The sequence below is a fragment of the Chiroxiphia lanceolata genome, chromosome Z (genome assembly GCF_009829145.1).
Source record: "Chiroxiphia lanceolata isolate bChiLan1 chromosome Z, bChiLan1.pri, whole genome shotgun sequence".
NCBI lineage: Eukaryota > Metazoa > Chordata > Aves > Passeriformes > Pipridae > Chiroxiphia > Chiroxiphia lanceolata.
Genome location: NC_045671.1, coordinates 67,834,703 through 67,978,881, shown reverse-complemented (window position 1 = coordinate 67,978,881; position 144,179 = coordinate 67,834,703). Strand labels below are relative to the sequence as shown.

At 42.3% G+C, this 144,179-nt stretch overlaps 2 protein-coding genes across 5 annotated transcripts; one reads left to right on the top strand and one right to left on the bottom strand.

Annotated features, from left to right (window-relative positions):
- Positions 1-7,146: 7,146 nt before the first annotated feature.
- Positions 7,147-29,940, bottom strand: SLC49A3 (solute carrier family 49 member 3). Of its 2 annotated transcripts, XM_032674780.1 has the most exons (10): positions 29,802-29,940; positions 22,171-22,329; positions 21,071-21,290; positions 15,250-15,326; positions 14,993-15,130; positions 14,330-14,446; positions 12,633-12,785; positions 10,642-10,799; positions 9,460-9,572; positions 7,147-8,101 (listed from the first exon to the last, which is right to left on the bottom strand). In XM_032674780.1, exons 1-10 carry the CDS (start codon positions 29,928-29,930, stop codon positions 7,947-7,949), a joined length of 1,419 nt encoding a protein of 472 aa, XP_032530671.1. In that variant the 5' UTR covers positions 29,931-29,940; the 3' UTR covers positions 7,147-7,946. The 2 variants fall into 2 exon arrangements, with proteins under 2 accessions (XP_032530671.1, XP_032530672.1); XM_032674781.1 differs by lacking the exon at positions 12,633-12,785.
- A 32,980-nt stretch (positions 29,941-62,920) lies between these two features.
- PCGF3 (polycomb group ring finger 3) lies at positions 62,921-117,810 on the top strand. 3 transcript variants are annotated; one of them, XM_032674782.1, is made up of 10 exons: positions 62,921-63,210; positions 88,897-88,939; positions 95,965-96,082; positions 100,218-100,314; positions 105,202-105,257; positions 106,204-106,314; positions 106,823-106,911; positions 108,656-108,793; positions 110,572-110,652; positions 112,398-117,810. In XM_032674782.1, the coding sequence occupies exons 3-10, from the start codon at positions 95,974-95,976 to the stop codon at positions 112,443-112,445; spliced, it is 729 nt and encodes a 242-aa protein (XP_032530673.1). In that variant the 5' UTR covers positions 62,921-63,210; positions 88,897-88,939; positions 95,965-95,973; the 3' UTR covers positions 112,446-117,810. The 3 variants fall into 3 exon arrangements, with proteins under 3 accessions (XP_032530673.1, XP_032530675.1, XP_032530674.1); XM_032674784.1 differs by lacking the exon at positions 88,897-88,939; XM_032674783.1 differs by lacking the exons at positions 62,921-63,210; positions 88,897-88,939 and adding an exon at positions 92,134-92,259.
- The last annotated feature ends 26,369 nt before the right edge of the window (positions 117,811-144,179 follow it).

Genomic DNA, 144,179 nt, shown 5'->3' with positions numbered 1-144,179 from the left:
GTTAAAATAAGCTTGTCTTAAGTCTTCTATTGTGCCTGACTTTTTTTACGCTGCCTCTCTCCCCAGATTGGGTGGAAGGCTCCTCTGTTCCTCACACTGTTTATCTTGGTTTTACTTTTGCTACCGTGTCGTGTATTCAGGATGTCTCTTGCTTGCTCATCTTGTGGCAAGATTTAGCTACTTGAAAGCCTTTATTCTGAACCTGCACCCAACTTCGCTCCTTTGTAGATTACACGGTTCACATACTTAACCACAAAGAGTGTCTGGCTGTGCCATCACAGTATTACGAAGTTACTGGATACTGTTTGCAGTACTAGTTGAGTATGCTTATACATGTGTTTAAGAAACAATGATATTAGTTACATCCTGCTCAGTGCATTTATAATTCATGGATAACTCAAACTTTTGCTTTGGTTATACAATTCCCTAACTGTGTTACAATGTGAACCTCAAGATGCCATGGACGCTGTGACGCATGAGGACTCTTGCAGGATGCAACTATAGACCCAAAACTCAACTCCAACCAATCTAAAGATGTTCTAGAAAGTTTCATACCTCATGGTGGGGCAGGTGCAACCAGATATCCTGCACAGACCACGTGGTATGTCAGTTGCTGGAACCTCATGGCATCATTTGGAAGCTGTAAAGAGAGATCCCAGAGGTCTGGGTCCCACGGTGCTTACGTTACAAGAGGGGATTTGGGATACAGACTCACAGTGAGTCAACGACACGTTTATCTTCTTCAACTGAGTGTGGACTCATAGATGTGCTTCTGACAGGGCATTTTCAGTCCAGTCTCCTTCTCACAGCAGGGCCACCCCCAGCAGTAGGTCTGTCACCATGCCTTTGCCAATGCCAAAGCAATTGTTCCTTGACAGTGATTCATACAGCCTGGATACAGCAAGAAATGGAAGAAGAAAGAAGAAAAGAAAAAGAAAGAGAAAATATCTTGAAAAGTGGGGAGCATTAGTGGTGGTACTAGGTGGTAGTAGTAGTAAAGGTAAAGTGGAACTTTGCTGATTGAAAGTGGGTCTACCTAGATTTCTCCTTACAAGGAAGCACACCAAAAGTTCCAAAGGGAATTTTTAGCTCGAAAGAGTAGCTTTCAAGCAGGGAGCAGGGAGAGGTGATTTTTTTGTGGGGAGCAGGAAGTAGAGAGAGTCACTTTTTAAACAAAGAGATAAGGCAGAATAGAGAGGAGGAAGCAGAGCCAAGACTCTACAGTCTCTTCCTCCAGGCATGTTTTGTTATTGCCTGTCTTTCCAGGGTGATACACTTGATTAAATCACTCTTTCCTATTAAAAGAGCATAATGTAGCAAACTAAATAATGCCTAAATCCATCATATGTTAATAAAGCCAAGAGTTCCTGATGTAGCATCACAGAGAGTGTACATGAGGGAAACATATCTAGACAGAAAGTACTATAACAGATATTTCAGCTAGTTAATATTTTTCCTCTTATCTTTCTGGACTCCTTTTCCATGAAGCCTCACAAGAAGACTAGTTTTGTTCTGGTTCTGCAGCACATGCGGTTCCATGATGTATTTTCTTCCATCCCAATCCACCATCTGACTCAAGCCAAAATTATTGAGGGAACTACCTGCAAAGCAGGCACAAATGTAAAAATACTGCAGCTGTGAGAATGTTTTAAACGTGTGATAAGAATTCCTTGGGGAGTTTTAAAGCACTAGTTGCTTCTACTTACTTAAAAAGAGAGCACCAATGTTACTTTTGTTTGGTTTTGGGGTAGTTTACAGTGTAGACAGCCTCCACCCTAACTCTAGCCAGGATGATCCAATCCTGTAGAAGCAGACCTTTCTGTGTTGGTATGTAAATAGCTGTGGAGGTAACGTGGAATTTGCTGGCATGTCCGCTGCCCCTCTATGAGAGGTGAAGCATGGGAGGAGTACTGGACGCTGACAACTCACCCTATTGCAGAACAAAAGACTTCACCTGAGTCTCTGCAGGTCTCTAATGAGGTGGATGTACCCATAGGAGCATCCTTGGGGCTGCTTTTCTCCACTACAACAGCAGGCCTTGTCCTGCCTCTTTTGCCTTCCTAGCACCAACAGCCGAGTCTGCCCAGACAGGGTGCACAGGAACTGCTTGGTCTTCAGAAGGCAGCGTACCTCACCCCCAGGCTCATGTGAACTTGAGCCAACCCCATGCAGTCCCTGGGGGAGGCTACAGAAAGAGAGCAGAGAGAGCTGGCTGTTCTAAGGGGGTGCAGGAAGCCAACACCCCTGTGTTATCAGGCAGAGTTGCTCTAGGGTCAAGTGGTGTAAGCGTCCTGCAGAAAGCCCTTGGATTGTGCTGCTCCAGGGGCCTCAAGACTAGCTGCTGTGCAAGAGGAAGAACCTTTCTTCCAATAGAAGTATTGCCTGGGCATCCACTCCGTGCTGGATGGCAAGAATCATTGAATGGTTTGGGTTAGAAAAGACCTTAAAGATCATCTGATTCCAATGCTCCTGCCCATATCCCCCTACCATGGTCAGGGACACCTTCAAAGGGTCTGGGTTACTCAGAGCCTCATCAAACTTGGCTTTGAATACTTCCAGGGCACCCACAGATTCTCTATGCAACCTATTCCAGTGCCTCACCACCCTCACAATAAGGAATTTCTACCCAATATCTATTCTAAACCTGCACTCTTACAGTTTAATGTCATTCCCTCTTGTCCTGTTGCTACATACAAGAAGGGGGTAAGAAGTCCCCCTCCAGCTCTCTTGTAGGCTCCATTCAGTTACTGGATGGTGCTCTAAGGTCTCCCTGGAATGTTCTCTTCTCCAGGCTGAACAGCCCCAACTCTCTCAGCCTTTCCTCATAGCAGAGGCGCTCCATCCCTCTGATGGCCTTCCTCTGGACTCCCTCTAACAGATCCACGTCATTCTTACGCTGGGGAACCCAAAGCTGGAAGCAGTGCTTCAGGAGTAGTCTCACAAGAGCTGAGTAGAGGAGGAGAATTCCCTCCCTTGACCTGCTGGCTACGCTGCTTTTGGTGCAGCCCAAGATTCCATTGGCTTTCTGGGCTGCCAGTGCACATCTCTGGGTCATGTTGAGTTTTTCATCAACCATCAGCCCAAGTCCTTCTCCACAGGGCTGCTCTCAGTCACTTCTCTGTCCAACCTGTGGATGTACTGGGATTACTGGGAACCAGGTGTAGGATGTTGCACTTGGCCTAGTTGAACTTCATGAGGTTTGCATTGGCCCACCTCTCAGGCCTATCAAGGTCCCTCTGGATGGAATCCCTTCCCCCCAGCGTGTCGACTGCCCCACACACCTTGGTGCGTCAGCAAAATTGCTGAGGGTGCCCTCGATGCCACTGTCTGTGTCACTGACAGAGATGTTGAACAGCACCAGTCCCAGCACCGACCCCTGAGGGACACCACTGATCACTGGTTTCTAAGTGAACATCAAGCAGTCGACTGCAGTTCTTTGAGTGTGACTGTCCAGCCAATTCTTTATACATCAAGTGGTCCACCCATCAGATCCATGTCTCTCTGGTTTGGATACAAGGTTGGCATCTGGGACAGTGTCAAATGCTTTGCACAAACAGGTAGATGATGTCAGTCACTCTTCCCTCATCAAACAATGCTGTAACCCCATTTTTGGATGTTTGACTTCAGCTATGGGGCCACTGCAGGCTGCAGTTGCAACCAGCTATCTAACTCCTTCTCTGTCTCCCTGATGTTATGTAGTCTTCTCACCGCCCCATGCAGCTCAGACACCTGCTGCAAGAGGTGCATCATGCGGACACACATTTTTCAGGCAGGTTTGCTGCCTCTCCCTACAGCAGTTCTGTCTAGGTGGAGGCAGCAGGGAAGATGGTGCAGACCCTTCAGGCACAACAAGATTGTTCATCCCTACCTGTTTCAGAGGGCTCCTCTTTGATCCACTGCTGTGATGGGACTAGTTGACCTTTATGTCCCTCTCCTTCGACTTTACAAAAACAGAAGGGCTCTGGTGAGACCAGACCACAGCCAGGACAATTCACCTTTGCAGCAGGCTTCCTGCACTTTTCCAGTGACCCCTACAGGTTCTAGAGGCCTCTGCTGGGGTTACTGGGGTCACAGAAGGCTTAAGGCAGATAGACCACTTCTTTGGCAGGGAGAGGACACAGGTCCAACCCCCCAGCACATCTGGTCCATGCCTTAAAATCAAAATCCCTCTGTTCTCCTAAGATTTTGGGTTCACATTTTCCGTAGGCTTTCTAGGAAAAGACACCAAAAACTGTGGCGTGAGAGACTGATGAGTTGTGCAGCCTTGAAGAGACGACTGTACAGAATAAAGTCGACTTCTGGTATGGTGGTAATTACAGACTAGCCCAGACATTTGAGTCTCTTTTGTTCTAAACATAAAATGTGAAGTTAGCTGGGCCAGCAGGAACAGCTGATGGTGCAAGCCAGGAATCTGCATGAGCTACCTGGCCTCACTGTTAGCAGTGCCATAATGCCTTTATGGGATGCTGTCAGGGTATGACAGACCATATAGCAAAGGAGCAAGCTGCTCCAGTGCACATTAGGAATTCTGAAATAACCTCACACACCTGAATGTCTGATGTCTGATTAGTAGAGAGAAAAATCTCTCCTTTCAAATCTCTTTTATATGCTTCCATAAAGGTAAGTGTCTTAGCTGGTGCAAAGACTCTCTGCCCAGGGCAATAGATTTTGGAGACATTTGCTAGCAGTATTTCTTTACTCCCTTAACCTATCATTCAAAATGGAGCTAATTTCACACTGTCATTTTAAAGATCCGCACACATCCTCAGTTTGAGCGCAAGTTATTGCACATCTGGCAGATACAGGGGCCTTTAGCTTGTGCTGCATAACAGATCTGATGCACCCTTGCATCTATAACATACTTTTTAGGGATTGATATAGTGAGAAAAGGTTAATTTTTTCTTAAACCACCCTTTATTAAAAAACATAAACATTTGTAAATATATAAAATTATAAAGTACCAAGTGCTTCTTGCTTCCCAGTACAGTAGAACTCAAAAGTGTCAGGTAAATTTGGTGTTAATCTGTTTGGCGTGTTAGTTGTAGGACTGCAGCTAGTTTTGCAAAAGACAGCTAATCTCATTCCTCTGAGAGGTTTAAACAATTTTGTTTCACTTTGGTTTCAGAATTCCTTCCTTCTCCTTTTGAAAAACATCAGTGCTCACTGGTGAGATCAAGGCTGGAGCTGTAGGAACGAGCAGGCTCCCTAGGAGGATGCAGACTGCAGATGGGTGTTTCACAAAGGGAGAGCTTTCCAGTTTCTAATGGGGAAGAGAATTCAGGCACTGAGACATCTCCTTTGTACAGTGCTTCTCAGGGAAAGTGCATCCTTGGCACTGGGATCATCCTTTAGCTGGACTGAACAAAGCTAGTCACAGATCCAATTTGCATCAAGATCCCTTTATCAGCAAGTACTGAGATTCCCTTGCAATGTGCATGGTATGAAGCACTATGAAATCCCAACTATCTAAATTTTTTTACCACCTACATGTTATAAGGAAAAAATTTCTCAGGTTGTACACGTAGACCTGAACACCAAACAGGACACCAGACTGCAGTGGAAGTACTGTAAGATGAAAAACCCAGTTTTACACATAGTAATTGCTAGCGTAACTGAACTCCAAATGGGTTCTTTTGTGTTACTCCCCATCTCTTATAACACTGATGAACACTTGTCAGTTGCAGAGAGAACTGGAAGGTGTTTGTTGATGTTGTTTCTTACTTGATCTTCCCTCCAGAGCCCCTAATATCTGTAGAAACTTATGGTAAGTCCCTGCACTCTCTAAGAGGTCACTTTTGCCAGTTCTTCTGCCAGTTTTCAATACAGCAGGCCCTGCTGTGTCATTGCCCAAGCAGTGAGCTGCCCTCTCAGTTTTCCTCTATAGGACAGTGTCACCATCATCATCATCATCATGGCTGGGCTTCGCGAACAAAGATTTAGGAAGGCTCTATCCACATTTGTTACAGGCACGTGGGTGACTTATGAGGCCAATACGAGATAGACATATCCGGTTGCAAAAGGCACAACAGAAAGACTCCTTAGGTGGTATATTCTGCAAAACACGGTTCTTTCTGCATTGTCATTTCTCCTCAAGGGTGATCCTGCGTGTGCTCTCAAAGGAGACAGCTGCGTTATAGATGGTGTGTCTCCAGACCTCCCGATTGGAGGTCAGAGTAGACCAGTTCTGGTGATCAATATGACCAAGGCTGAGATGTTGTTTCAGGGAATCCTTGTATCTTTTCTTCGGGGCTCCTCTCTTGCCGCAGCCAGTGGCAAGTTCACCATAGAGCAGGATCTTAGGGAGGTGGTGGTTGGTCCTTCATCCTTGAGACGTGCCCTGCCCAGCGCAGCTGTGTTCTCATCAACATGGCCTCAATACTTGTGACTGCTGCTCGTTCTAGAACAGATGTATTGGTCACATAATCTGACCAGTGGATGTTTAGGATTGTACGGAGGCAGCGCTGATGGAAGCGTTCTAGGAGACGCAGGTGGTGGCGGTAGATGACCCATGATTCAGAACGACACAAGAGAGTAGACAACACTATGGCTTTTTAAACACTGATCTTGGTACTTTTCTTCAAATGTTTATTATGCCATACTCTTTTATGGAGTTTTCCAAAAGCACTATATGCCTTTGCTAACCTGTTGTCTATCTCCCCGTCAATCTTACCATCTGAGGAGATGAGGCTACCTAGGTAATTAAACTGCTGGACTGATTTGAGCTCTGATTGGCCAATGGTGATGTGAGGATGATGGGGGACTTCCTGAGGTGCAGGTTGATAGAGAACTTCTGTCTTCTTTAAGCTGACTTCCAGCCCAAAGAGCTCAGTAGCATCTGCAAAGCAGGATGTTAAACGCTGCAGAGCTGCTTCTGTGTGGGCAACAAGGGCGGCGTCATCAGCATAAAGCAGCTCCCAGATAAGATGGTTTAAGGTCTTGGTGTGGGCCTTCAGTTGCCTTAGGTTGAACAGGCTTCCATCAGTACAATATCAAATGTAGATACCGTCCTGATCATCGAGGTCTGCCATGGCCCTTTGGAGCATCATGCTGAAGAAGATTGTGAATAGGGTTAGTGCGAGAACGCAGCCTTGTTCCACACCATTCTTAATTAAAAAGGGCTCAGAAAGTGTGTTGCCATATCGACAGCGTCACACTACCCTAATATTACACCAGTAGGTAGATTTGTCTTCTTGTGGAAAACTTGAAACACTGAAATTGCAGGAGAGGAGGAGAAACAGAAGCCCAAGTGAAACAAGCTTAACCTGAACGTCTCAGCACCCAGCAGGGGACCAGATGGGTGAGGAATGTTGCCATATTTAACTCCTGCTGCTTGCTGGTATTTTCTCTTACAGGCACCACTGCAGGCAAGGCTTTTCTTCTCCTGTCTGCAGGAGAAGACAAAGTGGCTCATTGTAACAGACTTGTATTACATACTTTCACTTCCCTGCTGAAACGAAAGGATCCTCTAGCTCCTACTGCCTTTTAGCTAAGAGACACGATCAGATCCAACCTCAGAGTAGAAGAGTTGTTACGTTGCACAAGAACCACAGCCCTTAAACAGAAGTTTTCCACTGGGTTTGTGGTAGGCACAGCTCCCAACCCTCTGAAACCTTCACCCTTGATCCAAGTACATGAAAACAAAAAAATGGCTGAAATATGATGCTCTCCTTCTTTGCAACATTTCTTTAGCTTGAATCAAGTCAGATAAAAATTTCAGTTACATGCATAGTTGTCCAGTCCCACTTTGACCTTTCTGTCAGGACAGCATTTCTTTCAGCCAAGATCCCCAAATAAATGCAAGATTGAGGGGTGCACAGCAAAGGTGCCCTTTGGTCTAGTCTTGCTTGTTGTGCAACAGGACCCAGATATCCCAGTGTGCCAGATGAGCATTGGTCCATGCCCACAGGTCCGAGCCCTTGGTCCTCAGCATCCCCTTTTTGGCCTGCTTAGGATTCAGGAACATCTGCTGTTGCTGTATCTTCTGCCTTGACCAAATCACCACCGACTGTTTCAGCATGGAGCCGCTTGTAGTCCGTGTGGAAGAAGATGACGTAGCAACAAGCCATAGCACTGCAGAGGCCAGCCAGCACCAGCACCGGAGCTGCAGGAAAGGTACACTTTTAGACAGTGACTCCACAACTCCCCATGGGTGCAGAAGCCTAGAGGTCAGCTCCCAGAAACTGCACAGGGCTGTCCCTGAGCACAGGCTGCAGACCACAGGGGGCAACACCACTCTGGTAACAGGCAAACCTTGCCTCACCTAACACTGGCATAGGAGGAGTATTTAGGAGGAATGTGGAAGGTTTCTAGGACTCCAAATCCTGCGTGACCCCACAGGTCAGAGTCCTTACACCAGTGCACACAGCGTGTTTGTGGGAGTGTGTGTTTCTGTGTAAATGTACATATTTGTGTGTTGTGGGGTGGTGAAAAACATTACAAAAAAGACTGAATCAAAACACTTGAGTTTCATAAGAGAACAGGTCCTCAAAGGTAGTGCTTCTTGTTATATCATCTGAAAGCAGGTGTAGAAAAAGTTCACTAAACATAAACTCTTATCTAAGAAAAATTTGTGTCAAATGAAATTTTTCTGAAGAAAAAAAAAAAAGTATATCTAAAAGACTATGGAACAAGGCCTGAAAGTAGTTCTCATTCCAGCAGTGTCTCAAACACACACCTCCATGCCTTTCTCCACAGACGTCCCTGCGTGTATCAGATCACAAAATGAGTAGGAATGGGTGCCTGTTATGAAGCCTTGATCTCTGACACCTAGTGGAGCTTGTTCTAGGGAGTTTCTGTTCAGCCAAGCAGGATATATTTAAAAGATGATGATCAGACTTTGTTTACAGTGTCCCCAGGACTTGGGGTCAATATTACATAAATATGAACCAGCTGAGAGATCAAGGCCAGGGTTTAGCCTGCAATGAAAACACATTTGTGCTCTCATCTCAGTTGCTGTCTCTTTTTCTGACCAGCTAGGAAAGGAAGGGAAATCTGGAGTAAGTCAAAACAAAGCTGTACCAGTATGTTACAAACACAGACAGGTGTTTGTGCAGAAGTAAGAGAGGTCACTTTCAGTTAGTGCAGTTGTATTCTTGGCCTCCCACACTGCAAAGCAGCACAGGTTGTGCTACATGGGCCGTGTCTTCCTCTTAGAACAGCTGCTTTCTAGCTTGGTGAAGCTCCAGTTTCTGCAGGGTGACCATAAGAGTAATTTTAACCCAGAGCCAGCAGTGGCATTCATGGCACCTTAGAGTTTTCCTGTTCTCAATCTTGCAGGCTTGGTTTGGCAGGAACTCCTTGGTAGCAAGGAGTGCACTATCAGATTTGGAAAGGTGGGTAGGAAATACACTATAGCAGGAATCAGCATTGTAGGGTCCCTCACACTGAGACCTGGAGGAAGGTTGGGGCTACACAGGATGCAACCGAATGTCCAGCATCATTTCCCAAGGACGTACTTACTTGTCCAGTCCAAGGCTCCATCCTGGTCAAGGGCACAGGTGGAGGAGGGATCCTCAGAAACACGGACAGTGAGGGCTTGTAGCAGAATCATCAAAACCGCACCTTCAACCTGGCTGTGGGGAGAAGCCAACATGCAGTTATGGCACCTGCCTCACTTATCAGTGCTGCAGACAATCCCAGCTTCCCAGTCAGAAGGGAGCGAGGCTTCTTTCTGGAGCAGGTTCCTTCTAGCAGAGAAAGCTACTGCTGGATTCCACTGGCCCAGGCACTTGGTTAACTGGCCCTGGTTCACAGGGTGTCCAGGTCAGCCTTTCTGCACAGCTCCAGACACAGGGCCAGTGTGGCAGAATCACTATATACTCGCTCTGAAGGCAAGCAGGTGTTGAACTACATCTCTCAAAGAGCTGAGGCTTATTCACTGGGCAGAGACTTGGAAACACCTCTCACTCCAGGACTGAGGATGGAAAAAAGTCATGCTATTTCAGCCTCCTCCTTACTCATAGCTGGCTGGCAGCAGCAACAAAGTCCACAACCAGAGAGACAATAGCTTTCAAAGGCAGTGCCTAATGCCCCTCACTCCTCGATGTTTCTTGCTGCTGGAGCTCCACCTGACACAAAAGGTGGCACCAGGTTATTTGTATCACTGATTAGAGCTCCAACAAGTCATTCCTGCTAAATTCCAGAGCCAGCCTTAGGCAGGTAAACTGGTAACAGGAAGGACAGTCACTGTCCCATCTGTTGTGACCAGGTGCCCTGGGGCTGATGAGCACCATCTCCCTCAGCAGAGCACTGAGACCTGACAAGTGCCTGTACTGTGATGGGAATGGGTGTGTCTCTCAGGCACACAGCCCTCATGTGCTCCAAAAGATGTTGGACATGGTTAAACCACGCTTCATGCCAAGCAAGGGAGACCTTCATCTTCCTTCTTGCTTTTCTTGCACCACTTCCATGTAATCCTCCTTGCTTTAAAACATTTAGCTCTTCAGCTCTATCGCTCAGCCAACCAGCTCCCCTCTTGCCATGGTCATGTTCACAGACACCAGAGAGAAGTTCAGCAGGGTGGCAAGCACTGATGTCCATGCTCTCTTCTCTACCTGCACCCACACCCCTGTGTGTGTGTCTGTGTACGTGTGTGTTTGAACCCAAGCTCAGCTGTCAACCGGATTTAAGCTGCCTGCTTACCTTGCAACAAAAATCAGGCCTGAAGACGTGCCCTCTCCCACGGGGTAGGAGCACTCCACAGCCAGCTCCATGGCAATGGGGTAGATGGCAAAACCGAAGAAACCGAAGAGTGAGCTGGTGATGGCCAACATGATGGCCTGATGTCTGAACCGAGAAGCCTGCAGGCAAAAGACACAATAGTCTCAGTGTCAGTACTGTTGCACAGAAAGTCTCTGAACCCATAACCTGCAGGAAGGTCCAAGGCCTCACTGTCTCACCACTACCTTCCCTATCTGTTCCTGAAATCAATTTTTTACCTCCAGGTCTCTAGAGTCAACTAATGGCTACACAATGGAGAGTTATTTGTTGAACTGAAGCAAGGGGAGGGAGGATTCAGCAGAATTACCTGAAAAGCCTTGGTGTGGTTGTACTACTTTAACTTGATATTCTGGATAGTAACTTACCAGGAACATGTTCAGTATACCTCTAGTCACAAGTGAAACACACACCTTCCTCCCAGTGCAAAGTAACATTTTGGAGGTGCTGTTTGCATTGGGTTACATGTGAGAATTCACTGGACTGCTGCAGCTCACTGGACTCAGGAAAATCAGTCAAACTCATGTTTGTAAAACCGGGCTTTTAACATAAATCAAAAATACTCCAAAAAACCACAAACCAAAAAGCAAACAAAAAACCACAAAACATTTACAAAACATGGAGATTAGTTTAGTGTCTAGAACAGCCTTGTCCCTAACTCTGGAGGAAAGAGCATGGCCTTGTCCAACCAATGCTGGTAAAGATGAAGTACTTTGCAGCCACACTGTTGGTACCTCCTTCCTTACTGATGTAATAAATTCCCACAGAGGAACACGAGGTGTCTGTCCTGGCATAGCTGCAGGCCTGGCCCAGCTAAACTGGTAAAGTCAAGAAAAACTCTGTTTGAAATCTGAGTTTGAAGCGGATTTGAATGGGTTATTTTTGTTCTAATACTTTGAACTAACAGTTCATCTGTATGGGATGATGGTGAAGAAAGGAAGGGGAGGAGGGGAAGGTTTGTTTGTTGCTCCTAACACTGCCTCTTTCCTACTCAGTGCTTTACCTGAGTCCAGGCAATCTGACTTGTACACAGATCATCCTCAAAAAAAATGCTAGAGTACTAAAGGGGGAAATGCAAGGCTTGCTTTAGGCACCTTGGCCTACAGTGACAAAGGCATTGGATTTGTCTGTCTCTTTCAAATGGAGCTACCATCACTGGGATCTTGGCGCAGGGGAAGGTGGGATCACACTCTACTGAAAGTCTTGATTTTTTCAACACACAAGAGAAATGCACAGCATAAGCCTGCAGGGAAAGCAGAAAGCTGCACCATTCTGGGTCCTCTGCAGTGCTAGGAGTCCCCTGTGTCATGATCAGATTCTTGCTGTGTGAAGGCTCCCACTGGCAATGGTTATGCTTGAGTGCAGTACTTGCACTCTAGCCCCATGGGCATAAAGTCTCCAGGTTCTGCATTCCTCTCCTGGTTGAATCCAAGTGTTCTACTTTTTTGCCTCTCTTGTCTTGTCCTCCTCAAGGAACTACTGAAGAATTAGGCACATAACTAGGTCCTTTCTGCTAATGTTACACTCCCAACAGCCACCCCTGTTAAAGGCAGGCGTTGGGAAAACAGGGCATTCTTGTTCATTTTTGTAAGATGGATATTTAGCAGTTCCATTTCCTTTCTGAAAAAATGGCCTTGGGAGTCAGGAAGCAAACATGGTGATCCAGTGTAGGGAAGTAAAACTATGCCAATTTATTTATATCCTGAATCAGTCTCTTTCGGGCTCCACAGTCACTGTGAAATTCTCAGTAAAGGGTTTTTCTTTAAAACATTCCTAGCCCAGAGAGATAATTCCAAAGCGTAACACACAGCTTAATAAATACTATGACATCAAATGACCTTGGTTTAAGCTGATGATTTATCAGATGGCAACAGAAATAAGCCCACGGATATGGTGTAATGCAAGGGAGAACTTACCACTGCAAACACAATGCTGGCAAGTGCACTCAGACAGAAACAAATCTTGGTGGACTCTATGAACTTCCTTGTCCGGTCAACATACATGCCTAGTAGGAAAGCACCCAACAAACCACACACTGTGAACAGGGCACCATTCAGGCCAGCAAAATCCTGCAGGGTAGAAGAACAAGTAATGAGAAACTAGAGCAGTTAGAAAAGAGATTTTAATGTCGCTGACCCATTTGCCAAATGCCAGGGGATCACTTACTGAGGTAGGAAAAGCGTCCTTGCCCGCTGCAGTAGTTGAGGCATTCACAGGGTGCTGAGTAGCAAGTAACAAGTGCTTCTACCAGTGTGTGGGGACAGCAGGGTGACAGCACTCCCAAGGGATGACCAGTCTCTGCACACTTGTCAAGGGAGGCTGGGTGCAGAGCAACAGCAGTTCCTGGCATTAAAAATTCCAGCCTGGAGCCACTGGGCTCTTTCAGGGGCAATCAGGTGCTTTGTCCACACTGGTGCTAACAGGTTCAGGTGCCTTGGGACCTGCTGCTGTTTATAATCATCCTTCTGGCCCTTTTCATATCAGGGACCTGCACTGGTACACCCAACACGTGTTAGATGGGACACATCACCTGGCTGTGTCAAAGCCTAATCAGAGAGGCAGTGAGCAGTAGCTAGGATAGGGTACATGCTCTGTTGCCTGCAGTGATTACCCTTTGTTTGCACTACTTCTTCAGCTCCATAAGAATTCAAATGCAGACAGCAAACCCAAAAGCAGAGCAGCTTTTAACTAACTTGGGTAAACATTTTTGGGAGCCTCAGGGGCAGACTGGAAGGAAAGGGTATATGAAATGGTTTCTGTGGGCTAAAGGGGTGGGACAAGCCAGTCACACAGACAAAACCATCATGAGGGACAGAGAGTAAGGCTGAAAAGTTTAAAAGGTTTCCAGGTAAAAGCCAACGGTGTTTGCAAACACGAACTGGCTACGGAGCCCTGAGCCTGATGTTAGACCTGGGAGCTGAAGAGGGGGTGGACAGAGACCAGACATGTAAATGTGCATACATAACATCTGGAGAGGTGTTTTAAGAGGACCTCCATGGCAATACAAGCAGCAGGACTGAAGCGCAGCCTGCTGAGGGGAAATACATGAACTGGGACATCCTCCTGCTATTACAGGGAGAGAGCAGGAGGAGCCAGCTGTGCACACACTGTGCTGAACTGTAAAAGCAGCACCTGGGCAGTGTCATAGCAAGGATGGGGAAACAGCTGTCACAGTACCTGGGACTTCCTCTGCTGCCCTGGCTTTGTATAAGTCTGTGCAAAGAGGAAAAGTTGCTCGCCTTCAGCTTCACTTTAGGGCCTGCCTGGGCTCCATTCTACTCTGGGATAGGTGACAGAAGGCTGCACAGATATCAATGCTCTGGAGGGGCTTAGGAAAATTGCAATATTCTTTTTTCCTAAAAAAATTTTCACTTGCAAATGGAGCCTGGTCATGGGCAGTAATGAAAATGCAGGTTATCCATTTTGCTAAGAGGTTGGCTGTGCTCTGGATTAATGTACTGCTTAATCTATATTAGATAATATGAACAAATAAGATATGAGACTGCAGCACATTCAATTGTCTTCATTTTGCTCTGAATTCCTTATCAGGGAAAATCAATTTGATTGTATCATAGATGATTTGGACAATGGGGAGAAAAGGAGGAAGACTCACATTTGAATACCCCTTTTCACAAAGGATCTGTTCTAGCAGGGCTGAAAAGCAGGTGAACATCCCAATTCCTCCTCCAAAGCACACTGCCAAGATGATGTATGGCTTGTTTCTCAGGAGCTAAAAAAAGAAGTTAATGTAAATAAGTGGAGGGGGAAAAAGGGCCTGGCTGTGACAGTAGACTTGAGGGTGAGCAGGTGAAAATGCTGACAGGGCAACCCTGTGATTACTGACAAAGCAGGGCTCTGTCCTGTCAGTTCAGCCAGAGGACAAGTTAAAATGGGGACCATGTAGGGAGGAAAGAGCTCTTCAGTGCCCAAATTCTTCCTTCGTGTTGCCATGTGCTGTCCTACCCCTTACCGCATCTGTTCAGAGGGCTCAAGTTGTGTGGTCCTCTTGGGTGAGCCCAGGTGTGCCTGTCTGAGGTATCTGAATGACAGCCAGACCGCAGCTGAATGCTCAGATAGCATCTCTTGCAGCTTTGCTGTGAGCAGCCTTCACTCCCTGAGGAAGGAAGGGATCCTGATCTCCTTCAGGGGGCTTTCCATGCAGGTTTGGGGAAGTGGCGTTCTGAGTCTGCTTTGTAAGCAAATTCCTCAGCATATTCCTGTCTGGCAGGGCTGCATCCCTCACTCTACATGGCACTCTCTGTGCTACAGCACTTACCATTTTGAGCCCCGTGAAGAACGGCTGTGAGTTGGAGTTAGTGGCACTGGCTGAAGGAGGCGTGGGAGGAACCTTCTCGTGAATCCCCAGTGTTGCCAGGGCACAGGCAGTTACTGCTGGGACAGCATAAACACCCAGCTACACAACATAAGGACAAGACAAGTTACCAGTCTTTCCAGCTCCACTGCTCCCAAACAAATAAATCAGCTGGACTCAGATTAGCCCAGTTAAAATGGACAAAAGCAGATTTCATTTACCATCAATGGAATGTGCTTTCCTTCAGGAACTAGTGCAGGTGACAACAAGTTTGCTATAAGGATGCCTAAAGGATTGGCTGGAAGGAAATAAAAGAGAGACATTTTTTTTCATGTAGGTAGTCAGAACTATGTGTCTGCCCCTGTTGCCTGCCAGCACCAGAGCTGCTGTGTGCAGCAGAGTAATAAGGACAGAACAAGGCATATACAGGGAGAAACTAGTAGGGGAACACTTGGAGAAGCTGACTGCTTGGTCTTACTGTTGCCACATCTTTTCTCTCACCCCCATGAAGTCCATCCTATAAAACCATTTCCCTACAACTCCTAATCCCTCTAGACTGTTTTTCATCTGTGAATTATGATGTACTCACCCTCAGAAGCTTGCCTCAGTAAATGTCAAGCTGAAGGGACAAAACTAAGGTAGATGAATCCATGTCATCTGTCCTGGTGTTATATGGCAGGAGTTACAAACAGAGATGTTTTCCATTCTTTGTTCCCTCATGCCATTAGGGGGAATACACTATTGTGTGTAAGAACCCCATGAGGCTTCTGGAGGGTGAACAGTCGCAGCTTGCTCAGCCTCAGCTGGCATCACAGATGCTCCATTCCCTTAACTGTCTTAGTGGCTCTTAACTGCACTTACACTAATATGTCCATGCTCTTCTAACATTGAAGGAATCAGATGTGGACAGGGGACCTCCTCAACCTGCTGGCAGTGCTCTTTTTAAAGTCACTAGGATGCCATCAGTTTCCTTTGTCAAAAGGGCATGAACAGCAGATAAGCCAAATGACAGCTCTCTAAAGTGACACTAGGTCATTCCTGACACTTTTCAAGCCTTTATACTTCCTCAGTAAAGCCCAAACAGGCTTAACAAGTTGATCTTTGCTATCAACTACAAAAATGACATGGCAGCAGAGAATCTCGGACACTGTACTGCGAGAGGGTGTTGCATTGTTATGGGGCTGGAGCTGAGCAGCATGTGAAGCAGGACTCCTGGGACTTAGCTTGGAAACACCTAAAATTGCAGGAGACAATTTTTGAACTTTAAGGCAACATTCTGCAAATAGTCATAGTAGAGTTGATTTTCTACTAGTGTGCAGGGATGGGGTTAGGAAAGCCAAAGCCAGCTTGGAACTGAGTCTGGTGAAGGGCAACGAGGGCATCTGCAAGTACTTTAGCATCAAAAATAAAGTTAGGGAAAATGTGGTGCTGTTGCTGGATGGGGTGGGTGACAAAGCACACATAAAATGCCAAGGTATTCAATGCTTTCTTCACTTCATTTGTTGTTGGTAAGACTGGTCTTCAGCCCCGAGACCAGAGGAAAAGTCTGGAGTAATGAAGATTTACCCTCAGTGGAGGAGGACTAGGTTAGAGAACATTGTATAGCCCAGACATACACAAATCCATGAGACTGATGGGATGCATCAGTACCGAAGAAGCAGATTGTTTGCATTGCAAGGCCATTCTTGGTTACCTTTAAAAGGCCATGGCAATTCCAAGAGGCTCCTGAAGACTGGAAAAAAGCATATGTCACTCCCATCTTCAAGAAGGACAAGAAGGAGAATCCAGGGAACTTTCCAGGCCTTTCAGTTTCACTTTGATCCCTGGGAAGGTCATGAAACAACTAATGCTCTCCACCATTTCCAGGCACAGGAAGGACAATAAAGTGAAAAGGAAAAATGCCTAACTAATCTAGTAGCTTTTATACAGTGAAATGACTGGCTGGATGGATGAGGAAAGGGCAGTTGACACTGTCCCCATAACAATCTTGCAAAAAAACTGACAAAGTACTGGCTAGACTATTGGACAGTGAGATGAACTGAAAGCCAACTGAATGGCCAGGCCCAGAGGATTGTTTTCACTGACAGGAAGACCAGCTGGATGCCAGTCACTAGTGATGCACCCCAGGGGCTGATACTGGGGCCAGTACAGTTTAACCTGGATGATAGGACAGACTGCACCAACAGACAGTCTGCAGATGATGTGAACCTGGGAGGAGTGGCTGATAGAGGAGGTAGCCATGCTGCCATTTAGAGGCACTGCAACAGACTGAAGAAATGGGTAAAGGGGAATTTTGTGAAGCTCCGCTAGAGGAAATGTAATGTGCTGCACCTGGGGAAGAATAATGACACCCCCCCCCATCCACCAGTGCCCCTTGAGGCTCACCAACAGGGGTGGACACCAACTTGACCATGAGGCAGCAACACAACCTCCCGATAAAGAAGGCCACCAGCAGCCTGGGCTCTGCACTAGGCAGGGTGCTGTCAGTGGGAGGTGCTCCCTCCCCTCTACTCATCACTTGTGAGTCCACATTTGGATTATTGCGTCCAGTTCTGGGACCCCCAGTGTGGGGAGGGAGACAGGAACTTACTGGTCCAGAAAACAGAAAATATGATTAAGGGACTGGAACTTCTGTCATATGAGGAGACATTAAGAGAGCTAGGACTGATCAGCCTGGAGAAACTACCAGAAAGCACTTTTGCAGAGAAGGACACAGGGTCCAGACGGATTGCAAGTTGACCACAAGCTAGCAATGCACCCTTGAAGAAAGGTGTCCAAGAGCATGCTGGGCTGCATTAGGAAGAGCATTTCCAGTAGCTGAAAGATCTTTACTCTCTACTAAGACCTGGTGAGAAACATAGAGAGGGCTGAGTCCAGTGCTGGGTTCCTCGATACAAGATACCAATTAATGGAGCAAGTCCAGACAAGGGCCAAACACATGATTAAAGGAGTGGAACATCTCTCATACCTAAGGAGGCTGAGACAGCTGGGACTGTTTAGCCTGGAGAAAAGAACCTTAATCAGCAATTACAAAGATGGAACCAGGCTTTTCTCACACAAAGCATAACACAGGAATTTCTACCCAAACATAAACTTCTTTACTGTGATAGTGGTTTAGCACTGAAACAAGATGCTCAGATAAGCTGCAATATCTTCATCCTTGCAGACAGTCAAAACCCTGAATAGACATAAACCTGGGCAACCTGGTCTAGCCAGGCCTGACTGAGCAGGGTATTGGACGAGATGATCCCAAGAGGTGCCTTCCAACCTTATCTGTTCCACGGTTCTGCTGAGGCATCATTAATAGTGCTATAGCTGTAGTCTTTCTGCTCTGTACTTGAGAAAGTACTAGCTTATGATGCTGGTGAAATGTTACCTGCTTCTAAGTACATGAACACAATTAAACAACAGTTTCCAAGGAGACGGATTAAATCTTCTCTGTTGGGGTAAAATGCAACTGGGCATTGTCGAGAACATTTGCAGGTTGTCGCCTGCAAACTAGTCAGTTGTTTTCATGAACTATAGACATGTTGAAGCAATTCCAGAAGGTATGGCTGAAGGTTGAAAATGCGAGCATTGGGCTAAACTTTAATTTAAATTTTAAATTTAAATTTAAAAGACTGAGACTACTTGAGTAATTACATGGTTTCAGCTGCCTTCTTTTCCTGGGAAGAGAAAGCCTAAACCTTCTATGAATGGAAAGGAGATCACTGCAGTTAATCAACTGCACATTATGGTCCAAGAGTCCTGGTGGATTAGGTTGCAGTACTCTGCAATGGAGCTATGTGTTTTGTGGTCAGTGATGCTGATGCACTCAAACTCCTCAGGGTGCAGAACACAGCAAATGAAGAATCCTATGGATGAAGCAGGGGTCACTTCAGTAGAATCAGACAAGACCATCTACTTTTGACACAGGAGAATTTCTCATGGTGTTCACAGGAGATCTGGCACTGCTTCTCTGTGAGTAAGTCTCTAGAAGTGATGTGTAGGACCAGAATACAATAAACACTCCAGAGCTGAGTCATTAATCACTCTGACAGCTGAGTCATAGTGATTTCAGCTGCTCAGCAGGATCCTGGGTGCAAGGTCCATATTTGTCACAAAAGCCTGGGGAAGACTACCCACTAAATAGTAAGAGGCTGTAGGGCCAGTTTCTGTGTGCAGCACCGACACCAAACATACTGGAGTGCTGAGTGCTGCTCTGGCAATTACACAGGAAATGGGTATTGATAATTTGGAGCAAGATGAGATAAAACTCAAGTGAGTAACAGGAAGACATGGAGACAAGTGGGAAGAAGCAAAGGCAAACGTGGCTGTAAAGTTACTTTTTCCTAGACAAAAGAGAGAAGAGCTGATTCTGTCCATAACTACCTGACAAACAGGTGCAACAAGACTGAATAGCTGGGGGATAAGGAGCATTGAGATGAGAAGTAACAGGCTGACATTTGCCAGTGATGTAATTAGCCACTGGAATAAATGACTGGGGCTGTGGTAGATCCTCATTCTAGGCAATATTTAAATTTTCTTGAAATGAAATCCTGATTTCATACAGCAGACATTATGGGTGTAATCAGGCATTATAAATAGAAGCCCTCTGTACAGCAATCTGCAGGTGTTGCTGCAGACAATAATCACAGCCCATTCCGTCCACACTCTGATGTCCCAACATGGCAGAGACTGAACAGCTTCAGGTTTTAGGAATCTACAGTTTCTTGCTCTTCAGTTTTATTCTTACCATAGTTAGATCCGTTTGGTCCTGAAAAGACTAAGGAGCTATGTGAAAGAAATGCTCTTTGGCTGCTCTGTCTGCTCTCTTACTTAAAAAGGGCAAGTTGTTTGCAGGCTGGAGTCCTTCAGGGCTATGAAGCACTGAGTGCCCAGTGGTCCTTGGTGGTATTGTATGGTGCCACACTGACAAAAGAGCTCCTTCTCCAGCAGGGAAGGTGAAGGTCTGTCTCAGCACTGGGAAACAAGGTGAGTCATCAGGTCCACCCTATTCTAGGAAAGGCAGCGCAAAAAGATTTTATTTGTTCTGAGACCATAAATCTATTCTTGCTAAACAAGAGAGTCCATGCTCTAGACTTGCAGAAAGCTGTATAGAGGTGCTTCTGTACTGCCCTTTTGCCCATGCCTGTCCCTTCTTCACAACTCCAACACAACGGGGAGGGAAAGCAGCTGTTGGCTGTTTTGACAGAAGGACATATGGGGCTCCCACACACGTGTAGGTACTGTGAGATTTCCCAGCTGGAGACAGCGAGCCAGCCCAGTTTCTGAAGCATTCCTCAGGTCCTTGGAGAAAAGAGGAAGAGATTTCTTTGGCTGCTGGGTAAAAAGCCACATGAAGGGAGGAAACAGGTCTGTCAAGTGCAGTATCCTGTCTCTATCTGGGCCCAAAGGAGCCAAGAGAGGAACGAGATTAGAGCAAGCTGATCTGCTGCCTCTCCTCCAGTTTCCCATCTTCCAGGTGCTTAGCAAGGCAGGTGTGGTTTCTGTGTGGGTAGTCCCACCATTTAGCATCCCCAACGCGTTTGTGAGGCCAGCTGGGTGTGTATGCATACACACCAATGCATACATGCTCAGTCTTGCCACTGGACAAACTGGTGGACATCACCGCCACAGCAGTCCCACCTCTATCCAGTTACAGAATTTGGCAACTGTGACCATTGGCACTACATGCAATTTGGACACCTTCCTAAGAAGCTGCAAAATTAAGGCCACTGAAGAACTTCGTACTTAGTAACATTAAGGGCTGTCCCTAACCTCTATGATATTTAGGCAAAGATGATAATCTCTTCATGGCAGAGAGGAAGAAGGTTAGAAGCCTGGGTGGCTTGCTCTGAACATAGCACCCAGATGTGGCTTAGACCCACTTCTTGCTCCTGTGTTTTGTTGCATGTGGCTACAAGACTCTTGGGTGGAGCTGCATTTGCAAGGGCAAATGGCTGCAGTACAGAGGATTTCCTCTGCCTGGTGCCTCTGAAAAGCAAACAAACGCTAGCAAGTTCTGGGAGACAACAATATTGCTTCGAAGCTATCACTTACCCATTGATGCAATCATATTTGCTGTCGCTCTCTGGTGGTCTGGGAACCACAGTGCTGCCAGCTTTGTTGGTGAAAAGATGATAAGAGGCTGTGCCAGTGCACAGAGGCACTGCCCAATAAATAGGTACCAGTAACTCCGGGAACCCAAGCTCAGGAACTTCAGGACGCTGAACATCCGGGTGATGCTACCCATCATATTCAGCCACGCACTCAGGATCACCTGCAGCAAGCAGAAACAGGGCCTGTGTGCTGAAGCCTGAAGGGTAGACCTTAATAAAATAGATTGGCATGAGCAGAGTCTCATATGCACCACAGAAGACACTGGGTGTTATTAATACGTGCCTGCAGATCATCCCCACCCCATTGGGCCACTGTAAGATGCTCCTGATCCAACTTGTCTCCTTAGGGAGCAATGTGGTTGTCTTGGCCCTGTATGAGAACTACACCACAGTGTAGCTTATGCAAGGGAGCAGACACTGGCATGGAATGGATGAGAAATAAAGTTCACTAATTACACCCTATTGGCAAGTTTGTGCCATCACCCATATTTTGCTGTGACAATCCAAAGACCATGGCAATGAATCATCCAGCATATGGACCCTGCAAATGCTCTTCTATACCACTAGCACGCTAGTGTTTCAGTGCCACATTCCACAACACAGTTTTGGGAAGACTATGTAGAGATCCCAAGCCGGCTTAGCAGAGACCAAGCTCTGAGCTGACTGGGGTCTCTTGCTTGCATCCTGCCCTGCTACTCCTTAAACCCATCCTGCAAATGAAATAGCTATGCTAATACTTTTCCACAGCAAATCCTACCCAATTACAGCTCTGTCTTCACAGAGTCAGCTCACAGCATCTATCCCTGTCAGTTGGCTAAGATAACAAAAACTAAAGGAAAGTAGGGGTGAAACCTTATTCTGACTTTTCCCACTGTTCTTCACCTCAGAGGTGATGTGACAGCTATTACTGAAACAGCTTTCAACATGCTCATCCTCTGTAGCATTTGGCAAGGCTCCCAGCTAAAGCATGCATGTTAGTGCTTTCTGCATCTGCTGTCTCTAGGTGAAACCTCCTCAGGGAAACAGAACACTTCAACTCACAGCACACCGGAGCCCCACGCTGTCGAGAACCCACGTTGCCACCAGACCAAACGGGATGGAGATGAGGAGGTACACTATTGAGAGCCAGTTGACGGTCTCCAGGGAAATGTGGAAGTAGGCAGCTGTCTTATCAGCCACAGGAGCGAACGTCAGCCACAGCTGCAGAGTAGAGACCAAACATGTGTAAGCACAAAAACCTCCAGAACAGAGATTCAGCATCTCCTCCAACTGAGTTGCGAGGAGGCTCACTGTCTCAGTCTCTCCTTGAAATTAGGATTTTAAGGCTGGTAATAAAAATTCAAACCTCCAGTGTCTGCAGTTCCTCAGCCCAGAGCACCCCATCCATTTCACTGCCTCATCCCCAATCCCCTGGACCTGATGCTGCAGGCTGCCAAAAGTAGAGGTCAGTACCTTTTTCTGTCGCTATGTTGAACATGTTGGCCTCGATGCATGCACTTACCTGATGGAAAACACAAGCAATGCTTCTATACTAGCATAAACAAAATAGAGGCTGCTGCCTCCTCTCTGCAACTAAGAGCCTCTTAAACTCAAACTGCTATTTACAGTTCCACTGGTAACTCCTGGACATCTTGCAAGAACAACTTTGTTATGTGTCAGCCAAGAAAGGCACATTATTCCATACTTTCCTCTATACACTCAGTTGACAAAAAAAGGCCTAGAAATTTGCATTATTCAATGTATCAGGACATGTAAGATGGAAGGCACACACAGAAGTAGTACTTTAATAACTATCCATATTTTTATTCCAATGCCATATCTGAAAATATCTCCCTAAACATTGTTTTAGGCACTGGTTTCACAGTTCCTATCTGCTTCTGGTTTCTTATAAGAATGACAAGACTTACTTGATTCTCAAATCAGGTCCTGAGATCATGCCCACAAGAAAGAAATTTAAACCCAAATTTAAGGATGTTTCTGTAGATTTTTTGCAAAGACGCCTCCTGGTACTTTTCAAAAAGATTGGCCTAACCTGAGAACAAGTTTCAATAATGCAGATGTTAAGCTACTACGGTGTTAGAAGATGATCTTGCTGCTGCTGAATACTGAAGATAATAAAGTTTGCAGAAAAGTGAACAAAAACTTCAGCTATAGCTTTCTACAGAAGAACTCCAGCCACTGTTGCTTTCCAGGTACTCCTCCTCCTCCCTGCTTCCTCTTCCCAGTCTGCATCCTGCAGACAAGATCATCTGTGGCATTAATATGTAACTGAAAAAGGGCTCAGGTAACCTCAGAGGAAGTTGTGTCCCTACACTCTACTTGTTATTTCCAGTGTTCTAGTACTTTTCTTATGCACTAGGGACCATAAAAACTACCACATTAGACAGGAGCAGAAGGGGAGATGGACTTTTGTTCTTCCCAGTGTCACTGTGTGAGAACAGCCATGTGCAAATCCTTATTTAGCTAGGCTTTTCTCCTAGTAGGGATGCAATGAGTAAATGGTAGTAAAAGAGAAGGTTTGAATGTATTATCAGTGTACTTGCAAGGATGCCTAGCATAAGTCTTCTCTGGAAGGAGCTGACATACTACTGACTCCTGCATTCAACTCAAAATTCACATCACCACGCTGGGCTCAGACACACACGTAATGGCAGGGGATGGAATTGGTATTTGCTCAGCTTCTTCAGTCAGGTGGATGAAGATGCTGGGTGCTGAAGGAAATTGCACTCTTAGACAACACGGAGGGTATTTCAGATCACTTCCCAGACTTTCATCAGACTGAGATAGGAATTTAAATGTTTAATGCTAATGTAACTGTTTAGATGCTACAAGCATCACTAAGGCATGATCATTAGTTTGATTATGGGATGCTAAACTGCTGCTAAACAAATCCCAGCTGTGTATTTCCAGCAATAGCAGTTCTCAGTTCCTCACTGCCTTCCAGATGGGGGTGGTGGTGATGAAACACTGTACCAGGAAACAGCGTAATTAAAGAGATGATACACTTTGTAAGCCAGCTTCAGGTAAATTTGCATCCCTCCTGCTCCTCTACACAAGATGCTCACCCATGCATGACATCATTAGGAAAGTCATGGCACAAGCCAGAGCACAGCATTTTGTGTACAGTGTATGTGTCCACGCAAGCTGGGATTAAGTATTCTGACGCATTTCCATTAGATTGAGTAAAACCATTCCTTGCTGAAAACCAAGCACACGGGCTGCACTGTACTCTTATCCTGAACAAGAATTCCAGTTCTAGCATATGTGTGTGAGAGCACAGAAGCTGGTAAGTTGCCACCTGTCCAAGCCTGAGGCCTGAGCTTGTTTCTCAAAATAGGATGTGGGTTTCTTCAAGAGTCTGGAGAGAAAAAGTATGTTTCGTTGTTTACCATGTGTTGCTCTAACAGAGAAATTCAGAACTGGGCAATGGAGCTCAAGGTGTTACTGTAGTCAAAGAGGCCACCAAATGCCCCTGCAACAAAGACATGGCACAGTGGAGTGGAGTTTTGCCAGCACAGGGAAATAGTGAGTGAGTATGCCACCTCCTGCTTTTGGTTTTTCCAGCTGTGGTAATTTCATCCACAGTAGCTAGTAAGCTCTTCTGCTAGGAGCTGGAGCCCTTATCCTACATGTTTTTCTGAAACTCTGCACTGCCAAGGCTGGTACTTACACAGAGATTGCTCTCATTCAAGTCCACTCAGGCAGAACATGTAAAGAAGATGCAGTTCTTTCTTGGCGAGGTCAAAGTCCTGTAACATCTAAAGATGCATAATACAGGCAGAGGGAGGTTCCACTCTCCTTCATTCTCCAAGGGCCATTGTCTTAACTCAGCTTTGGCCCACCAAAGCCACAGAATCACAGAATGACAGATATTCTGAGCTGGAAGGGACCCACAAGGATCATTGAGTCCAACTCCTGAATGAATAGCCTGTATCAAAGCTCAGGTGAGCTTTGATACCCACTGCAGGTCACAGGGACAGATGCAGGAGGAGAGAGAACATGAGAGATCATAGGATGTCAGCTCCCAAAATCTGGTTGCTTCTGGGACAGATAAGTGAAAAAGAAACAGAGAGACAGATACCTCTGTGGAAATACACCCTTGTGGTCTGGTCAAGCTATGCGCAGCTCCATTGTCTGAGAGGCCACACAGAACTAGAGCCTCAGTGTGAGATGCAGAAGGCATCAAGAGGAGCATCAAGGTTGGAGGGATCCTGGCTCCACTTTCAGCTCTCCCTCCCTTTGCTTTAAGCTTCTTCTTCTAGCTTTTGCATTTAATCCTCCACCACCTCCCATGTCCCTTCTCCATTAACTGAGGCTTAATGTCCTTTAAAGGGGGCTGACAAGAAAGATGGAGAGGAACTTTCACAAGGTACATAGTGGTAGAACAAAGGGGAATGGCCCTAAACTGAATAAGGGTAGATTTAGATCAGGGATTAGGAAATTTACAGTAAGGTTGGTGAGGCACTGGCACAAGTTGCCTGGCAAGGTTGTGGACTCTGGAGTTGCTCAAGATGAGGCCTGGATGGGGTTCTGAGCAATCTGGTCTAGTAGAATGTGTCCCTGCCCATGGCAGGGAGGTTGGAACCTCAAGATGATCTTTAAGGCCCCTTACAGCCCAAACAACTTTATGATTCTATGACAATTGCAAGCCTTCATGGGCATTCCTGTAACCAAGAACAAGTTACAGCTGTTCTCATCCTGATTCCATTCCTGTTTTTCTGTTACATTTTCTGATACCCTCTTAAACCCTTAACTGATTCCCAAACATGGTTTCAGCCCTCTTCCTCACAGAATCAGCCCAAACCCTCTCATTTTCCTCCTGCTTTCATTCCCCTTCCACCTCCATCTTCTCCTGGTTCAATTCTTCCACCATATCGCTCTCACTATTTCCACACCCATACAGACTCTCCAGGAACTATTTCACCCACAGGACCCAGTTTCCCTCCATGAATTCCAAGGCAGCCCACAGTCCCCAGCTTTGCCTACAGCAGTTCTCCCAGTCCCAGCATGCTTTCTCTCATGGACACTGGACACTTTCTCTCATGCACCTGGACACTGATTACAGGGCGATGCAGGATGTCTTTCTGCGGTACAGAGGCTGCGCCCTCACCCTCTGAGACCAGGCTGTGAAGCCCTTACATCACAGTCCTCATCTTCAAGGTTAAAAGGGCCACGTAGCCTGGAAGCAAACAGCCCCTGGCCTCAAACGAAGGCACCCGTGCTAACACAGGAGCCTGGGAAGTCAGGACAGAGGCTGCCAGGCGGCAGCAGCTGTGTGTGCATGCGTATCTACAGGGGCACTGCTGGAGCAGACTGGTGCGGGTGAGGAGCGTGTGCCCTGGAGCATGCCAGTCTCCACTTATGCAGCTCTCCTTCCTCTCCCAAGTACACTTAGAGGTGGTGTAAGTCCTCCAGCTGGTGAGTCAGGAACCACTTGGCCGAGCATGAGCCAGCTCCAAACCGCTGCTCCTCCCCAGCTTGCTCCAGCTGACAAGCACAGAGAAGGACAGTAAACACACCTGGTTTCATTCTTCTGTATTTTTCTGTGTCCCCAGCATGAGAAAATAAGAAAAAGTTCCTCCCCTGAAACATAAATTTCCAACCTGCTTGGCTTCACAGGAAGGAGGCAAGAAGGAATGAGGCATTTGCTTCAGCAGTTTACCACTATGGCAGCTGTGAGAACACCATGAATACTCTTAAACATTAAGTCTTTGGATGAAAAAACCCACGCTTAAAACCACAGCATCAGTTTGGCAAAACAAACCTGGGGAGAAACCTCAGGCAGAGTTATGTCACACCTCACCAGCTGCAAGAGACAGCTGGGGATAAATCATCTAAGCTGAGCTGTGGCGAGAACATCCTCTCTGCCCAGGACTTCAGGTAGCAATGAATTATGCTGATGTCTATGGTGTTTATGGCCTTCTTAAGATAAGGTGGGGGTTTGTTTCTTACACTACATTGTCAGCAAGGAATTCACAGAATAGCCATATTTAGGAAATGAGAACCAAATCCTGCTAAGGCAGTACCCGCCTTGTACAGCAAGGAGAGACAAAGGCTTTCAACCTCAGGTAATAGAGGTACAAGTAAGGGGCTATTTATCATTTATTATAAGGGCCTCTATTATAATATTAACCCCACTGTGCTCTGGTTAATGAAGGAATTACACACAGCGATGCAGAGCAGGGGGATATAGGAAAGAGTGCCCCTTTCATCACCAGATGGTCTGTCCTGATTTTGCTCAATCATATCCTAAACCAGACCAAACTAAGAAATACTCCTTTCTCAGCCTGCCCTTCCTGCATGACCAAGCATCCTTTCCTGCAGTTAAGTTGCTTCTATCTTGTCTTCCTGACACTGACAGAGACCCCCTCCCAGGACTGTCTCCTGACTGCCACCTTTAGTGACAACCAAGGCCACTAGTAGAAAACTGCTGTATATGTGCAAGAGTGGGGAATACAAGGCATCATCCTGGAAGCTTGGTCCAGAAAATGAGGTCCAAGTCAGACAATTCAGAAGTCGTATGTTCTTATCATATGCATTCGTAGATAGCCTGACACAGGACTACAGAGAACAAAGTGCTGCATGCAACATTTGCGCAGGAATCGAGGACACAGCTTGCATGGCAAATTTTCACACCACAGAACTGGTAAATTAATCTTTTCATCTGGAACTTTTAAACAGCAGACAAACACTTTGATTTCATGGACTTTCAACCACTCCCTCCATTTTAATGTGATTTTTATCAGGAACATTTCAGAGAAACTTTAGCATGGGTAAATGTTTGGTTACAACTTTATACATCAGCATACTTGCCATTCCAGACCTTTGCAATGGCTTAGAAACAGTATTTCCACTCCAGGATTAGGCACTCAGTTTTGAAGGGATAAAGTTCCGGTCTAATTTCATACTGTGGAAAAATAATACTGCAGATAGTCAGGAAGTTGTCAAGAGAACAAGGAAACAGACAACAGGTCAATCTCTCAGGGCTACAAAGTTTTCAGCAACATGACTCAAGACACGGTTACACTTGCACATGTACTGAAAGGACTGTTTTAAGTAACCCTCCAGTTTGTTTCACTGTTAAGGTTTCAGCAAAGTCAGAGTCTGACAAGACATCCTGAAAAGGCTTTGTACAGCTTCCTCCACCCCATGCTGTCACTGTCCACTTTTAGCAGGGTGAGGGACTTTTTTGCCACATAATGTTCTTCTGCTGTGCCAATGTAACCGCAAGCAAGCAGTCGAGCTTTTCTGCAGGGCATATTTTTTTACACTCTTAAAGGATGCACTGATTTGCTATTGAGAAGGTGCATTTTCTTTTTTTCTCATATAGAGCCAAATTCTCACTATAATTTTCCATTTCTCTACTCCAGCGCTCTTGCATCATGGAATACCTAATCTTCCTTCCAGCATTTAAATGTTTGCAGGTTACAGTGCCTGATCTTGTCTGCCAGACAGTCTGCATTCACAGCATGGTAATCCTCAAGCACATGAATAATTCTATATCAATCTGATAATTATCAACAATGTCCTCAGTGACTCGACGAGCAAAGATCTGGGCTTCTATCTTGTGTAGTAAGCCTTGCTAAGTTTATGAGTTTATCTCAGTAATTACTGAACTTAATTTTAATCTGTTCAACAGGTGGCATGGGATCAAGCATCTCATTTTTTCCTGGCCTTTCAGAATAAGGCAGTAAGAGTAGGGAGTAACTTCACATAATCTTCTGTTTAGGGAAGAATCACTCCTATAGTGTTCTGTTTGTGCAACAGACCCTGAAAGGAAACCTAGTTGCTCCTTTTTGTGACCAGATAAATCTGCTGTCCTAGGCCAGCAACGAGGCCGAGCTAACTCGTGCTCCTCTCCCACGGCATTTCAACACTGCTCTGCTATTCTTAGGCTTGAAACATGTGACGCTCACAGACGCTGAACACCTTCTCTGTCTCCCCATGGCCTACGAAGTGGACTCGGCAACAACTTTTGCTGTGCTCCGGGACACATTTTGCTTCATCCCAGTCTGACTTGGCGCTGCGGTACTTCCTGCTATGCTCTTGGAGATCACACACATCCTCCCGCCCCATCCTGCCCTTCCCCTGTCACCACCCCTCTGTGCGCCGGATCCCACCGATCAGAAAGGGAAGCGTGCAGGCCGAGGTCGCAACCGCGGAAACAAAGTTCAAAAGTAAAAGCCACTTATTCGGTCCCTATGGCACGGCCAGGCTGAGGCTCCTCTGAGCTGTGCGCATACAACCGAGTCCCGGTGCTCCGAGGATGAGGGGATGGATCTGAGACAGGGCACTGGGGCAGAGCCCTGAATATTGCCTGGCTGCTTCTAGGAAGAAACAGGAGGTGGTTTTGGCTCTGGAAAGCCATACCAGCCCGTCCTCCCTCCGCAGCATCAGCAGAAGCCAGAGCAGCTCTGCAGAGTCCCCGCGCAGGCGGGCGGCAGGGAGGGAGGGCCGTGCGCGCTGCCTGCGCTGCGCCTCCGCCGGCGTTCGGGCACCCCGGGGCTGCCGGCGGCCGCCCCCTACCCCACCACCCGCTACCCCTCCGGAGGAGCGCCCCGCCGCCCTCCCGCCCCGGCCGCCCGCGGGGGCTCCAGCCGCGCCGCGGGAGCGGCTCCCGGCGCGGGGGAAGCGGGTCCCGGCGCGGGGGAAGCGGCTCCCGGCGCACTCACCATGGCGTTGGAGCAGTTCAGCAGGCACACGGCGGCCAGCAGGAACCACCGCCGCCGGTAGGTCTTGAACTCGGCCACCCGCCCCAGGCTGCGCTCCCCCAGCAGGCTCGCCGCCTCGCCTCCCTCCATCGCGGCTCGGCTCAGCTCGGCTCGGCACAGCTCGGCTCGGCACTGCCGCGTCCAGCCCCGCCCCGCCGCCCTTACCAGCCTCCCTGGGGCGGCCCCGGCCGCGCCACCGCCCAGCCCAGCACGGCACGGCACGGCACAGCACGGCACGGCACGGCACGGCCCAGCACAGCACAGCCCAGCACAGCCCAGCACGGCACAGCCCAGCACGGCACAGCACAGCCCGGCTCGGCACGGCCCAGCCCAGCCCAGCACGGCCCAGCACGGCCCAGCACAGCCCGGCACAGCCCAGCACGGCACAGCACAGCACAGCCCAGCACGGCCCGGCACAGCACAGCTCAGCCCAGCCCAGCACAGCACAGCCCAGCCCAGCCCAGCACGGCCCGCCACAGCACAGCACAGCCCAGCACGGCACAGCCCAGCACGGCACAGCACAGCCCGGCACAGCACAGCCCGGCACAGCACAGCACAGCCCAGCACGGCCCGGCACAGCACAGCTCAGCCCAGCCCAGCACGGCCCGCCACAGCACAGCACAGCCCAGCCCGGCACAGCCCAGCACGGCACAGCACAGCCCGGCACAGCACAGCCCGGCACAGCCCATCACGGCACAGCCCAGCACGGCACAGCACAGCCCGGCATAGCACAGCACAGCATAGCACAGCCCGGCCCGAGGCTGCTTCGAGCTGGGCGCCAGCCCTTCCCCAGGGTCCAGCCGCCCTGCCCGCAGAGCCGGGTTTGCCCCACCGCGCTCGGCAGCCGGGGAGAACCCCGAGCTCCGAAACAGGGCTGCTGAGGTGCGCGGGAAGTGGGGAGCCCTGGCCGGGAGACGCCTGTTCCTGCCCCGTGTGTCTTTAAAACAACAGCATCGCCAACATCCTAAAGCCCATTGACGGCTCCGCGTTACCTTAGGAGTCACCGCTAGTGTTGCCTCAGGGCAGCACCGGAGCGGCAGCTTCAGCGGCTGAGGGTGCAGGTGGTGGCAGTAGGAGGGAGAAGCCTTGTGAGAGCAGCACTGTCCGAGGGTTGATCGCTCGCTGGAGTAGAAAAAGGACTAGAGGAGAATAAAGGGAGAATGCTAAGACCCACAGGGGTCTATCAGCCACGGGATATATAGTTTGGCTATGAATTTATATGACTGGTTTTGTTGCAGGCAGCAGTATCTTCTTTCCCCAATACAGAGACACCCACAGTAGCTATTATGTCCAGAAACTCTCCAAGGGCAAAAGCCAAAAGTGCAAAGGAGCCCCCACCCCCCCCCTTCCAAACAAGACCTGTGACTTCAAGTTGGTCAAAGACTGATAGTGCCTGGATGTCTTTCCCTGAACTTTGAGATCTAATCACCCTCCCACATCCACCATACCCCCACTGCTCAGCCTCAGAAGTACTGAGCCAACAGGCTGATGGATTCCAGAAATGGGTCCAAAATGTTATTCAGCCCTTTGAAATCCTTGTGCCATTCCTCATCACAATCTGCTAAGAGCAGAGTACCTTCTCAGTCGGAGGCTGGGGTCACTTATTGTGAGAAGGACATTATTCCAAATGCTTTGAGCATACTTGGATGAGTGGATAGGGAAGGTTATCCTGCACGCAAGTATTCTCTCATGGACAATTTTAGCTGAAAATTTCTGAGGGTGTGGAGGGAGCAGCAGGGAGTGGAGAGAGGGGAAGGAGTGAGAAAGAAACCATTTTTACCTCATGTCAAGCCTGCTGTCTCAGAGTAGAGAGAAGCATGGGATGTTTGTGCTGGTGAGCAAGAATTTACTGACTGATGGATTGTGCCTTCTAGACTCCCTCACCTTGAATTGGGGGTTGACATTTCGCAATAGCAGTTGGCATTTTGTAATAGAAAGTGGCAATATTAAGGTAATATTACTGATTGACATGTTTCGCCGTCTACAAGTGCCTGACCCAGTCTGCCTGAGCTGCTGATAAACGAGCACTGCTGTTTGTGTGCTATAGGCCACAGAAACTTCTGCCCTGCTCTGAAAAGACATGCTGTGACCTGGGTTGTGTGCATGAGCTAACTGCCCTCCCGACCCAGCAGTGCTGACACACGAGGAGAAACTTGTACAGCAACATGCTAGAAAGAGGCTGAGGTGTACGGGACAGCAGAAAGACACAGCATCCAGTGCTCACCAGGAGAACCATCATTCTCTTCTCTCTCTGGTCACTCCTGATGGCAGGCAAGACCTGTATGAAAATGAACTTCACTGAGGCTCTGTCCGCATATGATCTCCACTGTGCTCACTCCTTTTTTGGGTTAAATTCTCCGTTATCAATAAAGATGTCTGAATAATTCTGTCAGAAATCAAGATCCCACGTGAAAGACTCTTACTGCTTCATTTTTTTAGTAAAGTACATTAAAAGCTCAAATTGCACGTATTTGTAGGACAGATCAGAATCAAGGCTGCCCTGTTTATCCTCTTTCTGCATTATTTCTTATGTCAGGATAACATGGTGTGCTGTTTTCTACTTGAAATAGGGTCTCAGAGTGAGTTGTATCTGGACAGTGAAGAAGTTGCTCTCTGTGAGAGCTCTGTCACTTTGGGTGCAGATATCAGAAGGCAAGTGTGAAACAGGGCCACAGAAAGGCAAAAAGACAGCTGCAGCAAGAGAGAACTGCTTTGCTGTTTGGAGCGGAACCATCAGCAGAACAATTTACTCCTACAGCTGGGACTAAATTAAATCTTTTTCTTCCCTCATATATTCCCTAGATGTTATTGTATTGCTGTATGTACCCTACAATGACTGGTCTGGGGTTGCAGGAAAGTAAGAGCACTCAGAGCAGCTCTGTGTACCTTCGTTCCTCTGCTCTATACCATATCTCCCAGGAACAGGGGCACCACCTGTTAGTGGCAGCACACCAAGGACAGCAGTAGGATTTGTGTCGAAGGAGAATGGCCCTGTCTGCCCTGCACCTTCTCATTCTTTCCTGAGAAATTTCCTCATTTCTCTGTCAATCCCTTTCTCCCCAGCATCACCCACTCTTTCTCACATCTCAGCACATCCTATAACCTATTTTGATCCTGGGTCTTGTTTACAGAAACTGGAAGCATAAGCCAGGTGTCATAAGGGCTTCTCAGCTAAGAAGTTTTTTGTTTTGTAGGTACTTGTACCGAGGTATCAGTGGTCTCTGATGTGTGAGCATATGTAAAATACACTGAACAGACCCAGCCATGCAACCTGCACACTAAAAAGTCCCTGCTAAAAAAAAAAACAAATAAAAAACTCATGCCTTGTGCCCCCCTCCCCCCCAAAAAAGTTTATTTTCTCTCAAGGAAATAAAAACTTATAGGTGTGGGAAAGACAGTTTTCAGCGATAGAGTAGTTGGAAAAATGGATGTGAAACAACTTTGTTTTGGGAGAGGATTCTGTGTCCATAGCACTTTTCCAGTATTGAGCCCCTGTGACAGCAATTACAGGATCATCCATGTTGAAGGAAACCTCTAGTCCAACCTCCTGTTCAAAGCAGAGTCAGCAATTGTGGTGTCCCACCCTTAAGGGGAAGGAAGCACTCACAATTCATAGATGCTCATGGCTGAAATAAATTACAAAGGTCAGGGAGTCCACAAAAGCTTACAAAGTTTTATTTATAAATTACACACTTGGCTTAGAAATTGGTACATGTTACTACTGGACCTACTATATAAGTACATGGCCATGGGTTTTGGATAAGGGGGTAGGGTGAAAGGGAACAGAGGGATGAATTGAAGAGGAGGAGAGAGAAAGAAAGGAAGAAAGTGAGAAAGAGAGATCAGCAGTTCTGGCTCCAGTGTTGATCCAGCTGATGGGATGTCCAGGATTCTGGCCATGCCTGTGCATCCAGGTTTTGTGGAGGTGCCTTTTACAGATAAATTTCCCCAACTTGGAGACAAATTTCTCACTTTCTGGGCAAATTAGTTATCCTGTACAGTCCATTCTCCTGGATCTCCTGGAAATGGGTTGGAGGGCTTCAAGGATCTTTGGATCTTGGTTGTCTTGATCCACCCCTACAGCCCATGCCCATTCTCAACCTCATTCCTGCGCTCATGCTGTGCTGTGTTGTGTTTATCTCCAGGAGCCAGAACAAGGAAGTTTGTCCCAGAAATGTGCTGCCCTACCTCCATATGGCCCTTTCTCCAGCCATGTCCTGTTCTTTTTCACAGTGTGTTATCACCAACAATCCTTGGCTGTTATTACCAACAATCCATGGTTGGATCAACAGCTATTTGGCTACGGGTGTTTGAGACATACACATTAGCCCCCTTGTCTCCTAAGCTTCTACAACACTGAAGTCAGACCAGTTTGCTTGTGACTCAGTCTGGTCTTGAAAACCCTCAACAGTGGAGACTGCACAACTTTTCTGGGCAGTGGATTCTACTGCTGGATTGGTCCTAGGATAGAGCCACAATACAGCCTTCAGACAGAGTACAACTCATTAAGCACAAGCCTCTGACCAAATTCAAAGTTGGATCAGTTGGCTACCCATTGAGACTATAATGTCCTAACTTAAATACAAGAACAGTGGGAGGTGGAGTTAAAAATGTTGCTAAACTTGTGGTAAATGCAGTCAGGTAGGTTCACAGGTATGATTTATCCTTTGTAGACCCATGCTGAATATTCTCAATTGCCTACTTCTTCTTCATGTGTTCAGAAATATCATCCAAGAGAACTTGTTTCATGTTTTCTCCCCAGAGATTGAAGTGAGACTGAACAGCCTGCAGTTGCCTGGGCTTTCCTTTAAGTTCTTTTTAAATATAGGTGCAACATTTCTACAGTTGGCAGGGGTATCCATGGCTCCTCAAAGATGATTGAAAGTGATCTTGTGCTGGCATTAACCATCTCTGTCAGCATCCTTGGACACAGGCCTTCTGTTTGCAGGATTTCTCCAGCAATTCCTACCTCACTCACTAATGGTCATCTTTCCTCTCCTTGAATCCCAGGCCATCAGGCTTGGGAGCCCTTGCTGTGTAAAGAAGGCATTGAGTTCCTCAGGTTTGACTGTGCCCACTTTCAATAAATCAATCACCCTACTCAGTGACTGACTGCCATTTTCCTTGTTTAGCCCTTTACCACTATTCTTGTTACTATTGACATGCAAGTCAAAACTGAGCTTTGGCTTTCCTGACACTATCCCTACATGTCTGGGCAATGTTTTTAAATTCCTCCTGTGTAGCCCATCCCTGCTTCCATCTTCTGTATATTCTTCTTTTGCACTGGAGTTCTGCCACAATTCCCTACTTATCCAAGCTGGTTTGCTTACATGTTTCCCTTTTTTGCTGAAAACTGAGATGGCCTGTTCTTGCACTTGGTTGAAGCTTCAGAGATGTCATCACTACTGGAAACAGTGACAGAGTGAAAAGCAGCTCCTTCACCTGCTGGGCACTGAAAGAGGCAGGGAACAAGATGTCCTGAGCTGTAGAACCAAGAAGCCAGATACTGGGGGTTGATTAGCACCTAAGTTGTAATCTTCCATCATGATTGGGGCATTAGTAGTATCCTCCTGCTGCATGGATCATCTGCTTGCTGCTGACACTGCAGGTTTTCTGTGCTGTGGTACTAATAGGTTCTTCTCTCTCTTTAGCCACAGGTTTTCATTAAACTGTAGGGACTTTACTGCTGTTGAGAGTGCTGTCCCTCTGTCAGTTTCCATTAAAAATTGGTAAGATTAAAAAAAAAAGGAAGGAGAAGGAAATAGGCAAATGTACTAATTTATTGCATTCCTTAACTTCTAAGGAGCACACATTAAAATGGTACCTGAAAGTGTAATTAAAGACCACGCAGGCTCATTAAGGGCAGAGTGTGTGTATGGGGGTGGAGGTGGAATGAGGATTGCTCAAGAAATTTTTATTCTGGCATTTCCTAATGTTTTAATGTTTGAATTAGCAAGTCTTAATTCATTTGCATTACATGAAAATATGGTGAAAAGTGTGTTGTTGCATAAATGGATCCACTGTCCACTGCTGTTTTCTTACTAGGTCTTACTAGGTCTAGTGTTAGAAATGTGAGGAGATTTCCAGGGGAATCCTGGATTTTTGTTTATTCTGGACCTCTTAATGCTAATTAAAGTGTGTATTTGAGTGTTTGTAGCAGAGAGGGCCCTGAAGACTCATCCTGCAAACCTGGAGGCCAGCAAGCACACTGTTTGTTTCCATAGTGCACACTGGAAGGTGAATTGGAAGAAACCAGAAAAATCTTCATTTCCAAGACTCTCATGATGCAGGTCTAAGACCCTTCATAGAGCAGAAGATCATACAGTAAAAACAACAACAACAACAATAAAAGATTTTGAAAAGGAGAGCAATCATTGACTGCAGGGAGCAAACCAGCACAAAGTATCTCCCAGACTGCAAGAGACTATTGCATATGCAAGTTCTGCATTGTGGACAGGTATGGAGAGGAAACAGGAATGCAGAAGTCACTGCACTGGCATGTTTGCAGACTGCCGAACCAGACATTTTCCTCCAGAGGTAGATTAGTCGCTTGCTTCAACAAACAGAGCAAAACAGACCAGTCAAATCAGAAAAAATATCATAGAAAACAGTAAAATGCAGGTTGAACAGTCTGGGTAGCAAAGCAGTTGATAGGTGGCTGAATCTATTCAGAGTGAAGCAGATCCTCGTTCCCATCTCCAGCAGCAGTAACGCTGGAAAAATGTAAGAGAACTGCAAGCAGCTGGCAAAGGTGCATAAAGCTAAGTCACCTCTGCTCCTCTAAACACCAGTGAAAGACCCTCATGCAGTCTCATCTCTGAATAATTTTCTGCAGGATACAGTTTTAAAGACTTGTCTACACTTTGGCTCACTCCTTCTTGTTCCTTATCTCAAGGCCAAGCACAGATTTGTCTTTGTAGCTGTAACCATTCCTGCAGGCGGGGGAACCCAACCTCACAACAGGTCTTTTCTGGCCAAAATAAGTTACATGTTCCCTAGAAAGTTCTGTTTGTGGACTCCGTGAATGTGAAGTAAAACGCACATTGGAACTGCGTTCCTGATCTTTTCTGATGACTAAGATCACTCAATGCAAGACTTCAAACATTACCTAATATTTTAAAGTATTTTCTTATTTTATTATTTAGTCATCCTTGAGCCAGGTTTTTGCCATTTTTGTTTATACTAAAGTTTCCCACTCAGGTAGGACAAGTGAGTGGCATTATCTGTTCGTCTACATAAAAAAATCAGTCCTTTATGAAATGACTGCTTCATTAGCACCTTGTAGAATGAATTTTTCAAGGACAGAAATGGAAATAATATTTTATTTTAGTTTACTATTTTATTTGTTTTATTTTCTGCATGGAAAGACAAAATAATTTTAATGGCTTTGCAAACATGAATAGCTGAAACTATTTTAGAATCATTATATGTGACCGTATTTCATGCTCCATTTAAAATAAGTGAATGCAAAATCCAAGCAAAGTAGATGCTCAATTACATTTTGAAGCAAATGGAAATTTTAACAATTAGCTTTCCTGAGGCAGCATTGTCTCTGTTTTGTTTTGTTTTGTTGTTTTTTATTTTTTTTAATATTCCTTTAGCAGGACAAACATGGCTCACTGGGCCAGCAGTGGCTGGCCCTTGTCCCCCAACAGCGGACAAGTAAAGACAGGCTTCTTCCCAATACCATTTCCAGATTTATCCTTTGTTCTCTGCACAAAAAAAATACATTAAATGGGAGCTAATGAATAGAGTAGGGATCCATATATTGCGAACAAGATTAGATGGTCCCAGAAAGCAACTGTTTCAATTCCAGGTGCACTGCAGCCAAGAGGGAGATGAGAAGAGGTGGTCAGTGCTGGAAGTGAGCTACCCAGGTAGAGCACACAAGGGACGTAGTTAAATCGGCTTTGCAAGGATATTGTGCAAGGGCCATCTGGTTATCATTATTACACACCTCAACACAACTTTCCAGAAAGCAGTGATGCCTGTGGACAATGGCTCCCTGTTCTCCTTTTCTCTTTTTCTCTCCCCCCTTCCTCTTTCATTTTGCCTCTCTCTGCAAGACAACAAAAAAAGGTTGGGTGACTTATCTGTGCCTTTCCTGCATGTTTGGTCATCTTAGTTCAATTTCTAATGACTAGAAGACCTTTTTGAGGTAATTTCAATTTATCTTCAGTGTAATTTACTATGTGATTGGATGCATATTCCATTGCGTGTTCTTTCAGCTGGACATTTACCTGGAATGGAATTCCCTTCCCAAACATAATTTAAAACACCAAAGATATGTCATCATTTGTGATTGTTAATAACTAAAGAGAAGTTCTCAAAAGCCTGTAGAGAGCAGCTACGATATACAGGCTGGGTGAGGAGTATATAGGCTGACAGAGGATTTTAGAAAACTCAGTGCAAAGGTCTACAAGGACATTTCCCTCTCTTCTGTTTTGCCTCTCTCTCTTCATTTGAGAAATCCCCAGCAGGGGACTTCTTAATCCCTCTGCAGGAGAACACACAGTATGTTCAGTATCAGTAACTATTTGTATCTCTTGGCCAGCTTCAGTCATGCTGGATGGAAGGGTGGATGCCTTATAGATTTTGTAAAATTTGGTATCTAGGAGGACCAGAAGGAAGACACAGTACTGTGTTTAAGGGACGGTAGAGGTAGGTCAAGTGTCCTCTCTTCTGGCGAGCTCCCCAAAAGCTCAGAAGCAGGTTTAAGCTGGGTAGTTGGCACCCTGTCTCCTGTTACAAGCCAGCCAAGGCACACACTGCCTCTTGGCCCCCTGTCAGCTTAACCAAAAACAGCTCAGGGTCATTGGATGCACTCTAGGTCTCAGAGAGAGACCAAAAGAAGAGATTTATGTGGCAGAGTGGATACTGGATAAAAATGAATGAAAAATGCATGGTTTTTGTAGAAAACTCTGAACTGTTAGTGACGAACTAAATTGCATTTTTAGATGGCTCCTTTGTAGACTGAAAGGTTTCCAGTAAGATCTTATAATTTTAACGTAAATGGAGAAGTTTCCACACTCATTTCATAAGGTAAGTTTGCTTACTTTTCACCTATGGACTCAGAAAATGAATCACACTGTTGAAAAAAAAATGTGCCCTTAACTTTCTCATGCCAAGAGTACTGTAATTGAAGCAGAAGATCCTATTGCCTACTCAGACACCAGATTCCTACACTGGAAGAGGTGACTTCCTGCGGACAGTAACTCAAACTGCTCTCCTCTGCTCTGCCTCCAAGTACAGCCAGCATGAGCTCAACAGTAAAACTGTTAAGCCTGCCCAGTTACTGAATACTCAACAGGGCACAAGGAATTTTTACTCACTTTTGATTTGGTGCTGAAATCTAGAAAGAGAACCAACAACAACAACAACAACAACAACAAAGGTCGAGTGGAGAAGGGTGCATCTTAAAATTCAATTTCTCCTCCACGACTCCCTTTATTTCTTGAGCAGAGATGGTGTCTGCAATGGGCTATAAACTACAAGAGGCTTAGAGTGCTGCCTGGCACTTGTGCTTCACCACAGCATGCTCATAAGCTTTCCTTGCAGTCAGCAGCTATATGCTCATCACTAATGACACTGGTGTGATTTACCCAGATTCCTGGGGTGGGGTTAAGACCCTTGCTTCTGAGATCTATTTCTAAAACATGTAGGCCAGGTTTGCTCCTCTGACCCCTGCTATATCTATAGCAGCCTGCATTTTATTTAAAAGATAAGGTTTTCCTCTCTATTGTTATAAATATTTCAAATACCTTTGAGAAAGCAAAAATCCATCTCTCTGCAACTTAGTTATACAGCCTTTCTTTCATATTTTCATTTTCCTAAGGGGAGATATTTTGTATAAGTCTTACTGAAATAATTCTTAAAACCATATGCATTTATACATTCAAACAACTAATTTTCTTCTCTGGCCTCTGACTGTTTTATAGAAGAGTTGGCAGCTTCAAAGGTAAACCTATTATGCCAACTCTATAGTAAAACATCCAAATAAGTTTTCTACCTTTATTTAGGTTCAACATCTAGGTTCACTTAGATAAAAGATTTCATAATAAAATAATCACCAAAGATCTCAGCGAGCTTTTCAATCATGTATTTAGGTCCTACATTAATAGTTCATATTCTGTTCTTTAATCTGGTTCTAAGTTGTTGGAGTGGCACCATTTCAAGTGACAGCATATTAACTAATTAGGGAAATAAAAGGCTAAGTAGAATAGTATCACTGAACAGTAGGTGTTCTAATAATGTTAAATGTTTTAACTGGAGTAACTATTTTGAAGTTAATAGTGAAGAAACTGCGAATGGAGATACCTGTTATAATGAAGACTGTTGATGGGGGAAGGTAGATAAATCATAACAGCACTGACTGCCTCTTGCTGAGAATGTGCATGTGGCACTACCAACAAACACCAAAAAAACAAAAAGCTTCTCATGCTCTCTGATGTGTTGGTGATGCTTTGTCTTTCTTTTTGAAGGCTTCCTTCTGCTGTGGATTGTTCTGGATCACAGCATCAAGTACACAAATGGCCTGCCTTGGAAATATGATTGAACTGCTGTGGATTAAGAATCAGTCACACACTGGCAGTCAAATCCCTTTCGACCTGTAGCTCAGGGGCACATCAGAAATACCACAATTTAACTAATCTTATTACTAACGCAACGTAACACATACCACAGACACAGTGGAGGGCAACTGTCAGGATAAAACTAGTTTGCATGAAATTGTAGGAGTTTTCTACAGTCCCAGTGTGAAAAGAAGGACTATTTTAGCATGTTTGTCATATGTTGCTGATGTTAAATGTCTGAAAAAAACCTTAGTGTAATGTGCCCAATTATCAAGATGTAAACATTTGATAAAGGCATATTGGTTTTAATTAAGCCATAGAGGGTTCTGATTGAAAGTTGCCCGTCTCTTTGCAGAACTGGTTTCTATCTATCTGTGTAGATGGATGGATGGAAACTGACTTGGTAACCAAGGTCTCTAGCCTGCTTCAGGGTTGCTGCTTGAGAAATAGGTAGAAAAGCTTCAAAAATCTGTTGTTCCATCCCCTCTGCAGAGCATGTGGCAAGGTCTGGCTTGCAATTTAAAACCAGGATCAAAAGCATACATATCATAGTAATGAATCCTTTCGTACAGCCAAGTACCTATCTCCAACAAATCCTCATAAAAAAGGACTTCTAACAAGATAATTTACAAGCCTGGCCTAAGTGGAAAAATGCCTATTATAAAACTCTGCTATGTCCTGAGTAAACTGGGAAACAAACAACTTTCAGACAATAGCACATCTGGTATGGCAATGTGGTTTACAATTTCCTTTATCAGACAAAGTAACAAGAGCAAAACATGAACATTTTTTGGCCTAGTGGTCAGCCCTATATCTGCCTAACATAAACATTCACTTATCAAGAAAAGATAATCCCTACTCTGCTCCATTTTCCTCAATGCTACCCCAGATGTTAAATCACTCATTAAGAGAAATAAAATGGGAACTTCATAACTGTCTCCTGATCATCAAACTTTTAGGATCCCCTGTTTGATTTCCACATTATTTCCAGAAGACTAGAATTCTTCTTCTATATTTTCAAGAGGTCTTTTTAGTGAAAATTTTTCATTCACATACAGTCACATGTACCTTGAGAACTAGATCTAATTGCAGTGAGATCTGGACTAAAATAGGGTATGGTACCCCCAACCATTATTTGCAGCAGTCTCTGCATTGTCCAGTATGTTTTCCATTGTGGCTCTTTTTACCCAGACTCATTCTTAGCATAAAATTTGACAATGTATTCTTGCCACACCCACATCTCTAAATCACTCCATTTTCAGTAATTTTGTTTCTTCCTTCTAGTTAATCTGAGTCAGCAGTTGAATTATGTTTGTTCAATTTATGTCCAGCAAGAATGACTTGTTAGGCTATTTTTTTTTTAGCATCCTTTTGAACAGGGTTTGAACAGAGAGGAGAATGACAAGATTGTTTTTGTTGGAAGAACATTAAAGAGCATAATAAATTAGATCAGCCATGCTCAGGTTGTTTCTGCATATAATCTGTAAAATTGCTTTTTAAAGTAACTTCAGAGGAGGAATGTATTTGTTCACATTAACAGTGTCCTAAAGGGTATGGTAAATGAACTCACGTCAGCTCCTCCTATTCCAATGAATGTTCTACCTCTCATGTGCAGCCTGTTTTCCCTGCTGGTGGTTTGCTGTGCGTGGGTATGGGAGGCTGTTTGGAGTATGGAAATGTTATTACAGAGGCGAGTCAGGACTCCAAAAGCAAGGGCTCTCAAAGTCTGTGGTATCTGGGAGGGTTTTTTGCGTTCATCACATTGGCTGCACTTGTGTCTTCTGTCAGTGATCCTACCACCACAGTACAGCTCTGGCCCTTGAATCATGCTGCCTGGGAACCTGTGGGTTTTTATTTTCTCTGTCTCACATTTATGTCCTGTGTACTGATCATAGCTATTACACTGAGGCCACATAAATACTCAGTCTCTACAAAGGGCTCCCTCCCATATGCAGTGACAGCAAACAGTGAGTTCCTCAAGAACTGTGCCTTCAGCACCAAGCATTTTTCTCTTCTTCCACAACAATGTGAAGCCACCCTCACCAGCAGCACTGGCCTCCAGAGAAGCAGCCTGTGTCACCTGGAAGCAACTTCTATCACATCTCATGTGGGAGCCTGTGCTTTCTGGGCTTCTAAGTTTTGGGGTCTCTTTGATCCCCCAGGTCAGGGCACAGGGCACAGGGCACAGCCCTTCATGCACAGGGCTTCAGCTCCAGGGGTGCAGCTCTGCTCTGCAGCTCTGCTCTCCATGGTGAGGTGAGTGCCTCACCATTTTCAACCTCTCTTCAGCTTTCTTCTCAATGTGACCTCCTACAAAGCAACTTCAGCCCAGCAGGAAATCTTGCCCTCACCCTGCCATTGCAGCTGGTAGTGGTCTTGCTGGGCTCTGGTATAGAGCAAGAATAAGGAGCTGAGACCTCGCAGCCTGGGGTTTGTCTGGGTTGCAGGTCTGTGCAGGGCTGTCTTAGGGTGGCAGCTGAGAGCATCTCCTTATTGCCATGGTGGGGAACACTGCATCACAGGGCTGCAAAAGTGAAGAGTGGAAGGGGCCTCTGGAGGTCCTGATCTGGTCCAACACCCCTGCTCCAGCAAGGTCACTGAGAGCCGGTTGCCCCGGTGTGAGAGTGAGCTGGATTTAATTGCTGAGGGAGTTTATACTAGACAGAGTCTGCAAACTCTCTGCAATTAAAGGCAGCTAGTGGCTCCCAGACTGCAGACAGTAATTATATGTGGTTTCTTACTTCCCCTTCATCTGAAAACTGACGCTGTAGGTTTGTGACAATAAGTTCTTGCCACTCAAAAAAATAGATGCTCTTGTTTTCTGCTCCTCTAGGATTGTTTGTAAGTACTTTTCATCTAAAAGGGTTACAGTAGGACTGAGTTTGAACCAAAATATTTACTCTGCTAAAGTGGTTGATTTCAGTTTTTCAGATTTAGATCTTACTCAAGCTACTTACAAAGCATTTATAACTGATCATCTTTGGAGTCAAGCTCCAAATCCAATAGTTTATTAAAAGAACTTAAAATGATTTCCATAGATTTTTGTGTCTAAAATTAATTCTGTCTTTTTGATAAAAAATTTTTAAAGACAGTCTTAGATTAATTCTTTCCTCCTGAAAATAATTAGTTTCAGTGGAAATGAAAAGCCTTTAGCTTATTGTACAAAGACAGTGGTGTAGTTTTGAAAAGGTACCTACAAAAATTTGAAATAAACCACTTTCATCAGTGTTTAAGTATTAGTATGGTGTGTGTAGATACCCCAAGGTAAAGGTTAGGGAGCCTTTCAGTTGTTTCCTGCTGGACAAGAAAACCTTCTACCCTGGGCAGACAGGCAGTGAGACATTATTCATTTTATTATGCAAGACTCTGGATCACTGTTTCACACATCAGCATCTGTCAGAAAAGAAAACCAAAATTAATAAGTTCAATTATTTCACAGAATATTCTGAGTTGGAAGGGACCCACAAGGATCATCAAATGCAACTCTTAAGTGAATGGCCCATATAGGGATTGAACCCACAACCTGGGTGGTATTAGCACCATGCTCTAACCAGCTTAGATAATCTCATGGCACAAAATAGATTACAACCTTAAACCTGTCATTTTTTTCCCCTCTTATGAGGCCAAAGAAAATCAGGTACAAGAACTTAAGGTAAGGACAGTGGAAAGGAACACATCTACTCAGGTATCCCTTGAGGACAGTTTTAAACAGTGTTCTTCTGCAGGGCTGGCACAGTATTAAGAACTAGTCTATACACCTTATTCTGTGCCACTCACACTTTGATGTCTCCTCCTGGAAAAATCATTATCTTGTACACACTAATTTCTGACCCAAGAATTCTCTTGTCAAGTTCAGGAGAGAAACAAGGCCACTGTTTCGGATAGCCCTGATAGACTCAGCTGCCTAAACTTGCTTCTGTACCACTTCATCCCAGTCTTAGGTGTCTTTGTCCTTGCATCAGCATCACTGCGCCTGACTGCATCTGGGGACCTGTGTCCAGTCCGGCCTCCCCAGAGCAGGGCAGCCACTGACTCCATGGAAATAGTTCAGCAGGTGCAAACAGAGATAGGAAGGGTGCTGGAGGACAGCCCCCCTGGAAAGAGAGAGAGAGAAAGACTCTTATTCAATCTGGAGATAAGAAGGGAAAGGAGGATTCTTCTGGATGTCTTCAACTTCTTTGTGGTGGGGAAACAAAAAGGAAAGAGATTGACTCTTCTCTGAGCTGCAGAGGGATAGCACCAAAGACATTTGGCAGAGACAAAGGGGCCCCTTATTCCCCAGCAGGATGCTTGACCCAGAAGAGAGACCCAGAGAAGCAATGGGAACTCCACTCCTGTGGATCTTCCCAGCTCTGCTAGACAACATCTGTGGCAACCTGATTCAGCTGGCACCTCTTTAAGCATGGATCTGAAAGGTGTGATGGGGCAAGTGATGGATCACAGACCTCCAGAAGTCCCTTGTGAAAAAAAAAAAGAATTATTCTACAGTACTATCTCACAGCTTCCCAAACATTGTTTCAGTTCATTTTCCTGAAATATCCTCCGCAACCTGTTAGCATTTCAGAGCTAACGGGAGTAGTAGTCAGTGTGTTGGATGAATCCTTATCTTGGAGGACAAATACAGGTAATAGAAGATAATTTGTTGTGTGGTGGCTTTGTCCTGAAGCTGTAGTATTGGTGATAACTGACCTGGTTGCAGGCTATCAAGTGTATTTTTATTTTCCATTCTGCATTAAACTATGATGCCTGGATTCATCATGATTTCAGAAGTTAGCAGTGTTTTAAAATAAGAGACTTTTAATGCATCTTGTTACAGTCAGGCAAGTAAACTGGGATTTCTCCAGGTATAAAGCTTCAAGAAAGCCTTACAGGAAGAAAGGGAGTCTGAGGCCTCTATAAGTAAATCTAGATGGTGCTACTAGAGAGAAAAAAAGTTGATGGTAGAACCTGTAGTAGCAGCACCATGTACAAACAGGTAGAAAACACTAATGGGCTAATCCAGGGAGGAAAGTAGCACAGGAAGATTCTTATGAACGTGTTACTTGAGGAAAAAGAATAGCTTAGCAAGGAAAGGGACAGAGCTGAAGTCTAACATGGATACATGCTTTCAGTTTGTCACAATGGGAGGATACTGTCAGTTTGCCTTGCTCGGAACATGAAGTTTTTTCAGAGTAAATTGAAACAGAGCTAAGGGAGAATGTGTTTCCCTTTATAGTTAGCTCTTTGAGAAATACTGTGTGGTTTATATCTAGATATGGACTTTGGGATTATTTTCTATTTTCTGGGTCTGAACCTTGTGTCCCATGATTTGCTTTGGCTTCCTTAGCAACAAAACTTGGATGTTCATGCTGAAAAAAAATTGAGCTGCAATGTTTTCCTAGTGAGCAGCTGAAAATAGTCTTTGTATTCCTTTGGTATCCAGCTTCACAAATGTGTCCATTGTTTCTGCTTGTTTTCTGCCTTTTGCACTAAAAATACTGAAAAAGTAGTGCTGTTGTCACGGAGCTGTACTTGGGAATCCAAGAGCTCATATCTCAGCTCCAAATTTCTGCATGTCTAGGACAGTCTTTCTGTCTGTATTTTTGTTTTGCGATCTGTTTGAAACACCTTCATCCTCCTTTTAAACTGTACTCAGGTTACCTGAAGATCTGGCTGCTTTTTTCCTGGAGCCAGGAATCCACCACTGACACCTATTATCATTATATCACATCTAAATATGATGCTGCACTGGTCACCATAGAAATACTCTGTCACTGTGAGTCTTTCATGCATTTCTCATCATGGAAATACATTTCTCAATTTTCTTTTTTGAATCTGAACTGCAGTAAGCTAACCCACAAATGACTTGGCATGATCACACTATTAATCACTGACATTGCTTTGTGGGAGCCTGGCATCCGGTGTTTGCAGTTTGCTCCTTGATATTAAGGCTAACTTGGGAGGAGGGAAGAAAAGTGGGATGACACCTTCACTGCCCTCAAACTCTTGCCTACTCAGGGCTGAAAAAGCTTATGGAAGTTCTATGCCACTGAAATAATTCTGCAGCCTCCAGATCCTCCCCCATGTGCTTGGAAATGTGGCACAGATGGAGCTGTGCTGTCTGTGGGGATTACATACTGGGGGAGAGTGGCTACGCACAAGAACCCTGTTAGTGTTTAAACCCACTCACTGGAGGCTCATGGGGTGAGTGGGAGGAAAAGAACACGAAGAGCTGCGACATCCCAGCACTAAGCTGGGTCCAGTCCCAGGCAGGGAAGCACAGTTTTTAGAGGCTTTCTTCTGACCACAGAGAGACAGGTACCTCTGGAAGCCCACAGTGGAAACTGACTTCCTAGCACCTCTAGGAAGGCCATAAGTGGGGCTGAAAAGTAGATTTTTAATGAGCAAAAGGTAGCCAGGAAAAGAAGTCAAACTATGTATGCTTTGGATTTGCATGGAATGCAAGTTTACAATCCAGGGACCCAAAAGGATCAGACCAGGTCAAATGGAAGTAACTTCTGTCTTTTGCTACTGTTCCCTGAAGACCTATTTCTTCACAGCTCCTATTTTGGGGACACAGTAAGTCCTGCATGCTGCACCACTTGAAGGCTACACATACTACCAAATCAGGATGTACCAAAAATCCTTGTGAGATAATTTTTCCTCCTCAAAGAAGAATCACTCAACGTTTTGTGTTCAGGACAGTTTCAGATTTTCAGTGTCCATCTGGTGTTAGGCATGGGGCTAATGAAGAGGAATTGCTTCTGAGGCCACTTACTCAAGTGTAGGTCCCTGAGCTCTTCCAGATTTTTTTTTTTTTTTTATTGCTATGCTTTTTTAATGATACTTGAGCACTATACGTATTTCAGATAATATGGTAATTGAGTTGGTGCTGTTGACCAAAGAGGTTATTGTAATGAAGTGGTGGATGGCTGCAGATATCATAATGACACTGGACTCTGGAAAGTGAAAAGCACCCGTGGGGGAACTGTATTCTGTAGCATGCAACAGATCTCTGAATTACTCAGTGTTACATGAGTCAAGCTGAATCTTTAAGAAAATGGGTGTACATTAACCATCAGAGAATTATTTTCAGTAATTGATTAAATTCTAACCTGCAGCACTCAACATAATTCTCTTTGTCAGATATTTGGGCTCCAGAGTGGGACCTGTTCCCACCCACAGCCACACACTGCGAAGTGGAAGGTCCTGCTGTAGTAATCGGCTGAGGGATCTGCTCCTCTGTAAATGAGGAGGCCAGGATAGCTGCAGTCCATTGCCCAGATGCTCCCAGCATTGTCCTCAGTCTGTGCCACAGCCCACTGAGGAAGCAGATCACTTCATTTGACTGGAGATAAATGCGAACATTTGACTCTCTCTTTACATGTAATAGAAATTTCATTTAACTATCTTAAGCATAGATTTAAACACAAAACTTTGTGCTCATACTGGTGAGGTTGACACTGATATCTGGTTCTGACTTCAGAGACTTCTGGCTGATGGAACCATGTAATTGTTGTTGGCTCTGTGTTGGCCCTCCTTTATTGTCAGCTGTGTTTTCTCCCAGGTTAACAGTGAGGATTAACTCTCCAAACCCACCTAAACAGTGCTAATAAGCTAGCCTTTGAGATAAAAAGAAGGAAGAAAAATGTTAAGGAAAAATCTAGAGTTTCAAAGCAGGCTAGTAACATAGTTGGTACTTCAGAACTTCTTGCAGTTTTACTCAAGTAGATTAGGCAACCTACTTTGTTCTCAGAGAAACACGGCACACTTTCATTCAAGCCAAAAACTTCAGGGAATCTAAAATGGGATTTAAGAATGGAAGCAGGTTGCTGACATAATTTTGCTTCTCATAAAAAAAGAAAAATTAAAGAACAAAATATTTCAAAAGGGACTAAAGGTATTGATTTAAGAAACCAAAACCTGACTTTCAGAGTGAGCACGCAATATTTCTTATACTGTACCTCTTTGAAACACCCCAAATCATTAGTCACTGGTGAATAACATCATCTTCAGAGTTCACAGAAGGGATAAATATGTTCCTGTCCATGACCAGGAACCTCAGCAGACTAAGATTCATTATTCAGCACTGCCTTTTTCTCAAGGAAAATGACAGCACTTCTAAATTTTATCTGTAGTTTTCATATGTGCTGGTGATTTGGCTGACTCATTAACCCTGGCCAGAGATTGTTAATCAGTGGATGACTACTATGCATGCCACAAACCCATGATTCAGATTTGCTCCTTTATGGGAACGCCTGATGGAAATAACAGCATGTCTTACACTAAGATGTAGTCTTCTTAGTCTTCTCATTTTGATCTTTGTTTTCCTAAGAAACATGGCTTATGTAAACAGTCTCTGTCTTTCTCTGCCTTCCCCCAATCTTTGCTTTCCTTTGCCCACCTCCAAGACATTCAGCAATGGTGACCCCAGTCTCTGTTTGTCACAAGGTTTATGACAGGTGGCTCGTTCAAGAGACATTATATCAGTGTAGCTCTCTTGACAAGAGTTGCAGTCCTTACTAAACCCTGATGGAAGAAGGAGCAGAGGGACCAGGTCTTCACTTCCCCTGTTAGTCTTGGTGAGTGCCTCACAGCTTGAGGCAGGTCCTCCTTCTGCACAGCTTCTGCATACAGAATGGCTTTTAGATATGCAATTACAGATCTCCCGATGAATTACTTGCATTTTTTCCACTCAGCCAGTTCATTTATTTCTTTGTTTTTGTGGTAAATAGTTATTCTACATCCCAGCATGCATTTACAGAATGGGACAGATACTATAGGTGTGGAAAGGAGAGTTAGTAGACTTTATTCAAATCCTAGGATGCTCCAGTATAAACTACTGTTAAAAATTTATCTCAGTCATAAGTATGAAAATGTTGCAGGGCTTGGTACACAGGGATGGATGAAGTTGCCCCAGACTGGCCATTCCTTAACTAAAGCTGTTTAAGAGAAATCTGAAAAAACTTAACCCAGAAATTCCTGGACTTTATGGGGGTTGTATTTTAGAAGAAGGCCCACACGCCGAACACCCTTTCAAAAATTGACATAAATTCACATCTTCAGCTATACCTTAGTTCAGCATACTTTGTTTTGAAAATGAGAGAGCAATGCACTTGTGTCAGTTTGAAAATACAATAAATCCAACATGTCAGGTGGCTTTAGGTTATGGCACATAACCTTGAGACACTGCCACATAACCTTCTGGGCTCAGTCACAGGTCACACACAGAACAGAAGGGGGAACACTCATTTTATTTTGCCTACCAGTGCTTTTAAGCTGCATGCAAAAGAGGATTATATTTGTGGAATGGATACCTGAAAGTGACAAAAGCGGAATCAGCTTTTACATATAGCTATTACACTTTCCGTAAAAGTTAAGAAAAAAACAAATCCAAACTTCATATGCTGTCTCCACTTTCTCTCTTCCTCCCTTTCCTCCCCCACTACAGACTTTCACAACAGTTTGTATTAACTTTTTCCCCATTATCTGCAGTATTCTTCTCTCCCTCACTATTAATTTGTGCTTAATGTTTCCCTGCTTCGTTGGCCTAGTAGATCCCACAGTGCACATCTCCCAGCCTTCCCTTTACTCCTCTCACACAGCCCATTGCTTTGCTCCTGGCCATTCTTCCTCATTCCCTGCAGCCATGGGCCCGTTAATTTGACACTCCTCCATTTCTCTGCCTCTTCTCAGTCCTTATTGTTTGCTCCTTCCTCCTTTCTCCTTAGTCTTCTGTGGTTTTGCCCCCTTCTTTCCTTCTGTCTTGTTTCCCATCAGTGGCTGAGGCTCCCATGTACCCCTGACCTCTCTCCAGCTTTCCTCCCTTTTTCCTGCTTAACGAGTGCTCCTTATCTACCCAGACCCAAGCTGTAGAGTTTTTCACTTGTGTGGGATTTATGTGACAAGGTTTCAGTAGCAGAGAGGTGCAGGGGGATCTTTGTAAGGAAGGGCCTGGGCTGCTCTGTGCCAGAGCCACCACAGGCCACAGCTGAGCCATTTAAACAAGATGGTGGCACCTTAGGAAAGGGAAAAAATGCCACAAAGGCAAAGTTGGTAAGGAAAAAAAGGTATGAGCAACAGCCCTGAAGACTCCAAGATCAATGAAGAAGGAGGAAGAGGAGGTGCTCCAGGTGCTGTGGCAGAGATCCCCATGCAGCCCATGGAGAAGACCACGGTGGAGCTACTGTACCTCATAGGAGGCACCCACTGGAGCAGTTTGTACCTGAAAAACTGTACCCTGTAAGAAGGGCCCATGTTGGAGCAGTCTGTCAAAGACTTTATCCCATGGAAAGAACTGCACAATGGACCAGGGCAACAGTGTAGGGAGAAGGGAGCAGCAGGAAGGAATCATTATGGACAAAACACCACTCCTGTTCCCCATACTCCTGAATGTCGGGGGTGAGAAGAGGAGCTGTGCATGAAGGAGTGACATTGAGCCTGAGAAGAAGGGGTAGAATGAGGGGAAAGTGCTTGTCTTTGTTTCTTAACACCCTACTCTATTTCTAATTGGCAAGAAATTTATGTAATTTTCACCAAGTTGAGTCCATGTTTGACTATGGTAGCGACTGGCAAGCAAATTCCCTGCCTTTATCCATGAATTTTTCCATCTCATTTTCTTACCCTGTCCTGTTGGTGATTGGCCACTCTCCACTGGGCATCCTCCTTTGCCCACTTCCTTCCTTTTTTTTTTTCCTTTTTTCAAATTCACCACAGCCATCCTCCACACTTCCCTCAACTCTCTTCTCTCCTTTGTCCCCAGTACTTTTCGGTATTCACTGCTTGACTGCTCTGTTGCCTGTTGGCTGCAGGATGCTGTTGCTGTCCCATCCTCATGTGGCACTGCAACTCTAACCACATGGGGAAGTCTGTGCTCAGCCCTTCTCTCACTGTTGGTTCTCTGTCCCAGAACATCCAGGAACAAGCTGCCTTCTGAAATTCAGTTTAAACTTCATCTTGGCATCCACTTTCCCTTCTCTGATGGAGCACACTTCCCCTGCACCATTCCCACTCGCTATAATCCCATGCCCACACCTATTGCTTAGCTTCCTCCTGCTCCACAGAGGACTGGCTGCCCTTGGACACAAACAGTCAGGCACAGAGGAAAAGGCATCACAGCAGCTTCTCCTGGACACTACAGCAGGTGACATCTAGGGGCAGTCCTGTTTGATGCTGACTGCTCTATCTGGAGAAAGCAATTATGGGAAAGCTGACACCACTCTGTGTAGACTATCCTATTCTGGTAATGACTGGGTTGGATTAGCCTAGGGGAGTGGACAAAAGTGTTAACCACCTTCTTCCTTTCCCACACCACATACATATTCAAGCATTCTTTAGCATCAGTGAGGAAAAAGACTTCACTTTACTCAGCCACCTGGGCAAGGAGTGATCACAGCACATCCACATTAGAAACACTGGCAGTAATTGTCCTAGGCAAAGAGGAACTTTGTTTGCTCATCCCTGAAAATGAGCTTGCTGATTCAAACTCCTGCTACTGAATATTACAAGCATGTTAGCTTAGCTAGTTCTTTCAGGCCAGTGCAGAACACATAGACTGATCAATGCTGGAATGAAACAGTGCATAAACTAACTTGCCCTGCAGGGAGGAGGGAGGACACACAGCATCTTTCTAGGCAAAGTGATGTTGACACTAGAAAATAAAGTGAGGCTCTGGTGTTTGGAGTAGGAAAGGAAGGCTGATACAGTGGAGGAGAATTGGAAAATTCTGTCTTCTTTGGAAGAATCATCACCTGAGATCTCTCCAAGCCCACAGTCAATTAAAAGTTTCTGATAAAATCTTCTAATCCTCTTTATTTTATTTGGCCATTGCCAAGCCCTTGATATGTAATAACCTGTGAGCCTTTTTTATATTTCTTATTAGGGAGATTGAATATCTGTTGTTAGGCTGTAGTTTTCATGTAAGGTTTCAGAACTCCAGTTTTCAGATCTGTCATCGGCGACATCACCTTGGAGCCTGCCAGTGGCTCAGAACTCATTTTAGGACCTGGTTTCTATTCTCTCCTGGCCTTCTAAGAGGGGATCTCATTAATATATATAAATATCTCAGAGGCAGGTGTTAGGAGGATGGTGCCAGACTCTTTCAAGTGGTGCTTGGCAACATGACAAGGAGCAACGGCCGTAAACTTAAACAGAAGAATTTTCACCTCAACATGAGGAAGAACTCCTTTACATTGAGAGTGGCTGAGCACTGGAACAGGTTGCCCAGGGAGTCATGGAGTCTCCCTCTCTGGAGATATTCAAACCCGTCTAGATGAGTTCCTGTGTAAGCTGCTTTAGGTGACCCTGCCTTGGACTGGATGATCTCCAGACATCCTTCCAACCCTAACAATTCTGTGATTCTGTCTGGTCTAACAGCTGGTTCTGTTGGAATTCAAGCTTCCCCCATGGCTTCTAGCTACATCTGTCTCTTCGTGGTCTTATGATTTATTTTCAAACAGAAGTCCTCACAGCTGTCAAAGGAAACACTGATGCCTGTATCCATAAATAAGTAATACATTTCCAGGAAGTCTTGTGGTTGCAGCAGCTTGTCCAGCTTGCCTATGGTGTACACTTGTAGCAGTTCTGGCTAAGTTTCTTCAGTAGCTTGAAGGTTAGCATGTATACCTCTTGCTGATCAGCCCTAGGTTTCTGCTCTACTTAGAAAAGCATTTTTTGTTCTTCTGCATTATCCAGGATCTCACTCAGAGCTGAGGCCTTACAAATTATTTTAATTTGCCTCATTGTCCTAAGGGTAATAAATGCTAGGAAACTGAGGGAAGTCCACCTACAACCTCCAAAAATAATCCTTTTCTTATCAAACCCTTTTCTTTTTGTAGAATTACAAAACTGGATCTGGGGTCTTGGAGCACACGAACTTAACGAAGCAGACCTATTCTTTCAACCTGAGATGCACTCGTTGAATCAGAGCTGCTCGTAAGTGAAGCTGAAAATTTTCAGCTTTTATTTTGAACAAGAATATTTCAAAAGAATTTTCTGATGAAGCAGATAACTTATTTAGCACCTGACCTGTGAATGAACATGTCTGCTGACAATGGTGGTCCCCTTCAGAAAGACCAGCAAGAGTCGACTCTGCACAGCTGCTCTTGAGGCTGAAGCTGAAGCATCCTTGAGGAACTGCTGGAAACTCTACATGTTGGTGCAGTGGCAAGCAGAACTTACTGAAGCTCTCACTGCAGTGTATTAAATCTCTCTGCAGTGATTTAAATAAATGTGAATTTTCCCTTGTTTCAAGTCATTGCACATGTCCAGATGAAAACAGAGTGGTGCGCAAACTCCTCCAAAGCAGAAACAAAACATGAAGAAAACAGGAAAGAGAGGGGGAAAAAGGAGAATATTTGAAATAAGCTTCTGGAAGAAGAGTAAGTGTGTTATTGGTTCTGAGGTGTGCATTACTTAACAAGGTGATTGGTCTGATTTATAATACTGTCTGTTTGAATTCAGGGAGCAGATTGCAGGAAACCTCTCCATGACTTGGGCGTTGGACCTTATTTTTCCACTGGTGCAGACAGAAACTGTACAACTACTTAATAATTTAAATACAACCCCCTTCTGCCTAGGGCAAAATCTGCAAGGGGTCTGGCAAATATCAAGACTGTGGGTGTATGCAGATGAAATGGTGGCCACCCCTGCCTTCCAGTTTTCAATCCTGCTTCTTCAGCAGAGGTGATTTCTCCCCTAACAGGGATGGCCAATGGACACGACCATTTGCTTCTGGTCACCAGTTACTACGTGTACTGACCTAAACAAGGAAGCTGTTCAGAAAGTGGACAATTTGTATTGTTCCCAAGGCTCGTGAGTAGGTATCAAGATTGTAGTACAAGTAAAGCCCTTTGTCAGGAGAACAACAATTTTTTAAAAGTTTTGTATGTTTGTACATAACCTTGAGCAAGCTCCAAGAAGAAAATTAACTGTATCTCAGCCAAAACTAGGACAGAACTGTTATTCTTTTGTTACGAATGTAAATATAAGTAACACTGCTAAACAAAGAGTTGGGCAGACACAAAAGGGAGGTAAAGTGGTACCAAACTGAAAATCAGACTACTGTAACTAAACTGTATTTAATACTTTCAAAAGGATCTTTTATTTTGTTTTCATCCTTCACTTTTGTTTAGTTTTCTTGATGGATTAGGTGATAGATGGGATGGTCAATATACAGTAGTCCTTTGGTATAGCCAGCTGTTTTACCCTCATTCTTCATAGCATGAAGCATTTTCTGTCCTGCTAGAAAATTAGGTGGCACTTTCATGTCTGTGAAAGGTTAAGCTGGTGTACTTTCTAACTCTTGACTGATTTCAGGAAAAAAGTAATTTCTGATGCTCTGGTGAACTATCCTTCCTCTTAGAAGGGGCAGTTATTCATTGCAATGATTTGAAGGCATTGCTGGAATCCCAACTTCTGTTTATCTGCCTACTAACCCTGCAAAATTCCAAGGATGATCTGAATCTCTGCCCCATATTTCTTAAATCTTGATGAGTCCTTGAAATTTAAATGCTTTCAAAGTAGGATAAAAATTGTATGCCAGGGAGTGATGCCAATTTGACTGGTAGGGTTCAAAGTGGAGGCAAATATTTGTCCATTAAATTGTTAGACCTAAGAATCCAGAATCTCTCTAGCTCCCTCTTTCTGTAGTTCAGGACTTCCTAAATTATATGTCCTTCTGGTGGTATGCAAACCATTTCAGAGTAGTATTCTGCCATAACAGACTGCAGTCTTTTCACTCATGTTGAGCTAGTAGTACCTCAGAAAAGCTTGGAAACCTTTGATCAGGCAAGATGAATAGAAGATCAGTCATTCTTCTTCCTCCTCATATAGCTGAGAGCTGGAGGCACAGAAGTAGTAGAGCCAGGATGATAGAGGATATCCATGGAAACACTGAGATTTCAATTGTGTGTACCCCAGTTGCAGGTTTACTGTTTCTTTCCTTGAGAGAGATCGTACTTTCTTTGCTGGGTACATGGCAGCAGGGCTCTACTGGACCTGGCAATCAGAGAACCTTAAATGCAAGTTCTCAAGCACAACAGCAGTGTCATCTTTCCAAAAAAACCAGTGCAGATTTCTCCCTGCTGAGGCAAATTTTTCCTCTTGCTCTCTGCCTTTCCTGCCAAATCCCCAGTGCCCACAGGGTTCAGGGAAGGCTCAAACTCTTCAGGACATTATGTTGCAAATAGTTCATGAGATGACTGGACCTTGTCCTTAATCACCTCTCACTTGTACCTGTGTTTTCAGATATTGTTTCTCTTAGAGAAAAAGGAAAAAATACTACACAGTAACCCATGATGAGGAAGTGGAGGAACCAGATAAAGATTTATGAGTAGGTACTCTGATTATAAAGAATAGTACAGTTCAAACACTTCCAGTGTTAATATCTACAAGAAATTTGCCTTGACTTGACATGTCTAAGACCATCTTCGGACAATTATCTCACGAAAGTATATAAGCATCACATGTGAAAGAAATAGCTACTTTGGGGACTTATACTCACCATTAAGCATTTCTCTGTAATAGGCTGTGTCTCTTCTTCCTTCCTGGTATAAACTCTTGCAAGAAAACATCATAGAAGCAGGACACTGGTTCCCCTGTGAGACAGGATGACAAAGATCAACCAGAAAGAAATTGACTTACAGTAAAGTGAAGTGCCTTGCCTTCATTGGGGGAAGGTGGTTATTTTTCACTGGGTCACATTAGCTAACTAAATGTTAAATTATAAAAAGTATTTTCTAGGTGTGGGTACAGCTCTCTGTAAGTCCAGGTCACTAAGAAACTGGTTTATCAAACAGGTTTAGACATCCTGCTTGCCCTTCACATATAAACATTTGAGTCCTTTCCAGTTCTGAGAGCCTCTGCCTAAAGCTGAGTGTCTCACATGCTTCCAGGGAGCCTCATGGTAATGAGGTGATGGTGTAAGTAGTTCTCTCTTTGAGAAAGGCTGTGAAAACCACCTATGTGATGAAGACCTAATTATTGCATGGGATAACTCTGTGTCACTTAGAACAGAAGGTCTCATGCAGAATCCCTGCAACCCTTTGAACACAGTCACAATGGAAAGTCCAGTTTGATGCCATCTAAAGCTGCTCAGAACATATTTTCCCCCTGTGCCTGCAGGTACAGCCTATTCTTGCCACACTCAAGTCCAGCCATCTGATGTAGCGTATCACAACATAGTTTTTTTCATTATGGACTTTGAGTATTTCCTCAGAGTGAGGTGACTATTTGTGGCTGCAGCTGGTGCAGTAGGAATGCTAGTCTCCCAAATGGATATGATCAGAAGCTGAACATGTGAATTCTTGAGGTCTTGATGGTAGGCAATGAGTCTTCTTGAGCTTTTTTCCCCTCCCTATCTCTGTCTCCTGATTCCTAGATACACAGCATACTTCACCTCAAAAGCTGTAGCATCATCCCGAAACGTTTGCCTTCTCGTACATCTGCTATTGCCACTGATCAGACAAACTTTAGCATATCATCAGGATGTCCCTGTATTTTTCCTGCCACAAGAAAGCTGATCATAACTTTATAAAACCTGTGATGGTCTTTCCTGACTACATGTCCAGCTCCATGCTTACCAAGTGACCATACTTACCAGGAAGAATGCTTTCTGACAGCATACTTGACATGTCCAGCTACTTCCAAGACAATTCATAAATCTTGTGTAACACCACTGTAAAAAATGCTATGGGGGAAAGTCCAAGGAGGCTCAAGAAAGGTCTAAAAACAAGACTACTAAAGGCCTAAGGAATCTCCATGCCATGCTGGAGATCACAGCACAGACTATATGTGTCTTCCCATAGAAGGAAGTATGTGCACTTCAGCCCACAAGACAATAGGTAATAATCATAGCCAGGATGTCACTGGCCTTCTTGGCCACCTGGGCACACTGCTGGCTCATGTTCAGCTGCTACTGACCAGCACCCCCAGGTCCTTTTCTGCTGGGCAGCTTTCCAGCCACTCTGCCCCCAGCCTGTAGAACTGCATGAGGTTGTTGTGACCCAAGGACAGTATCTGGTACTTCACCTTGCTGAACCTCACACCATTGGCCTTGGCCCATTAATCCAGCCTGTCCAGATCCCTTTGCAGAGACTTCCTACCCTGCAGCAGACCACCACTACTGCCCATCTTCGTGTCATCTGCAAAATGACTGAGGGTGCAATCGATCCCCTTGCCCAGACCGTTGATAAAGATGTTAAACAGAGCTGACCACAGTAATGAGCTCTGGGGGACAGTACTAGTGACCAACTGCCAGCTGGATTTAACTCCATTCACCATCACTCTTTGGGCCCAGCTGTTCAGCCAGATACCTACCCAGAGAAGACTACATCCAGCCAAGCCATGACCAGCCTGTTTCTCCAGGAGAATGCTGTGGGACATGGTGTCAAAGGCTTTACTGAAGTCTAGACAGACCACACCCACAGCCTTTCCCTCATCCACCAAGTGGGTCATCCTGTCATAGAGGGAGATCAGGTTGATTAAGCAGGACCTGACTTTACTAAATCCATGCTGGCTGGGCCTGATCTCCTGGTCGTCCTGTACGTGCTGCATAATGGCACTCAAGATGATCTGTTCTGTGTCCTTCCCTAGCACCAGTGACAGATTGACAGGCCTGTAGTTCCCTGGATCATCTTTCCAGCCCTTCTTGTAGATAGGTGTCACGCTGGCCAACCTCCAGTCAACTGGGACCTCCTCCATTAGCCAGGACTGGTATATTAGCACATGCTAGATATGCAAGAAGACATTTTTTTACCCCTTTTTCTAAACGTTGCTTTCTCTGTAGCCTTCTCCTCTTTCCAGAATTTACTTCTGGTTTTCCACCTCTGATTTTGATTTCGTGCTGGTTATCTGAAAATGTATCTGAAATTGAATTGCTGGAATTTAAGTGTTGATGCTTATGGTTTCTACAGGCAATAAAAAAATCTCACCAGTGTTCTCATCAGTTCTCAGTCTGGTGTGTTAGAGACAAACAATGGTCATAAAGAACTGCACCAGTCAGGAAGGTAATGTTCTCCTCAGCTTTAATGCAGAAACTACAGCTGACAGTCACAGGGACAACATATTGAATTGCACAATGCAGTAGGTTGCTGACAGCTTTCCCCTTACTGGAGCAAGCTCCAAGTTCCAAGAATGGAACATCCCAGATGCAAAACTCCTGGAAACTGAGTGAGGGTTTCTGGTTTTCTTCTCCCTGCTAGCCTCTGCCCTCAGCACAAATTTCATCACTTAAAAGTAAGGATACAGCTGAGGCTTTTGTGCTTAAAAAACATATCATTGAAGGAATCTAAGTTCTGCTCATGTAAGTAGTTAGTGATAATAGATTCTTATTTTCTGAGTTACTAAGTCCCTCACTATTTCCACTTTTCTATCTAAGGCTCATCTTTGAATAAATAAGAGGTCTTCTGGTGACGAAAAATTCATAACCAGAAATTTCTAATTGCTAGCTAATAGTTATATGCTCCAGCAAAAGCATTAATCTTTTACTTAGCAGTGGGAATATTTGTAAGTCTAGAGACACTTAAATGTCTGGTATTTGCTATTTCATCTTTTCCAAATGATTGCTGAATCGGTATGTCTTATACAGTTGAGTGGATTTGGCTAGAGAATGAAACTGATTTATTTGACTTTGAGATGGGAGAGAAAACAAAGAATTTTTTTTTTCCATAGGAAATGGAGGAACTTGAAACCCAATTAACTGTGAGGATATTGAAGAGCTCAAGTGGGTTGGAATGACTGAGGTTATAGTTAAATATCTATCTCTTGGGTTTAAATCTCTCTGAGTTTTATTGTATCCTTCAATCCTAAAAAAAACCCCAAACAAACAATGTTGCAGATCAGTTTAGGAATAAAACTGTTCAGCTAGAGACTGAAAGCATGCTTTAGCAATTCTATAGAAGAGACAACAGAGAGAAAAGTATCAACTTCCCAAAACCCAGAGACTAAAAGTTATTGAAAGAAACAGAAATATTCTACTATTTTACAAATGAAGGAGCTTGTATAACAGCTATGAAGTTAAAAACTGTTAGGGACTGTGCTTAAGCTAAAGTAAACCTATAACAAAATGCTGATTAATTGTCTGAATTGTCAGAATGTCTGAATTTGTGGGGCAGTGAACCTCCAAATTGTCTCTTGCAAAGTCAGTTTCACTGGTTGATTGGCTTGTCACCTATACAGCTGTATAGGTGATGGCATGTCATAGCTCCTCCTATAAAGGACCTCTAGGTCTTTTTTTTTTTTTTTTTTTTTTTAATCAGAGGATTAATAAACCACATCTGAAGCTCGAATGTAGTTTTGGTGAAACTAACATTCAGAAGATTGTTTCCCAGTGGTTGCTGAGCAAGAATGAAATTATCATTCAGTCATTAGGATGTCCATGCAGAACCTACAATGTAAGAATGGCAGTGCTTGTTCTGGTGATAACTAAAGAAGCAACACTGCCTGCTCTACCTTATCCTCCTTTCAGCAGGGAGGCTGTACTGGGTGATCTCCAAAGATCCCTTCCAAACTCATCCATGCTCTGTGCGTGTTCTGACAATGCTCAAGTCTTACAGATACTTCCCATAAGAATAGAGTACTCAAAATATTTGTTTATGGTACATCTATGTGGAAGACAAAAGCTGGTCAATGTTTGGGTTCTTTGGTTTTAGGCCATAAGATGTTTGAGCACAGCTATGAGACCTTTGATGACTCCATGGTAGTTCCCTGAATTACCTTTCTTGCTGTTTTCAAAGACAGGTGAAATATTTACCACTCTCCAGTACTCTCTAGGGAGTCCCCTGGTCATCATGATCTTGAAAAGGTAATAGCTGGGGAGTAGCCTTGCAATAGTGTCAACAGGCTCTCTCAGCATTCTCAGATGGAAACAGTCTAGTCCACAGACCTACAGAATCGATATAACTCTATTGCTCTAAGAAACTACTGGAAATATTAGTTCTCAACATTGTTGTTTTTAAACACCATCTAGTCTTAAACTAGAATCATTTTGTCATATGTTTCCCTACTTCGGGCTTTATTAATTTTATTAGCTACTTTTGTGCTTTGTTCATGAAAATATGCTGGTTCAGTTTCTAGTAATTTCCCTGTTTATACCATTACCACTAATGCCCTCATGTTGACCAATTCCTTTTCACTGTTAGAAGACATAGAGGAGACAAAAAACTTCTTTTACTTGAAATGTTTGAGGGTTTTTTTCCTGTCAAGAGGTCTCAGATAGATTCTGTTCCACAAAATGTTTTAGCTAGGAAATACATGTTCCCAGAAGCTAGAGATTCAATTTACCTGTGTTCATGTTATGCTTTTATTTGGGTGAAAACTGTAAAGACTAAAGCATGTAAAGCTAATTGAAAGAATCCTTTAAATGCAGTTCCTAGTTCTCCTCGAGTCACTCTCTGAGCTTTTGTAGCTTCACCATGGCTCACAACTGCCATTCAAATAAAAAGTTTCACTTCTCTTCTAAAATCAAGTGTTGCAGCTCAGAAAAGGCACACTAGTATGATCTTAGGTACTACAGTCACTGGCTAAACTTATATTTCAGAATCATCACTTATAGGCTAACACACACTTTAATGATATAGCCAAAGGCATTAGAAGTGATGTTAGGTAATGAGGTTGAGAAGAGAGCAAACCATTGCCTGAGCTCTCCAAGAGTCACAACAGTCTTGTCATAAGAGGTATATATTATAGTGGATTAACTGTTTGAATATGCATGGCCATATCATCTTGCTTCAGGTGCCAACTTCTAAAACAGTTCGATAGTAAGGGAAAACCAACATCCATAGACTCTGATCTTAACAGTTTTCCTGCTCTGGAGTGTTTGATCTGAAAACACTAGGAACAAAAAGAAACAAGCAAGCAAAACCAGCAGGCATGCAGTTTATAATTTCATGCCCATTCTTACAGTTGCTTTTGCTTCTGGCTGCTTGAACCCCAATTCCAGAGGTCAAGCAGGAGGCCCCATTACTTTCTCTAATATATGCCTGTAAGCAAAGGCCCGTGCAAAGTAATTTGTGGTTAAACTGGAAACAGAATTCATATTTCTGATAGACAAGGGGACCTGTGCACCTGTGTAACTACACAACTCTTCAAGTGAAACAAAGCAAATCTACAGTGCTGACGTATTTTCCATTAACACAGGTTTAGCTTCTGGAAAGCCCAGCTCCTAGAGCAAAGCACAGACCCTGAAGTCTTGGCACGCAATAAAGGCTTGGTAGTTTGTTGGACAAGGAGGGCTTGAGACATGTGAGACAGACCATTTTCAGTAGCATTTCCAGACAAGGTGGAAGACTGCCTTGTGGCTTGTTCTTCATTGGCAGGGAAGAAAGAAAGAGGGAAAAACATAGGCATTTTAACGCATTATATGGAAAATATATGCATAATTGACAAAGTAAAGATTGCTTCAGTGTCTTAAGAGTTTGGACAGGTGAATTTTTAAGTACTTGTCTTCACAAGTTTAGCATTCAGCTATTTGGTGTGAACTTGAACTTAGCATGGGCTTCCCAAGCTTTGTGTGTACTCCTTGACCTAAGACCTCGTGCCTTTGGAAGACTGAATATTTGTCATTTCATCAGTTGGAAGTGTTTTGAGTCACCCGCAGTTTGACACCAAGGTGTGTGTCTTGCCACCAGCTTTCCTATTCACCCAGCTCATATTCAAGTTTCTGCACTTCGCGGTTGAAAACACACCTGTGCACTTTTGAGGAGAACCTTTGAGAGAGAGGAGGCAGCTTGGAGCAAGGCAGAGACACATCCTGATGGAAAGCCAACCAGCTTTGCTGACCTCACCCTCCTGCTCACAAGCTGGATGGATTTTTCAAGGCCAGGCACCCTGGGGACTTACTATCACTGCTCTTTGCTGGTGTGGCCTCACCTTGAATATTGTGTGCAGTTTTAAGCACCACAATATAGGAAACACTTTAAGCTATTAGAAAGTGTCCAAAGGAGATGAAGGGCCTTGAGGGGAAGCCGTATGAGGAGTGGCTGAGGTCTCTTGGTTTGTTCAGCCTGGAGAAGAAGACACGGAGGGGAAACCTCATTGCAGTCTAGAACTTCCTCAAGAGAGGGAGCAGACACTGATTTCTGCTCTGTGGTGACCAGAGACAGGACCCGAGGGAATGGCCTGAAGTCAGGGGGACGTTTAAGCTGGATACTAGAAAAAGGTTCTTCCCCCAGAGGGTGCCTGTGCACTGGAACGGGCTCCCCAGCGAAGTGGTCCCAGCACCAAGCCTGGAAAGAGTTCAAGAAGCGCTTGGTCAGCGCTCTCAGGCACACGGTGTGACTCTTGGGGATGGTCCTGAGCAGGGGTAAGAGCCGCACTCGATGATGCCTGCGCGCCCCTTCCAGCTCGGAGCAGCCCGCGACTCCACGCCGCGGTGACGCGGTCGGGGCCCGGCCCGGAGGGGGCTCCAGGACCCCCTTTCCCGGCGCTCCAAGACCCCCTTTCCCGGCCCCTCTCCCCGGGGGGAGGGAGGAGGGGGCGGCCGGCGCCGCTCCCGGGTGAGCGCCCCTCGCGCATGCGCCGCGAGCGCGGCGCCCCCGCTCGGCTCCGGTCGGGCCGCGCTCGGCTATTTCCGCCTCTTTGTTTTAAACTCCGGGCCGAGCCCTTTAATTCCCCCCCCTTTTTTTTTTTTTCCCCCCCTTTTAATTTTTCTGGGAAGGGGAAGAGGGACCGGTGTTCCCCCTCCGCCTCGCGCTTCCGACCCCGTCTGCTCTCTGCTCTACGGTGGCGTCCGGGGGAGGACGGGCCGGGGAGCGGAGGGTCGGCGGCGGCGGGGGGAGCCCCCGCTGTAGCCCCGAGCGGCGGCCGCGCCCCCCCCCCGTCAGGTCAGTGCAGGGCCGGGGGGTGCGCGGGGGTCCCGGCCTTGCCCCGCCGAGGGGCTGGAGGGCAGCTGAGGGGCTCGGGGGCGGGGCGGGCCCGGCGATCCCCCGCCCTCCGCGGGGTATTTGCGGTGGGGGCCGCGGGGTACGGGAAGGGCGGGGGGGGAAGGGGGGTGCGGGGCGAGGGTCTTCTCCGCCCCGGGGGCGTGGGGGGCTGCGGAGGAGCGGGCCGGGGGCTGAGGGGGCTGCGCTCGAACTTTCGGGGCGGGCGGGGGCCGGTCACAGGCGGGGTCGGGCTTCTGTGGGGTTCACTCGTCAGGGAGCACCCCGCGGGAGCGCCTGTCCCTGTCCCTGTCCTGCTGCGTGTCCTCGCACCGGGGGAAGGTGGCTCTTGGCTGCGGGGGGGAAGGAAACCCCCACATCCCGCGCCCCACACTTTCCTACCCTCGGGAGGAGTTGCCTGTTGTGTGGGGGGGTCTGGGCAAGGCTCCAGAAACCCTATGGCTTAGGGAGAAAAGGTCTCTGAGGGGAGGGGTGTGGATGGCGTTTCCAGTGAGCTGGAGAACAGAGGGGGACGCGTCCCTTGGGTGCGCGACCTCAGCCGTGCAGGTATGTGGATCCAGTGCTGTGTGTCTGGGATTTGAAGTCGTGAGAAATAGGGAAGGAATTGATACTCGCAGGTTAGGTGTAGAACGCTGGTGCTTTGAATTGTTTGAAGGTGTAAGGACATACATACATATATATGTGTTCCATATTAAAAAGTTCTGATAGTTTTCTAAGCCACTGAGTTCTAGTGAGTTGTGGTGTTGTCACATTTGGCCTTTTAAGTTGGTCACTTTTAGGCTGAAAGTGTTGATTATTACTTCAGTGTCCTGTGTGGAAAGTTTAGTATGTCCCAAAGTTAGTAAGGCTCACAGGAGGTTTGATTATTATGAGTTATGACGTACTTAGGTGTTCTTTTGTTACTTTGCATGTTCACGTTTTCTCTCTTTTTTTTTTTTTTATTGTTACAAAACTGTTAGTCTATGCATGCTTTGTGTCAAATCAGTTTAGCCCTTTCATGCTTTCTGTATGAAATGCATGCCTCTGAGAAACCAGTTAAAGAAATTCTGGTTTATTACCTGTATATGGTCTGGAACTTGCTGAAAATATTTTTTTTTTTTGGCATTTTGCAAAATAATGCTGTGTAATTGTCTTCATGCATTTCACTGAAGAGTTAAGTTTGTGGATGAAAAGCTTTGAGTTAAAAAAAAAAAAAAGTTGAGTGAGCCTTTAGGTTTAAGGAGCATCCCATTTATGTGTCTTCCAATGTAGATTGGTCTCCTTTATACATAAATTTAGCATAAATTACCTATATCCTAAATATGTTGCTTTGAGTCTTTTTAGTACTATGTAATGTGCTTTTTAAAAATTATTATTGATTATTGTTGTGTAGGATACTTGTGAATCTTTGTTTGTTCTTCTAATGGCAAGTCAGGTGAGAATCTCAACTGCAATATTCATCCTGTACCTCATAAAGGTGCTCTGCAATTCATAAAATTCTTTGTTTGGCTACAAAGCTGGACAGAAACAGAAATCAGCAGCCTTTCTGTTTCTTTTTAAGTTGTATTTGTTGGTAATTTGAGAATATTTAAGAGAGTGCAGAACCTGTGCATAACCAAAGGTACTTGGTGAAAACATGTAGGATGCATTAGAAGAAGGACAGGTGGTTTTCTAGAGACGCTTAGGTGTACTGTGATAGAGAGCTTGGAAATATAACATTTCATAAACCACTTTTTGAGGAAAATCTATTTTGATTTCTCTCTGTGGGCTGATCTGGCCTGCTTGATCTTGTTACTCTGCTGTCACCATAGAAAATCAAGACTTAGCACTTGTAAATGTTGTAATGAAGTCGACTTAGAGTTTGCAATTATCCTAGCCTAATACTAATGCCTAGAATGACAGAAATTAATTACCGTGCTAGGAAAGATTTCTGCTACTAAGAGACTGTAAAGTACAGCTTTTGGTCGCTGCAGCTGTCCTGCTCTTACTTCTCCTGTCTACTTAAGTGATTTAGAGGACATCACCTCAAAGCTTTGTATTTGAGATACAGGTAAGTTTTCTCCTCAAGGACTATTTTACCCTTGCTTTAATAGCTTGAATTTCTTTTTTTACACGTGGCTGTTTAATGTAGGTGTTGTGGCCTTTCTAGCTTTTGTCAAGTAATGATCTCCCAGGACTGAAGTAATTCCGGATTAAATTCCTGAGCTCTCTGGGAAACACTGTTAGAAGCAGTAGGAGCATTTGCATTGAAAGCTCCAAGCTGGGTACTACCTGTGAAGTAGACGTAGACATGGTGTTTTGAAATGCATGTTTGATAGCATTTCACTCTTCAACTACTATCATATCTTAAGATATGATACCAGCTTACAAGAAAGTATAAGGACATCTTGTATGTTATAAAAGAAACGTTTTCTCCCTTTGGCACATGTGTGAAATTAGAATTACCAAGTGGAAGCCTGTACTGATAATGGTGTTTGGATGTGCAGTGAATTTAAAACTGTCGGCATTCCCGAGAGTTTATTAATCTAAACTCTGATCTCTTTTTTTCATTGCTAGTGAAGATGTTTAAACATAGTTGGAACTTCTCTGATTTGCCAAGTTAGGTGTGCTGTCATACTTAAAGGAAATGTAGAGGAAAACCTGCTCAGGGCAGTTTAATTGTAGTAGGTTAAACGCCAGGCAGAAGCTGCCCATGCCTTTTAGTTTATACAAGACTTATTTTGAAGCTCTGTCTTGAAGTAAACTTATGGTATTCCTTGCACCTCCCTTTTTAAAATGTAAGCTTACTGTTTACTTCTTGTTATTGACTGTAAGTTTAGCTAGTGTGTGAAAGTCATATATGAAATAAAAGGGGAAAAAAGAAACAGGTGGTTCTGTGTTCAAAGCAATCTTTTCTATTGTGATGTGTAACACTGCTTCACTGCTAAAAGAAGAAACACTGTAAACAGTGGTTTGTTCTATAATTGCTCTAAAAAACCAATGGAAAACTTGCTGATTTTATCTAAATTCACAGAATAATAGAATGGTTTGGGTTGGAAGGGACCTTAAAGATAGTCTAGATCCAACCCCCTACCATGAGCAGGGAGGTCTTCCATTAGACCAAGTTGCTCAGAGCCCCATCCAGCTTGGCCTTGAACACTTCAGGGGTGGGGCATCCACAATTTTCCTGGGCAACCTGTTCTTGTGCCTCACCACTCTCACACCTAATATCTAAACCTGCTCTCTTTTGGTTTGAATCCATTGCCCCTTGCCCTATCAATACACATCCTTGTAAAAAGTCCCTCTCCAGCTCTCATGTAGGCTCCATTCAGGTACTGGAAGGCTGCACTTAGGTCACCCTGAAGCTTTTTCTTCTCCAGGCTGAACAACCCCAATTCTCTCAGCCTTTCCTCACAGCAGAGGTCCTCCAGCCCTCTGATCATCTTCGTGGCCCTCCTGTGGACCCACTCCAACAGGTCGATGTCCTTCCTGTTCTGAGGACTCCAGAGCTGGACCCGAGAATGTTCCAGGTGGGGTCTCACCAGAGCAGAGCAGAGGGACAGAATCCCCTCCCTTTCCCTGCTGGCCACCCTGCTTTGATGCAGCCCAGGACACAATTGGCTTTCTGGGCTGCAAGTGCCCATTGCTGGGTCATGTCCAGCCTCTCACCCATCAGCACCCCCAGTCCTTCTTGGCAGGGCTGCTCTCGATCTGTTCGTCCCCAACCTGATTGGTTCATGAGGGCTTCCCTGTCTGAGGGCTTCTCAGTCCAGAGGGGGCTCTGGGCTGTTGCTTGGGAGTCCCTGAGCTCAAGAACCCCCCTGTACAGCTTGATTTAATACTCACCCCCTGACTTACCTCAGTCGCTGCTGCTGCTGCTGTTGCCTCGCCGATGGGCTTAAAATTAGATTTTCTCAAGTTAATTTTATGGAATAAGTGCGCCTGTACTCAAATCAGCAGACTATGAAAGTGAAATACCCAGCGTGGTGAGAACTAGTGAGAATGAAAGTCTTATTTACCACTGAAAGTTTGATTGAAGGTTGCTACTGTGGAGACCTGAAGTCTTGCAGTCATATTGGAAAGCCAGCATTGTAGGAAGGGATAAACTAGCAGTGAGTTCTCTTTTTTTCCTCCTCTTTCTCCTTCTCCTTAATTCAAAGCAATACTTTATAGTAGGAACTTCAAACTATATGTAGGAACTTAAGGGTCTCTTTGTTTTTTTTTTTGACAAACACAACACATACTTTTCAAGAGTAAGGAGTGGTACAGATCATTCAAAATTAGGGGGAATGACGAACTGTGGTGAGCTCAAGTTACTTGTTCTTTGTGCCAGAAAATGACTGTTCTCACAGTTTATGACTGCCTGTTTCTAAATCACAATTATAAGTAGATAGAGCCAGTGGGGGAAATTGTTGAGGGGGTGGGGGTGAGAACTGGTGAAAATAAGAAGTATATGTAGTGGCGTTACTATAATGTACGGTGAGTTTGTAAGGAAGAAATGCACAAGTGTGGAAACCAGTCCTTTTTGTAGTTTTGCTGACAGTAGAAGAACTCACTTAAACTAGGTTTGCCATTATTTTCCATCTCTGCAAAGTATCAAGGAGGAGACTTATCCCTACGGACATTTATTTGGAAGGATCTTAAGAGATAACTAACTTGTATTCTGACTTTGTAACTGATAATAATTTAGAACTTTGTCTGCATTAGAAAGGCTCATGTTTTGGCAGCAAAATAAGGATCCTTCTCGTTTGAAACTGAGACTGTCCTTATTATTGGAAACTGTTGCTTTGTGAAAACCATAAATTCATTTTGATTTAAGATAGAAAGCGTTCTGTGTATGTTTGGTGTCAGTGAAAATATGCTGTGCAGTATTTGCTTAATTAAGAGAGGAAAAGGTTTTTCAAGTTACCAGAATGAGTATGATGTTATTTGATGACTTGCAAATGGCTATCTCGTCAAGCTTTTCACTTTTATTTAAGAACTTTCTTTTTGCTCTCCACATAACCAGACAGTATGTGATACTATCTTTAGTTAATTATTGTTGAGTAACATCACAGTTACTTTATATGTAATATAAATTTTGTGTGAGTTATGGGTGATGTTATGCCAGAACAGGTCATCTCTGTTACACTTTTGCAATATGCATGCAAACATGAATATAGTGTTTGTTATCATACATACCCTTTATTCATGGAAACACATCAGTGCAGCATTTGGTGAGTTTTCAGATAATGTGTTGTGCTGTACATTTTTTTCCAGTTTGTCACGTGAAAGAGCAAGCTGAAAGGTACAGTACAGCTGACTAAGTTATATATTCTTTTTTTATGAATAGCTATCTCTGACATTTCTTGTTGTACCTGAACTATTAGTTTGAGGACACAGATTGGCATCATGAAAGCCATGGGTCAGTTGGTTACTTAGTTAAAGGACATTGCCAAATTTTAACTTGTTAGACAAAGTGGGTTTTTTTTGTTATAAAAAAAAATTATTTGTTGTACTAAGCTGTGGCAATCAGTAGAATAAATTTGAGGAATGGTTTGTTTTTTTTTTTTTTTTTTTTAAACATAGTGCCACGCTTTGTTCCTTCAGAGTGACTTTTTCCAGAAATCATTTGGATGTAGAGACATCTGGAAGCTTAAGCTCTGTCTTGGGACTAAGGTCAAAATGGTCTGGGATCTTAGCTCTTGCATTTCAGATGATTGTATTTCATACTGTTCTATTGTGATTAATCACTGGATTTTGTTTAATTTATTTTTTTTCCTAAAATATAAACTATGTTCTAGACACAAGGACACGGATATTGATTTCAGGATTCAAAATAGGAAGAGGTAAGGGAATTTTTTATGTGCTTGTTTAAGTACCTGTTCATACACACTGCTAAGAATGCATATGCCCCTGTTTCTATATCAAATTATTTATATTTCAGAGTGTAGCTTTTGTTAAATTTGTATCTGTTAAAGATACTTCTGTTTGCTCACTTAAGAGTGCTAACACACTGTATTCAAACCAGTCTTCTTGATGCCTGTGATGTTTTTCCTTCCATCTTTGAAGTTATTCCTTTCTTCTCGGGTGTGGACCCCCAACTAATATACAATTCTTGCCTGGTTGCTTCTGGCTGCACTTAGGAAAGCTGCCCACCCCTCCAGCTGCAGTGCTACAGGAAGGGTTTAGTCTTTCTTCACCATTGTTCTAGTTGGTTGTTTACTGTCTGTTTTTTAAGCTTTACTCAGTCTTTTTCAGGGAAAGCAAGCATAACGTCACCACTTGTTAAACGCTCGCTTAGAATTTTTTGTTCACAAGTACAAGTTGCTCTTTCCCTGTGCAAAAGTCTGCACTTGTGGAGAAGTTCTTTGGTGTGTAAAGAGAGTAGTAAAAAAATTACACTCTTGAGTGAAATTCGTGGGCTTACAGATAAATGCTTACCTGTTTTAGTAACATTTGCATGCATTTGTTTAATTTGTTGAATGAAATAATTAAACTATCTTTTCCTATAGCAGTTTCCTTAAACTGATTGCACAGTAGCCTTGCATCTTTATGCTTTAAGATCATGCTTTTTATATTGGGTTACCATGAGACGAAGATTACTTCACAGATTTTTAGTTAAAATGGTGGTAAAAAAAAGTTCTTTGGTCTATGCTTATACTGTTCTCAGACCAATTGCAGAGAGATACCCAATATTTTTGTACTTTTCTCTGGAAAAATCCATATATGCCTTATCTGTCATTGGAATACTCTAGCAATACCTTATTTTACCAAAAGTTTCAATCTAACTGTTATTGACTAAGAGGAGTTTAAATGAAATGTGCTTTTTTATAACACATATACTTGTTAACAGTAGCATTATGCTTGGTGGCACCAGAGTTAATAGTTTATTTTCATACCAATTTATTAATTTTGCGTTTCTAATCTTGTACTTCTCTTTCTTGACTGACTAGAATGAGGTCAAAATCGCTTCAAAGATCAGGTTATTCCATAAAGAAGTCTTGTGTTAATATTGGTAAAATGCTTCATTCATCCTTCTTTCTTTGACCACTGGCCACAAGGAAAGTAGTCTAGACTTGTATAGGTGTGTGTCTGAGGTAATGTAGATGGCACCAGACCAGGTAAAAACGATTCTGGGTAGCTAGTGGAGCAGTTTTCTTCAGTTCACCTTACTTGTCAGGTTCTTTCAAATTTTGATAGAAGTTACCAGAAGCTGTCTGTGCAGATTGATCCACGTGGTATTAAGTGAATCTTGAAGGTTTCTTTTTATTATCTTCAAAGTACATAGGTGGAAAAAGTGCTGTATTAGTTACTCTAATTTTTAATGTAACTTTTTAGGTATAATCTTAGGTGCTAACACTGGAAATTGTTTATCAGAATTAATTTGCTCTAATCTGTAACAGTTATTCAAATTATGTAAGGTTATTTTTCCTAGATAATAATAGCTCTTGGATTGTGTAATTATGATTTAATGACTAACAATGGCTTGAATTTGGATGAATTTTTGCAGATACAGACAGGATAATTTCTTGGTTTGTTTCCCTTTGGTTTTGGTGGGTTTTTTGGGTTTTTTTGAACAAAGATGTATTTTACCCTGGCCTTTATATGTATTCATTGAATTTTCAATGCCATGGGATGAAAATAGGTGTAGGACTAATCCTGTATATAAGCTATTCTGTGATCAAGTATGTAAATGAATTATGGTCTTCAGATGAATTATTTTTGCTGTTTCCCTTTGGGAAGAGGAAGTACATGGTGTCCCCAGGTTTCAGTTCCTCCCTCCATGACTTTCATATTGGAACCTCAGGTAGACTTCCAAAGCCAGTGCTCTGTCAGAGCATTTAGTCTTCAAGCACAAGCATGAGTTGACAGTGAGTTGAATTTCTGGAGGTGTTTGGAAAGTGTCACAGACATTTGTTTGATCTTTAGAATGGGGAAGTACGGAGTGTCAGCATATGTGAAAAGATTTTGGAATCCTCTTCTGTAACCTCCATTATTATGCCTGATGTTACCATAAAATATATTCACTGGAAGAGTGAAGACAAAGGAAAAATGAGCTGCTTTTGCTTCTCCCCCAGATTCCTTAACCACTTATGGCTTCCCATGATAAGTAACCTTTTTTCAGCTTACTCATCCATTATCACCATCTGCAGAGTTTGACAATTTTAGCATTCAAATGGAAAAAACCCCCAAAATTCAGCTCTCTCCTCACAGCTTTAATCCAAAACCAAAGGAATGAGCTTTTTTTCATCTTTTTTTCCCCTCTGAAATTACTTCTTTCAAGTATGAAGAGACCTACACATGGTATATACTGAGAACAAAAAGTCTTTTCGGATGCCTGGGGTTTGCTGTGTGGAGATCTCTGTGAGACATGGTCCTTTCTGACCTTGTCAGCCAGACTTCTACTGATGCCTGTTTGTTGCGAAGATTATTAAGGTGTGTTCTGAAGAATGGAGGGAGACAGTGACAGTGTAGATGTCACTATTGTGTTTTTGTTAATGTTGGTACGTTGTTTTGATTTTCTCTTATGGCAGTTCAATCTCCAAAAGTAGTTCTTGGTGAATTCAACCCTATAGAGGCTACTAGCAGGCTGCAGCAGTTAATATTCTGCACTGAAGGACTTTCTTCTCTTTTTACTGCATGTCACACATCCATCTAGTGTTTGAAATTTGTTGTAGGAAGCAATAAGGGTCTATGAAAGTGATTTTGCTTTTAAAACTTCCTATGGGGAGACTTAAAGTATACCTGGAATACAATTATTATGATAAGTAGCAGAGATGGTGTTTGTTTATTTACTTATACCTTGCATGGACTGTCAGACCCTGTTAAGGCTGAGCCTTTTCAGAGAATATTTTCTTTTTGCAGTTTTTGAGTAGTTTGTATCAATGTGTGACTGAACAGTTTTGTTGGTAACAGCTCTCTCTTTGAATGCTAATCATCAATTCTTTGATCACTCTAAGTTCGGTTATGTTTCTAATGACAGATACTTTTTCATACAGAATGAGTCAAAGGTAAATATAAAGAGCTTTAGTTAATAGAAGACGCTGCTTTCTTTGTAATTTGCTGCTTTCTGATCTTCTACTGTGGAGTAGAAAAGTTCTAGAGTATATCACAGAATCATTATGTCCATGTGAAATGCTGTCATGACTCCTTGCAGCAGCATAAAAGCCATTGAGTTGTTATTTGTCTGCTTTCATACTGGTTTTCCACGAGGTGTCTCTTCTACAAAAAAACCAAGAAGCTGGTCCACTGTTCCATTCTTCTACAGATTTTATTTTTCGTTAAGTCTATTACTTTGTTTCACTTTTCTGTTAGTGCTGTCTTTTGTACTTGAAGTTGGCAAGAGCTAGCTGATTAGCAATTTGTTTTCTGTTTCAACTTATTTATTTTCACTAACATTGCCTGTAAAAGCCGACATCAGTGCCTTGTTTTAAGGGATTCTAAAGACCTTTGTGCAGAGGTCTAAACGCAGAGCATGTCTTCAACTTGGTTATGGACTAAAACTAACTTTACTGAATTTGAGTACAGACTATCATTTTGAGAGATCTTACTAATGTATGCTGTAAGAATAACAGTTGAGAATTTTGTCTGTCAGGAAAGTTGGTGGATCTAGCTCTCATTACACCTGCCTTTTTTCCCCAAAGAGTTTTTTCATTGCTCTTCTGCTACATTAAGCCTGTACTACTATAAAGTTGCCTTCATCAGTGATTTATGCTAATATTCTGTACTGTTAAAATAATCACCTGATGTGTAAGGAATTTTAGCTTCAAGGTGGCCTTCTCCAGCAAGGGGTGTGGACAGTTGCAGCTTGTCATTTCTAACACTGCAGAAGTGAGGTTGTCGAGGCCCTTTCACAAATGAAACTAGCCTCTTGGCGAAATTATTTTGTTGCCTTAATAATTTAGACCTTTCAGCTCCTGCCTACTGTTTTAAATAAACCAGCAAACGTCATGTCACAGCATTGATCAGGTCACAGCAAAGAATTTGGTCGTAAGTGCTGAAGTCTCTGATGCTGTTGTTGTCCATTGGATTTTTCTGTCTGAAGTCCTTGTCCCCTAAACATGTTGCAGTATTAGGACACTGACAGACAAGACAGTGATGTTGTAATGGTGTTGCTCTACTTTTTGGTTAGAGTTTGCAGAACTACCTGTTAAGAATTACTTTGATGCAAAGTTTAGGACGATTGAATGATATTCCATATGTACTGTGAGGTTTTCTTGAACTGTGACACATTATTTGATTAGCTGTTAAGATGGTTTTTTTCACTGCATAAACTTTGGAAGTCTTCCCTTACTGCAACATTGACAGCGAAACATAAAAACAGAACCACAAAGAAACCAACAACCTGAAACAAGACAAAACAAACCTCCAAAACAAAATCCAACAAAACAGGAAAAGGTTTGCTAATTGCAGATGTTTTTTCTGTGAACTGTCATTTCATTGTGGAAGATAATGCATGTTTTCGTTTGCTAGACATTTAACGTCTTCCCTCCATTCCTACATGTGTGCAGAACAGTAGATCTAATGGAGACAAGAAAATGAAAATAAATGGAATGTGATGGCTTTAAAGGTATAATTCTTTCTACAAGTTTTCAAACACTGTTATTCTGCTGAAAATATTGTGAAGCATTTTGAACTGGAATGTTGGAGCAATCTTCAGTCATTGACTGAAGTAATTCAGGCTCGAAAGTGTAATAGTTGTTTTACATGACCACAGGTAGCAGCTTAAGGAAACTTCAGAGATGCCAGTCTCATGTCTCCATCATAATTTCATTAAGCCTGCCACAAGCATGAGTGGAATCTTTCCATCTTGAAGTGGGACTGATCCCAAATGCAAACATATTAAGACAAATTCAAAACATATGAAATGGGAGGGACATGGCCAATGAAATCTAGTTATCAGTGTCTTCTGTGTTTTGGTAGAAGATACTTTCAAACCTCTGTGCCTTCTGGTGTTTCTAATGGATAAAGCACCTAATTGCTGAAAAGTTGAAAAGGTAAAAAACTGTTATGGCTGAGTTAGAATATCAGTAGTTTAGTGCTGCTCTTTATGTTCCTATTCTGATTTATTATGATAAGAGTGGTATGGTCAGCATGTCAAAATAAGTTCAGAACTTAAAAAGCTAGAGTTTTACTGTATTGGAGGAATGGTTTTTTGTGCTTATTGGGTGAGTTGGGGTTTTTTGCCCTGTCTTTACAATCCTCCTTTGTTCAAACTACTGTTTTTTCACTTTCTATTACCTGTTAATGTGTTAATTTCTTTCCTAATTCCTCTCAACTATTCCTTCTTCTACTAGTAGTTTACATGCTTTTGTCACTCTAATGGCACTCTAATGGCACTCTAATGGCACTCTAATGGCACTCTAATGGCAGTCTTCATTTTAAGTGCTGTTTACATTGGGGGCTGTACTTAGAGTGCAGTTGACACGAGTACAAAGGGAGAAAAGGAGAGTTCTGCCAAGCTTGATTTGTCCAGGTTGCTGGTTTTCCTCTGCTTTTGTAGGGTTGACAGGAGCTTATTCATTGCCCTTGATTCCGCAGAGGACAGAGGGCCCTGAGGGTTTTTTGCAGAGCTGAGGAATAGAGAGTCTCGCAGTTTCTGGATAGTTCTGCAGCTCAGTTGCAGTTGATGGAAATGCCTTTTGGGCCTTCAGCACTGTGAGTGACTGTCCACTGTCTTTCAAGGGAAGTTTGTCACATGTAATGAATGGTATCTGAATGAAAGACTTACCATGAGAAGCATGGAGTCACATCCTCCTTCAGGCATCTGGCTTCTCCAGCATGGGGTCCTCCGTGGGCTGCAGGTGGATATCTCTTCCATTGGACTCATTCAAGTGTCGCAGTCCCTTCAGCTCAAGTGCAGACCAAAGTTCCAGCCTGTCCAGTACAGCAGCACAAAACATCAGCAACACTCTGGCCACCTGCCAGCCCAGGGGCATTGCCATGGCTGTTGTCAGAACATTCCCTGGCACAATTCAGTGAGGTGATCAGCTGTACAGCAGTACAGCAAGCAGCAAAGGCAAAAAGCAGCCAATAACAAACACCAGACTCTTAGTGTACAGACAGGAAAGCCAGCCCCATGGCAAGCACAGGAGCCTGCTGATTACTAGCTAAACAGCACTAACAGCTGTAAATTCAATCTAGTACATCCCAATCAAATCCGTCATTATCTTGAGCCCTTTTTGCCTGACAGTGAGTGCAAAAAAGGACTGTCCTGGTTTAAGCCGAGCCAGCAACCAAGCCCCAGGCAGCCACTCTCACTTCCCCACCTGCAGGGTGGGAGAGAGAATCGGAAGGGCAAACACTAGAAAATTTGTGGGTTGAGATAAACACAGTTTAATAAGGAAAGCAAAAACCACATACACAAACAAAGCAAAACAAGGAATGAATTCACTGCTTCCCACGTGCAGGCAGGTGTTCAGCCAGCTCCAGGAGAGCAGGGCCCCATCATGTGTAATGGTTACTGGGGAAGACAAACACCATCACTCTAAACATCCTCCCCCACCTTCCTCCTTCTTCCCCCCACGTTATATATTGAGAAAGATGTCACATGGTCTGGAATATCTCTTTGGTCAGTTGGGGTCACCTGTCCTGGCTGTGTCCTCTCCCAACCTCCCATGTAGCCTCAACTTCCTCCCCGGTGCTACAGTACAAAAGCAGAAAAGGCCTTGGCCCAGTGTAAGCCCTGCTCAGCAATAACAATTACATCTCTATATGATCAACCCTGTGTTCAGCACAAATCCAAAGCACAGCCCCATACTAGACACTGTGAAGAAAATTAACTCTACCCCAGCCAAAACCAGCACAAAGACTCTGGTGCTTTTGTTTTGACACCTGCAATTCGCAGATCACATGGTCTTGATTTTGCGTTGCATTTTTGTGACCCTTCCTCCATGTTTTCACTTTGACAATTGTATTTCGTTTGAGAGAGGAAAAAGCATGAAAAGTGTTTTCAAAACTGAAGTTTCAAGACTTCAAGTTAAGAGGTCTTGAGGGAATCAAATACTGGAAGATATGGAGGACTGAACAGGTTTTGGTAGAAATAAAAACAGCTTTTGTGCTCTATTGATTAATATTCCGTTAAATATACTGTTAATGCTAAGTAAATAATGCAGGCTGTCAGGTTTGTTTTCATATTTGCAGAGGTGAGGATTGTGTCGGAGGTAAGAAGGCTGCAGCAGCTGGTTCAAAGGAGACTGAGTAACTGTTGTATCATTGCTGCAATTTGTGTCTTAAAGAGCTGAACGTTAGAACAATGGGAAAGGTGTGAGCAGAGCGCATCTTAAAGCCCTCCCGGGGTTTCAGGAACAAAAGAATGACTTTGCAAGGCTCCTTATCATTAGAGCTGTATGGTACGTGGGTAGCTAACTTTATGTAAGTTACTATCCATACATTTGAATCCAGAAACAATACAGAATACTTGCTAACCATTTGCAAGTTATGGGACAGTTCTAGCAACATTTCCTCATCCTTTGTTGTATTAGCACGGAGGCAATTATTGGATAAATCCGTGAAGTTGTAAAGCTTTGGTCACTGAATTGTTTTAACCAAAGTAATGGACATGTAATTTTTCAGGTCCTTCCAAATCTTTAAGTTTTGCTTGGGTTAGTTAACCATCAGGTTAACTGTTATCTGGGCGTAAACTACATAGGAACGTTAAAAAGGGATTGCTGGTAAAATGTGCATTCAGCTGAATCGTAGCACCTTTCTATTTCTTACCTGCTGTTAGCATCTGGCTTCTCAGTACAGATTTCCATTTTGACAGCTACTGTTTTACTGCTGTGCCAATGTATCTGGACCAATATGTAGAGTCAGGTGACTGAAAACCTGAATTTTTAAAGGCCTTTTCATAAATAACAAGAGGAATTGTGTTACATGAAGATTTTTTCCTCTCTTTTTCATAAGTAGCTAATAGGGAAAATTGTTATTTCTGGTAGAGATCTGTAACTACTTCAGATGAAGATACAAAAATCCTAGTACTCAGGTTATGATACAGTTACTTACTAAGGATACACATTTTCCTTGTCTCTGTTGTTGATTTCTTGGGTTCTAGAATTGCATTTAACATTTTATGTAACTAGATGTGTTCATTGTAGGATTAAGATTTTTCAACAATGAAAGTTAAAATATGCATATATAAGGGGAAGAAGGAAAGTGAAGATCACAAAAGCTTGAAGTTTTTTAAGAGCTGGTGGCACAGGACCACAGTTCTTTGTGGTGAACCTTTCAAGCCCTTGGTACCTTGCATGGATGGAGTCATGGACCAATCAGTGCAAATGTACACCATCAGTTCAAATGACAACTGAAAGCCACTTGGTGTTTTGAGTTGCCCATCTGTTCTGCAGAAGACTTTGTGAGGAAAACTACAGTCTGTTTCAGCTGTGGTTAAGACCTTAAATTACTTTCTCTGAAATGCATGGATGTTAAACATTCAAGGAAATTATGTGGGTTCAGATAGTAGAGTCTCACTGAAGGTTTGGTTCTAAAGAACTTTCTTCTTCATGAGACTCAGGGCTGGTTTTGATCTCACACTTAAATCACTGGAAGTCAAGAATCTCTTAGTCTCCTTTTGGTCCATGTGAAATGAAGTGCTCCTTTAATGACTTGTAAATTAGGTTTCTAAATTCTCAACAAGGAGGATGTCGGAACATACTATTCCAGTGTATGACAAATGTGTCTATACCATTTTGTCAAGACTTACTCTGGGATAGCACTCAAGAGCAGTCTTTTCTTCAAAAGCCGTCTGCCCCTAGCAGTGATTTTGATTTCTGCTAATGAGCCAGATTGTATTTAGAGAAGATCTTAGTGATGTTCATTAATGAAATGAAGCTCGCTCCTGCTATAATGCTATGTTTTTATAATGTTTTTAAAGACTTCTAAAACCTTTGACACTTTTAAGACCTCTTCCCAGTTTTATCAATGGTTGTAAATGCATGTTGATTGGAAATGATCTTTTACCCTCAGCACTAAATAAAGAAAACAACAGAATGTAAAGAGTAATTTGAATGTAATTAAGCTAGTGATTTTTTTGTCAGAAATGGCAAAAACGTTTAGTAGGATAAAATCTGGCCAGTCAGACATTTTCATTCAAGCTGACTTGCAGAAAATGTTAACTTCTTTGCACAGATACTCTTCTGTGCCCTAGTATTTGTTAGTTTCTTTTAAGAACTATGTCAAGACCCTGTCATGACCAACTCACGATATGAACAACTGTATTTTAATTGGAAGAGGTGTGTGGAATGGACCTTACTTAAGAGTTTTGAAGGAAGTGGTTTCACAGGCTGTGGAGCCAAGCTAATGGTGTGTTACTGCCAAACAAAGTTCAGTTTTTCACTGTGCAGTGCATCCTCTTGCCTTGGGCATTCTCAAGTTCTCCGTTAACCTTCCTGAGAATAAATGGATTTAGCAGTCCAGCAGAAGACCATCTGCAGATTTATGAGTCATTCCCAAAGCATCCCTAAGCCTTGAAACAGCATTACCTGTCTGGAAGATGTTTTAATGAGACCTTATTAAGAGCTGCTTTGTACAGTATAGTGATGAAATTCTAAAGTTCTGCTAATCAAGACAGCTAGGTGGCAGTTAAGGAAATACATTTTCTAATGTAAAGTGCAACAGAATTCTTTTCTTGCAAGGAAATTTACTGACAATGTAATCTCTAAAAGTTTTTCCAAACAAAAGTTTCACTAACTAAATTGTATTTTAAATGTATGCCTTACTAATCTATATAGAAGAACTTTGTGCACATACAAGTATTATACAATAGACCACATACAGTAGTAAGTCCATTTGATTTAAAAAGATTCCCCAAAATAAAAATGAAGAATAATAATGTTGATATTTTAGCACTTTGAGACCATTAAATCACCTTTTCTAGTTGGATTATATTACGAATGTGTCAGATTCCTTTAGGTTTTCTATTGTTAAATGAAACATCTGCTTTGGGGCAGTGTTTTCATGCTGTAGTTCTTCTCTACTTGTGCTGCAGCTGCCTAAGCTCTACCAGCATGAAATGGAAATGGTTTACATTACCATAACATGATTTCTGATAGGTATGTGTAATGCTTGCTGTTAGTGAAAGCATCTGTGTGAAAATGGTTCCTGTGGAGGGCGAGGTACTGGCTAAACTTAAATACAGACTGTAGAGGTTTGAACGCGGCAGTCAAGGGAGTTTTAAAAACTCTGCCCTTCTTATTAACATATGAGTGCAAAAGTTACAAAAGATAATTCTTTGTCCTGTGATTCTTTATATTCAATACCTTTTTCTCCGAGATGGTATTTAGTTTGTTGGGGTGTGCAAAAGATGGGCATAAAATTCTTGGTAATAAAATTTCGTCCTATTTCTAAGTGGGCTTAATAGTGTAATAAACTGACATTATAGTTAAGTACACAGCCCTAATTTCAGTGATACTGAGTACAAGTAGAGCAGCTAAAACCAGTGCAAGACACCAAGTTCTAAAAGTGTTTTATTGTTTTCGAACTCTTTTTGTCTCGCCCTTTCCCTTCCCTCTGCTTTTGTGCTGCTGACTCCTACTCTGCCCACTACATTACTTGTCTCAGAGCTTAAAAGGAGTGAATGATGGAGAAGGCTGGAGTTGAAAAAAGAGAAAATCCCATTTCCCTTAGCAGCTGGTGCTGCAGGTACAACGAAACCGAAAAGTTCCCATGCTATTGCTATAGGGCCACCTCATATGCTCACAGTCTGCAGGTCTCCAGACATGCTGCTCATTGCAGATCCTCTGCCAGACACGTTTCCCACCAAGACGCAGAACTTCAGTACAGTTCAAAAGTTTGGAATTCTGATCCAGAGTGATTAGAGCCTCCTGCTAATGTGCTTCAGAGTCTTCTTGCATCTGAAATTTGACTGGCTAGCTCTGTGCCCCCTAGTGCCTGATGTAGAAGAAGTCGATGTAGGACAAGGGTGTCTTAAATGATAAGAAATTTGTAACACTGAATGTCCCTGTATTTTTGTACCGGTACGTTTACTGTCATTTCAAATGCCATTCAAGAGACCTAGAAAAGTTTAATCACTTTCTTTTCCCTTTTTTGAAATTTACAGGCTGGCTTTATGGTGTTAATAAGTAAGACCAAGACAATTTATGACTGTAGTGTGCTGCTTTTGAGGTGGCTGCTTGGAGACAAAAAAGCAAACCACCACATAAACAAACAACCCCCCACCAAACCCTAATATTTTAATACACTTCAGTAAACTAATAGAAAAAAAATAGCCTCTCTGAAAGCACTCTGAGAACTGGATTAATCTTCTGTTTTCTACATGTTTGGCAAGTTACAGGAATACATGATTTTTATAATTTATGTTTCTTTCTCTAGGATGTTTTTGCCAGTATCCAGCTCTTTTTTTTTTTTTTTTTTTTAAGTCCTTCATTTGTAACATAGCAGCAGTCTTCTGGGTTAGTTTCAATAACTTTTAAGTATTGACTTGAAGATAGACATCATTTTACAATGAAATTTGTATTGTAACTTATAAGCTCAAGGTAGGTCACTATAACTGCACTTAAAGTAGCTTTTTAAATTAATACTCTGAAAGAAAACTGAAAGTACCTATAAAAAATTCTCATATCATGTATTCCTTTATGTTCATTATCAAGTTTTATTTCTGATAAGAGATGCCTGCCATCTGTTGCCACTTGAAAATCTTCCTATTGCTGAAATATGGGAATGTGATCCCTTCCTTAATTACACTTCCAGTATGTTTTGTGTGGATGTAATACATATTTATCCCTTATCTGACTGTAAGAAATGTTGAGGCAGTGGAAAAAGTGGAGGAGGAGGGATATGGGGAATAACAGACTGGGGCTGACAGTTGTGATGGTAGGTGGGAAGCAATCAAGTAAGTAGGCCAGGTTGCATTTAGTGTGTATGTACACGTTTCTTACTTTAAAAATCTGCCATTCTCTTATTTTTCACTCTTATTACTCTTCTTCCTAAACAGAACCTTTAAAAATGCCAGCTCTGATTTAGTATTGATGCTTTATGCTTATTAGTGAAAGCAATTTTTAATCATTGTTGCTTGACGTCAGGAGAACCTTAGTCTTGAATTTCTTTGCACTATGTCTGCTTTTGCCTTCAGAGCTGAAGGCAGCTAATGCCAAAATCTGTCTCCAGCTCTCTGTAACGATGCAGGGTGGTTAATTTCTGTCCTCTTTTCAATTCCCATTTGTACATTGTAAATGCACTGTCATTTTCTTTCTTCACGACATAGTCCTGCAACAAAACTCTGTAGTGGGCTTCTGTAACAAAGACTTTGAGAGGTTACAGGTGGTGTTTACGAGGGGGATTTAATAATGGTTGTGCTGCAGATCAAAGAGTTGAGGGTATGACATTGTTTCCATTTGTTGATCTGGAGTTGGCAGAAGAAAAAACACATTTATTGTCATTTTCCCAAGTTTGCGGTGACCTTGCTGTATCAGGGGCAGCATCTTAGAGAAATTGTAAAAGCCTGAAGCTCTGTCTGGATCATGTAGTTAACTTTGCTTTTGTTTCCACCATCTCCCACTGTCTCTTAAGTAAGTAAACAAGGTGCGTGATTACATTTCTACGTTATGTGAAGTGTTAGACTATTACACATATTTGGGGACGTTTTTCTAAAGCCCTCCTAAACATAATTCTTAGATAGTTTGTGCCTGGGTTTTCTTTACATCACATATTTTTAAATAACTGTTTTCTCCTTATCTTATAAGTAGCAGTCATAAGCCCTCTCAGCCCAGGATGTGGTAGGTGAATGTAGGAAAGACAGAGGAGCTTTTTCATTCACAGGCTGTGTCCTTCCAATGGTGATAACTCTTTCTGGTACTTGGTCCACTTTCATGCAATTCTTCCTTAATGTGTTCATCTGGAATTGAATATTGTTCCAGAAGATGCTTTACCAGTGGTTTACAAAATCGCACTGACAGCAGACCAGGCTGTGTCTATTGAAGTTGACCCCTGATACATTCTGGGTTAATCTCTGTCTGATTATAGCTGCAGTAAATCTTGTTAATGTTTGGATGGAAGGCACTGTCCATGGGGGTTTTTATTTTATACTGCTAAGTCATGGCGACTATGAGTTCAAATCTACAGTGAATCTAATAAAACTCAACATGTGTCAAAAATGAAATGAGTCTCAATGCAGGGATGATGTCCATCTTCTTTGCAATGTTCTATTACCTTATTGGAAAGGTAAAGATGTAGATGTGTTTTTAAAGTAGGGTAATATACTGCATATTACAACTCTCTTTTGCCATTTTACTAACAAAGAGGTGTTTATTGCCTTTAGTTGATTTTATTAGAGAAATAACAGTTAATTATTTACTGAATTTTCAATATCTCTTCCTTAATTTTGTGCTTTGTAAGCATCTGTTGTCAGTTGAAAAGTTAAAGAAGAAAACTAATTGATAATTTGGGTACTTTTATTTGTCTCTGGCTGCAGACATTGAGGGATCTATTGTGCAACCATTTCTAGCTAAAATTTAACAAATAGTTTGTTCAGAACTCTAAGACAGTCAATTTTAATGAAAACCCCAAATCTAAGCAATATATAAGAGAAAATATTTAAATAAAACCTTATATTAAAATGTCTTTGTATCCAGCCCTGGTATTAAACACACGTCTAGTAACTGAGAGTTTTAAGATTAGTTGCCAAACTGAGATTAAATGGCTCTTTTTTTTGTTGGTGGTGATGATTTTGTGGGTTTTTGTTTTGATTTACTTTCAATATATTTATCATTTTAAAAGTAGTTACGTTTTGTGAATTTTTAAAGAAAGTTAATTCCTGTTAACATCTGGGAGGAGGTGGAGCTTGATGTTCCTCATTTCTTTCTTCAACAGAAAATGACAGAAAATGTTATCAGAATTTGTATGAGGGGTGTAGGGCCCAGTTTTGAGTCACTCAGTTTACTTCAACTCCATTGTTATTTCTCCTGCCATACTGAAATCCTTTTTTTCCCTCACTGTGTCTTTTACTAATGACATCTAGGGCAGAAATTTTGGCTGTTTTGACCATTTGTTGCAGGGCATATTTCATTTTTTTTTTGTGGACAGAAAAACAGGCGTTTTATGGAAAATATCAGGTACATCAATCTCTCATTGTACCATAAAAAAATAAGTATGTGCTGTGGGTAAAGAGTAAGTGGGTAGATTTAATTCTACTATGCCCTGACTATTGCTTCTACTTTATCTCAAACCTGTGTCTGTTTTTACATGTCATTTGTTAACAGTGCTGTCTTTTCCTTTACACTGAACTGTAAAAGTGAATGTGTTTTGCTTTGGGGTGAACATTTCTTAAGCCACCCTAGTGCGACTATTAGTAATGCTACGACTACACCCCAAGGAGTTTCTCTTTAACCTGTTAGTCAGGTGTCCTCAAAAAAGAGCTAAGTACTCTTGAATGTACTAGATTAAAGAAATAAATACTACATGGTCATTTTCAGAGGGTGTTTTCATGAAAGTGGTGTGATACTGAAGACTCCTCTTTGTTTTTTATTGCCTTACCATTAGTAATGATCCAAATTCTCTAAAACAGCATAACAAATTTAATTTCAAATAAGTTGGCCGAAGATTACATTATTCATATTTCACTTGGCTTGTCTACTCTTTGTCTTTTGATCGTGAATAAATTGTTTAAAAATATAAGAGCAGTGTGAAATGTCTAGTGAATAGTAAGAATTTCTAACTTAAGAATCTGTCTAGCATAAAGCTCATCACTGAAGCAGTCTCTTGGGGAACAATATTGAAGATCAAGTTATACTTACTATGTGTAAGAAATTTTACTACAGAAGTATTCAGAGAGATCTTTTTTAGTTTGCCAGGTGGTTGCAGGGAGGGAGAGAAGAAACATCTCACTCATTTGTCTAGTTATGGAACCAAGGCTCGAAATGGAAAAACAAAACAAAACAACAAGACCAAAGCAGCCATTTCAGTTACCAGCTCACATGGTCACTTTAAAACTAGGATTATAAGCTTTGGGGGTTTAATTTTTTTTGTCTAGTATTCTTGTGGGTATAGTAATACTCTTGTACGAATTAAAAACTTTAAGATGTCCGTCTTGATGCTTTTACTTACTGTCTACAAAATAACGTGGTTTTTTGGTCCTTGTTATTTTTTTTTTGTTTGTTTTATTTGCTGTTTCTTCAAAACTGTGCTTTAAACAAATAGACACAGACTTTGGGAATATTTCAAGGTGAAAAATGTGATAGCAGTCTAGAGCTTTAGGTACTGGTGCAGTTGTTCTCTTTCCACCTTTCCTTTTGCTTGGTTATGTGACTCAGATTTTGTGAATGTGTTTTGTAGGCAGTGTTCTTAATGCCAGGAGACAGTACCTCTGACACAAGCCTCTGATAATTCAAGATACTGGGGAGAAATCAATAACTTGCCTGCATTTTATGAAGTTATATCCTCTAAAGAAAACTTCTCATTTTTAGGGAATGGTGAAATATCCCAGCATCCCCACCCACCTCCGCCTCCTCCCCACCTTCAAAAAAAACCCAAACCAAAACCCCAAGTATTGGGATATGTAAAAACAAAATAGGTGCTGATATTAGCTTGCTCTAGGAAAGTATGGTGACTTTCTAGTCCCTTCATGAATGATTAAGTACATTCTGATGACTGCATTATATAGGCCTTGTAATGTTCTAGTTTTTAATCTTGATTGACTGACCTGATCTCCTTCAGTGACAAGGTGACCTGCTTAGTGGGTGAGGGAAAGGCTGTGGATGTTGTTTATGTGGACTTCAGTAGAGCCTTTGACACTGTTTCCCACAGCATTCTTCTGGAGAAACTGGCTGGTCATGGCTTGGGCAGGTGTACTCTTTGCTGGGTAAAAAGCTGGCCGGGTGGCCAAGCCTAGAAGGTGATGGGGAATGGAATTAAATCCAGCTGGCATCAGTCACAGGTGGTGTTCCCAAGGGCTCAGCACTGGGGCTGGTTCAGTTTAATACCTTTATCGATGACCTGTACCAGGGGATCAATTGCACCTTCAGTCAGTTTGCAAACAGCATCAAGTTGGGTGGGAGTGTAGATCTGCTGGAGAGCAGGAATTCTCTGCAGAGGGATCTGGGCGGGATGGATCGATGGGCAGAGACCAATGGTATGAGGTTCAATAAAGCCAAAAGTCAGGTCCTGCACCTGGGCCAGAACAGCCCCGTGCAGTACCACAGGCTGGGGGCAGAGTGGCTGCCCAGCAGAGAAGGACCTGGGGGTGCTGGTCAGCAGCAGCTGAACATGAGCCAGCAGTGTGCCCAGGTGGCCAAGAAGGCCAGTGGCATCCTGGCCTGGATCAGCAATACTGTGGCCAGCAGGACCATGGCAGGGATTGTCCCTCTGTATTTGGCACTGGTGAGGCCTTACCTCAAGTTCTGTGTCCAGTTCTGGGCCCTTCTATTCAAAAAGGACATTGAGGTGCTGGAGCGTGTCCAAAGAAGGGCAGTGGAGCTGGTGAAGGGTCTGGAGCACAAGTCTAATGAGGAGCAGCTGAAGGAGCTGGGGTTGTTCAACCTGGAGAAGGGGAGACTGCGTGGGGACATTATTGCTCTCTACAACTGCCTGAAAGGAGGTTGTAGGCAGGTGGGGTTTGGCCTCTTTTGCCAAGTAGCAAGTGACAGAAAAAGAGGAAATGGCCTCAGACAGTGACAGGTGAGGTTTAGATTGGATATGAGGAAAAATTTCTTTGTGAAAGAGTGATCAGGCATTGGACCAGGCTACCCGGGGCAGTGGTGGAGTCGCAAACCCAGGAGGCATTTAAAAGACATATAAACATGACAGCTGGGGACATGGTTTAGTGGGCTTGGCAGTGTTAGGGCAAATGGTTGGACTCATTAAGGTCCTTTCCAACCTTAATTATTCTATGATTCATTGATCTTTAATAACATTAACTTACAACTCTGTTTTAAAATTGCGATTATGAAGGAATTGACATTGGGCTGTAACTGGCTAGAAACTCTGTGGAGAATGATTGGTCATAAAAGTCAGGCTGTTAACCACACCAGTTGTGGCAGGCAGGTAACTTGGGCTGGAATAAACATGGGTAAAGAGGGGTGAGGGGATTTAGGTCAGGCATGTGTAGATAGTTGGCTAGTCAGTACATGTAACTGGCTGTGCCTAGTGTATGATCTGTGCCATCTCTTTTACCTTCTTAAACGCCTTTCCTTTGAGGGTGAGGGGTGCTCTGTTCTGTGTGCAGGTGTGTCTGGGACCAGGGGCCTGAGGGGCAACAACTGCGAGTCAGACTGTGACTCAGGTGGCCCAGGGTGCCAGCAGCTGGAGAGGCAGGCACCAGTGGACTGAACAGCCACCAACAGGAGTGGGACCTCAGGTCACTGGAGCCCATGTATCTGTGGGGCCAGGAACTGGAGCAAATAAGGGTCTAGGTTGTTATGCAGCTGGAGTGCAGCTGCATGTAGGAGGGACTGTTCTCGACTGCCAGTAACTGCAGAGACTGGAGTGAGTGAAACCAAGTGCCAGACAGGGGGGTAGGACAGAGGCCTGTGTGTCCACAGTGGCAGCAATTACAGCGAGTGAGTGTTATTACTGAAGAGCCAGCCAAGCCAGCCAGGACAGGTGAAGTGGCCAGGTGTGTGTGCATCTGCAAGGGGCAGACCAGGGGATGAGCTGGCTGTCAGGGTGACCCAGTGAGTTCGGCTGGCTGCCAGGGACACCGTGGGATCTGGGAATCTCTATGGGCAGCACTGCTGGTGAATGTGTGTTTTCCATTTCTTTTTTTGTGTGTTTTCAGTTATTAAGATACATACCTGCTTTATTGAAGTTAGGACACTGGTGCCATCTGGTGGTGTTAATACATTGCCAGGAATGAAAAAAAAAACAACTCCATTGAGATGTGAGAAATTGCTGGCTGGACACTAAAAGAATGTAATTATGCTGTTGTATTAAGTCATAAAAGGCTGTACATGCACTCACAACTTGGCTTGCTAGACCGAATTTAATCTTTAATCTATTTCTTTCTGCTCAACAGAAAGGTTTGTTTCTAGTAATTTCTTTTATTAAGCAGTGCTTTGCAAACACAACATGAAAGAGTTTTGTGGGAGTTAACAATATTTTAAAACTCAGTCTGAAAGATAGATTACTTCTGGTATTGCATTTTCCTAAACCCAGGGCAACGTTCTCATTGCTAATGTGTTTGAAGTCACTGTTTTCTTTTCTAAGTGGCTGGTGATCTGACAAGTTGTCAAGAGCAGTCACAGCTCTTGAGCAATCCTTTCAAGAAAATATTAGTACTCAATTCTGTTAGTGTGCACAGTAACAAGTGTGGATCAGGATCAGTAGAACGATCTACTTGCCCAGTCTCCATCAACCATCTGTATATAAAAATGAACTGAATTTGCCTGTCTTTAGCTTTTTTAGCGCATCACTGTCCTGCTTTAACCAGAGTATGAAGAATATGGTGATGATTTAGGACCAACTCGTTTAGGTTTTTTTTCCTCACGAATTGAATGCCAGTTTCTTCTTCCAGATTAATCGAAGTGTAGCCTTGTCCTCTTCAAGTAGCAGTGAGGGGAGACAACTCCTTTTGGAAGACTATTGCTCGAATTTTTGCTGCGATGTGCTTTTGGAACAGGGATATGCCTCTGAGTTGCTTTCTTCAGAAGCAGTGTCACTGACTGCTCTGATCTCCACATTTTGCTGCAAAAAAGCCTTATGGAGTTTATTCTACTGTCTGTGTGCAAGGCTTTCCATCCTCAATGAGGATTTTTTTTTTGTGGGTTCCAACAAAAGAGCATCCTGTGCAACTCTGCACTGCTTTCAGTTAATAGAAATTTATTTCTTTGAATGCAGTCAAAGAAATTCACAGTGGAATTGCTAAGAGATTTTTACTTGTCCTGAAGTTCTTGTCTGGTGCTGTCATTAGTATCTTGTTGTGTCATTGTATTTATAATTCCATTACCAGCGTAACAGCAAAATCAGTGACTACGGGATACACCTTTGATTTTTTGGAGCAGGAAGATGAAACAGGTAGTACTCTTTACCTGTTTCTGTAACATCTGAACGTTCCCTGTATTGGATCAATAAGAAAAATTTCTTCTTCCGTCAAACTTAACTATTCATGTGAGATTGTGTCACCTTTAGCCAGGGGATGAAGGTGTTCTTTTTTACTATTTTTTTTTTAAACATAATTTTATTCTGGAAAATGTCTAGAGATTCTGGAAACATGAATTATTTCCTTGAAAGTATTTTTGGAAGATTAAGGTACAAAGAGCAGATTACTTGCAAATATAGCTTGAAAACTAAGAATACTGCTCATCTGGCTGTGGATTTTCAATCCAAAATATTTTCTTTTCTTGCAGACTAATCACTGTCTAGTCCATAAATTGTGCTTCAAAGCACAATTTATTTATTTGGTTATTTTCCCTGTCATTTGTGAAGATAAGTAATTTCTTTTCATTTTGCAATCACATGGTGACAGGATTCCTTAGTTTTTTGAGTGATTTTTCCTTGTCTAAGTGTGTTCTTTCATAGGACACTATATCTCTTTTCTCCCTTTTTTTCCCCTGAGGATCTAATTTTGACAGTCTTTTTCCCCTTTTCTTGCTCGCAAGTGCCTCTGCCCCACAGTTAACCTTAAATTAGTATAGACACCTAAATAATTTTAGGTGAATTTAGTGAGCTAAGTATTTCTTTGTGGCAGCTGTATTTCGAGGAATTTTGGATGTTAACTTTCAGACTATTTTTCTGTCTTTTCAGGTCTCTGGATGGCAGACTCTGAAAAGAAATGCTGTTTTAAGAGGTATGCCTCATGTAGGCCAAAATATTCCAGACTAGTGTCTATATAAATGATAAGGCCATACTTTTGAGGAGTCCCTCTGCTGGTCCTCTCTGTAATCTTGCATGAATAATAGTTTTCAGCGCTGAAATCTGTCTGAAAGGTGAAAGCTTCTACAGAGATATGCAGGGTTGTCTTACTGGTGACACCATTTTAGTAGAGAGACCTGTAATACATTACTTTTTGCTGGATAATCTTGATAACTACCTTAGTGGATGAGGTGGATGAAGCATGAACAAAATGAGTTGACTTTCTGACATGTGCATATCCCCTTCCAGCCTCTCCTGACTCTCTGTGTGGATTTCTTTTGTTCACTTGTTTTTTTTAATAGGGAATATAGTCCACATGCTTTTGTAGTTGTCTTCACCCACTTCCCTTCAGTGTAATATAAGACTCAGCAGACAGTAAGAAGCTGACACCATGCCAGCAGTGTGATTTAAAATAGTGTCAGCTGGAACCAATATGAAGAAATACTAATATTTTTGCAAATTATGATTTTTTTTTTCATACTAGCTGAATGTTTGGAACATTTCCTGTGGGTTTTTTTGGGGTTTCATGTTCCAGCACTTAAGGAAACTGCCTCTTCTCTCTCCATTGTTGGTGTATTGTTTCTGAGTAATTCGTTGCTTGGCAGCTGTTAAGAAAACAGTCTCTTCAAAATGGAATTCTTCTACCAGGTCTGCCATCCGTTTCAGGGTTCCTAAGTGGCAGATCTTAGAAAAGTAGGCTTTGTCTTTGTAAGAGAAAAATTTGGTCTGACCCAGTCTTTTCAAGGTTCCCCTTTTAATTTTTTTTTTTTAAACAGGACCTCTTAATTCTTTCTTAGGCACTTAAGAAGGGTTCTGGCTTCTCTAAAGAGCAGTACAGCGCTGATTCGTTTTGTTCTGACTCTAAAACAGTTCCCAGGATGAAGTGCTAACAACTTGGGTTAAAAGTGGCTCTTCAGCTATTGATTGAGATTTTGGTGTTGCTGGTTTTTGTGCAGTATTTACAAACTCCTAAAGAAAGAGATGCTAAGAGTCAGGGATGACTTTATTATTGCTATTTTCAACACAGCCTGTGGATGGAAATCAGGATGATGGTGCTACCCTGTTCCTAGAGGTGCACTCTTGTAGGATGAGAGGCATTGTACCAAGTTGCAATTCAGGACATTTCTATGAGACAGTAGGAGCATTTGTGCCAATGAGGGTGGTCAGACCCTGGAACAGGTTGCCCAGAGAGGCTGTGGAGTTTCCTTTCTTGAAGGTTTTCTGAGTGGAGTGGGAGTATGTCACAGTAACTCAATTTACGTGGTCCTGCTTTGAGTGCAAGGCTGGATTAGAGCAGCTTGGAGAGGTTACTCCATTACATCCATGGCATCATCCTGTGAATTTATGTAACCTGCTGATGGGATGCTTTTTTTGCACTTTACATTTTCTATAAAAACATTTGAGGCTCAGGTTTCTATGTTTTGTTGTGTTGTGGTGTGTCTTTTTTGGGGTGGGCTTTTTTTTTTGGTCGGTTGGGTGTTTTTAAACAGCACTTGTTGAGTTGAGAAGTGTTTTGTGACTATAGAATTGAGGAACAACTTCTTCCTATTCCACAACCTGTTTTGAGGGAGGAGGATTGTGCTTTGGCTCAAGTGTTCACTTGTTGGCTAGGTATAGAGTAAGACCCTTTAAGTTTTTTTTAATCAAATGTCACTGTTCAGTCAGTGAATTTAAAGTCTCAAAGTTATCTGCAGTTCTTACAAGTTGGAGATTGCTTGCTGTTGTAGGTTACTGTTTGAGCAGGTAAATCTGTTTAGAAGAACTCATGGGATTCTGTGTCATACAGATTTTCCTTTCCTGGCTTTGACCCTCTAAAAACTAAATCAAGGTCCGACATTTCTGTTGTCCACTAACAGGCATGGAGATTTAATGGCAGGTTCAAGAGGCTTGCTATTCATGCTAAATCCTGCACAACCTGGTGAGTTTATAAAGTCTCTGTAAAAAAAGGAAGTCTCAATTTGGAGATGCATTTTTGTTTTGGTTTTGTAAAAAATTTTTAGGGAAGAAGACATCAGCCTAGCTTGTGCTTTGGAAAAGTAAACTTACCATCTCCTCCTGTTATTCCTTCAAGCTGGTGTGTGTGTGGCTTTAACATGAGCCTGATTCTGCGAGTTTTCTTTTTAAAGCAACCAATTTTAGATGTTGAGCTCATACTGACTTCGTTGATCTGTGATTATGACTGGGTAACAGTTGAGATAGTCAAAATAGTAACAAGTTCAGCTTATGTATGACATGGATAGGCTAAAGTAGTGTGATAGTGTAGTAAGTTTATAGGTTCATACAATAATTTGGGTTGGAAAAGACATCAGGAGATCATGTCTGGTAACAAGCAGCGGGACCTGAGGCATGAAGCTGTGCCAGGGGACATTCAGGTTAGATACTGGGGGAAGGTTCTTCACCCAGAGGGTGGTTGAGCACTGTAACAGGCTCCCCAGGGAAGTGGTTATGGCACCAAGCCTGACAGAGTTCAAGAAGAATTTGGACGATGCTCAAAGACACATGGTGGGATTGTTGGGGATGTCCTGTGCAGGGCCAGGAGCTGGATTTGATGATCCTTGTGGGTCTCTTCCAACTCAAGTTATTCTGTGTAATCCAGTTGGTTAAAGCAGAGTAAGCTGAGGTCAGACCAGGTGGCTCAAGGCCTTGTCCATATGCCTGAACAGTTCATGCTCTTAAGTTACAAGGTTGCTTGGGAATGTGTGTTCAGAGATGGACTTTTCGACTTTTGTTGTTTTTCTGTTTGGGGTTAGATTCATTTTTAGCTTTCTTTTCATCATAGCTTGAGAAATGGGAAGATTAGTTCTGTGGAGACCACCTGGAGTTCAGATTTGAAAAAAAAATCTCATTCCCGTTTTCAAAGGGAAAGTGTTTAAGGGAGATGTGTATTTGTCTAGAAAATAGACAGGTAGGTTGGGTGGTTCTTAGTCAAACTTGATGTTTTGGATGTTGTGTAGTCTTGCTGTTTTGTTCTAATTAGTATGAGATTACTGATATGGATTAATAGCATGTGCATGTCAGTAGTCTAAGCAGAAGGATGTCACTTCATTCACAGTTGTTCAGAGGAATCCAGTACCTGGTAAACATGCTTTTCTTTCTTTCTTTATGTTATTACATGTTAATCTGGTAAAAGTAGCTCCTTGAGAGTGCTACCTAAATAACAAAAACAGATGCTGAGACGTCTGAAGGATACTGAGATTCTTCTCAAGAGAGAGGTCTTCTCGTATTCCTGGGAGGCCAGCAGTTAAAAAAAAGTAAGTAGGTTTTTAGTTGCTTATTTGATAAACTCAGTATTTCAACTGACATTTTCAGGGTGATTGGACTGATGTAAAGTCTAAAAATATTTAATAAATTTTTTTTAATTCATTATTGTACTAATAATGTTGAAATAACAGTCTATAAGACAGTTAAGATGGAGTTAAGATGACATAGAAATAGGACTTGACACATCATTTATGATATACTTGTCAGCATTCATGTCTTGGAAGTTTTTTGTGACTTCTGCTTGCTTCTAATCTCCAGATCTAATCCCTGTTTTTTTCCCCTACAGCAGTGTCCTTTAGAGTGTATATGGTTACTTGAAATGTATGTTTGGTGTGGGGGTTTTTTGGTGGGGTGATAAGAACTTGGCTGTCTTATATGATAAAAGTGGCATTTAACTTTTGTTTGGCAGTAGGCTGTAGGAACATGGGAATGTTGGGACTCCTTCCCAAGAGCAGATATGTGGTTCAAATAGAATATCTCAGCAGATAGTTGGTGTGGTCCAGACAGGAACATGAAATACATCCTGTATTAGCCATCTACCCACATGGAGAGTTTCTTCTTAAACGTTGTGAATGGTAGCTTAGCTTTGCATTTCATAGTATGACTGTATAATTTTCAAATGCAATAATAACGAGAAAAAAAATAGTTGGTGGTGAAATTTGCAATTACGTTCCATTTCTTCTGAAGTGATACAGAACAGGCAGGTGATAAATGTGGAATTACTTTGCATAATGTGGAATTACTTTATGGTTTTAATTTGTTGCTGTGATTAATGAATTTAATTTCTTATATGAGGCTGTAACATTAGTCTTTCCATTTTTTCTTTATATATTTCACTAGTTCTGCTAAAATTTTTTGTGTTTCCCTCTAGAAAGCAACAAGTGTTCTGCAAAGTATGAGTATTTAAATATGCTGTCTAACTGAACAGACATCTTGGTAATAACACCATTTTGTTGTGAGCTTATCTCTGCCTTTCTGTATACATATGAACTGGTCTGGTTTGGGGTTTTTTTTAAGTTTTATTTTTCTTAATTTTTCAATTTTTAACAAGTCCTATTGTAACAGGTAACTGTTTGGAAAAGCAAGTGAGACATTCTAATTGTCTTCTTTTTCTTGAGACTAAGGGGCGTGGGTCACAACTGCACAAGATGCAGGCTAAAACAAGGTCTGACACTGACAGTTTGCTTACAGACCTTAAAAAGTCGAATTGCTTGTTGGAGATTCAAGCTGTGTTGAAGCTACCATGTTGGACCTCTGCATGAGCAGAGAAGAGATGCTTCTCATGTTTTAGCAGCTGCAACGCAGCAGCATGGGACAGGCTTCTGGAGAAATCTCCTACTGTAGGTTTTATCGTGTTTTGAAACTGTAGTGTCTTCTGCTCTGGAAAAACCTGTTCCTTTTGTGTTGCTTATTCCAATAGTTCTCATTTTCACTTCTTTAAACATATAAGGAGAGGGCTTTTCCGTCCTTCTTGAAAGGTGTATGGCATTTTCATAAGTTTGATTTGACAGGCTTGCTCTAGGTGTTCTAGAAGACATTAATTTTACCAGTACCAAAATGTACTGGAAAAATCCCATTCAGTTGGTGAAATGTGTATTATCCTTGCTAGCTTTTTTTCTTTTTCTAGCACGATGGGGTTTATTACTATTTTGTATTATTTTTATCTTCTTCATCATGTGGTTCATTCACTGTTCTCATAATATCATACCCCATCTGAACTGGTTTTTATTTGTTGATGGTTCTTCTAGAGGCAGTGCTTGTGTCTACTATAACGAGGAAAAATTGTCGTGCTTTTTCTAGAAAATAAATAATTTCCCTGTTTCACATTTCACTGTAGTATCTTTGGCTCTTCTGCCTTAGAGTTTGGATTCAGTCTGTTGTGATCCTGAACATTTTCTTCTGAATTTGTGCCTACAGAAGTAACTTGAGTTGTATTAATACAGCCTTTTTAAGTATCCGTGGAGGTTAATTTCTCATTTGCCTGTCATGGATTGTGTTTTCTAATGTTGCTGACTTTCTATTTAACTGGTAGTTTTAAGCCATCTCCAGAACTCTCTTAAAAGATTGATGTTGAAGGCTCTTCATCTGTGCCACAGAAAGGTACCTGCCTCATCCAGTAGCTTTTACCTGGTGACCTCATGCACTAACTTGCAAGGATTTAATATGTGTCTGGTTTTCAGATGGTTAGAAATAAATCTATAGAATACAATTTAGAGAAGTAATTCAGTTTCCAAGCATAAATCCTGACCTATTTTGTGTACTGCAAAACCAAGCTGCTCTTTCATTCTTCTGTAATGACTAGTCACTAGCTTAATAAATAAATCTCAAATACCGTAAAATAAGTTTGATTTTTTTTTTTCCCCCCCCATCACTTGTTCTTAGCCATGAGAACTGGAAGTCTTCCTAGTCTTTTTTGTATAGGACAATGCAGATTTGAACGTGTGGGTGTTGGATATGCTTTCCCATAGTTTATAGTGGAATATAAAGTACTTTTCAGCAGATGGGTGTGGAAGTTTGCCTTTTGATAGTTCTGTTTGCTTAGTACCACTTCATTGAACATAGAAAATGAAGATGACAAAGATCAAACAATCTTGTTACAATATTTCTATGTGAAATTTGGGGAACGTGTGTTACCATTTGAATTCTGAAATGTTTTCCAAACTAAGCTAGATGAAAACCAGTATTTGTGACTCAGGGCCAGTAAAATCAGTTTAATGGAAAACAGTGTAATTTGGTGAATTCTGCAGTGTGGGAACCAAAGGTAGTAGCTTGTAAGCAAGTTTAGCCTGCTCTGTTAATTAACTAGAATACTGCCAACATTCTAGTAACAGTACAATTTTCAGTATATTTTAAAAAAACATAGCTGTATTTAAAAGATAAGAGTTTATTTGTTAAGACATGGGCTTTATGTGGTTTTTTCTCAATAAGCAATTGAAATTGCTGCAAAAAAAAGTTAAATGAGCTGTTTCATTTTTAATGTCTGATATTTCTTCCTTTTAAAGGTGATTATGCCATCCCACGCTCAAAAGAAATGAAAACTGTCTAATTCCAGTTTCTTAGTACAATAAACTGCAGCTTGGCCAATGAAATTATTTTAATCTGCGACGTAACTTTTAATTTACTTGTGTTTAAATAAAGGAATTTCAAAAGGTTAACTTCTCAGATCCATTATTGAGAGACGGATTCAAAATTGTGGTCTAACCATACTGACACAAGGCAAACACTTAAAAGTGTGGTTAAATATAATATGCCAAATCAGACCTAGTTATTTTGACTTTTCAGTTGTCAAAACACTTTTGATTCTGAAATTGCTTTGAGGATTTTCTCTCCCCATGTTTTTGTGAGGTTTTCACTATTACAAGACTGAACGTGATGACTTAAATTACTTAAAGAATAATAGGGCTTCACCTTAAATCCAGGTCCCTTGGTTGGTAAAGGAACTTATCAATAACACTGTTTTCTATGCTGTTGAAATACTGACCTGCAAAATAGCGTGGGGTTTACATTGTTTCATTTCTGTGAAGTGACATAGAAGTTAGTGCTGTCATTGTGTGCGTGTATGTGCACACGCACGTAAGTTACATGAGTGTAAAGCTGTATAAAAGCTTTAGGGTTAATGCCAGCTGATGGTTTATTCTTAAGTAACTTTTACCTTGTCACTACAGCTTTATGTTACTTTATGATGTGTCTTTTCTGCAGGCACCAAAGATGCTAACAAGAAAGATTAAGCTTTGGGACATTAATGCCCATATAACCTGTCGTCTGTGCAATGGATACCTGATTGATGCTACTACTGTAACAGAATGCTTACATACTTGTAAGTAGAAGTATAATTAAGTTAAAGTTACCTTTTTTTTTTTTTAATTTGATATGCAACATGTTGTAGTGCTTTTGAGTTGAAATTTAAAAAATCTATTGTGCATCATCCAGAATAGCTTGTGCTTTGCTAGACACTGCTGTTCTTTAACAGATTATTTGCTTCTTTATCAAAGCAAATGAAGGGAACATTAAAGCTGTATTGCACAAACTTGAAGCCATACACAATTAGTGGTAATGTAAGCATTTACAAATGCAGTCTGTCTTCCTGCTAAAGGAATGTGGAATACCTACTTTTCTGTCACAGTTGACATAGCATATATTCTCTACCTGGAACCTTCACAGTGTCTCTCACTCTCCTGTTCCTCTGCAGAAAGCAGCCGTAGTTTCTGGATAAAGAATAGTATTTTGTGTTGTACCCTAGAAATACGCTTGTGTTCCAAAATACTGGGATAGGATAGGTGTTTGTTGTAGGGTTACTTTGTAAATTTCTGATTTCATATCGGTGACGTATGGCCTAGAGGCTTGCAGAGCATCTCGTGTTTTAAAATTACTCTGTCACAAAGCTGATATGTTGTTGAATGTCTGAATGACTTACGGTGCTAAATTTTCTTGGAAGGGAATTATTTGGTGACAGTGTCTTCATCATAAAATGAAAAGTTTCAGTAGACTTATTCTTCACCTAATATGTCTAAAAAAGGGGAAATATAGTGCTCATGATTGGTTAATGATTACATTTTTTGTTATATTCCATTTAGAAACTCTGTTAATCAGCTTTAATGAGTTGTTCTTGTCACATTTCGTGTTGGTTTGGGTGTCCTTATGGGGTCATAGGATCATAGAATGGTTCATTCTGTGATTCCAAGAACCAAATAAAAGTTCTTGAAACTAATTCCAATCTACTGGATCATGTTGCTCAAAGCCTATCTAACCTGGCCTTGAGCGCTTCCAGGGATGAGACATCCACAGCTTCTTTTGGCAGCCTGTTCCAGTGCCTCACTACCCTCACAGTGAAAATTTCTTTCTAATATCTATTCTCCTTCAATTTAGAGCCATTCCTATTTACCCTATCATAACATGTCCATGTAAAACATCCCTCTCCAGCTCTCTTGTAGCCCCCTTCAGGTGTTGGAAGGCTGCTTCCAGAGCCTTCTGTTCTCCAGGCTGAACAACCTCAACTCTCCCAGCTTGTCTTTTAGGAGAGGTGCTCCATCTCTGTGATCAACTTTATGACCCTCCTCTGGGCTCGCTTTAAGAGGTCCATATCCTTCCTTATGCTGGGAGTCCCGGAGCAATCAGTGTGTTGTGTCCTTTCTGCATTTGTTTCACATCCTAATTTCTATAGTGTTGTTTTCAAAGTGAGATCCTTAAAACTAGATTAGTTTTGCCAGAATTTCTTTACTGCTGCTATTGAGAAGATTACATGCAAAACCAGTATTATAACAAGTTAACATGGCTGGCACAGAGCTAGGGGGTCATTTTTCATTGTTCTTTAAAATAAACCAGAATGCTATAAATACCCCTCAGCTGACATCATCTGCACCATTTCTTACATTTGCTTATGGAAGAAATTTGTAGGTTAATCCACAGTGCTACAGTGCTTGCTTCCAAAACCAGGGCATGCACCTTACTACCTTCTGCTGCTGCTTTTTTGGTTTTTTTTTTTGGCTTGTGCCTCTCTTATTTTGACAGTCAATATTTTCTGAATAGTGTTTCACTGTGTGTCCTGTAGAATTACAGTTTTGTGAGGAAAAGCACACAGCCTTGTCTGTGTAAAAAAACTTCATACGTATTGGCACTGTTTGTGTTGTGTATGGTGATGCTAATAATATATGTTCCTGGAAAAGCAGCCTTCCAAAATCTATCATGAAATTTCCGTGCCTGTTGAGATAGTGAACTCTCTTCAGAGTTACACCACTCTGAAATTTTCATTCTGTTCTACTCAGAACTGCACGGTTTTCTTTTTGCTTTTTCATTTTTCTCTAATGTTTTGACCTTTAGCCATTCAGACTCTCTTCAGTAGTAAATGAAGTTCTTGAGTCCCTTGGAGAGACTCATTTGGAGGACCAAGGCCAGTCGTCTGGATGGACAGGGCCAAATTTCTTAAAACTGAATTCGGCCAATTTCTTATCCACTGAATAGTTCATTCATTAAACTCCCGTCTCTCTGATTTAAAGAGAAGGATATTGTGGAGGACCTTGTCAAGGGTCACTGCAGAAGTCCAGATAGATGACATTTGTAGCTCTTCCCTTGTCCACTGATGCAGTAACTCCATCATAGAAGGCTGCCAGGTTGGCCAGGCAGAACTTGCCCTTGGTGAAGCCGTGCTGGCTGTCCCAAAGCACTTCCCCTGCCCTCTCTGTACCTTAGCACTGCTTCTAGGAGGATTTGTCCTGTGATCTTCTCAGGCTCAGAGGTGAGGCTGACAGGCTGGTAGTTTTCCAGGTCGTCCTTCCTTTCTACTACTTCCTAAAAATGGGTGCACTGTTTCCCTTTTCTGAGCCACCAGGGACTTCACCTGACTATCTCTGGCATGACTGTCTCTGTGAGTGGCTTGGCAACTACATCAGTCAGCTCCCTCGAGACTCTGGGAGGCATCTCATCAGGTCCCTTAGATTTATCTGTATTCAGGCTCCTCAGGTGTTCACGAACCTGATCTTCCCTTACAGTGGAAGGGACTTTACTCCCCCATCCTTGCAAGAGGTGTGGGAAGAGAGATTGCCAGGGAAGAGTGAGGTAAAACAGTTGAGTACCTCAGCCTTCTCCTCATCCATTGCTACTGATTTGCCAGTCATGTTTATCTGGGAACCACACATTCTTTGATCTTCTTTTTCTGACTGATGTACCTATGGAAGACCTTACTCCTCGTGTCCCTTGCCAAATTCGTCTTCAGCTGTGATTTGGCCTTCCTGACCCCATTCATACACAAGCCAGCAACATCCCCATGCTCTTTCCAGATTATCTGTCCCTGCTTTCACTGTCAGATTCTGCTTTCATCAACTTGGTAAGACTGAGATTTGGCATCGCTTTTGCAAACGGATCTACTGCTTTGGCACTCCACTGGAACAAACTGCTCTGCAGGATCTGTGTGTAGTCATACATAGCAAAGCTATGACCTCTGCCAGCCACAGTGCTGCCATCCCAGGTGTGTAAATACAAAGCACAATGCAAACTTAAAATGCTTCATTTGCTGTTATCTTTTTTTTTTTTTTTTTTTTTGGTATTAATAGGTGTTATTTAGTTATACTGTTATCTTGTTTGGGAGGTAGGTGGCACTGTAGCTACAGGAGTTCTTTCATTTTATGTGATAAGCACATTAATATAAAGGCTACATGAGCTGCTGCTCTTCAAGAAAAAGCTATTCCTCCAGGATTTTTTCCCCTCTAACTTACGAGTTGTAACCTCAAGTGAGTCTTGGTACTGTTTTTGGGCAGGACAGAGGAGAGTGGAGTGTAGATAGTTTCCTGTGAAAGAGATACGGGTGATTGCATGTATGCATATGGAAACAGTTCAGGAAGCATGCAGCTTTATGATTGACTACTTTGGCAACTCCTTCCCAGACATTTTACTAATACTGAAGGTCTGTGAATGTAATTTTTTTTTTCTGGTGGACTCCTAGCTGTAGTGTACTCTGTGAAAATTAGGAGTAAAATAACACCTGGTTATCCATTTTCTGAAAGTTTTCTGTTCTCTTAAAAAGGTACTCAGCTTTGGAATATTTTTTTTGCATCGGGTTCATTGCCACCACACATGTTTGTTCCATATGTGGCCTTGGTTAAAGCAAATATGCTTAGTACCTTAATGGTGTACAGTTCCTGTAATGTTGGCCACGCAAACTGAATGTTGAGCTGCTAGAAATTGCTCTAGTAAATTTTAAGGGTGGGATCTTACGTTATATGCTGTATTAGGAAGGGTTTGTATAGGCATGAATGCCTTAATTCTAGTTTCCTGTATGAAAAAAATTAATGAAAGATAATGAAAACTATATTCTGCATGACTAAACGTCATGCATATATGGTGGGAAAAAAATGAGCTTTGTGTAGATTTCAGTAAGGTGCATTTCTGTGACTTTAGAAAAACAGACTTTTATTATGCTACTTTTATTAGTTTTTAATTGTGAATGTCTTTGTTATCAGTCTGTAGAAGCTGCCTAGTGAAATATTTGGAGGAAAACAACACTTGCCCAACCTGTAGAATTGTTATACATCAGAGCCACCCATTACAGTATATTGGGTAAGTATAAAAGCAGAAGTGCAAGTAATTTCACTCTGGACTGGTTCATCCCCTTTAATACAGATTTTCCTAGATTTTCTTTCTTGCTTATCAGCATATTAAACATTTAAAAGGAAGTTTGAAGGTGATTGAGGAGATGCAGGATCAAACTTTGCTATGAATTTGCAACTCTTTAGCATGGCAACTTCTTCTAGAGTTAAAAACAAGCAAAGTATGCACTTCACTGTTTAATTTCTGTGTGATTTTAATAGGATTTAGTAATTCCTCATTTTGTATGCTTGGGTTGTAACAGTTACATATTGAAACATTTGTAGAAATTACACTTTTACAAAATCCTCAATAATTATTCTTAGTTGAACAGTACTTTTCAGTGTCTCACAGTAATGAGAGAAATAATTTTCAGCACTGTCATTCAGTTAATCTTTCAAAGGTCTGTTTAGGTCATAGGAACAGGTAAGAATATCATAAAATCATCACAGAATGGGTCAGATTGGAAGGGGCCTTAGAAGTCATGTACTTCCCTGCCATGGGCAGGGACACCTTCTTCTAGATCAGGTTACTCAAAGTTCCATAGAGCCTGGGCTGAACACTTCCAGGGGTGGGGCATCCACAGCTTCTCTGTGTAACCTATTCCAGTGGCTCACACTCTCATGGTGAAGAATTTCTATTTCTTATCTGATCTACACCTGCCCTCTTTCAGTTTAAAGCCATTCCCCTTTGTCCTGTCACTACGTGACCTTGTAAAAAGTCCCTCTTCAGCTCTCTTGTACGCTCCATTCAGGTACTCAAAGGCTGCTCTAAGGTGTCCCTGGAACCTTCCTTGTCCAGCTCTGTAATCCCCAGCTCTCTCAGCTTGTCTTCACAGGAGAGGAGGTCCATCCCTCTCATCATTTTCGTGACCCTGCTCTGGACTCGCCCCAACAGGCCCACGTCCTTTGTATTCCGAGGGCCCCACAGCTGAATGCAGAACTCCAAGGTAGGGTCTCGTGAGAGCAGAGTAGAGGGGCAGAATCACCTCTTTCGACCTGCTGGCCAAATTTTTTTTGATACAGCCCAGGATGCAGTAGGCTTTGTGGACTGGAAGCCCACATTGTTGGGTCAGGATGAGTTTCTCATCCGCCAGCACCCCCAAGTCCTTCTCCTCAGGCCTGTTCTCAATCCATTCTCTGCCCAACCTGTATTTGTGCTTGGGTTTGTTGGCACCCAGGTGCCACTTGGCCTTGTTGAACTCCATGAGCTTCACACGGACCCACCTTCTAAGCCTGAATGGTATCCCTTCCCTCCAACGTGCTTGACCATTCCACTGCACTTGGTGTTTTTGGAAAACTTGCTAAGGGTGCACTCGATCCCACTGTCCATTTTGCTGACAAATTTACCAAACAGCGCCGGTGGCATTACTGACCCTGAGGAACACCACTTGTCACTGGTCTTATCTTGGATTTTGAGCCACTGATCACAGCTCTCTTGAGTGTGAGCATCCAGGCAATTCCTTATCCATCTGTCTGTGCTCCATCTGTCAAATCCATGTCCCTGCAGTGTAAAGACAAGGATGTCATTCAGGACAGTGTAAAATGTTTTGAACAAGTCCAGGAAGACGACGTCAGTCACTCTTTCCTCATCCACCACCTCTGTAACCTCATCATAGAAGGCCAAATTTGTCAGATATGATTTGCCCTTAGGGAAAGCCTTGTTGGCTGTTGCCAATCACCTCGTTATTTTCCATGTGTGTTTGCATAGTTTACAGGAGATCTGCTTCATGATCTTGCTGAGCACTGAGGTGAGACTGACTGGCTGATAATTCCCCAGGTCTTACTTATTTCCCGTTTTATGAATTGGGTTGCATTTCCTCTTTTACTTTCAGTGGGAAACTTACTGGACTGCCACAACTTCTCAAATACAGTGGATAGTGGCTTAGCTACTTCCTCAATAGTTCCCTGAGGATCCATCAAGTCCCCTGGACTTCAGATTCCGTAGATGGTCTTGAACCTGGTCTTCTACAGTGGGTCGTTCTTCTTTCTCCCAGTCTCTGCCTTTGCCATCTGCAACTTGGGCAGTGTGGCTGGAGCACTTAATGATGAAGACTGGAGCAAAAAAAGTCATTGAGTAATTTTAGCTTTCTCCACGTCCCAGGTAACCAGGTCTCCTATTTACTACCAGAAAGAGCCCACAGTTCTTGTTGCCCTTGATGTCCCTGGCCAGAATTAATTCTATCACAGCTTTAGCTTTCCTAACATTATCTGTGGCTGCTTGGACAGTTTCTCTGTACTTCGCCCGGGCTATTTGTCCTTACTTCTACCCTCTGCAGGCTTTCTTCCTATGTTTATGTTTGTCCAGGGGTTCCTTGTTCATCCATGAAAGTCCCCTGGCATTTTTTCCTGACTTCCTCTTTGTTGGTCTACATCACTCCTGAGCTTGGAGGAGGTGATCCTTGAATATCGACCAGTATTTTCCCTCAGGGCTTTCTCTCGTGGTACCCTACCAAGCAGATCCCTGAAGAGGCCAAATTTGGCTCTTGTGAACCCTGGGGTAGTGAGTTTGCTGTGCACCCTCCTCACTCCCCTAAGGGTGTCAAACTCCAACATTTCATGGTCACTGCAGCCCACACTGGCCTTATGCTTCATATTCCCCACCAGCCTCTCTGTGTTGGTGAGAACAAGATCCGGGGTAACATCTCTCCTTGTTGGCTTCTCTATTGCTTGGAGAAGGAAGTTACCATCAGTGCATTCCAAGAACCTTCTGGACTGTTTAAGCCAGCAGTATGGCAGCAAAAATACTAGACCAGTGGCATTACTCTCTAGAATGGATGACCTTGTCCTTTGCTCTGTTTTGATCTCTAATACGTATTTAGTATTTTTCACCAGTTTCCTTCTTTTTTTACCAAGTATTTTTGTTGGTTTTTCTTTTCCTTGAGTGCTTTCTTTTCATTTTGCTGCAGTGTAGTAACTCTTGTAACAGTATGTTTGCATTAGCTATTGCATATCAAGTAGTGTTATATCTACTTTTTATAAAGAGTTTGCATTTGTTAGTAGCATTTTCCCGTGTGCCTTTCTCAGTTCTGTAACAATTTCTGAAGCAATGCTTATAGCAAAGGAGGTCGGGTTGCACCTTCACAGAAAACTGTCAGTGTTGTATACACACTTACATGGCTTAAGCTCATCCTCATTCAGGAGCCTGAAACTAATAATGCTGCCTCTGGAGTTGAAGAATAATGGTGTACACTGATAATGTGTTATATGACACACTGATAATATTTTGTATGAGTCTATAATTAAAGGGACAAGTAGGTGAAAATTACATGTAAGACAACATTTGTCTTCTGTAATACCACAAGAATATACCATTACCTGTTTCCTGTGCAAAAAGGGACCAGGAAACAGCATGAAATTGAGAATACCTACAAAGCAGTTTGTTACTTCATTGTTGAATATGCTTCAAGTGAAGTAAGCTGCTTGAACTCGTTGTAAAATATTGCCCCTTCAAAACTGAAACAGGCTTTGTCCAGACTACTTTTGGATATACTTATGGAATCCTTTTAAATAAAGCATTGACAGTTAGGAGTTTCACAAGCTGTGTTAAAATTTAGCCCCTCTATTCATCTCCCTGTGTCTGGAAAATAGATAAACTAAATGCATCTCCTTTTTCACATTTCTTAATGCTGTTAAATAGAATCATAAAATTGGATTGTAAGGGACCTTGATGGTCATATAGTTCATCTGGGTAAAAAAAATGATGACCAAAGATCATCTAGTTCCAATGCCCAAATTCTCACCTCTGATCTGTTAGTGATGTCTTATTTACTTATTTTTGTTGAAACATTTTTGGTGATGTGTCTGCAATCCTTATGTGGCACTTGTGGCACTTAATAATCCCAGCCTGTGCAAATGGGATTGCTACTGGTTGAAATGACATGAATTAAGAACTATTGGTATTTTGATTCTTCTTGTAGTGCTACTTAAAATAATTACTGGTTGTAAATGTGTTGATTTGCCATCATTTCTTTACTTGTTCATTGATCTCCACTGCTTTGAAGTGCTCATGTCAGGGGACGAGAAACCTGAGACTGCTCTCGTAAGCGTCTTCTGTTTAAGTCAGACTCAGAGTTTGATATTGCAAACTCTTTTGGGGTTATGACATTGCAGCAGCCAAGACAGACACCTGAAATGCTTCTGATAATAGTTACTGATTGGAGTTTAGGGTAAGTTATTAACTGGAATTTAGGGTAATACTTAATTTCTTTCAGACAGAGGCTTATTTTAGACTAGAACAGAATTTTATCTAGATGAGCTGGGAATTAAAGTGTAGAATCTTAACTGGTCCCAATGCTCGAGTTTCAGTGGGATCATTATCTCTTTTTTATTTGAACCACACTACCTGTACAGGCTCCTTAGCTACACAATGTTTCTCACAGTGAAAATACTGTCTTTTAAGAGCAAAGTAAAATTTAATTGTCGTGGTCTTTTTCTGTCAACTGTTCTCGTGCATTTCAGAGAAGCCTAGCAGAGATGAGTCTATAAGGGTGAGAAATAGGCTATCCTTGGTTCTTTTGTGATAAAAATGAGTTTACCTCAAAGTTGTCTAAGAATTTTGAGATTATTAGTGACATACTTGTCTTGATGTTGGGGGGTCATATCCCATGGGTTGATTTCCTCCACAGACTATTCTTTCTCAAACTTCCATTTTGTTTTTGTCTTAGGCTGTACTTTTTCATAATTTATTTTATGTTACTGTCCTTTCTGGTTTGATAGAAGTCCTGATTTGAGAAGTGAAATTCATCTTAGGTGAATTTAGAGATTTTTACATATATTTAGTGCTGGAACTTTTCAAAGAGAAATGTTTTGAATCAAGAAGGTTGACTTAAGCTTTTGATTTTGTTTTTCTTCTTGCTAGTCATGACAGAACAATGCAAGATATTGTTTACAAACTTGTGCCAGGCCTCCAAGAAGGTAAGTTATGGTGTGGCCTTTTCTAGAGGTCGGTTTGCACGTATTTTTTTAACATAAAGATAAAAGAAAGTTTCAAGTGATGAAAAACGGAGGGCAACTGAAGAAAAAACACAATGGGAAACTATATTCTTTCATCTGTGTAATTTTTAATGGTTCATTTCATACCTGTACTAGCAGCAATTCAGTGTGGGGGTGGTGGGAGGCAACATGGGATATTTCTTCTGAAAGCACTATTATGTAAAGTGGAATAGTTGTTTATCTTTTGAGTGTTGGCACACCGTAACTGATTTGGTTTTGTTAAACTGTGTACTTAAACCTGCTGTGCAAGCTTTCTAGAATTCTCAGAGGAAAAAGTCAGAAAAGCTTTTAGTTTCTGCAATTCTGTGAGTCCTTATCAGGGAACTTTATTTTGTGTTTTCGTAATCCTCTTTGGCGCTAGATGTGTTTTAACTAAAGAATTATAGAAATCACATTATAGAAATGTGATCTTTTTGTCTTAATGTGTGTTAAAACTTTCATTTAAATAGAGGATTTTAATTAATTTAAGCTGAAAAAACCAGAACATTTTCAAACATCAGTAAGATTAAATAGATTATTTAAAAATTATTTCTAAGATATTGGAAATCAGAACTATAAATAAAAATTCAAAACCAGTGGTTTGACTGAAATGTTGTGGGTGGATATTCAAAGGTAACTACAGTATTTTAAATACCATCTCATTCTAGTAGGAGTGCTACAGTAGTAGCTATGCAAATGACTTTATGGTATTCTAACTCTGAAAAATAAGCTGAGGCATGACTTGATACAACAGCAGAGATAGAAGGTAGTAAATAATAACAACACCACTACTTGCTGGCGATCCTTAAGAGGGAAGGGATTTGGAATAACTTCATAAATATTGCATTAGAACTTTATTACAGGGATTAATATTTGCAATTTTAAACAGCGGAAATGAAAAAGCAAAGGGAGTTTTATCACAAACTGGGCATGGAAGTTCCAGGGGACATCAAAGGGGAGACATGTTCCACAAAACAGCACCTAGATTCTCATCGAAATGGTAAATGGTCCTTTATTTGCTCTGTCTTTGTTGGGTGATGGCTAGTAAATTGATGAACAGACCTGTTGGAGGCATGCCTAGTTAGTGTATTGCAGTCACAATTATTTCATAACAGTGAAGAATACAGTGAGCATGGAATTGTTGCTTTGTCCCTTTCTTGTGCACAGAGTCCTTGTTTTCAGCTGGTCATGGCTCATGGCTTGTGGCAGTTGGTCTCCACAGCAGTGCCTGCGTGGGGACTGTGAAATTGCCTGGCTGCTGGGCTGCTCACTGTGGAACTGAAGGTTGTGCTCCATAGGTATTCCCCTCGTTGATGTTGACAGGCCGTTGGCTGCTAGTTTTGCCTAAGGGGAAAGGCAAAGTTTATTCTATATTGCAATCCTGAACTGGGCTGTTTTAGTTGTATTAGCATTATAAACTGCTGCTGAGTATTTCTGGGTCTTATATATGAAAATTTTATATATATATATATGTAAAAAACACATGTGTCTGGGGTTTTTTATCTAAGGTGAAACTAAAGCAGATGAAAATTTAAATAAAGAAACTTCAGAGGAAAAACAGGAGGAAGATAATGACTACCACCGAAGTGACGAACAGGTGAGCTTATTGGACTCTAGTTTTATCTTGTGTTTTAGCTGTAGTGCTTTGATAAGCTAACTTTGGTAATCTAACAGAGAAGAAAATAACTGTTTCAAGCTGCTTTTTCTGTTCTCTGATGCAAATAAGGTGCAGTTTGTCCAATGCTTTTTTGTAAGCCTGAGGTTTTTTACCTTTGGGTTTTGGAAGGAACAAAGAATACATTAAAGACATTTGCATTAAGATTTGATAGTTCTGACTGTTTGAGTTTTTAAAGTATTTATTAGCTTTCATAACAAATTCAGGTAATTTGCCTGACCTGAAGGAGTGTATCTCAGTGTTACTGTGATACGTTGAGCTGAATGTGTATCTGTAATTATGAATTAAACATTTTGCACTGTTAAAGAACACATTCAGCACCGGTAGCTCCGTGTGCAGCTGCAGCGGGAGCTGCAGGTTGAGCTCTGGGTGGGAGCCTGAGGCAAGAGGCCAGGAACTGTCAACCCTTTGCTTAACAAAGGGCACAGGGACCTGTGACCCAGCCAGGTGACCAGACACTGAGACACAGCAGGAGCCAATGACCCCCAGACTTACGTGTGCTTAGACTGTGAGGGTATAAAAGCCCAGGGGTTGCTTTGTTCGGGGTCCCTCCTTGGAGGCACCAGCTCCAGTTGTTCTTTTGTTGTTTAGTTATTGCACCCACCAAGATTAAATTATTTTAAGGATTAGGACATCTGAGACTCTGCTATGGGAAACCTGGGATTGGGCTGGTAAGGAAACCTGGCTTGAATGTGTCAGTGTGGAGTGTGTAGCTGCAAGGAGTCTTCTGTCCCAGCTCAGGTCATGCAAGTATGACTGCCAGAGTGGGTCTTGGATAGTTGGACAGGGAGGTTTCCTTGGCAGCACTTTTAGTAACTTACTATTTATTTATCTTGTTTTCAGTCTCCAATACTGAGTCAGTGTTAATCCCATACCTTAAAAATAGTATAAAAGCTCGGAAACCCACTGTTAAGTTTTGGAGACAAAGCATGTCTGAAGGTGAAAGCTCCTTTTGGAATAAACAAGGCATCCCTTTCATGTTGTTCTGCGATGTGTGTTCAGAGTAACTCTAGCTTAGGTTAATTTTCTTTTCAACTGCCGTGTAAGGGAACTTTCAAAGGGATTGTACCTATCACAGGATCCATTTAATGCATAAAGTATATAATCACAAAGAGGTTAGACTAATTAATGAATAGCTGGATGGGAAAAGACATGAGAATTTCTAAATATTAGCCCTCCCTCCTGGGGGGGTAATATTTAGAACTTGAAAATTTTTTAATACTATTTGTATCTATTCATTTTAAACTTTAAATTCTCATTTGAACGTGTTAAAATTCTACTTTAAGCCGAATTTAGCAATTGCATTTAAAGTAAGTTATTAGAAGCAATCTTAAAAATTGTCAATGGTTTTTTTTACCGTTTATGTTGCTCTAACTTTTAACATATGGTCCTCTTGCACTACTGACAGCCTATGAATTTGGGATGAAGCAGCCTTGTTCCAACATCAAAAATTCTTTCTTGAACTTTTTTTGTCTAGTGCTTATCACTCAGCTTACAAGATGTTAGAAAATGTTGTTTGGGTTTTTTTGAAGGCATTTCAGTTTAAGGAATACTGGTACTGTGCTTCTTGACTTTACTGTATTAATAAAAGCTGCATGTGGAATACATTATGGGGATTGCAGAAAATTATTCCAGCCAGCTCCTGATTGTTTGCTTTTTCCTGAAGGTAAGCATCTGCTTGGAGTGCAATAGCAGCAAATTGCGTGGACTGAAACGAAAATGGATTCGTTGCTCAGCACAAGCAACAGTTTTGCATCTAAAGAAGTTCATTGCCAAAAAACTCAACCTTTCTTCTTTTAATGAGGTAATATGTTAATTTTAAAAAATAGATCTACATATATAAAAGCTTTTAAAGGGTGGGTTTGTTGCTTTGCAAATTAATGTCTTTTAGTCTGATTTTATTTTCAGAAAATAGAAGCATACACTGCTTCTTGAATTATTTTATATAGCCATTTTCTTGTTCTTTCTTGGGTCTGTACAGGACTTGCCACTTAGTTTGCAGTGCATCTTTTCATGTCCATCTATAAACAGTTGAGCTAAAAGGCTTGGTTATGTGCTTCCACATGTGTTGAAATGGACTCTGGTAAAATGCTTTGTAGTTAAGTATAACCCCCACCCTTTCAGAGAGTTCACATTTTGTGCAGGGGTCAGGCAGTGAAAAAAACCAACACTTTAATGCTACTGAAGCCCAGCTTAAGAGGAAGCACCACAAAGACTTTGTTCCTTTCTGTGCTCTCGGTGAAGCTCAACCTGGAGTTGCTGCCTGCCACGACCAGAGTGTTACCAGACACCTACTTTTCCCTGCCTTTGCAGGGGATACTTGAAACCGTCAGAAGAATTTATGGTGAAAGGTACAGAAAGGCAACTCTTTGCACTTCTGGATCAGATTCAAAAATTAACAGTGGCAAACTATGAAACCAGCCTCTGTTTACCACTTTACTAGGCCTTGGTCACAGTCTCTGGACGTCTCAGTTGACTCTCAGCTTGACATCTCTGAATTCCATATTATTACACTGATTCACTGAAGACTTTTCATTCAAATCAACTCGTGTGCTATGCAGTCCAATGTGTCAACATCTTTCTGCTCAGACTTGTCAACAGTGAATTTGCATCTCTGTAACTTTTCCTTCCTTCCTAGCTTCTGTTCACTTCAAACCAACACTGATTGGAATATGCGCCCAAGCACTGCCAGTCTTCCTGAAACACAGCAGTATGTCCTGTTTTTTCCTCAGCTGGCTTGGAAATGGTTGACTCCTGGCTGTAGCCCAGCAGCTGCATAGCTACAATGATTGCTCAAAGGGGCATGTTTTGGATTTTTTTTTTTTTTTTATAAATACTTAAACCTTCCAATGCACTTTGCCAGTCTGTGATTTAACAACCTACTTAGCTTTTACTGAAGGATAAACTTTCAGGAATATTGTTTATTCCTTTGCTATTCCCTCCTACCTTCTTAAGAGTACATAAATCATAGTGTAATTACTGTACTGGTACAAGCAACAGGTAGATAAGTAGAAGGATTTAAGCTTGTTTGCTTGCTTTAGGCTATTGTAGGGTTGAGTTACTGCCAGGTAAGTGGACTGCATGCACATTCAGGCCTTTCTGAGCTGCGTGGTAAAGTGTTGTGATATAAGCCACCTTGGTGGAATTTTCTGTTTTCATGCATGTTCCCTGTTTTTAGTTCATGATGCCGCCTGACTGGCAAAATACCAGAAAAGGTAAAAAAATTTTCATAGTATGTTAAATAACAGCAGTCTTTGAGATTTCTGTCTCCTTGCTCATTTTATTGGACCTTTTTAAAAGCATGTAAAGCTTTCAGGAAAGGGCGTTAGTATTGCTTGGGAAGGTAAATCAAGCAGTTAAGTCCAGTAATTCCTAGTTGGGCACAGACATGGTCTTTCAGCACTTTTTGTTGAGAGCAGATGTTATATTTTCTTTCCTGGTATTATTTTTGTCTGCAGAGTGAATGCAAGATGAAAAGGTACAGTATATTGAAAGGATTGTCAAACATTTGTAGTATTATCTGAAATATGTTGTTTCATGTACCGTGTCCCTGTGAATTAACTGTCACCTTTGTTTTGTCAGCTGGACATATTATGCAATGAAGAGATTCTTGGCAAAGACCACACACTCAAGTTTGTAGTTGTTACTAGATGGAGATTTAAGGTATGGCACAGTGGTTCCAAGTAAAAAATGAACTGGCCAAATAAAATATTTATAAAATAGGTATGATTTGGGACTATACTGCAGTAACTGCAAACTCGATAAAAAGATACTTTTATAAATATCTAATACAGCATCCTTAAGCACCCAAGTATTAATTTGTTTCCAAGAAAATGAAGGAAAGGAGAATTAAGTATTAATTGCAAGGAAAAAGGGAGCACTACATCAGATGTCAAATTATCAAGTCTGGCAAAGGAAGTGTAAGCTACAAGAAAGTATTATTTTTAACCATTTCAGGTAAAACTGGTTTTAGTCCACATAGGTGGGAGAGTTGATGCAAAAAAGGTGGAAGTTTTCAACACAGTACTCTTCTGTACCTCAAGAAGAGAATTTAACTTTTAAAGAAGAAATGGTAATAGCAATGTTTGCCTATCCTAGTTAAGGAGACTTCAGGAAGCACTTACTAGACATAAACAGGTGTGATTAAAATATTTTAATACATCTTTGGCTTGCTCACTGTGATTTCTTTAAAAAACTTCCTTGAAATGGAATAGTAAACTTGGGAATTCATTCTGAATATTACTTATTGCATTAATAATGGGAGCTCAAATGAAGTGGTAAGGATGAATAGCAAAATGGAACACTTAGGAGGCAAGTCAGCTCTGAAGAGAGTCAGTGTATGTATATGTGGGGATATTTGAACAAGAAGTTAGGATTTTTAATGGACAAGCAACACATTCTGAGTGTACAGTGTACACTGAGGTGAAACCACTTGATGGCTTTAGGTGCATATCTATAAGAGGTGCAGGATTGGAATAGAGAAGCATTTTTCTGTCTTGGAGTAGAAAAACAGTTGACTTGCATAAGAGTCACAGGATAAAGTCAGTGATCAGTGGTAAAAATGCAGAAATATTGCAAGTGGAATCCTGCTGGAATCCGTTTTGTACGAAGTTTCTGAATGACCTGGAAATGGATTTGAGTATTTCAGTAACAGTGCACTGGCAGCATTGTGGTTATTTAGGTCAGTGAACACAAGTTGATGATAAAATATTGGATGAAGCTTTACAATTTGCAGTGACACATGATTAACACCTGAAGCTGAATGTAGGTGTAAATAAAAGGATACAAAGCAAATGTTAGGATGTGGAAGCTAGGGGGAGAACCACACAGGAGCATCAAATTGATGTGCATCTGTACAGTCTACTCTTCACCTTTATCAGAGAGATCTGTAAAATTGTGAGTCATATGGAGAAGGGAGAACTATAAACTGCCTTCTCAAGTGAAAGACTTTAGGGATGTAAAATGAAACTGAGAGGTGGGAGGTCCAGCAAAAACAAACAGAAGTAATTGTTTTCATGAGACACAGAAATCCATGGTGCAGGTTGTTAGAAGTTTAGCTATTCATAAAAAAAATCAGTGGACACTTTCACAGAAGAGGAATCAAGCCAGAGCTGTTAAATGTGACGTACTGTGTACTCTTATGCTGCTTCCTGCACATGTCCTTTACTGGGAATGAGTTTTCCAAGTAAAACAGATCTGCTCCTGAGACAAAGAGGAGACGATTCTTTATCTCTTGTTTGAGCCCCACAGATGAAGTTTCATCTTGTCTTTGTCTTGATGAATTTTTGCCAGATCATAGCTGTTCTGGTCTTTCATTGAAGATTTAGTTTATGAAATAGCAGATTTACCTACTGAATAGGTCAGTTCTGAGTTTGTTTCTTGACTGACCTGATATTTCTGTCTTGCAGAAAGCACCTCTACTGCTACATTATAGACCCAAAATGGACTTGCTGTAAGAGAACTTTATTGTCCTTCTGGACAGAGTTTTTTGCAGAGACTATCATCTGGCACCTTCTTAGTGCATCACTAATCACATCACACAAACCAGCGAGTAATTTTGGAAGACGAGGGCTTTCATAGTGGACTGTCCTGAATATTTCTTCTATGGATGTGTAACCTAGACTCCTGGGCAGAAAATATTTATACTTTTTTTTTTTTTTGTACGGAAGAAAGAAGTCTCAACTCAACAAGACACTACCAGCATTAAGTTTACAGATACTGAAAACACTTCACAGTTCCATGTAGCTCAGCCTGATTTGTCTCTTACAGTTACACAGAAAAAAAGTTAGAATGTTGTGGGGTGATTTAAATATGTTGCTTTTGACACCAAGTTGCATTTAGTTACTTTTTGCATTCTGAATCTTTAAAAACTATATTTTTGCAAAGTGTTATTGTCTTATATAGTATGCCTGATTGCATTGGCTTTATTCAAGTTATTCTGTAGAGCATTGAACATACCTAATGATACAGTGACTGGTGATAATTTATTATGCTGCATTGAAAACTTCGGAAAATCTGGGAAACCAATAAATTTGTCATTTTTGCCCAGTTATTGCTTTCCCTCACCTTGTGTTTTAATAAAGTTTTGATACTTCTGTATACGTGTTAATTTGGTAAGAGTAGTAGAAATAATTTCAGTTGATTTTAATGTGCCCTGATATTTTGCTATGGCATAAATTGCACCACTTAATGACAAATACTCACAAGTGCTAGATTTGTGAATCTCTTAAAAAGCAGACATTTCTTTTGTAGTTGTGGCTTGCAGAAATCAGTTTTTAATTTAGAGAGAATTTGCTTTCACTAGCTGTTGAAATAGTGGCTCTTGGACAACTTTGGGAGTATTGCAGACTTTTCATTTCACTGATTAAAAATTCCTTAGATATTATAAACAGCTTTATATTTCCTTTAGCTGTTTTCTGATGAAACTATAGCATTTTCCTTACTGCAATTCCTAGCTCACTTGGGGTAGAGTGGAGGGGGGAGTCAGACAAGATTATTTTAGCACCTTTTGGCCTTAACTGATAATTTTGCTTGCATCAGCCCTAATGGATGCAAGGTGATACACACACATGTATATATGGGTACATACATTTATATACACATATAACTATATATGTTCTAGAAAGCACCCTCAATGGCACTTAGCAGGGTTCACTGCACTTTTTGTAGGGCTTTTTGAAATAATTGGCTTTTTAAAAACAGTAGTTGAAAGTGATTTCTGCAAGCTGTATACAGTGTGGCATATATAGTATGATTGTGAGAATATTTGTCTGGCACAGGTGTCAAGTCACTGAAAGCATTCTATGCCATATTATTGGCAGCTGGAAATAGTTAACCTAATTTTGGAAGAGTTTTCCAGTCAGCTGAAAATGCTAGTTGCTGTTCCTGTTGTTAAACCCTGTTATTTTTTGATAAATTGTCTATGGATAAGAAAGCAAGTTTGCCTGTAACTGTCCTGCTTCCTTTGGCTGTGCTCCTTCTCCTCTTCTGCTAGAAAGTGTTAATCATTAACTCAAAAGCTGATCCTGCGGGAGATTAATCCAAGCATTTTAAATCTTCTTCCTCTTCTTGAGTTTTCAAGGCACCACATTTGTCAGCACATGTCCCTCAGTTTCCTTCTTTGGAGTCTTCAGTCCTTCTTTCCCAGCTCCACTGCTGCAGAAGGGATGCCCCAACTTTGTTTAAGAGCAGAGTTCCTCGTTTTGATTATGGTCACAGATGTGAATGGGAAGGAAATCAAGAAGTATGTGAGCAGAGAATGAAAGGGAGCCTGATGAATTGTGGAGATGGAAAGGAGAGCCATGCAAGGGCCAAAACACGCTGCTGTCCTTGCAGGTGAAAGTATAAGATAGCTGACTTGAATGTTTAGGTTACACAGAACTCCACGTCTGCATTCTTGCGTGGGGTTTTGCGTGTGCGTGCGTGTGAGCCGTGGAATCGAGCTTGGCTCTGATTTTGTCTTTTTGTGGACTCAGCTATGTGTATTTTAGCTTTTTTTCTGTCTTTTAACATTACTTGAACTGGCAGAAAAGAACAAATGAGTTCATAGGTCTACCATTTTTATAAACTTTCTGTGAAACAGTGAATGCAGGTAGTATGGATGTGTACACAAGCTGACACGCTGGGCCTTTCTGGTGCTGTTTATGTGGTTGTTGCTGTTCTAGTGTAAATAAGGGGCTGGCGTTGCCACTGAGGCACTGAGAATATGGACAGGACTGTAAATGTCCCCCCCTCTGTGCACCCAGAGTATACACACAGTGACTGTACCTGATGTAGACATAAAATTAAAGCTGCCAGACAGCATTCTGATTAACCACCTTAAACCAGGAAATATATATACATAAAAACGAGTGTGTATATATTTGGTTTCCATATATATATATATATATATGCCCGTGTATATATATGGTTTCCATATATATACATATACACACCTACATATATATATGAGATCTGTCTACCTCAGAGTGTGTGTATTGCAGAAATTTTTTTTATGACTAGATATTGATGTAGTGCTGTTTAAGTACATTGGGATTTTATTACCTCCCTGTACTTTGTGCAACTGAGAAATTAATTACAAACACGCAAATTCAGAAGCCTTTCAAATCTATCTCTTGCTGTAATAACAGTATAGAACTTATAAGTTTATAACCACCTTTAGAATCACTTGAATTTGTTATGGTGCTATCAGTATATAGAAAACTCTGTTTATAACTATATGGATACATAAATTCAAGCCAGCATTAATACCTACGGCTGGTTTTTTTTTGCTCGTAATTGTGTGTAACTGCTTTTGGAATGTGTTTAATCTGATAAAACCTCACAAGTAAAAAGAGAAAAAAAAAAAAAAAAACCAACAAAAAATCCAAAGCTACTCAGTTATTTTTCTAAATCACGTGTGACAACATCTTCACTACAAAAATTCTTTCCCTCGGGAGTGATGTGACTGGACCATTTGTTAGCCTCAGTAAAAGACTCCAATACAGAGGGAGGTTGTCTTTGGGTCAGAGTCTTGTTTCACTTGTGTGATGCTTAAGGGACAGTTAATTTATATCAAGATTATATTGGGTAGAAAAATTCTGATACTGTTCGAAGTTGAACTAAAATTTAGACTCAGACATAGGTGTTTCTTAGTCCTGATGAGATCATGGTGGTTTATTTTGGCTTTTGTGAAGATGCCATTACTGTGAAGTAGTTTTTACGATTTCTTACGCTGAAAAATCATTTCAGTAAAGAAGTATCTTGTTGCATTATCCTCAGCAGCAATGAGACTGATGAATCATTCATGCTCAGAGTCTCATTAAATATAGTTTCATTAAAAAATAAAGAATTCAGATAGAATATATAATATTGAATTTAAATAAGATTTGGAGGTTTAAATTTTAACTTTATAAAATTATTTATTCTACTTTAAGCCTTCTGTCTTATTTTACCATCCACATATTTTTTTGTTTCGGTGGTCCAGCTTTATTTACGGGCATATAAAATGAAATTGTAATATGTTTTTACAAGCTTCTTCCTTTTACATTGAGTTTGAGTAGCTTTCATTTGTATGTTTTCATTTCGTATGGATAAAGAGCATTACTTATGCTTTTGTGCAATAGGTTTGAAACATGCATTTATTAGGCATATGTTTAAATTGTAAATGTAGCATCTATTTACCATTACATTTAAAAGGAATGTAGACAGCTTTTCTCACTTGTTGAAATGGGGTTTTATTTGGGGCTATTATTTGGGGGTGGGAGGGTGTGTTTTCCGATTTGTTCCTTTTTTTTTTTATTTTACGAGTGAAATAGGGGATTTAAAAAATGTGTAAGTACAAGAACTATCTGTCAGCAATATTTTAAAATAAATGATCTTGCAAGAAACCTTAATGTGAATTGTGGAAGCAATCGACAAGACTTGCAGCCTATCTGAAAATGTTTTGTGCCATTGTTAGGTCTGGTATATTTGTGTACCATCAAACCTGGGAATATTTATTTTTATTGGTTGTGCAATAGCATACACAACACTATCACCTCAGGGGATATGGGACCATAAAAAATATCAGACTACAACTATAATGGTGCTGTTTTCCAGTAGGCTATGAGCCTTTGAAAGCTTGTCTGGCTCTTACTGTCTTTATAACAACATAGTTAGTCCTAGGGGATTTACTGATCTTTTTTCTTCTGCTGGATGATAAATATAACTTGCGTATTTTACAGCATTCTGCGTCTTACATTGAGCTAAATATTATAGGAAAAAGCCAACCAGTCTGTACATCAGTGAGATGAATCTTCAGTACTCAAAATGCATTTTGTACAGAAGGCTTTACTGAACAGAAAAATCAAGTTTCTGTTTTTCCTCAGGTAATCAGTTTGGATGTTTCACTGGAAACATTAATGCAACCTACACTTCAGTTAATCTGCCTAAAGTTGATAACAGGGAAAGAAATTGTCCCACACAAGAAAATCTCTACATAAGATACAATTAACTGCAACTAAGGTCATGAGATCTGTTGTTGAAGTAAAAGCTGCAGAGAACAACATTAAAGAACATGGAACAATGTTTCTATTAAAAAATTACAGTCAGGACAAAAACTATCTAGGAACTTGGGTCTTGTGGCAAGTCAATAGGTAATGTTTTACTGTGAAGTTATGGTTTATTTATGTACAAACTAAAGGTATGGTTCCACTATTTGATCCATGTTTGATCGTGGGGCTCTTTGGAAATCTGTTGAGGCCACAACAACCTCTCCACATCCTGATGGTAGGGTAGGAACTAAATGTCCAGTTGTTTGAACACTTACATTGGTAACTTTTACTATTAATGTGGATGGTTCCACAGAAACCAGCGGGATCATTCATGCAAATGGATAGGTATGGCTGAAGGAAGGAGTTGTGATTTCTGAATGCTGATATCCCACTATTTTTGTTAACTTTTATTTGAAACTGAAAGTATTGGTTTGATGGAATCTTGAATTCAAGTGACCTGTCTGGACAAAAGGAAAGTTTGTTCTTCTGCAACAAGATTGTTTTACAGTTAAGGGACAATAAGCCAGTGCAACCACTAAGCCTTTTTCCTCACATGTGGCATAATAAAGATTCTGGAACTGTCACAGTGTAAAACCATATTTTTGGCTTAGCTTCATTTAAAAGTTTACAATTTTTTATGCTTTGTGTTACTGTGTAATTTCTGTACTACTGGTGGCTAGTTTTGTCTGAATAAGCCTTTTGGGGATTAATGCTTAATGTTTTGATTTTATGATAGTGAAGCTTGTATCCAGTGTTTTGCCAATGAATATTATATGCTTGTTAATAAAAGCAGAGAAACTAACTGAAACACTGTCAGGCTGGAAGTTATTGTCCCGTTTTCCCCCAAGAACATAAGGATCTAGCAGTCATCATAGTGCTGAATAAATGCAGTGTGACTGAAGCAGAGGTGGTATGGCATTGCATTGTCATTATCAGCCTCTTACTCGAAACACAAGGATGGCCCAAAGTGTTGCTCCCCTGCACAGAATGGCAGTATGTCTGTGGCAAGTAACTGCCAGATGGGAAATGAAATGGCTTCAGCCACCAAGAGGAAAAACACCATTGTCTTGGTGTCTTTATGTCCTGACCTACGTTCCTTTCAACCTTACCCTTACCTGGGGTTGATGCACAGGGACCTACTGCAGTGTCCTGAAACACAGACATTCACTTGTGGAGGTGCTAAATAGAATGTGTGGAAACATTCTTTTCAGGTTTCGTTTTACTTAGGTGTGCTGCTGGGGGGAAGGTCTCTTACTTGTAGGAGGCTTTGATTGGTGAACTGAACATGTTTTGTCTCTGTCACATTGGTGATTGCCCACTGTGTAAGTTGAAGAGCTTTTTTCCTTCAGGATCCCTGAGATTTATTTTAATACCTGGGGGGGAATTTTTAGGTAAAATTAATTGAAATGCCTCATTGAGAAAACAAAGTAACGATCCAAGGCAGATGCTACAGTAGTAGAAATTCTTGCAGTATCTACATGCAATAATGCAAATGTATAGTTTGCGAACTGTTCTGCATACTGAGAGGCCAGCACTCTTATTCATGCTGTTGGCTTGTTAGGAACTGCCCACAAACTTAGTTTGAAGTCAGGATTTTATTCATACATATATTTCTTATTTATACTCATGGTACCAATGTGTAATTGTCCCAAGGATATCAGGCATTTGCCACTTACTAGATTCATTTAGATACCAGCATGAGAGACTTACCATGGAAAGGTCCCTTTGCCTGTCACTTAAAAGTGAATAAAAGTTACCGCTTATTCAGCAAGTGTTACAATTTGTAAATTTTCCATGGTTTCATTATTAGAGGTTCTAACATTTCCCTGAACGTTGTACTACTGGTTGCTTCCATCTCTCTGTGAAGTAACCAGTGGTGGGCCTGGCTCAGCCTGCTTCTTTCCTTCTTGGCTTTTCAGAAACCACTACAGGAGTCTGGAGAAGATGTGCTCAAACACAGGGGTTCTGTTCTGTGAGAGTATGATAGATTTTCTGAGCTTTGTAAGTGCTGGAGCAGTTAGGAGATGACAGGAGCTTTCTCCTCTGCCAGCAGATGTACATAGTGCTGTACACAAGTTGTGGTTGCTTTAACTGGCACACATATCATTGAGAAAATGCTAAGGTTTGCAGAAGGAATGATTACATGTATACCTCACTCCAGGAGTGATTAAAGCACCACCATCAATGTCTGTTGAAAAAGTGACCTTTGAAGTAGTTGTGGCAGAAGTTTTGTAAGTTATATTGTTTCATGTAAAATATACTTGTGAAAAGCCTAAACAACAAAAATACATGATGGATCTGAACTAACTTCCTTCCTTACCTGAATTTGATATTAATCTAACATATAAAGAGTAGAACTATTCCAGTTTGACTGAAATTCCCAAGCCTCACAAAAAGAAGTTGTGCTGGTAGTTTTGTTAGCTAGCCCTGAAAGCATAAACCTGCCCTGCAGCTAGTAGGAGCTAACTCTGTTTTTAGCCCAAAGATAATTCACTGTGAGAAAGCTCTAACCGGTATTTTTTATTTTATATGTAACTGATATTTTCTTACTTCACTGATTGCGTGTTCTGCTATAAAAATCAGTACTTCCAGTGAAATATCTCTGTGCAATAACTTCTTCGGGGTTTCCTTGAGCTTGGAGCAGTCAGGAAAAAAAAAATCCATGTTAATTGAATATATACACTTAGATAAATTCAGCTGTTTAAACCCCAGTGTAGATACAGTCACTCAGGATTAAATTAATCTCAGCTCACTTAAACTTAATCCGGTACCACATCTGAGTAAGTGTCTGAATAGAGGTATGCTGCAGTGCAACTCCTCATGCACCTCTATGTAACAAGTCCCTGCATGTCTTTAATGGACCTCATTTAGCTTTCTATATTCATGATTTTTTTTTCAAAAGCTTCCTTTTGATTAGTTTTTCTTTGAGAAATTCAAGCAATGGCCTGGCTTTATTGGAGAAAAAGGTTTACAAGAGTAGTCTGAGAGATTCCCCTGCTAAGAGTAAGACACAGGCCACTTGTGTCTAAATATGTCTTGTCTTTCACATGACAATATGCTGGGATTTGTGCTGACACTACGTAGAGGTGTTTTATTGAAGGGTTTGGAGTGCACATGTCTGTGCTTTGCGTATTGCGTGTAACAGTTGTGTCCTGATGTGTCCAAACATATACCATATCCATGAAAATAAAAACAGAACAAAAATCTAAGCAACTGGCTTTGACAGGAAGACTGACTGGGTGGTTTCCCTGGGGACATGCTGCCCTTACAGCCTTGCCTCTTGTTTTTGGACCCTGCTTGTAGCATATATTTGTTTCTTCACACACCTGAGGGAAGGGAAACTTCATTGTCATGAAATTCTTTAAGACTATTTATTCGTTTATTTATTTTCTCATTTGATGCAAAGCTCACAGTCCCTTGCCTGAATTTTGACTCCTTTTTTTCAGGAGAACAGAAAGCCTTTTATTGTGGATGCTATAAGGTTGCACCGTATGAAGGTTTCCACTGCTGTGGTGCACAGTGCTGACTGCTAATGCAGAAAATAATGTTTCTACTTCTAGTCTGTTCTGATTCCCAGCAGGGTGCAGAGCATAAGTTCTGCATTGGTATATTTTGTAATACAATGTATTGTCCAAACGCTTCTGTTTTCCCATTTAAGCAATGTCTTTGTAACCATCTGCAGAGGACTGTGTTAGCATTACTTGGATTATTGTTTTAAATGTGCTGATTTATGAGAGTGCCTACAAGGAGACTGATAGTACAGTAGTGAACTGGATGTCAAGTAGTATGTATCCATTGGACCTGCTTTCACATCCTCTGGAAAAGATTCCTTTTTCTGCTTCATATCAGTGTTGCAGACTGCAGCTGCAACATCTGAGACTTGATGATTTCAGTTTTTTCCTCCACTCGGCTTTGAGGCTCTCTCTAGATTTTATTGTAGCCAGCATTGCTTGAAAGTGGTCATAATGCTGGTTTGAAACAAAGACAATGAGTTGTTGTTTCTGGACCCTCTATCATTTTCACCTCAATAGATGTTGTCTGCCCTGGCTGAAGAGAAAACAGGCTTCTCTGGAGAAAGTCTCCTCTTTCCCTAGAAAACAAACAGTCACAAATTTGTCTGCGTTCTGATCTGGCAGGGACTGCTTCACCATTCACTCTTCAAGAGCTTTTCAAGATCAGAATATCTTTGACAGACAAGGTTTACGTAGTTCTACTCTGGTTCACAAAGTCTCACAGAAACTTTGCTACTGTTAGTCAGAATGGCTGGAGACTAAACATGTGAAAAGATTTGCTAGCATAATTTTCCACAATTCAAAGAAAGAGGTAGGAGCTGTGTGTAGACTAACACACTAAGTGCCTGAGAAATACAAAATGCACTTATTGTAGCTGTGGATCTGAAAGAACAGCCACTGTTACATAACTGATAATAAACTTAATTTTGAGTCAAAGGAAAAAAATGGAATTCTACAGGAGATCCTGGAGGTCATCGGAAAGGGTGAGCTGACTGTGAAACAGTGAAGTCTGTGCTCGGACAACATAAAAAATACCAGCTTCACAGGGGTGCTTGGGATGACTAAGAAGTCTAAACACTTTTGAGTGCAAAGTAATTAGCTAGTTGGAAAAGGGCACAATGGAAAAGAGAGATTAGTTGGGAAATTCCTGCTGCAGTACATGACGTCACTTTGGATTTTGTGTTGAATACTGCTTCATTTTCCATTGCATGTTGCGAGGTGCTGAGCATGTGTCCTTGCAAACATCCTGGTAACCCAGCTGCCCCAGTGCAGAATCTGGTGCAAGAAGTCCTGTGGCTGTAAGGGAGTCAGATCCTTGATTAGAAACTAAGGTGGCCAATCATGGCTGCTGGGGAAGAAGCTGTGTCCTGGGATGTTCCAGGATCACTGGATCACCTCTGAGTTGATCACACAACCAGTGGGAGAGGTAAGCCCAGGAAGTAGAAAGAAGGGCTTCCAAACACCAGGACAACATGTAGCTTTATGGATGGCCACTGGCCAGAGAGCCTCAGGGAAGAGAAGCCATATCTTTCAGAGAATGGGCAGTGCCACATCATCAAAGTGACAGCTAGGGTGCAGTCATTAGCTGGCAAGTCAATGGTCCACCTGTCATCCACCTGCCCTCTGACAGATCAGTTTTATCAGAGATGCATGCAGCTATTGTAGCGAGAGCCACTGTCAGCTGGATCCCACCCATCTGCTGACAGGAGCCTTGGGAGCACAGGTCTGCTAGATTTTAACATGTGAATAGGTACTACTCCTGCATTCAAAGTTCTCATAGGTTTATATGGTGATCAGGCTCTTTGCTTATTCCACTTTTTTAAGTCTTCTTGGTCTTGGAGTCCAAAACTGGCTCTGATTATTTTAGAACTGGATTTTCCTGATTTAGCTGCAATTTTTCTTTATCAAAGAACACTTTAGTTGGTTTTCACTTATCTCTTTCTGCTTCACTTTAGGGCATCTTGTATCACACTATGGCAGCTCCTTTCCAAGATTTTTTTTTAGGCCTGGTTCATTCAGAGATTATTAATGCTAACCGGGCAGTGTTCGATTTCTCAGGGGAGCACTCTGGGAGAAAGCAGTTGCACCAAGGTGTGGTGGATTCGTTCTCTGAACTGCAGCATAGGAGCAGTTAGAAATTCCCTTATAACTACAGGGTCTAGGGATTTGCGGAGTAGTGGATGGAGTAGATGCTGGCTGCAGATGATCTGATGCACACAAGTGACAACTGATTTTGCCACATATGCTAATACAACTCTCCTACCATAAGAATTGTAATTCAGTAAGCCTCTTGGTTTTGTTCTCCACTGTGCATAAACCCAGCTTCTTGCTTGGCAAGCATGAAAGCTCACATGTATGGGCTTTTCCTTGAGGCTTATGCATTTGTTTTATATCTTAGTGTGCAGTGGATTTCTGTTCTAAAACTGTGTTTCTTGCTAGACATTTCCAGCTTGTTTTAGAGCAGGCAAAGTTATCCATGCTACGTAGCAAAAGAACTAGATGCTGAACAGCACCCTACTTGCAAAAGTGTGTTCGCTTTCAGTGGTGCATCCATGGTAACACAGGCAAATTTTAGGCTCAGTGAAGTTTGTTGAATACTGACAGCTTCCTCTCTCTGTCCATGTGGAGAAAAGTTCCCTTTAGCTGCCTTCTTTAACTTCCTGATGCGGTCTTGCTGTTGGGGTTAATCACTGCTTATCCTCATCCTAATCTGCCACTAAACTGATCATTGCAGTCCAGCATACAAAGCTGTGCTCACATCCCAGAGCTTGGTTCCAAGTGGAAGAGATGCTCTGACAGTACCAAGTGAGATGTATATGCTCGACAGAAGAGGAAGTAGATGAAATATTCTGTTAATCAAAGAACAGATTGATATCACTGGTCTTTAGGGAACTAGGGGAGTGCAAAGTTTTGAGAAACCAAAGGTGAAACAAAGACTCAGAACTTGCACCAGTAACAGAACATGCAGACTGCATGTGCTTGTGTGTGTTTGTGTGTGCTGGGGCCTCTGAACTTCACTGTAGTCATTCACAGAAAAAATTCAGTCAGTACAAGGTGGATTCCTCAGGCATCTGGACTCAAGCTCCCAGCCTGTCCAGCAGTTGGATCCCACTCTCCCAGCAACAGTAAGTTGCTGTTACGTGGCCAGACATAACCATTACACACACACCTCTCAGCACCCCTCAGACACCTGTACACAGAACAGACCACCCCTCACCCAGGAGGAGGTTAGAAAGGAATTCACTATGAAGGTAAGACAGCTGCTGATCAGACACAGGGCATGGTAAGATATAGGTACTGACCAGGCAACTGTTTACACAAACCTGGCCCTTTTAAATCCCTGATCTGGAGAGCTGCTCCTGGACTTCTGATGGTGGATGTCACACCTGAACACTGGGCTGATGGTTCTCCTGGGACAGCCCTGGGAGTGCCAGGCAAAGCTCCTCAGGGGTCTTTAATTTACCTGTCATTTTGGCAGAATTAAATAGAGGTTAAAAATAAGTCATTCTGCTGCAAAAGTGATTTGGTTTTGTTGCTGTGGATATGCAGAATAGCAGGAGAGGTAGTAGACGAGAGCTGGTTGCAGGCCTTGCCCACTTCTCATGTTGGAAAGATTGGACTGGATGGTCACTGCTGCAACTCATGCTTGCATGGGTGATAAAGCACATCTCAGCTCAGCTGTAGTCAGACTTCATGGTTTTATGAAATTTCCAAGGCATTTTGAATAAGGTCTGTTTAAAGCCCCGACTTACTTTGTAGAAAAGGAAAAGGGAATTGCTTTTAACACTATCCTGGGCATGCCTGTGTTAAATACTTCCCACCTCTCTATGATGTGGTGGCAGTGCTCATCTCTGCAGGAAGAGCGAATCTCCCTGGAAAGCCTCTGTATGTGATCACCATGAGACTTGGTAAGTGCTTTGCACAGATTCCTCTCCTCGTATGTTCAGCTTTGCTGGGGATGGAATTTATTTCTCTAGGGCCAGAATAAAGGATTATAGCTGGCAAAGTAAGTACAAGCTGAGCTGCCCACAGGCTTTGAGTGCACTAACAGCAGTGTGGCAGCTACCTGATGGCTTTTCAAAGCAACAGGCTTTCTAGACAGACTGGAAGTGGGGTCACAGTCAGGGGTGGACTGTTTGCGCAGTGTGGCAGGAGGGAGGGTTGACATTTAGTGAGCTCTTAAACTAATGGCTGTTTTTGTGCTGTGCCTCCTCCTGTTTTACGTCCTGGGGCTGTTCATGCTAATACTTTCAAAAGCCAATTTTCTTGAGCTAATTGTGGGTTCTGTGGAGCACATCCTAGTCCAGGGAGTGGAACAAAAGCAGAGCTTGGTTGGATGTGTTGTTTGATGTCTTTCCTTCAGCCTGGTCAGCCTTACTTTTACAATTTTGTAAAACTTCCCTCATCCAGCTATGCTTTGTTTGTGCAGTCTGTGGGCATGAAGGTACTTCAATGGGTTTGGCTCACTGATTGCAGTATTGGACAGAATGAAAGGGGCTGGAGACAGAAGAAGCAGAGCTCTCATGATCTGTTTGGCAGTAAGCATGAAGGTACTCAAATAAAGCTGATTTTTCCAGCTTTGCAGGAGAAAGAGAATCTAAGTCAGTTCAGTCCTGGAGGTCTGGATCATTTTGGGGCTCTTCCCAGGCCTTCATGAGCTTTCTGGAATGCAGCCTAAAGCTCCTCATTGCAGGACAGTGTCTTTTAACTGTGCCAGAGGGAATGAGCAGCATATGCAGAATGTTATACGCTGACATGATGAAATATTTCAAGGGCACCTCAGATGGCTGGGCTGGTTATAAATAGCAGTAGAAGAAGCTGCATGAGAGTCACACAAACCTCTTCTAAAAATTTCTGCAGAGAAGTATTTTTAATACCCACCCACGGCAGTTTCATTAGCACCACCTGTCTGACATTTGGAGAAAGACAGAGACGATGTTTTCCAAATATTTGTGGTACCCTACAGTACCACAATGCAAGCAATTAAATATTCATAGTGTCCCTTCATATTTAAATATTTCTTTTTTAACCCTGCAGGTGACCATTGCCTGACTTGGAGAGACACTTGAGGACTGCAGGATTCTGTGAGGTTTCATAGCTAATATCTGAAGCAAATTAACTGTTGGCCCTAGCAAACTTTCAGTTTAGATGTCTGCAATAAACTCAGCTATCGGAAGCCAGCAGAAATTCCTGGGGTTTTCATAGCTGCGAATTTTATTTAACTTTCTGAAGGAATATTTGAAGTGTTGTGAAGATGGTAGAAAGATGTAAATTTGAGGAGGCGAATCTAGTAGTATATTAGCTCTGTAACGAGTAGAAAATCTCCCATCTGTCCCAGGGAGCTAGCAGGGGACATTTGAAGCATGCTGTACCTCAGTGGCTGTTCTGTAAATTTAGTTAGCAAGAGTAAATGGAGGATTTGGGACTGACTAGGCTGGTCCTGAAACAGTTACTGAAACTTTCTTCAGGATATGAACAAACTTTGACAGGAGAATGTCGGACTTTCTGGTGTTTTGAGAAGACTTACTGTCAGACCTAGGACTTCAGCCAGTTCCAATAATGCAAGCTGGGTTCCTGGAGTGGTTCCAGTCTGGGAAAACATGTCTAGTCCACATCCCAGCTTTTCTTACAAATGAAGAAGTGCAATGGTTCAGTTAAACCGGGAAGTGGCACTGTTTGAAAGGAATGAGAATCAAGCCTGCTGTGCGGCTCCCTGAAGGCAAACTCACAAACAGATGGATGATCGGATGGGACAGTGGGATGGAGTGTATGACCCTATCACCAAGGTCGTGAGTTACCTTTATATGTCACTACATAAACTCTGAACCAGAATGCTCTGTGGGCGACACCTCTATTCAAGATTTAGCAAAGGACATGTAATGACAGAAAGAAAGAATCACTGGATTCTTTACTTCTTGCCCTTCAGACCTTCTCCCAGAGCACAGAAAAAATTCAGCAGGTTCCTTTCTGCAGTGCCTTTGAAAGGCTTTTACTGTTTCAGATGGTATAACACAGAGAAGGCACACAAACAACCCAGGTTTTTCTCTTAAGGCCTCAGATCTTCTGGAAACCCTTTTCTTCTTTGAAAAAAAAAAAAAAAAGAAAAAATAAAAATTCAGAACTGTCAGAAATGCTACTGAGAGACTGACATCTGCAAAGTTAAAGATGTGTCTCATGTTTCAACCAGTGACATGGTGGTGCTGTCCAGTGGTATTACATGTGAGACACAAGACAGCACTTGAAAATTTTAAAGGCATCAGACACTGACTTCTCTCTGAGAAGTCATGATTCTCTCTGAGAGAGGGAAGAGTCTGGTTCAGCCTCAAGGTACATTTATTTCACAGCTTCTCCTTTTGTGGGCCACCTACATGAGCCTTAGCATTTCCCGAACTGATCAAACACTGGATAGTCAAATCCATAGCTGACTCTGTCCACTGCCTGTTTGATCTCTTCCCATAGCTTTATGGTAAAGGGCCAATACGTGACTGCTAGAGAGAGGGCACCAGCATGTTGGCCATGGTGTATGTAGCATTTGAACTGTGGAGTGCCCTGCTCCATTTCTTAGTGACTCTGAGACCACTTACAGCAGCACTTTTCGGAAGTTATCAAAGTTTACTACATTGTAGAAGAAATTGTCCTTTTTCCTTTCCTCTCTTTGACTTGTCATTTGGACAACTAGGCTCTAGGCAGTGCCACGCTTTGATAAGCTGACTGACTGACATGACATCCTTTGGATTTTCAGAAGAAAACAGTCCCTTGACTTGAATGTCTGTGCAGCTGCCCAGCAGCAAGGTGCCATCAACAGCCAACTCCACCATGCAGAGCATCGGGGTCTGGCCAGAGGGCAGGTGAAAAACTGAGTAAAACTTCCCTGTCATCACAGATCTGCAGCCTCATTCCATGCAGATTGTGTTTTTCAGACTGTGGCTGCAAAGACTGAAGAGTGCATCAGTCAGAGCCTCTAACAGAGATAACCTGGGAGGGGTGCATGTGCACAGGCACTGCTGATTGATTTCTCCCATGACCCTGGTTAGCACTGCTGTCCAGGTGTCTAGATGTGGACAGGTAAAACAATCCTAATGACTGAGGTATCGTTGTCATGAGAATCTTTTCTGATCTTGGTTTCTAGGTTATTTCATTCATTCAGATCTGCTGTAGGATTGTCATGGGTTGCTTGAACAAAAATTCGTGTTAGATTTCTTTTAGAAAGGCAGCTGAAATGGGAGGCTCACCACCCAAACATTTTCAGTGTTAATATTTCTTCAGCATTCCCTGACCTGCCAGTATAAACTGCTACTGAGAATCTCCCAGCAGAGCTTTAGTAGTAAACATATATATCTTTTGGCAGTCTATAGCTGTTTTGTAAATCTGGGCAAAGAAACATATATTAACATTACTGAGTAATATATTGGGGCTTCAAAAAATTATCATTCCCTTTTGAATCACTTTTTTTACTTAATAAAGTATCTTTTGTTGAGGAAAAAGGTGATCCATTTAGCTTTTAGTTATTAGCTTAGCTTTTAGTTATATAAAAATCTTCAGTGTTTATTTTCACGTATCCATTCCTTACAGTTCTCATGAGAATACTCATATCTCCTCTTGGGAGAATAGTGTATTTAATTAAATACATGTATAATGGTAGTGCAGTGATTCACACTTAACTTTTCTCTCCCATACAACCTACTTTGGATGATGCATTTTCAATGTGGAAGGCATTTAAGACTCCTGGCCCAGGAGTATTTTTATACAGGAATTGCTGTTTCTGGTTCTGGGGAAACCTGTAGTTGTGGATTTTACCCTTGGTGCTGGAAAAAAACTGCTTTCTCACAAGTCTCCTTCTTCTGGAGCAAATCCAGAGGACAGTGGAGCTGGTGAAGGGTCTGGAGCACAAGTCCAATGAGGAGCAGCTGAGGGAACTGAGGTTGTTTGGCCTGGAAAAAAGGATGCTCAGAGGTGACCTTGTCAGTCTCTACAACTCTCTGAAAGGAGGTTGTAGCCAGGTGGGAGTCAGCCTCTTCTCCCAGGCAAATTGTGACAGGACAAGGAGACATAGTCTCAAGACTCATCAAGGGAGGTTTAGATTGGGCATTAGGAGGAATTTCTATACAGAAAGGGTGATTAGATGCTGGAATGGACTGGCCAGGGAGGTGGTGGAGCCACCATCACTGGAGGTGTTTAAGAAAAGACTGAACAAGACACTTAGTGCTGTGGTCTCACTGACACGGTGGTGTTGGGTCAGAGGTTGGACTCGATGATCTCGGAGGACTTTTCCAATCTCTGTGAGTCTCCACCTGCATTGCACCCCCACCCCCAGCAATCTCACTGAGTCACCATAAAATCCACCTTTGACAAAATCACCGTGCTGTCCTGGAATTTTAACACCCCTGACCAGCCCCTTCCCACCGGGAAGAGGGAGGCGACGCCTGCGGAAGGGGAAGATCGGAGCCCCCGCCCCGGGTGTTCGCACCCCTTGCCCCGCAGAGCGTCTCCATCTGGAGCCAGTACCACCTCCACGGGTCCCTGGGCGGTGGCCCCTGTCACCATCCTTCTGTGAGGGTGGCTGGCTGCTTCAGCTGCCTCTGGTTTGTGCTACGAGCCAGCCCGGCTGGCAGAATTATCCAAGATACGTTGCCGAAACTACCTGGGCACCGATCGATGTCTTTATCTGCCACCTAAATTCCATTACCTAATTTTGCTGGCCAGAGCCTGAAAGTCACACTGCAGTAATGTCATTTGGATGGATAATAAAAAAGGAAAGAGCAAAACCACCCTTTCAAGTATAGCTAGGAAATATCTATTCTGTGTGATGCTACGGTTTGTGTTAGAATACCTCTTAATTCAATGCAGAACAAAGTTCATTAATCTATCTTATTAACCTAAAGTTTATTAATCTTTTCCTGCAAACTTGTTGTGTATTCACCTTATTTGAGTGTGCATGCCATTGTCTCATTGCTTTATTAATGCAGAGAATGTCACTGCACCTTTCCTGGCTCTCTTCTTTAGTCTGACTCCTTTATATCTTGGCTTTGCTTAGTCTGCTTCCAGACATCAGCTGAAAAAAGAGAATTACAGTTGCCCCAGGAGAGACAGTTCCTATCTTAAATTTCATGCTAAAATGAGTTTTCTGCAACTGGTCTGATAAGTGTGTTCTTTTTTAATTAAACTTTTCAGCCTATCAAAACCCAGGAAGTCATGTTGGTGATTTAGTACAGGGGAAAGTACCACTGCATATTTTGATACTTGCTTTTCTTATTTCTCTATGATTTATTACTGCTAGATACCTTAGAAAAACTGTGTATCAGAATAGATATTTCTTATTATACTGCCAATGGTATAGGTGGCCCACTTAACTACTGTAAGAAATAGATGAAAATATCTGTTTTTATTGAGGAAAAGTTACACTAGACTTTGAACTAAAACATACTGCTCATGGACTTACAGATAAAATATTTTTCTCTGGTTAGGAATAGTGTTTTTCTTCTGTTCTTTGTTCTTGTATGGAATTTGCAATAGAGTGGATGGGAACCTCACATTCTCTATGGAGCTGGTCATCATTTCCAACTGAACAAGAGACAAAGAAAGAAGCTCAGAAATAGGAAGGACAAATCATTTCAGTTTGTGACCATCAGAATGTTTTGGTGCAGTCACAACCACTATTTGCTAAGTTTACAGTACTCAGTGAGTACTGGTGAAGAGTTTTGAGTGCTTTTGTTTGGAGCCCTGCTTTCTTACCAGAGAAATGAGTAAAAAAGTTGGTCACGGTGAGGATTAAATGGGGGACAAGTGTTTGAGTTGTTGACAGCTCTCTGCTGGGGGAAGACAAAAAGAGCATCATATTATGACAAACTAATCATAAAAGTTATGAGGAAGTGATATCCCTGTCACACATCCACGTGCAAGTTCCCTTGAACAGCACAGGAATACAGACTAGGTCCAATCATGTAGGGTGGCTCTGAGTGAAATACTGTACTTCACACTTCCTTGGTTTATTACTTGATGGATCCTTGGCTTGGAGCATCGGAAATCTCAACACAGCTTTTTACTAAGAGGCAGTGTGGACAAACCTGAAGCAATCTGCAGTGGAGCATGACAGCACCCTCTTATTCCATCTCCAGAAAGACAGTAAGGTTGTTTTCACATCACAGAGAAGCCTTGCTGCAGGAGTGGCTGGGCTTGTCAACAGCTGTGGCTAAGGGAATTGACCCCTCTGGGGATGTAAAAGACTTGAGGAGGGCTGGGGAGGAACATCCTCCACAGAAGCTTTGTCACATGCAGTAGGCAAACTGTGTCCATTTGGGCTGGTAGCAAATGAAATCCTTCCAAGGTCTGCAGGCTGGTGGACAAATATTGGACACTAACCCTCCACTAAGCTGTGACTGGCTTTAAATTTCACCTTCCCTTTGGCTCCCTCCTCCTCTGCCATGCTGCTGATGTTGTAAGATATTAATTAACATCTACAAAAGCAGCCCTTTCCACCTGATGGAGACGTGGCCGTTGTTGTTGGTTAGGTCTCCAGGACCAGCCTTTGAGCTGGGAGGAAGTTTCTGAGGAAGCTGTTCTGAGGCCTTGCCTTCTGACTTTTCTTCTTCGTGGGGTAAGAGTTTGAACGCTGTTCAAGAGTTCATAGCAATGTGACTTAGAGTGTTGCTTGGTATGCAGCCTAGCAGTTGGAGCCACAAGCTGTATGATCCATCTTGCAAACATTTTGTTTAGTAATCAGCAGCTCTGCTCTGGATGTGTAAGGCTCCTGACACCAAGAAGTTGGAGAGGGCTGCCTGGGATGACTGTTCTGCAACTGCACAAGGGGAGGTGGGCAGAAACGTACTTGGAAATCTTGATAGCCATATCAACAGGGAAGAATTTTAATTAGCAAAACCAAGTAAACTTTCCTCCCTCCCTGACAAGGACCTTGATGCAGCAATCTGATCCTTCAGGTTCACTGCACAATGTGTGTGTGCAGGGTGCATCATGGATGACAGGAAATAAGTACACATTTCACTGATAACTCTGCAGGGAGCTCCAGAAGATTGACCTGTTCAGATTTGTGATTCTTCTGTCTGATAAGTCAATTTCATTTGTCATCACACTCATGAGATCTGCCTGAATGTGCTTGTCTCCCACCTCTGTAAAGCAGATACTCTGAGAGGGAGAAAAGAAAATTTTCCTGGTTCATCTAGAAGAAGTAAAGTTTAGAGCCTCCCTCATGATATGATAACATATGCTGTTACTGGTCCATCACTTCTAAATCAAGACAGCATAAAGTGCACCTGAAAATGGAAATAAAAGATATGGGGAGACTGCTAAAGACCTCAGCTGCTCACAGCATCCACTTCATTTTTTAAGCCTATCTCTGGCATAAACTGAAACAACCTAAGTGTAAAACTTTGAAACTTCTGGTGAAAATGGGGTGCATAGCATGGGGGGAGACAGTTTGATTTATGATGGGACTCACAACACATGGAACCTGTGCCCCTTGAGGTTATATGGGAATGAGCACTTTTTTCTTTAGGGGAAAGTGCAGATAAGAGGAAAATAGTGTTAGAAAAACTTAGAAAGTGGCCGTAGCTTAGTCAGGATGTTGGTGAACCCACTGGAACAGCACTGTTTTGAGTTGTTTCCTACAGCATGCCAGAGCTGATTCCTGGCAGGATTACAACTGTATTATTTTCAATTATGTCCACTTTTTGACATTATTGATTTTGGCAGGTGTTGCTATTACATCATATATATATAATTTATATATAATATATAAAATTTTAATCTGTATTTAGATAAATTTGCGCATCGAATAGAAAATGTGCTGCCAAGAATGACAAGAGTGTCACAGAGAGTTATTTAACCCCGTAAATTCCTCCTTCCTCCAGCTGTTGCCCCTATTTCCTTCATGTTCTGTACCGCCGTCTCCAAGATGTTGTGCTATACTGGTGCATAAGGAATAAATGCAATGACAACACTTAACAGATCGGGGAAGCAAGTGGTGGTCTACAGCTAGACTAGAGTTCTGTAGTTATATACTTAACTATAGGTCTGTAGTTGTAGTGAGTTATCATTGCAACTTTTGCCTGCCCACAGGAGAAAAGAACGTCAGCTGCAGCCTCAGATGTGACACAAAACCAGAGAGGATCATTTGGGACTTGCTAATGGGCTCTGGCAGATTCAAACCCCCTATCCTATTGCTAAGAATGGTAGTGCTTTAGTCCTTCTAGAAGCCTTTTTATCAGCACAAGAGTCTAAGAAAGTAAGTTCAACTGACCTAAATTAGACCAAAGGTCTGGCCCTGGCTCAGTATCCCTGCTAGCAGCTGATACCAAGAGATTTATAAGAATGGGTCAAGCATGATTCTTTCTTAACACTCTTTCCTGGACTCTAGCAGGTATCAGATGTAGGTTAACTGCCCTGTACTGACTTTGAGAAGTAAATTTCTCCAGGTAAACTTGCATAAACCTCTAGCATCCTGTAGTAGGGAATCTACAGATAATACACAGATATTATCTCACACAGAAAAATTATATATTTTGAAAGTCACTTCCTTTCATTTGTTTTGAACTTATGACAGATAGATTCATCTGATATACCCAACTTTTTTCCAGAGGAAACAGTTGAATGAGTATTTCTTGGTCACTCTCTCTGAATCTCCTGTAAATTTACCTAGTTCCCCCTTTGCTGGTTCTGTATTAGAAGACCTAGCAGTCAATGTTGTCAGCTCCTCCCTCTGTTCCAAATGTCTTTGGAGTATATTTCTTAAGCAGAATCTGATCACCCCTCTCGCCATCTCAGTACCTTTTGTAAATCCACCGTATTTTCTTGAGCTCCAGGAAAAATTTGAAGAGAGCGTTCAAGATTTATTCACTTATACAGGAAGATAATAATTATGTTCTCTGCAATGTCTTCTACTGCTTGTGTAATAGTTCTGAATACGTGATGGTTTTGGCTACTGCTGAGCACAGAACGTGCTCAGGTGATTTTGGTGTATCATCAGCCAAGATACCATTCCTGAGTGGTTTTTGTTAGCTAAAACACCATCATTTTATACATTAAATCAATGGCATTTTTTCCAGCCCATATGAATAATTTAATGCTTATCCACATAGAATTTAATCTGCTCTTTTACTGCCTAGTCACTCAATATTGCCAGATCTTTATGCAAAGTCAGCTCTTGTCTGGATAACTGTGATTAGGCTCGTGAAGTCTCTGGCCTCCCTGCTTCTCTCCTGTCCTTTTACAAGCTTATTTGAGACTGTGTTGAAAAGCAAAGGTCAGTAATATGCACCTCTCTTGAGGTTTTCCTCTGCTGAAAAAAACCCACTGCTTTCTTCTACTCTTTTTCTTTTCTCTTTTAACCATTTATTGAAGTCTGTGTGAGGGCTTTAGCTTGTAATCCCACGGTAGAGTCATATCCCTTGAGGACTGCGTTGCAAGCCATCAAAAGTGTTTCAAGCTGGCATGTTTCCCAAGCCATCCCAAGAACAGCAATAAGTTTGTAAGGCACAGATTTCCTTCACAAGTGCCACTATGACCTGTCCTCAGTGTCTGTGTTTTATCCATGTCCCTGTCATCTCTGTTGATTAGAAGACTTCTTGCTAATTTTCCAATTTGAGCCAGCAGTGTGCCCAGGTGGCCAAAAAGGCCAATGGATCCTGGCCTGGATCAGGAACAGTGTGGCCAACAGGTCCAGGGAAGGGATTCTTCCCCTGTACTCAGCGCTGGTGAGGCCACACTTGGAGTGCTGTGTCCAGCTCTGGGCCCCTCAGATCAGGAAGGACATTGAGGGGCTGGAGCAGGTCCAGAGAAGAGCAACGAGGCTGGTGAAGGGACTTGAACACAAGTCCTATGAGGAGAGGCTGAGGGAGCTGGAGCTGTTCAGCCTGGAGAAGAGGAGGCTCAGGGGAGACCTCCTCACTCTCTACAACTCCCTGACAGGAGGTTGTGGCCACGTGGGTGTCGGTCTCTTCTCCCAAGCAACCAGAAGCAGGACAAGAGGGCATGGTCTTAAGCTCTGCAGGGTAGTTTTAGGTTAGATATTAGGAAGAAATTTTTTACAGAGAGAGTAATCAGGCATTGGAATGGGCTGCTCAGGGAAGTGGTGGATTCACCACCCCTGGAGGTGTTTAAGATGAGACTGGATGTGGCACTTAGTGCCATGGTCTGGTAACCACGGCGGTGTTGGATCAGGGGGTTGGACTTGATGATCTCAGAGGTCCCTTCCAACCCAGCTGATTCTATGATTCTATGATTCCATGATTCTATGATTCTATGAAATACAGAGAGCATGCTTGCAGGTCCGTGACTCCCCAGATCTCATGGGTCTGACTCTTGGTTACCGGGTTTTCTCTAGAGAGGTTCCCAGTCAGCAGCAGAGTCTGGACACATTAACTAGGCCATAATAATAGATGATTTGCCTGAGAACACGCTGGAAAGAAAAGAAGAGGAAGAAGCAGCCACATAGGGTCTTCATTGTCCTTTAGAGCTTGGGTCAAAGAGGAACAGAGGAGGTTTCAATTCTCTACTGTGAGTGGCACAAGAATAAAGACAGAAGTTGCATGAAGGAACTTATGTGATGAATGAAAAGATATTCAGGGATAATGGGAAAACTAGGGACAGAATGCTGCATTTTGGGAAGGGCATAATGGTATCCATAGTCTGATTTTTGGTTAAACTAATTCATAAAGTGAAAAAATTAGAAGATTTTCCAGTGCCTTGTTAACAATTTGTAAATAAAGAAGCAGCAACAAAAAAACAAACAGTCGGGTCATATTTATTAGGTTTCAGATCAAAGTCACTTTCTTCAACAGAGGAGAATTGATGGTAGGCTCACAGTGGTAAGGGTATTTATCCCTTGTTGTGGTGGCTTTTGATAGGTGGAGAACTACTCTGGCAGACAGAAAAAAGGATCCATGGCAGTACAAGCTGCTGCCTGCATAGCTGATTCTCTGCCTGTGTACAAGCAAACAAATGCTTAGCTGTTAATTGCAGATGTGCATTGAGAGTAGTTTTCTAAGTGTTCTACAGCCACCTTTGGCCATCATGACTGCTTATCCCATCTGCCCTAAGAATGCCTCAGTTCTTGCCTTCCTGGCTGCATCCAGCAGCTGCTGTTCATGAAGCAGTACATCTTGTGAGAAACCTTCCTGTACCATTCTTGCCCCAAGAATAGGATGTTAAACTTCTCTCATAGTACAGAACATTGCCAAAAGCCTAGTGCAATCGTCAGTAGTAATAGCAGAAAGTTATCATTTCAGGTATGACTAATAGAGTGAAGAATAGAGTGAAGGCTTCATTAGACTAAAGGCCTTACAGACAGAAAAAAAGTAATTACTGCCACCTTGAAAAGCTTATGGCCTAGGGATGCATTTAGTGTTCAAAACCTTGTGATCATTTCTGGGTTAATATAATAGAGAAATTATAACCTTGTCTCCATAAGGGCTTCCAAAGTTTTAAAAAATAAAGCTGTGAATTCCCCCCTCTCCAAAGCTGTTATCACTGATTCCATAATTTCCTGCTCAGTTTTCAGCAACAGTGGTCTCACAGTAACAAAGGCATTTTCTTTTAGGCAATAGAAAAAGAACTGTTAAAGCACCACAGATCTTTCCTCTGTATATTCTTTAAATGACCAGTGTTTGTGTACAGATGTATTAAGATCTCCAACCTTCTCCCAGAAGTCACAGAGCTCAAAGTGTGTTTTTCTAGGTAATTTTTCAGCTGCCAGATTGTTCTTTCTCTGTAGAGTTGGCTTTCTCTAAGGACGTGGTCACAGCACCAAACCTTCCAGAGTTCAAGAGGCATTTGGACAATGCTCTCAGGCACATGGTGTGACTCTTCGGGATGGTCTTGTGCAGTCACAGCATTTTCATGACAACATCTGCTCTTTTGCAGTTCTCAGCCTGTGAGAATTAGTGAGCTGTACCACAGTTATTCATTGGCTCCTCTGTGATGCTAGTCCTATTCACAGTTGCTCTGCCCACGGAAAGGCCCTATGACTTCCTGGAAACAGATGTGGAATTGCACTTGACTGGATACGCCTCTTCACCTCCCTTGTGCTCTGTGTTGTGCTTTGCTCCGGTGTTTGAACTGCCAGGCATGTGATTCAGAATGACCTGCTTGCTCTTCTTCTTACAGTGCTCACATGAGCAGCTTAGAGAGGTCTCTGTGCATTGTTCTGACGCAAAGAAAAGGGTAAATGCTGCAGAGGTGAAACGGTGCTATAAAGGAAAACTGCTGTGGTGCATGCACCAGCAAGTGGAATCTGTGAACTGGGAGAAGGGGATTATGCAGTCCTTTTGAAGATGCACCATCTAATACTGGGTCTGGATCTCTTTCCCCCCGTGGTGTGGGGCGGCCCAGTTCTAGTTCCATTTCCATCTGAGGAACCATTTCCGATGGCTTAAGTGGATGGGGGGGGGGGGACTCCAGCGTCAGGGGTTTCTTCAGGTCCTGAGCCTGGAGGGGAGAGGTGCTCTCCCCTCTCACCACCCACATGGCCCCATGGCGGGCACAGAGACAGCACACCGGCGTGGAGAGGAGGCAAGAGAGTGTTTATTGTTGGGGGGGTTACATTTATAAACTTAGGAGGATTCACAGAGTAACCAATTACAGGTTGTAGGAAGGGGTTAACAACCAATAGGAAGGGGTTAAAAGGGGCCAATGAGAACACCTTAGGACATCTTCCCAGGACATTCCTGCATGGGAAACAATAGTCCTTCACAGGGGGTGTCGGGAAGAAGAAAGCATGAGTTAACAAAGAGACTACAAAAAGCCATTTTGAAACATGTTTAAACCACAGTTTTCTCATATACTGCAGATTTCCTGCCACAACTGGGGGGGGGGAAGTGAAAAACATCTAGCCTCTTCCATGCTTTAATCAAATGGACACTTGGAACCTTTGGAACCATAGGAGGAAAGCCAACCAAAGTGCAAAATCTGTGCGTGCACAAGAGAGTTACAGAGTAGGAGTTCACCAGTGGAGAAAGACTCTTCTCTTTTGTGTCATCCCAGGGCTTATCTCACTTGGAAAAAAAACCACAAAAACAATTGGAAAGTTGTTTTGGAAAAAAAAAATCTTTTCAGTCATTAGGTATCAATGCTAAAGATCTATGTACTTCCCAATGCTTTCTGAAATTCACATAAACCATCTGAAAGAATGGGTAAAAGCGTCTTTGAGCCTACTTCTGTAGTAAGTTTCTACAAAGCTCTGGGAAGTCCTTCTTCAGAAGCGTCATTGTGTATAGATGTCAGGAGCTGGAGTCTCTAGTCTGAAAACTGTGAACGGGGAGTTGTCAGGTTGTACCATGGGAGAAACAACTCACAAGCTTGAAGCTTTCTAGTAATAAAATCTTTTGGCTCTCAGTTGACAGAACTTTGCACAGAACAGAAACAAATGCCACCTCCTGGCCCTGACTGCAACACTCTTGAAGCACCTTGTCCATATGCTCAGCTTGCTGGATTATATGTGAGGGAAAAAAAAGTATTTGCAAAATTCAGTTTTTATTGCCTTCAAACAGAGCTTTTCCAGCAGATGGGTAGTAACAGCTTCACTTGACTGTGCCAAGAGTTTCAGTGTGCAGATGATAAAAGAAACTGGATAAACTTAGGAGAGCCAGGAACAAAGACACGGACATTTCTGAGGACCTTGTGGGACTCTTTTATTTCAGGAAGCAACTGAAAGTGGTTGGGAACGTTGATGGAGAAATGGATGTTTCTGTGCCAAAAAAACAGTGTTTGCAATGCTTTACTTCAGCCTGTTTCCTCTGGCAGAACTTTCCCCTCTTAGAAAATCACTTAGTTCATTGTTTTTTCTGTTCTGGTGCCAGAGCAGAGGAAGCTGGCATCTGAAGGTGCTCACTAGCAAGAAAAGAGTGCTACTTCTTGTCAGGTTTTTGTTCTTTAGGGATTGCATTACGGCCTGCAGTACTGCATTTCCTGGGAAGTGCCCTTGAGTAGGTAGCTTCCCACTTCCATTGCCTGTGAGAACTTTAGGGGATCTTTTGTAGAGGAGGGAGGGCAGTGGGTCTGCCTGCTCCACTCAGGCAGCTGTTTCACAGCTGGTGTGTTCGAGGAAGAAGGTGCAGCTTAGTGTCCTAGTTAGAACAGCTGGGACCAGTCCATCACTGTATGGGTGTAACCCAAAACTGTGTATTCTATAGCCTTCCATGCCATTTCCCAGAAACTGTTGTCAATGAACCATTTACACCCTCTGCCCAGAGCAGCCTGACAACTCAGGCTATAAACTGGGTGTTAAGAGGCCTGGGAGATAGGAGGATGCTCCTGTCCTCACACCCATTGTGGAACTCCACGCCCTGAGGGAAGTACTGGACATTCCTGCCTGAACCGGAGGATATATAATCTTGGAGTCTTGGGGCTTTTTTTAAGCACTCGTGGGATCCAGAGGACTGTGACCACCACTCTCAACCAGACTGAGACCACCACTCTCGACCGGACTGCAACCACCACTCTTGACCAGGCTGCAACAGCACTCTCACCAACAGGTTTTCCCCTCTCCTTTTATTTTGGACTCAGGGGGCCCAAAGAACACCACTCTGTTCATGCCCCAGGGTGCTGGGTTATACATTTGGGTTTTGTGGGTTAAGACCAATTGTTTGTCTGTATAATCATATTTATTGTATTATTTTATTAAATTGTTATTCTGACTTATAATCTCTTTTCTGAGTTGGGTTCATTTCCCCTGCCGGTTTGTTTACCTTTAAACCAGCACACTTAGCAACGAGCACGTGAATCACAGCCAAACCCCTGCACTTGTAAAGGCTTTAAGTCAGCAAGTGCAAAGCGGCAAGTGAGCTGACCGAGTTTGCTGTCTGGGCAGTACCTTTGTGAAAGAACTGGGGCTGTGAGAGCAGCTGTTCTTCCAAGCAAAAGAACTTGAATAATCACAGCCCACGTGCAGTGTGTGCTTCTGTCCATTCCTAGCCAATGCTGCTTCTTTGAAATCATACTGGGTAAGTGCTTCAGAGCCAATGCAGTCTGTTAACCTTGTGGCAGTAAGTGGCTCTTGGTGCAGTTTCTGAGCATGAGGAGAACTTGGAAGGCCAGAGCAAACTGTGATTTGGAACAATTGTGCTTATTCAAATCTTGACACAATCCAGTCTGGCATTCTAAAGCCAGCATCTATTGTCCTGCAAAATTTATAAGTGCCTATTGCACTGAAAACTGAGAGATTAGTCTCCCTGTGAAAAATGTTTGAAGTGAGACACTAAGGAAGCAAAAATTAGAACCTTATTGTTTCTGTGATATTATCCTGGAATCAAGCTAAACTCCACTAATATAAACAGCTTAGCTTGTCACCAGTGATGTCAGTTGCACACAGAACTGCTTGAGTGGGTTTTCTGTAAAGCAGATATCTTTATTTGGTGTTATTTCTGCAAAATATTTTCCCTTTTCCCTATATCAGTAAGAGATGTCTCAAGACTGCAGTGTTTTCTAAACAATTAGATTTTCTAACCTGCTGTTCTTGGTCTTCACTGATCCGTGCACTGGTGGTGATTTTAGGTGGGGAAGTTTGAGCTGGCCTGGCTGCTATTTGGCTTTTGCACATTGCAACAATCTGCAAGGAACACAGCAACAGACAGAAACACTGTAATATGGGCAGGGAGAAAGGCTTCTGAAGGTCAGGGCTATAGCAGTCTGTGGGGAAGGAGGGCAAGCTAAAATACTGCCACGGGAAAAGTTAGAGGGATCATCTCATAGGTGCCTGAGGAAGGGCTAAGGTCATTCTCTGTCTTCCTCAAGAGCTGGTGTTCTGTAACACCTTTTTTATATATAACTACTTTTTTTATGATTATTTTTCTGCCTTGTGGGAATTTTCACTGCTTTATTTTATTCTCTCCCAATTCAGAACAAAAGGTTAGGTCTAAAAATAAACTGTGCACTGGAAACAGAAAAAAAAAGAAATCATCAGCCTACACACAAACACACACATTTCAAAAGAAGAAGTGAGTTTGGTACCAAAATCAAGTTACAAATGTTCTTAGAACAAAGAAAATTATAAACTCTCGTTTTCTTGAAAAGTCCTTATGGGGCTCATTGGCAGAAATGGAGATTTTATGAAAGGCTGTAGGCTGATGACTTTTTTGGGTTGTATTTATCCTTCTCTGGGATACACTGTTCATTTCAGCCCTTGTGTTTGGCTGACTGATCCCATGGGACTAGTTCTCTAGTGCTTAACCTTTGGCTAACTGATGCGATTGTCCATTAATCTGCCATTGGTCTGTCTTGAGACTTGCACCAATTCCCTTGTCAGGATCCAAAGAGACACCCCCTCCCTCATCATTGGCAATTTTTTGTGGTTTTTTTGTGGTTTTGTTTGTTTGTTTGTTTGTTTGTTTTTTTAATTTTTCCCTGAATTTTATATTTTGGATGGGTTTGCATTGTGCCATGTGTGTGTGCAGACAGGGGAAGGTACTACCTCCTTTCTACCTGCCACCTCTTCCATTCTGTCTCCCTGGGGAACACAAAACCTGGTTTATTTTCATTCATTTGCGTTTCTTATCCAGGTTCATTTTGTTAGAGAGTTTCCAGCCTCACCAGGACTCTCCTCATTTCTCAGCACTCTGGTCCAGCAGCGATTCCCAAAGGAGAATTTCAAAGGTGTTGAGGCTGCCATGGGAGGGCCAGGGTTAAGTTGCACAGGTGAGGTTCATGCCCAGCTGACTGCCTCTTGCCGAGTGGAGTCAAACCACCACATCCACTGCTCACGCCACAATGAGGCATCATCTTGAGGAAACTCTGTGAAAGCTTTTCACTACCATTGGCAGAGGGTCAGGTCAGTAATTTTTCTCTGCAGTGCCCACTCACTAGCGTCGATGGCTCTGAGGTACAAAGCTGTGAGAGAGGCATTACATTCATTTGTGTTGAACCTATTTCCACATCTAGGTTGTGGAGTCAGCTTACGCTGGTGTAGCAATTCCTGCCTTTGCCAGTAAGTTCTATCTCTCCTGGTTTAGCCCTCTTACCACAAAGAACAAAGATCACTGCTAGCAAGTGTTTCCTCCTAACCCCAAAGTTAGGAAGATCCTCCCTTAGCATTTTTAAAAAACGTTTTGTCTGTTAAATGTAGCTGAGAGAAGACAGCACCTGTGAACACCTGGTCTGTCTTTCATCATGTACTACATATAAAAGGGCATGAAAGGGTTGTACCAGGAATTTTAAGGGATTGTACAGAGTTTTCCCCCAGGGAATCTGTGTATCATTCTAGTAATGTTTTCTTCAGAGCCTCCAGTATTTTAGGGCTTAGAGAAAGGTTGGAACACGTGCAAAGCTGTTTCATTCTCCTTCAGTTGAAGTTCTGGAGTTTTGTATTTGGCAGAGGACATAGGTGGACATATACTTATGATGGAGGACATTTCTGGCACCCCAGTAGGTCAAATTTTATGAGAAGCAGTGTGAACAACATGTGATTTTATAAATTAATTTTTCTATATTCTTGGTAAGGAATGTTTCTTTTGCCTTGCAATTTGTCTGTTAAGGACCATTTGGAAAAAAAACCTTCACCACCTCAAATAGTCAACTTTGATTCCTATAAACAAGGGAATGGAAGAATGGTGTTTTGTCTGCTTTCCCACAATTGGTTTATGAAACTCAGTAGTCTCAGTTGGTTCCTTCTAGATGAGATCTGCTATAACCCAAAGGCTACAACATTTTATGGACAGTCAGGGAAGATTTCAGTAATTCAGAGTACATTGGTAAACGTAATTATGTTGTCTATTGCTTATTGCAGTGCTTATCAGTGCAGCTAGTGTGCTTTAATGCTGATTTGTGTCTCTCATCTGATACTTAAGCTCTGTTTACTTCTTATGCAATCTGAATTATGTTGCAGCAAAACTTCTGTAAGTGCTTGTGCCCATAACTTTACAGTCTGAGAGATTTAGCTCATAAATTTTCAAATGAAATACAACAAATCTTGTCAGAACCAACACTATCATCAAAGCTAAAGGGGTCATGAAGAGAGTATCTTCAGGATGAGCACCAGATGTTCAGGGAGAGAACTCTGGAAACTGAAGGAAGACAAAAATTAGTAGAGGTTAATGGATATGTGTACTCTGTTCGAAGCCCTGCCCAGGTATTTCATGCTCTGTCATGAGTGATTCTGTTGTAAAAAGGAAAATAGTTCCTTTTCTGAAATGCAATTCTGGCAATCTGGAAGATGAGAAGATCAGTCTTCCTCCAGTTCAGTCTTCTGGTTTTGTTTGCCAAGTATCTTAGACAGCATTTGGTATGTGTGGATCAGCGATGGAGTTGAGCTTGGATTCATAATAAATTTGAATCTGAAAATAGATTTTTGAAGTGAATTGAAATTTTTTTAATCCAGAAATACGACAAGGAAGAGCTTCTGGCAATAATTGCTCACAGCGCTAAAATGAGTGAAGTCTAACTTCACAATGTAAAATATTCTTCTAAGCAGTCAAATCTTTGAGAAAGGATGGTTCTAGTGTGGTACCCACTATGTGACCAGTATTTGTGCCTCTGTCTCTCATGGCCAGTCAAGCAAGGTGTACCCCAGTTCCTTATCTCTACAATTTAGTGCAGTCTTGTAAAGAACAGGGTAGCTTCTCAAAGTCTGATAAACAAACTCCTGATTCCCAGGCTCAGCTTGCTGGGGAGTGTCTCCATAGCTTTGTCCATGGAGAAACTCTATGGGTAAGACCCACATGTCAACAGGGGCTAAAGCTGCTGGTGTCTGCTGCAAAGGCCTGGTCTCTTCTTTGGGACTTCAGTATGGGACAGAAGTAAAAATATTTGTCAGTCAACAATTTAGACTACCTTGGTAAACAGAATCAAAGTCTGCTGCTGGCTGTATATACACACATTTTGACATATCTCCTAAGGAAGATAATCCCATTCTGCTGTGAGGAGAAAAACTTCTCTAAGCAGAAAAATGTATTTTACAGAATAAAGAAAGCTGGGGGAAAAAAAAAAGGAAATCTTCTCTGAGTTTTGCTGCACAGAGAGGAAATTAAAAATAGTTTCCGCAATCATAGCAAATAACAAAATGTTTCCCTGCTGAACTAAAGGCTCATGTCACTGCTGAGTGCTCTCTCATGGGCTTTTCTTGCCCTCTGGCCAGGCTGACCCCCTCCTAGGAATGGCACAAACATCCTCAGGGGGTCGGGAAGCTGTGCTTATACCTAAATAAGCTGATCTTTCTGATGTGAATCTCACAGCTACTATTGATTTCCTTTTATCTGAAAGTACACTGGAGTGGAAAAACAAAAACTTTGCCTTGTGGCTTTGTTCTTCATTGGTCTTTTATTGTGTGTGAAGGCACAGATTCTATTTCAAAGACATTAGAAGAGAATTTTCGGTAAATCCAGCAGCCTCAGGACTGTGAAACCTTCTCTTTATCTTCTTTCTGAAGATCCTTGCCAAATCTTGAGGCAGTTAATAAAGAAAGTTGTAGATGCGTTGATTTAATCAAAATCTTTGTCATCTAATGATGCATTTCCTGATTTTTCAGACTCTGGATTTAATAAAGTAATTCAGAGAAGTTTTTTGGATAAAAATTCCCTAAAAGTAGTAGAAATAGGAGTCTGTAAATCTTTCCTTCCTTACTTGGTGAAGCATAATCATTCATAGCTGAGGACTCTCATACTCATGGAGCCCCAAGTCCCCAGCTGAGCTGCCACAGACTTTCCAGTGTATCCTAAGGACCATGGAA

Bases quoted from the DNA above. Each gene is read 5' to 3' on its own strand.
- SLC49A3 (XM_032674780.1), bottom strand. From the start codon at position 29,930: ATGGAGGGAGGCGAGGCGGCGAGCCTGCTGGGGGAGCGCAGCCTGGGG. The intron at 22,330-29,801 runs GTGAGTGCGCCG...TCTACTCTGCAG, and splicing joins TGAACTGCTCCAACGCCATG to CTGTGGCTGACGTTCGCTCC. The intron at 10,800-12,632 runs GTAAGTTCTCCC...TTTTGCCTGCAG, and splicing joins CCAGCATTGTGTTTGCAGTG to GCTTCTCGGTTCAGACATCA.
- PCGF3 (XM_032674784.1), top strand. From the start codon at position 95,974: ATGCTAACAAGAAAGATTAAGCTTTGGGACATTAATGCCCATATAACC. The intron at 100,315-105,201 runs GTAAGTATAAAA...TCTTCTTGCTAG, and splicing joins CACCCATTACAGTATATTGG to TCATGACAGAACAATGCAAG. The intron at 105,258-106,203 runs GTAAGTTATGGT...AATTTTAAACAG, and splicing joins TGTGCCAGGCCTCCAAGAAG to CGGAAATGAAAAAGCAAAGG.